General features: G+C 36.2%; 1 protein-coding gene and 3 pseudogenes across 3 annotated transcripts; 2 read left to right on the forward strand and 2 right to left on the reverse strand.

The window, feature by feature from the left end:
- Window positions 1-661: 661 nt before the first annotated feature.
- Window positions 662-52013, reverse strand: Phf6 (PHD finger protein 6). Of its 3 annotated transcripts, none has more exons than XM_005337682.4 (11): window positions 51835-52013; window positions 47688-47871; window positions 47341-47442; window positions 33139-33272; window positions 32834-32877; window positions 17367-17533; window positions 17066-17209; window positions 15898-16002; window positions 12381-12514; window positions 4136-4265; window positions 662-3798 (listed from the first exon to the last, which is right to left on the reverse strand). In XM_005337682.4, the coding sequence occupies exons 2-10, from the start codon at window positions 47823-47825 to the stop codon at window positions 4136-4138; spliced, it is 1098 nt and encodes a 365-aa protein (XP_005337739.1). In that variant the 5' UTR covers window positions 47826-47871; window positions 51835-52013; the 3' UTR covers window positions 662-3798. The 3 variants fall into 3 exon arrangements, with proteins under 3 accessions (XP_005337739.1, XP_013219425.1, XP_005337738.1); XM_013363971.4 differs by having other exon boundaries at window positions 662-3296; window positions 17367-17536; XM_005337681.5 differs by having other exon boundaries at window positions 17367-17536.
- Window positions 52014-52096: 83 nt separating this feature from the next.
- On the forward strand, window positions 52097-71057 carry LOC101962143 (large ribosomal subunit protein eL32 pseudogene; annotated as a pseudogene).
- Window positions 71058-83519: 12462 nt separating this feature from the next.
- Window positions 83520-83988, reverse strand: LOC106145287 (cytochrome c, somatic-like; annotated as a pseudogene).
- A 7259-nt stretch (window positions 83989-91247) lies between these two features.
- On the forward strand, window positions 91248-91525 carry LOC101962434 (myosin light polypeptide 6 pseudogene; annotated as a pseudogene).
- The last annotated feature ends 52654 nt before the right edge of the window (window positions 91526-144179 follow it).

Here is a 144179-nt window from a genome sequence, read left to right on the forward strand (position 1 = left end):
AGGTTAGGAATTATGTATGGAATGAGCATATTCCACTAATTAAAACTCTGATTTCTACATGGACATGACCAATCTCAATACAGGAGTACTGTACTAGCAGCATGATGCCCATGGTAATGGGAGTAAATGTAAGCCTATGAGGTAGAATCCTTTATGACAAGGGTATTAATCCTTCACTCCTGCAATCTGTCACATAAATTATACTAGGAGTTTTGGTGTGTTTATTTTCAAAATCATCTTCTAATCAGGTTCCAGTATTTTAAGTACTAAGTATCTGAAAGTCTAAAACTGTTGATCCTTGAAATGTACTAGAAGAACCAAAATGTAATGCAATTGTATTGTGCTTAAAAAATTGCTTTCTCTCTCTCTCGGAGAAAACCTTTATATTGTGAATTTGAATTAACTTTTTTTCTTCCCATACTTTTCTTTCCCCTACAACAGTATTTTTGAGGTAGGTGTTCGTTCTCTCTCCCCCCCCCCCATAGTGCAGGGGATTGAACTGAGGGTCTTGAGCATGCTAGCTAAGTGCTGTACCACTGGTCTACATCCCTAACCCCTCTGACATTTCACCTTAAAATAAAGCAATACTAAAAGGAACACAGTATTAAACCTGGTGTCAAATAAACTTCATTATATGTTTCACAAAAAAGACATACAAATATGAAAGTCATAACTCATTTATTGAATGAATAGTATATGCAAGAATACCAATAAAAGGAAACTAATACTACAAACTACAATTTTGAAAATAAAGCCAATATAACAGGAACAAAATATACATAACATGAGAGGAATGTTTGATTTTTGACCCATGATGCATTCCTTATCTTTACAATTAACCTAAATGTCTTTCAGAACAAAACTATACCTTGGTCTAACTTTAGTGCTTTTTAAAAAAGCAACAACACTCTAAAACACTTTTTCTTTTGCTTTGAGACATTTGAGATTCACACATTTGTTCAAGTACATAGATTCTGATTCAATAGTAGATCTACAGATCTCTTAATATCTTGAGTAGCATGTACTTCTGAGCATTTACTATCTGAAAGTCTAAAACTGTTGATCCTTGAAATGAAATTTATTTCAGTTATGGGTTTTAATAAATTGAGATGAAAGTAAAATTCACCCCCCACCCACCTCCCCCCAGGAACAAAGAGCTCTTATTAAAGTATAGAAACTCAAGTCTATCTTTCTACTCTAAAGAACATTTCTTACTAACATTTCTGGTAAGGCAATAAATGCTCCAGAATAATCTTCAATATACGCTTGCAAAGATTACACTGTTTAATATCAATAACAAAAATAAAACAAAACAAAAAGAAAAAAGGAAAGAAAGAAAAAGATGCTTCAAAATTTCAGGCTAAAATATGCATAAAAGACAGTAATGGCAGTATTTTTGGAAATGATGTAAATGTCATATACTTATCAAATAATGTCATGCTTATTAAAACTACAGTTAAAGACTTAAGAGATGTACAGTAAATACACTGCTGAGGTCCATTTATCTAAATATTAATACCACAATGGAATTACTACCCAGAAGATGATGATGCTACTTGGGAACATAAGTACTGTACAATTTTTACATTGTAAGGCACTTTTACTCAGCATGTGATGAAAACATGGATAGAGAATCAAAATATTGGAGGTTTACAACCCAAGGTGATTTTTCATGTGACTGCAATTTACATTTCAATTTTAATGAAAGATTATTTAGCCAATCACACCACAGTGAGAAAAACAGGTAGTCAGCCACTTATCTAGCCAACCAAAAGGTAAAGTGCTATTCTGGTTGCTAGTGGCAGAGAAAGGGCTAAAGAAACCCATACAAAGTTGTACATTTTACTACATAACAAATCCATCAAGTGACAGCTATAGTATTTGAAGTCCTTTATATAATTATTGACTGGCCATGATTACCCCTGGCACCTTCCATTTTTTCCTAAAAAAAAAACATCATTACAGTAGTTGTCCAAAAATGAAGGAGCTCTGTTTCTCCATGGGTAAGTTCTATGGCACACAATGTAAAAATGATCTAGACACAGTGATTTAAAGATTTAAAAAATAATGGGTTTTCAAGCCGTTTTAAGGAAATAAAGTACAGATCCTTTGGGAAAAGTCACATAGCTTGGTAAACAAACATTTAGATCTGTCCTTGCACTTCAAGTCATGATGAACTTTGAAAATTAATCACATACACATGATGACAGATTAAGAGCAAAAAGAGAAAACATGGAGGGCAATCCACTACTAAAGCTAGTTTCCTTCTAAAAATAACAATAAAGATGGTTAAAATAAAGCACGCATAGAGTCCCTTGATTTAAGGAAATGTGTAAATACACACTTGACAAACATGATCTTAAGGGACTAGCAGTTAAAAAATTCAGTCATTAAGCACAGTGTAATTTTCCACCTGTTACATTTTTAAATCTATCAGCTGCAGAATATCTCAATGTATAGTCAAGTTAGCATGTTGTTTCTTATTTGCAAATCTGCTTTACTGTGGTAGGTTAACTAATAATTCAGAAATCAGAATCCTACCCTTGGTATTGAGGTGCTATGGTAATATCAGGCAGACCACAACTAAAGTTTTTTTTTTGTTGTTGTTTTTGGTTTTGCCATAAAGAAACATATAAATGTGCTTCAGCAGAGAAGTGGAAGAAAATATCACTAGCTGGAAATGCCAGTGTAAAAATCCTTTCTAAAAAGCTGGGTGGGTTCTTAGGCTTTCATCAACAATTGTGATGATGAATAAAACAACACTGAGCCCTGCCAGAAAAAAAGCAGGGCCCCAAAGCCTATTTAATAGATAACAAAAGCAATGACTGAAAACATTACAAATATTAAATAAAGTTTCTAAAATAGTGGTCACAAAATTAAAAATAAATACTGTTTTCTGCAAAGACTGTTTTTTACTCCTATAACACACGAGACCTCCTTACATACTTTGGGCCAATATGTGAAGTGTTCACACAACAGGGCACTTGGGAGGAATGGGTTTCAGACATGGTGTCTAAAGTCCTTAGCAAGTAGTAACCCCTTAATCAGAAAGAGGTTTAATTTGCTGTTGCCAAATATTAGTTTAAACGTGAAAGGATTCAATCATTTTGCCAGAAGCTCTTTGTATGACATGGAAAGACAAGCAGTGTATTGTCGAGAGAATTTTGGCATAAGCACTGGAGCTCATAGCTTATAATCACCAGTTGCCCGAGTCCATGCTGGTCAGTGAGAACAACGTTAACAGGAACCAAATGAAAAGCTTCAGCACACTTCTTGGAAGAGATTTTTAGCATGTGCTGTCAAAGCCAAGAGAAAAAGAAGGTTCTCTTCATTTCTAGCCTCCATTACTTGAGTGTGAAAAAAAAATCCACAAATTACCATGTGTTGCCACCAGCGGCATGTTTGCATTGTAAAGTAAAATTTGCTTATAGTTTCCCTTGAGCATGAATCCACTAAACAAACTTAAACACTCTAAACAGTAGAACTTTGTTCAGTCCAGAAATGTAGCTTACTTCATTTCAATGTCTGCTTTAACTGTTGACACTATACACAGGGTTAATAGTATTTCAATTGCTTCCCAGAAACTGCAAACTACAGCTACGTAATACCAACATGTCAAACTCGCCGTCTAGTGAAGGCTCATTTACAAACAAGATGTTTTTAGGCAGTTCAATGAAAGATCTAAGAGTTGGGCAGTAAAAAGTTACAAACCCTTTTTAATTTTAGAAAACAGTGAAAAAAGAATAGTAGTTATGGATGTCTTATTCATTCCCAGTTTTCTAACTCTGTCCCATGAACCTGTTTAAAAGATGATAAAAATATGTAAAATATGATGCTTGAGGGGAATACAATCAACATAATGTTATTGAGGAGTGAGAATATCTTACTAATTTGACATTATAACTATATTTATTGATAAAGTAGATAGCTTGTTTTTATGGTTACAAAATTGGCTAGTTAAAAAAAAGAAAAACAACAACTATGCAAGCCTACACAATCCTCAGCATTCCAGTAACATGCTCTTAACTAAACATAATAGGATTAAAATATCTTACTGCATACCATTACTTGTGTATTTATTTATCAAGTGTGTATTGTATCCTGACAACAGATCCCATATAATTAACATTCATACCTAGTTTCCATTAAGTTGCTGCTGAGTTAGTTGTTGCTGATCAATTTCTACTTTTCCCCGGCTTTTACTCTCTCGTTCCTCATCTTCTTCATCTCTCTCATCATTTCCACTATGATTTTTACAATACAGTCTACAATGAGGAAAAACAAAAATCTCAAAATTCTTTGTCATTTTCAATGAGAATACACTCATATCATATTTAGCAGATAAAGTCTGAGCCCATATAAAATATGAGTTTCCTCATTCCAATTAAAAATACCCTACCATTGTTTACAGGTCCATTTCTATCTGCAAGGTAAGAAAACACAATATTATTGACATAACAAATTTATCTCAAAACCTCTAGTTTATGATGACAGTTATCATAAGGCAATTCCTCACTCTGGCCAATCAGATTAAAAGCAAGGTGTTTGGTCAACTTAAAAATACACCTTTTGGGTATATATAAGGAATAATCAAATTCTATGAATTGTGTTTCATATCCATAATTTGCAGTCACATATCAAGAAATATATTCTATATGAACTGATACTTTCTGTTCACATTTAATGAAACAATTTTTCTCAAAATCTTCAAATGTCTTTTCATCACTGGTGTCCTAGCCTATACTAGAATACCTTCATGAATCATCCAATAGTTTTCCTGCATTGAATTAGGCTATGTCTCTCTCATTCTAGTCTGGTCCCTCCAACTTCTTTTTGTCTCACAACATTGACTTTTCTGGTCAGAATCAGACCAGCGTACTTGTCAACTTCATCACACTGTGATTATACTGTTTTATTTGGTTCTCTCACCCTATATTTCATATTAAATGGGAAGAATGTCTAAAGGTTTGATTAGCTTTACGTTTAACTTTTGTTTTTCAGTCAAGACACTTTTTAGGTGATCCTGCATACTGCAGGAGGCATGTAATTTCAAACCTTCTGCTATTAGTGATGCTGATGATTGATCATTTGGTTAAGGTGGTGGTGATGGCCAGATTCCTCCAATGAAAATTTTTTGAGTGATTCTTTGGTATCATGCTGTTTCAACAACCTTTTACTTGGATATAATATGCTATGTATTTGAAATTTATTTTATTTTCTTAAATATATATATATATATATTAATTGTAGATAGACCTTTATTTTATTTATTTATATGTGGTGCTGAGAATCGAACCCAGTGCATCACACATGCCAGGCAAATATGATACCACTGAGCCACAGCCCCAGCCCCTTAAAATTGATATTTATTTATTTATTTATTTATTTATTTTTGCAGTGCTGGGGACTGAACCCAGGCCTTCATGTACACTAGGTAAGCCCTCTATCACTGAGCTACATACATTCCCAACCTGAAATTCATTTAAGTTTTTAATAAAAATAGCAATATAAATGATTTTGTAGAATCAGAGAAAGGTGGGCTGATTTGAGCTCACTTTTAGGTGAATTACACACAATATGACGATGGAACAATGGTTAGAAAATGTTCACTGGATGCCCTCTTGTGGTCAATAATGGATAAAAGATTATATAGAAATTCACATGTCAAATAGATGATCTAAAGTAGGTCTAATATTTGAGTAGAATAAAAGCCAAGAGTTGGGTTGGGAGTACAATATTAACAAATTACTTCAATCCAGTTTTTCTCATTTTTGAGTCTTAAAACATTTTCAATAACTTTCAAAGAGCTATGGAGAATTTTTACTCTTCAAATGATGCACACTGGAAACTACGTCTTGTATTTCACAAGTTCAAGTGTCAAGGTTAGATTCCTTATACAGTATCCCTATGATGCATCTTGCCTAAATTATAACCTGAATCATATTAAGCCTTTGAACCAGCTTATTGTTTACACAAAATATGGAGGGAAAGGTTGGAGAAATAAGTTAAAGACAACATGAAATAGCAAGCAGACATCTACAATGTGGGACTTTCACAGGATAACTTATTAGGGTTCTTCAAGAAGATGGAAAAAATGTGAGTAGTTAGGGATAGTTCTATTTTAAGATAGATTTAGCAGACAGGTCAAATGCAGTGAATGGACCTTGATGTATTGAATAGTTGAGCAAATCAAATCTAAAAAGACACTTGGGAGACAAGTAGGGAAACGTAGAAATGGACTGGGTATGAGAAAATACTAATAAGGAATTGTTCATTTTATAATATGTGATAATGGAACACTGATTTTGTAAGATATACCCATATTTGTAAGAGATGCATACTAAAGTATGTAGAGATAAGAGCTGGGATTCTGCTTTAACATACTTCAAGAAAAAAAAACAATAGATGAAACAACTGTGGTAATAACTTGGTAACTGCTGATAGAGAAAATTGTCATACCATTCTATTTTGGTGTACATTTGAAAAATCTTTTTTTTTTTTAAAGAGAGAGTGAGAGAGGAGAGAGAGTGAGAGAGAGAGAGAGAATTTTTAATATTTATTTTTTAGTTCTCGGCAGACACAACATCTTTGTTGGTATGTGGTGCTGAGGATCGAACCCGGGCCGCACACATGCAAGGCGAGCGCGCTACCGCTTGAGCCACATCCCCAGCCCCATTTGAAAAATCTTTTGAATAGAAAGGTTTCATCTAAAATTAACAAGTCCCTTGTTGTCAGAAAATTTTTAATCTTTTTATGGAATGATTTTCCATCTACAGAATATTTTCCATAGTTGCTTAAGTGTCTTTTACCAGTCTAGGCACAAAGGTCACAGGTGTCAGTTGGTCAACAAGATCCCTGCTGTCACAGAACTCACTATTTTATGGTGGGAAACTGACATTTTAAAAAATTCATATTAAATCATTTTAAAGACAATGAAGACAACAAACATACTCCTCCCTTGCCTTTTTAATATGAATATATTGTCAGAATCCAGAAAGGGTTGGTAAAGGAAGGAAAGCCATATTTAAAAGGAAGCCATTTTATACAGAAATATCCCTCTGCATTTCTTCCTATTTGCCCATTCCTCTCTCCTCAAACTACTTCATATAGATTCTCATTTGACCTGAAAGGTCTCTGTCTGCAACCCATGTTGAAAGCAGATTGGAGAAACATTTTTTTAATTTGTTACATTTATTTTATTTATTTTTATGTGGTGCTGATGATCAAACCCAGGGCCCCACACATGCTAGATGAGTTTACTATTGCTGAGCCACAACCTCAGCCCAAGAAACATATTTTAATGTGAAAAAGAAAGAGCATTTCAAATCACTATGGATCTTTGTGCAAATAATTTTGCTTAGAAATGGACACTGAAATAAGGTATTCTTTTTCTTTTTAAATATTTATTTTGTAGTTGTACACAATGCCTTTATTTATTTATTTATTTATTTATTTATTTTTATGTAGTGCTGAGGATTGAACTCAGGGCCTCACACATGCTAGGTAAGCGCTCTATCACTGAGCCACACCCCCAGTACTAAAACAAGGTTTTCTAATAGTCAAAAAGTAGAAAAGAATAAAGAGAAGAGAAAAGAAGGAAAAAGAAAAGACCTCTAAATATCCAAAAATGGAAACAATGAAACTAACTGACATATCCACAGGATAGAATACTATGTAACCATTAAAATACATATAAAACTGTTTAATGTCACAGAAAAAAAGTCATCTCAGTATAGTAATTGGAAAACAGATCACGAATCAGTATATATAAGAATCTTTTTATTGGGCTGGGGATGTGGCTCAAGCGGTAGCACGCTCGCCTGGCATGCATGCGGCCCGGGTTCGATCCTCGGCACCACATACAAACAAAGATGTTGTGTCCTCCGAGAACTAAAATAAACATTAAAAAAATTCTCTCTCTCTTTAAAAAAAAAAAGAATCTTTTTATAAATATACACATTTACACAATCACACAAACATCAAGAAGAAAATATTCCAAAAAATTTAAAAATTGTTAGCTCTGGGTAGTAGAATTAATTAACTCATTTTTCTTATCTAATTCTCTACTTTTTCCAAAATGAAAACAGATGATTATAATAAAAATAGCTAAATAAAATAAAAATGTAAATGCAGTAATTCTTCACATACTAGATTTTAGATGTATAAAATGGGCTTGTTCTTTTAAAATGTTAATGGCTGCCAGGCACAGTGGCACATGTCTGTAATCCCAGCGGCTTAAGAGGCTGAGGCAGGAGGATCACAAGGTCAAAGTGAGCCTCGGCAACTTAGTGAGACCCTGTCTCAAAATTCAAAATGAATAGGGTAGGGGATGTGGCTCAGTGGTTAAGGGCCCCCTGGGTTCAATCCTGGGTACTCAAAAATAAAAAATGGCTACTTAAATAACAGTACACAGTTCATCATAAACCATAGAATCAGACAATGGGAAATGCAAAACTGTCTCTTCTCCTCCTTCCCTTTACAATTAATGGTAGATAGTAACCATTAATTCTGCTGAATGTATTCTAGAGATCTTCTTGTGTGTACTAAAATATATACACACATATGTGGAAGGATGTTCTAAGGATGAATAAGCAGAAAGATAATAGATACGTAACCTGGGTCCCTGATGACACGGATAAACTGCTCCCCAACATCTAGACTTTTCTCTGCCCACCTGAGGTAAGAAACAACTACCTTGTTGAAGCTGATATTTTCCCCATTACATAAAGTAAACCTAATCATTACAAGTAGAAAATTATATCACACTTATTCTTCTAAATAAAATTGTCAAAAATTTTGAATTTGGTTTAAAATTATATTAAATAATAGATTGATTTGGTGAGAATAGATAATTTTCAATGCTATTCTGTCAAGAAGCATAATATATTTTGTCTGAGTCCTTTTTTCTTTATAGATGGAAAAGGTTAAGCTGGGTGCAGTGGTGCACATCTGTGATCTCAGTTACTTAGGCAGTGGAAGCAGGAGGATAGCAAGTTCCAGGCCACACTGGGCAATTTAGGGAGATCCTGTCTCAAAATACAAAAGCTCAGTGGTAGAGTACCTGCCTAGCATGCATAAAGTCCTGGGTTCTATTCCCAGTACTGAAAAAAAAAAAGAAGGAAAAGATTCACCTTTAATTTGTGTCTATGGATGATGAACATTTTTCCTTTGCATTTTCTAACTGGAATTGTTTTTTTAAAGTCATTTCATATTGTGCAGCCTTATTAATTTTAATAAGTTCAGAATTAATTCCTTTGGATTTTCTTGATATACATCAATAATTGACACTGATCATTTTATTTATTATAAATTTTTAAAAATATTTATTTTTAGTTGTAGTTGGACACAAAACCTTTATTTCACTTGTTTATTTTTATGTAGTGCTGAGGATCGAACCTAGGGTCTTGCACGTGCAAGGCGAGCACACTACCGCTGAGCCACAACCCCAGACCATTTATTATACATTTTTCTTTTTTGCTTTGCTAGGGACCAAACCCAGAGCCTCTTAAATGCTAGGCAAATACTCTACCACTAAGCTACACCTACAGTCCTTTTTCCCTTTGTTGTTACATTAGCTTAACCCTTGAGAAGAATGTTGAAAGTAATGGTGGTAGTTGATTCCTTTGTCTTCCTCCTAATCTCAATAAAAGCACATTTAGTTTGGGTGCTGTGGCACATGCCTGTAATCCCAGTGGCTCAGGAGGCTGAGACAGGAAGATTGCAAGTTCAAAGCCAGCCTCAGCAAGAAGCAAGGTGCTAAACAACTCAGTGAGACCTGTTGAGAGCCAAGCCCAGTCAGAATGACTCCTGGCATTTGCCAGAGGGAATGGCTGAAAGGTGACACCAGCGAACCATTGAGATGATGATTTGAATTAAGCTATATATAATCTCTGTGATGCTGAATTGATTGAATTGTATATTTGACCTTTACTGTCGGGCAATAGGGTGGCTCTTGCTGCCTCAGTGTCTGCTACTTTGGAGTTCCCATGGGGGTTGGGGAGATTGGTCGGAGCCTGGTGGAGGGAGTGTGTTCCCGTGTGGTGTGTGCAGTGTGTGTGGTGTGTGCAGTGCCGGTGAGAGTTGGGGAATAAAGAGTTGCTGTTTGAATCTACAAGGCTTTGTGGCGGCTGGGTTATTTGTGCCCAGCACTCACTAAGTTATTGAAGCTGTCCTTGAACTTGCGATCCTCCTGCCTCAGCCTCCTGCTACTTTGGAGTTCCGGTGAGTTCTGGGGGGGGGGGATTGGATGGAGCCCAGAATCTACAAGGCTTTGTGGCGGCTCAGTTATTTGTGTCCAGCCAGACTATGGCAGAGACGCTGTCTCTACATAAAATACAAAATAGGACTGGGGATGTGGCTCAGTAGTTGGGTGCCCCTGAGTTCAATCCTTGGTACCTCTCCCCCAAAAAAGAAAAAAATAGTGCATTTAGTCTAATGGTTCTGTTAGAGATGAACATAAGAATCACCTGAAAAGTCATAAAATACAGGGTTTGTGCCTAACACAGACCTAATGAACTTAAATCTCTGTGGGGTGGGGCCCAAGCATGATCCCCATCTACCCCAGGTGATTCTGAGGATCACCCCTGGATAAGGACCATTGCTCCTTATTTCAATTCTAAATTATTTGCTATTTTCTCCTATTCACCCTATTAAGATTCCTGGCTTACCAAGAGCACTCTTTTTATGTTACTTTAAAATTCAAAACATTGGGCTGGGCACAGTGGTACATGCCTGTAATCCCAGCAGCTTGGGAGGCTGAAGCAGGAGGATCATGAGTTCAAAGCCAGTGTCAGCAACTTAGTGAGGCCCTAAGCAACTAACCAAGAGTTGTCTCTAAATAAAACTAAAAAAAAAAAAAAAAAACCCTGGGGATGTAGCTCATTGGTTACGTACGCCCCGGGGTTTAATACCTAATACCAAAAAAAAATCATAAATTCATATTGAATGTTATAAAATGTCTTTTCACCATCTATTGGGAAGGTATAGGATTTTTTTTACCCTTAGTTATAATAGATCACATTAACATATGTCCTAATTTTGAACATCTTTTAAATTTGTAGATAGAGCTGCACTCAATTTACTAATATTTTATTTATATTTTTGTATATATATATTTATAAAAGTAAGATTGGTCTCCAGTTTGTTCTTTTAATGTATCTTTGTTAGGTCAGGTCTGGTATCACAGTTAAGCATGCTTTATAGAATGAGCCAAGAAATTTCCCATCTCTTGTTATGTGTTAGTTCTTTTCAAATAACATTGATATTATCTGTTTCTTAAAGGCTTGATGGAACTCCTTTGAAAATATTTATGCCCTAACAAAATTTGGTCAATTTTATAATATGGCATCAGCAACTTATGAAGGCAACCCAAATGATCTGATGACTGCTTGAGTAAACTGCTTTTTACACATAGTACCAGACCCTGAAGTTATTGGTTTACAGCATATTAGGCATGTGAGAATACAGAAGTGCTTTACAACTCTCAAAGGCAAATTAAATTTCAGGTATCCCTATCAAATTATTCTACATTTGATTAAATAAATGAAATCATTATAGATGCCACTAGCCCACAGTGGAAGATTCATTAAAAAAGTAAGTGATATTGCAGTCCCAAATCTCCAAATCCTACTTTTCTTCCCTTGCTATGCTGGGGAGTGAACTCAGGGTCTTATACATGCTATTTCACTGAACTACACCCCAATACCATATTCATTCATCATTTTTCCAAGACAATCTTTTGACTTCTATCTTCAACTATATCCTAGTCAAAGTTACCAACAATTATCACCTGGATCATCGGCCATAGCCTTCTAACTTATCTCCCCATCTCTCCTTGGCTCCTTTCCCACCCGAAAGTCTTGCACACTTGCTTTTCTCTCTGCCTAGAATGCCTCCCCATCTTCACCTTTATCCTTCTTATCTCAGCTCAAGTGCTGATTCCTTCAGAAAATTCTTAAACATTCCCTACTACAGACTATGTTAGCTCTCCTGTCATATGTTCTCATAGCACTTTGTAACTTTAGAGTGCTTATTAGTTTGTAATTGTGTATTTATTGTCTGGTCATGTAAAAATAGGGTGCTCCCAATTATCTGACTGTATCCTTTAAAAGGATGCAGTCTGTGTCTGTCTTGATTACTATTGTGTACCCAGCTCCTAGCACAATGCTTGCCACAGAGTAAGCATAATACTGGATGAATGAATGAATGCTAATTCAGGGATATATAGTCACAGGAAAAGCCAATCGAAATTCTGATTCCCTATATAATAGGCTCAGTATTCTATATTTGACTAAATGCCACCAAAGAGGTAACTGGTAACCTACTTAAGTGCAGTTACTTACTGACATGTTTAGGAAAATGGACAAATGTTGCTTTCTTACTTGTAAATTCCTCGTGACATATTTTCAATGTATTTAGCTTTGTCTTGTACTCCACAGTGGTAATGGTAGGTCTTAACACAGGCTTTTATTTCACATCCAATAGTAGCACCGGGCTGACTACAAAGTGTACATTTCTGTTTAAAAGAAAGAGAAAGAATGATCGTAAGCAGAATTCCAAAGTTTAGGCAATCTTATTTATTCTATTTTAGTCATATTTCAGCCAACTATTCCAGTTTATAAAGAAAACAGCAGCAATATTCTATCAAAAGAGAGTACACTGTACTTATAATGCATAATTAAAATAATGTTACAGCCAGGTGCAATGGTGCACACTTCTAGTCTCTGCTATGCAGGAGGCTGAGGTGGGAGGATCACTTGAGCCCCAGGAGACCCTGTCTCAAACAAACAAACAAACAAAAAGAATAATATGTGGCAACTTAAACCTTCTAATTAAGTCATACCCTGATGTTTACGTTATTTAACAATTAAAAACTTCCAGCTTGTCAGAAAAACTATACCAACTATGGGAGAACTGACACCTCCCATGTGTCTTATGACAATCCTTGATACCAAACACAAAAAGATGATGTATTTCAGTGGTCTGACTTCTTTTCCTCCTTGAGATCAGATCCTTTCCTATTTTAATTGGGGGAAGAATGAGGAAACAGGAAAGCAATCCCTTCAGAGAGAGATCATCACCAAGTAGACAAAAGGGCAGAAATTAAGGGGCTGAAATCTTTTCAAAAACTCCTGACTTTGGCCTTGATCAGCCTCACCTAAAGAATGTTCTGAGATTGAAAGTGCCTGTTGCAAAAAGAATTTCATAGTCAAATAAGTTTGAGAAACAGTGGGTTAAGCAGATCACTTTATTGCAGAACTTCTCACAGCCTTTTCTTCAGGAAGGGGTATATAGTAGATAGTTTTCAAATTTACTGAACTCTAGATGCCTTTTTACTTTCAGAGCAGTAAGGAGGTATCATGATGGACTAATTTCCTTTGGAGCACACATGGGAAAATCCTTTAGAATTTACCCTAACCTTCAACAGTACAGAAGAAAACAGCAAGTGAATTGAACGGTTGTCCTATTCACTTATTTGGATTTTTTAATGACACGACATTGCTGCATGATTTTCCCTTATTTCTTTTTAGTACTGTGAGTTCTCTTTATTACTAAACTGAAGAACTGAATCTAAATAGAACAGATAACAACAATCTTCATACCTCAAAAGAAACTCCACAAAGAAAGGGTCAATTCTAATAGAGTAAGACAAAGATGATAATTGTCTGAAACCATTACATGAAAGAATGAAGGGTACCTTCACAGTACAGGGATCAGATTTACCACCTGAAACCAAGAGTCAGTCATTATGACCTATCTGATATGATAGGTAGGATGTGGATGATCTCACCCCCCAAAAAAGATGAAAATTAATCTAATCAAGCTTTGCATGCATCTCCCACCTTAAATGGAAATATGGAGGCTAGAGAGATAAATAGCATCATGAAAAGCAAACACATAAAATAGTAGGACATTCTAAAGGACAATTAATTCATTTTCTTCAAGTCAGTAGCATACAAGAAAAATCCAAAACAACAGAGAGAGGGAGGAGAGGCTGCTGTACATTATGTAAAGGATATGTAAAAACCAAATGTAGAGCTGGGCATGGTGGTGCACACCTGTAATCCCAGTAACTCATAAGGCTGAGGCAGGAGGATAGCAAGTTCAAGGCCAGCCTCCACAACTTAAGTGAGATCCTGCCTCAAAGCAAATAAATAAATAAATACATAAATAAGGGCTGGGGATGTAATGCTCAATGACAGAGCACCCCTGGGTTTATTCCCCAGTATTGCAAAAATAATAACAAAATGAAATGACAAGAACAAAATGTAAAGCATAGATTTCCTTTGAAACCCAATTCACATAAATCAACCTTATAGCCAGTTTGGAGACAGATAGGGAAATATAAGTATGAAGTGAGTATTAAGTAACACCAAGGAATTAGCTGTTATATAGAAGGTGTAACAATATTGTTGTTAGATAAGAAACTGTCCAGTGAAGAGATTTATACTGCACTAGATAGAGGTGAAATGATATGAAATCTGAGTTCTGATTTAAAATACTTCAAGCAACAAGAATTAAAGGCATCGTGAAATGAGTGCCACAAATCCTTGATAAATGATGAATTAAGGTGATGGATGTGTTACTAGTCTTTGTAAATTTGATGTCTGAAAATTTTTCAAAACAAAATATCATCATTAAGTCATTTCTAGAGATAACTGCTGTCTTAAAAGACTTTGTATTTCACTGACATTCCACTTGCATAAGCTTTAAAGGAGTAAGTGATCAATAAAGATGCCAATATTTGTCAAAGTTCCTTATTAGTAATTCAGCGTGTTTAAAAATAGACTAGCCAGGAGTAGTGGCGCACGCCTAAAATACTAGAAGCTCAGGAGGCTGAGGCAGGAAAATCGTGAGTTCAAAAGCCAGCCTCAGCAAATTAGTGAGGCCCTAAAGAAACTTAGTGAGACCTTGTCTGTAAATAAAATATAAAAAAGGGCTGGGGAGGGCTGGGGTTATGGCTCAGTGGTAGAGCGCTCACCTAGCATGTGCAAGGCCCTGGGTTCGATCCTTAGCACCACATTAAAAGTAAATAAATAAAATAGATATCGTGTCCAACTACAATTAAAAAATTTTTTTTTTCTAAAAAGGAGGCTGGGGATGTGGCTCAGTGGTCCTGGGTTCAATCAATAGTACTGTCCTCCGCCCAAAAAAAACCCCTTGAGACTAAAGTACATTTTATAAAGGAAGCTTTAAAGCTACCATAAACATTTTAAGAGACATAACTGTTTATGTATACATTAAACAGAAGCCCTAAAAATCTTTTCCTTTCTTTAAAAAGAAAAGAAAATCTGGGTGTGGTGGCACATGCCTGTAACCCCAGTGGCTCAGGGGGCTGAGACAGGAGGATCACAAGTTCAAAGCCAGCCTCAGCAAAAAGTGAGTCTCTAAGCAACTCAGTGAGACCCTGTCTCAAAATAAAATATAAAAATGGGGCTAGGGATGTGGCTCAGTGATCAAGTGCCCCCTGAGTTCAATCCTTGGTACCAAAAGACAAAAAAGAAAAGAAAAAGTATTAACAACATGGGTAAGGTTTCAATACTATATTCAACTTATGGGATTTTTCATTAAGCAAAATTATACAATATAACAGTTTAAACTTAATAAAGTGGGTTACATTCATATTTTCATTTATTTTATTAAAGAGCACTCAAATACCCTGAAATGTAAACCTAATCCATGTAAATCTTTGAAGAAATGAAGTTACATAGAAAGAGTAAGTTTCAGTAACATCAGCATTTTTTATTATGTTACAAATAAAGTCAAATATATACTGTGCTTTAACATATGAACTGCTTTATATTAAATTTCTTGATGACTGGTAAATTTGAGGTGTGTTCTTAATTTAAAGCAGAGTCAAGAATAATGTTGCATAACACAAATATAAAAATCACAGACCATTCTTTTTCCTCGCTTAATCTCCTGAAGTACAGTTTTAATATCAAAATCTCCAAATTCTGCTCTTGATGTTGTTGTGAGCTGGACTGTGCCAGAAGAAAATAACTAGAGAAGAAAAATGCAAGAATATTACCATTCAGAATCCTTATAACAAAGAGATTAGATAATAATAAATAGGCTGCATTAATTTCCAGTGAAAAGATATTTTTCCATAATAAAATAACAACAAATATTTTTAATATATTCATATATTTGATTAAAATTCAACCCAAAATAAAGACTGAAAAAAATTTAAGATTGCCACCGTGGAGACAAGATTAAATACCCTGCTTCAAACAATGAAGATTTCAAGAATATCACCCTGTTGTCTCAACCTTTTTACATTTCTAGTTTTTTTTCCCCCATGAACCAGTGATGCTTTATTTAGCACTGGAGGGGCACATTTTCTGGGGGAAAACATCCCATTTCCACAGTTTTAAGAAATAGTTTAAGTTGACAAATTTCAGAGATACAGATCAAATCACCCGTTTTTTGTTTGTTTGTTTGTTTGTTTTGTAAAAAAGACATGTGTGGGATCTATTCCACAGGGGTCCAAGGTACATTTATTTGGAAAAAGCTTCCCAGGTAAATCTGATATGCACTTTAGTCAAGAACTTCTGACATAAATAATATAACTTTAAAAGAACTAATCATATAATGGGATGAATAATTCAATACAATTGAACACATTTAGGTGTTCTGTAAGTCAGGCCTGGATCTAAGGATGTAAAGATAAAAATTTGTCCTCACCTTATTCTTATCTTTGAGGCATTGAAAAATTTATTGGGAAAGACAGGCTCATAAATAATAACTGCAATATAGTATATTAAGTAAAACAACAGCAGTATTTATTATAGTGGAGAACGTGTTTATATAAATTCTTACAGTTGTGAAATAATTATGGATTATCTTGCATATAATTATAATTAGCATACTTCAAATTCTAGTAAAACATAAAAGCTATTTTTTAAAAATCTAAAGTTTATTAAGATTTGAGATTATAAGATATTACTATTCATAACTCTAGAACATGAATACTAGAGGTAAATATGCCATGTTTGGTTATTAGCTAAATTATTTTCACAAAAGCTTGGGCTTAAATTAGGCACATAAAAAGAACCTTACTTACCATGCACTTATAATGTGCAGCTGCTTTCTTGGCATTAAATATATGCAGTTTTCCTCTTGCTTCATTTTCTTCCTCTCCTACATGACAAAATCCACATTTAGGCCTGGTGTCACTAGGGCTGCTTCTGTGTGGAGACCTATCTCTCTGCAAATATAAAAGAAAAAAAAAACACTTCAGAAATGCTATCAGTATTTCAAGCTTATTTAACATTTCAAAAATGATAAACCTTAACTACATAAAAAGTTTAAATGAAATATTCATGGTGCAACAAAAAGTAAAAATCCAATAGTTTTTCACTTACATAGGAACTACTTTCCATTTCATCTGTTCCATGGGAAGATGTGGACCTTGTATCTTCTGACAGCCCTTTAAAATTAGTTTTTCTTGGTCTTCCTTTGCGACTTTTCTTTTTACTTTTTGGGGATGAGGGCTCCAGTTCATGTTCATTAAAACTTTCTTCTAAATCAGCTGCTTAAAAATGAACAAAAGCTTTATATGGACCAGTCTTAAAATGAGCATTAGTTTGCAGGTTCTGAGGACACAAACTTTTCCTTAGACTGAAATTGTATTCAAAAATGAGGAGAAATGATTTATAATATATTCAACATAGCAACCTGTTTCAGACAAATTTAACAAAATAAATACAACATATAGTTTTATGATAATCACTATAATCTTATTTATTTCCTTTCAATCTGTATTCTGCAAAAAAATGAGCTACAACCCTAGCCCCAAGTTTTATGATCTTGATTGTATGGCTTTTAAATACTTTTACATCCATTTTAATAAAAGTTCAGTTTCTTAGGTACACTGACTTCATTTCAAGAGCTTATTAGCTAGATGTAACTACTTGCAAAAGTATTACAGAGCACAAATTTGGACTATTTCTGTCACTACAGCAAAGTTCTATTGAACAGCACTGTTCTAGCTTTTCAACCACATGAAAACTGAATGAACAAATTCAGCAAGGAAGTTATCTTCAATTGAACTAACTGATCAAGTAATTAAATGAATATTAAGTACAAAAGAAATTTCTGACTAGGTATGTTGCAAGTTGATTGTGTATACTTTAATGAATTAAACAAAATTTATGTAGAAATTTTAGAACTGCATTTCCCAGCAATTTTAAAAGAATTTCTACCACTAACAGATGTTTCATTCGCTACAATATTTTTCATTCACTACAAATATTTTATTAAGGGCCTTCTTTATATAAAATAATGCATTTAGTGTTCAAGAAAGTATAAGAACTAAATGTTAATTCATTTTAAGATCAAACTATACCCCATCCCAACTGCCACTTTCAAAATAATTTTTCCTTATCATTCTGTCTAAAGAACCTCCTTTCTGATCCCCCAGGCCTGGGTCACTCCTTTCTCTCTTGCCTTGCTATGTTTCAACATCTTTTTCCTCTACCAGATTTAGTATTTGAATTTACTTATTGAAATGTTTGTTATCTATCTCTCCCACTGGAGTGTCAATTCCTTGGACACAGAGGTTTGTTCCTCTTATTCTTTGATGTAGAATGGTTAGTGCTAATGTGTTCAATAAATATGTTATATGAATAAAAAACAAAAAGATCAAACTATGTAAGTTTTAGGTACAGCCTTCTAATTCCTGTACTGAATCTTCCTTTACCATGTTACTGGTTATTATTCTACAGAATATTATTAGTATATTGAGAATAATAATATTCTCAATGAGAGCATATTTGCTCCTACTCTCCAGATGTTGTACAATACTCTAAAGGATTTTTGGCTTTTAGAAATAAAAGCATATTCATTATAATAAATGGGCAATTCAATTATTATACTTATATATATAAAAGCTCAGGGAAAATATAAGTGTTTGCAAGACTGTTCATAAAAATTTACATGAATGCAAATTTATATAACATGATTGGATTAGAAGGAGTCAAGGGGTAGAGGTTCAAGTTATTGGACAGTGTTTAATAGGGAACTAATTCATGCAAATAAATTCCTGTGAAGACAGAAAATTCAACTTAAAATGATTTCTGACCTTAACACTATATCAAATATCATATCAGAGCATATTGCCTATTTAAATATTCAAACTAAACAATTTATACACAGTTCTACTAAAATTACTTACACTTGCCAAAAATTAAAATTCTTAAAATGAAAAATGATAACCAAATGTTCCAATCATTCAAATATATTTGTGTGTATGTATATAAAACATTTCAGTCATGTGCATATATACATATGTATACATACAACATATTCAGTTGTCTGTTATGAAAATGAACATCACTAATACCACAATATTGTATTATTAAACATCTATAAATAAACTAAGAACTGATTCTTTAATCAGGCCAATATGACTAGTTTTTCACATGGCATATTTCTCATAAACATGCAATATTCAGCAAAAAAAAATTTACAGGACTTTCTAAGAGCAATACTACACAAAGGATTCATACACTTAATTACATTAGACTTTCAAATTTCTGGGGAGTAAAAATAAGTGGTAAATTAAAAAGCAAACAATAAACTGGAACGGTGTCTCCTGTATCTGTGACAAAGGATAAGTATCCTTATGACATAATAAGCTCATATATGATTAAGACCCCGATGGAATAATAGATCAAGGAGCTGATGAAAAAATTTACAGAGCATAGAAAGTTAATAAACATACTTTAAAAATAATGTAACTTCTCTAGAATCAAAACACAAATGATACATCATTTTTATCTATCAATATAGCAGACTTCAAAATTATAAAATTATAAGATTACAATGAACCAAAAATGTGTTAGAAATGAAAATATATAAGTCCCTTTTAAATGGAAAGAATAGGTCATGCTTCTAGATGAATGATAAGTATCAACATCAGAAATCAGTTCTTGCTAACTAATTTAATGAAATTCCAATAAAATAGATCTTAAAGTTGATTTCTGGAAAAGTAAATAGGTAAGAACACAGAAGAATATCCTTAAGAAGAGTTGTCTAAAAATATACTATAGGGGCTGGGGATGTGGCTCAAGCGGTAGTGCGCTCGCCTGGCATGCGTGCGGCCCGGGTTCGATCCTTAGCACCACATACAGGCAATGATGTTGTGTCTGCCAAAAAAAACCTAAAAAATAAATATTAAAATTCTCTCTCCCCCCCTCTCTCTTAAAAAATAAAAATAAAAATATACTATAAAGCAACAGCACTTGAAAATACTAGCACGAGAATAGACAGGGGAAGAGAACAGAAAGTTTCAAAACAGGCCAATGTGTATAGGGAGATTTGAGAATATGATAATAATGGTGGTATTTCAGATGGGGGGGATGACATGATAAAAACTGCTTACCCATTTTTTAAAAAAATGAGATTCTTTTCCTCATACAATATGAAAAAGTACAGATGTATTAAAATATAATCATAAAATAAACTATAAATGTAAAGAGAGGAAAATAGAGAATTCTTGTTTATAAATTTTAGATTGGGACACCTTAGTAGCCATAAAGGAAAAGATTGAGAGATGGGACTAAAAATTAGCAACTTTTGTATAGCAAAAGGCACCATAAACTAAATTAAAAGACAAATTGTGCTGAGGGTGTAGCTCAGTGGTATAGAACTTGCCTAGCATACATGAGGCCCTAGGTTCAATCCCAAACATGGGAAAAAAACAAGTAAATTGGTATTCATTTGCTTATAGTGATGGAGAATTAACACTTAGATTATAGAGAGTGCCTTCTATTTTATTCTGTTCTCACATCCACTGAGCTACATCCCCAGACCTTTTTCATTTGAGACAGGGTCCACTAAAATTGCCAAAGCTGGCCTCAAACTTGGAATCCTCCTGCCTCAGCCTTCCTAATTACTGTGATTAGAGGACAGTGCCACTACGCTCAACTATACAATTCAATTTTAAAAAGACAATCCCAAGGGCTGGGGTTGTGGCTCAAAGGTAGAGCGCTTGCCTAGCATGTGTGAGGCAGTGGGTTTGATTCTCAGCACCGTATATAAATAAAATAAAATAAATGAACCATTTACAACTAAAAAAAGAAAAAGTGAAAAAAAAAGACAACCCCAAGAGGAAAATGTACAAAGGACAGAAACAGGCCATTCACAGAAAAAATAATGACTAAAAACTTATGTACAGAAGCCCAACCTTACTAGTGATAACAGAAATGAAAATTAAATGAGATTATCAGGTTAGCAAAAACTAAAGATTGATATTATTCAGCCAAGTATATGGCATTAGACACTGCTGGTGGGAGCATAAACTGAGTATATGGTTTTAAAATCAATGTGACTGTATCTATTTCAATGTTAAAAGCACAACCTTTGACCTGGCCACCCCATTTCTAGGACTATCCCACAGTCACTTATATTAAGTACATAAGTTTATTTGTACAAGGTAGATTGTTACAGCATTATTTGTAATCATGAAAAAGTAGGCAGCCTATTTTATTAACAGACAAATCTACAAATAAAATATGGTTCCACTTATTCTATGGAATATGACTATCAAAAAGAATGAGGTCGGGCCAGGCACAGTGGTGTATGCCTATAATCCCAGCAGCTTGGGAGGCTGAGGCAGAAGGATTGCAAGCTCAAAGCCAGCCTTAGCAATGGTGAGGCACTAAGCAACTCAGTGAGACCCTGTATCAAAATAAAATATAAGAAGAGCTGGAGTTGTGGCTCAGTGGTTAAGCATCCTTGGGTTCAATCCCTAGTACCAAAAAAAAAAAAAAGATGTAGATCTGTATGCTGACAAGTGATAAGGAAGGAGGTCTGTAATATATTACAGAATGAAAAGAGCAGGTTGTATAACATGATATGCATACAGTATAATGCCATTTTATTAAAAATGTGCAATTGCACATATAAGTTTGTATATAAAAATGTCTCTGGGAAAATATATGTACAACAAGCTATCATTACTAGCTACTACTAGAGAATGTGATTTGAGGGTGAGAAGAGAGCTTTTGAAGCTAATTTTAATAGTATTCTTTTTATTATTTAATTTTTTAAACAATAAGCACTGTGCTACTTTTGTAATTACAATAATTTGTAATACCCAATGGGGTAAAGAGGGAGTAAAGTTCACCCATCAATGATGAAAACGTGATCCATCACAAGTTTTCTGTAAAGTGATATAGCAATGTGTATTAGGGACTTTTAAGTTTGTAACCTTTGACCCAGTGATTTCAGTTATAGGACTTTATCTTAAAAATTAATTGAAAATTCACATGAAAATGTGAATTTAAAAGTAGTGAATTTTTCATGGTTGCTACCTACTGCTTCTTTGGTTTTTCTCTTCCCACTTCAAAATTGTTCAACTTTTTAAAAACATTTAAACAATTTTTTTCATTTCATATCACAAAAGATTTACCTGAATACAAGAAGTTAAAATCCTCCTCCTACCTTCAATTCCATCTGCTCTGTACTTCTAGCTGACCCCTTAGTCAGCCTTTCTCCTTCCCTCTCTCCCTCCCTCCCAGGGAGGTAACCATTGTTGGCAGTTCCCTTTCTCAACCTCATAGGTCAAGGGTCTCAGTTTGAACCTTAGATCTGCCATATGAGATGTCCTACAATCGGAGATTTACCTTAAAAGGTTCTTGAATAAACTGCATGAGTTAGTTCTTATAAAGTACTTAGAATAGTACCTGGCACATAAGAAGCTCTTCATAAATGTTAGCTATTATTTTCTCTGAGTATGCAAATGTCTTTCAAAAATATACAACAAATAGCCAGTCACAGTGGCACATGCCTGTAATTCCAGTGACTTGAGAGGCTGAGGCAGGAGGATCACAAGTTGAAAGCCAGCCTCAGCAATTTAGCAAGGCCCTAAGCAACTTAGTGAGACCCTGACTCAAAATAAAATATAAAAAGGGGGTTAGGGATGTGGCTCAGTAGTAAAGTGCCCCTAGGTTCAATTCCCAGTACCCCAAAAAAGATATGCCACAAATGGCATCCCAAACATAGTATTCTGCACCCCCAGTTTCTATTCAACGTAGCTTGATGACCTTTCTTGTCAGTATATGCAAATTTACTTCCTTCATTATAAGAGCAAAGAGTAATCCATTGTATTTAACCAGCTCGCTATTACATGACCTGTAAGTTCTTCTCATTATTTTTGCTATTACATGTGTTGTAATGAACATCTTTCTCCATTTATCTTTGCTCACTTATACAATAACTTTTATTTGTAAAATAAAAATCTATACACACATGCTAGAAATACAATGTTTTGAGTTTTTACTATGCCAGATGTGCTATGCAGTTTACAAGCATTATATAAGGTTCATGAGAGCCTCACAATCCTATAAAGTTGTATCAGTCATCTTCCATGCTCCCATTTTACAGATAAGAAAGTTCAGAAAGATCAAATATTTTGGGCCAAGGACAAAAAGCCAGAGTGGGACAGATATATGTCAATGAGTAACTACAGATATACCTTTAAAATGGTAAAACTCATCAAAGAAATACACACTTCATCATGCTCCTGAAGTTAGAAAAAGAACTGTTTATGTATGAACAGAATCTCTCCGGAAGGATACTGGAGAAACTGGAAGTACTGTTTGCCTTTAGCAAAAGAATTTGGAAAGTGAGTTATAAGAGCCAGAAACAGCAGAAGCCTCCTTGAAGTATATGGTCTTCTGTACAGGTGATCTTTGTACAACATTGATGTACCTATTCAAACAAATGAATATGACACAGCAGTGATTTCTAAAAATTCAAGTTGATAACGTAGGTGACAAAATAAGATTATCTTCCCTCCTGTGCCACCCAACATTCCCAGCCTCTTATGAACACAACCCTCAAATGTCTATGTGGCTTAAGAATGGCAAGACCCCTCTTGGTTTCCCTTTGGTTTGCCTCTGTTATGGTGCAGAGGAGGGGCCAACTTACCAGGACAACAACTCTCTTTTCTTTTTAGTATTGTAAAGCCTTGATTTCTCTTTTCCTCCTTTTTTAAAAAATATTCTTTTAGTCGCAGATGGACACAAACTTAATTTATTTTTATGTGGTGCTGAGGATTGAACCCAGTACCTCATGCATGTGAGGCAAGTGTGCTACCACTGAACCACAACCCCAGCTCTCTTTTTTCCTTCTTTTAAAAAAAAAATTAAACGTTGATAAACCTTTATTTTATTCATTTATTTATATGTGGTGCTAAGAATTGAACCCAGTGCCTCACACATGCTAGGCAAGCACTCTACCACTGAGCCACAACCCCAGCTCTCTTTTCCTCCTTAATGAGTGTTTCCCTCATCATCCTTCCTGGTTTATGTTCCATTTCTGTCCTCCTCCTAAGTTCTCACATCAGTTAACAGTGTGGAGCAGAAAGGACCCCTGGACACAAAGTCTAACTGCCATTTAATAGGTCTTAACTTGTTTAAGTTACTTACCATTTGAAAAGCAAAGTTTCCTCATATATCAGATGGGACTAAAGCTAATACCTTCCTCACAAGATTGCTTTAAGAAATTACTTGCAAAAACACTTTTTAAACTATAAAGTTCTATTCATTTGTTACATATTACTCTTGTATAATGTGTAGATTACAAGCTTTTTGTCCACAAAAGGATTCTTTTCTAAATTCCCTGAGGTGCAGACACTCAATAAATGTTCACTGGGATTAGAAAAAAAGAACAAGGATAGGCATTAATTAATCACTACCTCTGCTGAGTATATTTATGGAAAGGAAAACAAGTGGTCACTTGCCCTGCCTCTCCAGTGCAACTGTGATATGCATTTACTTTGCATGCTCTGTGTGGCTAGTAAACTCAGCTTTTTGCTTTTTCAGGAAAGATATCAGATAAATTATACATTTTATGCTTTTGCATTAGGTACCTACATATGCATATAAAAAGATGTAAAATATATTATTCTTAATTAAGTATGCTAGAATGAAATACAATGTCTGAGATTTAATTCAACATAATCCAGATGGGAGGTAATGAAACAAGATTGGCCATGATCTGAAGATTACTAAAGCCAGGTGATGGGTACGTGGGAGTTGGTTATGCTGTTCTCTCTACTTTCATGTACTATGAAATATCCTACAATGAAAGTCTGTAATGTGCTAAATCAAAATGAACATATATAATGCCTCACAGTACTTTGCACATGGGTGGTCAATAAATCTGGTGAATACAAAAGAATACGGAGTTAGTTCATTCTACGTGGTGCAAAGATCACAATATGCATATGTTCCTAAAATTTTCCAAATTAAATCAGAAATACAACTTAAATTCCACTGTCTTTCAAGGAAGAACATATGAAAAGGTAAGTGGTAATAAAAGTAGGCAGAGTTTTAAAGGACAATAATGACAACAAAGATACAGAACACAGTTAACTGGCACTATTATGTGCCAGGAACACTACTAAAAGCTTTATATACTCCTATGAGATAGGTGGGGTTTGTTTTTACAGTGCTGGGGATCTAATCCTCATTTTACAGATATAATATCTAAGGCTCTCATTTGAGAAACATCATATAATGTGCCTAGGATCATGTGACTAAGAAGTCACAAAGCTAAAATTCAAATATAAATCCAATTTAAAAGCCCACACTATTGATCAGTATGATACTATCTTCCCAGTACTTCATAAACTTATTCAATGGTACTAAACTTTTTTAATTAGATTTTTTAATAAGTATTTTTAACTGACACATAGTAATCACCCATATTTATGTAGTCCAGTATGACATTTTAATACATGTATTAAAATTTCCTAAGTTTCCATTTAATAAAAGTATTGGACACTAGAAATTACATTGCATTCTCCAGAAAAAGAACAAAGAAAACACTAAGTGAATACTACAGCAAGCAAAGACTTTAAATCTATATAAACTATAACACTCTTACAATATACTTCCACTATAACTATAGTGACCTATTTCCTGAAACATACATGGAATTACAGGATTTAACAGGCAATCTCTGAAATAAAGATTGTAACCTGTCAATCAGGAAATCCACAAGTTCCTGAATAAAATCGAGACCACAGTCTCCAAGGTTAGACACCAAAGATTTCTTTGTGTCTCAGAAAGCATGGGATTTTATGGTCAATGTAATTCTAGCACTTATTACTACTGTATCTTTTAATTTCAGACTTAATGCCTTTCACTTGGATTCCACAAATGTTAGTATTTTACGTTTGTTTTATCATCCAGTCTCTATACATATAAACGTTTTTTTTTAAATTTTTATTATTGGTTGTTCAAAACATTACATAGTTCTTGACATATTTCATACATTTGATTCAAGTGGGTTATGAACTCCCATTTTTACCTCATATACAGATTGCAGAATCACATCGGTTATACATCCACAGGTGTTCTGCTGCCTATCCTCTGCTGCCTATCCTCTACTATCCTATCCTCTACTATCCCCCCTCCCCTCCCCTCCCATCTTTTCTCTCTACCCCATCTACTGTAATTCATTTCTCCCCCTTGTTTTTTTCCCTTTCTCCTCACTTCCTCTTATATGTAATTTTGTATAACAATGAGGGTCTCCTTCCATTTCCATGCAAATTCCCTTCTCTCTCCCTTTCCCTCTCACCTCTCCTCCCTGTTTAATGTTAATCTTCTTCTCATGCTCTTCTTCCCTGCTGTTCTTAGTTGTTCTCCGTATATCAAAGAAGACATTTGGCATTTGTTTTTTAGGGATTGGCTAGCTTCACTTAGCATAATCTGCTCTAATGTCATCCATTTCCCTGCAAATTCCATGATTTTGTCATTTTTTAGTGCAAAGTAATACTCCATTGTGTATAAATGCCATATTTTTTTATCCATTCATCTATTGAAGGGCATCTAGGAACAAATGGGACTTACTCAAACTAATAAGTTTTTTCTCAGCAAGAGAAACAATAAGAGAGGTAAATAGGGAGCCTACATCCTGGGAACAAATATTTACTCCTCACACTTCAGATAGAGCCCTAATATCTAGAGTATACAAAGAACTCAAAAAATTAAACAACAAGAAAACAAATAACCCAAGCAACAAATGGGCCAAGGACCTGAACAGACACTTCTCAGAGGAGGATATACAATCAATCAACAAGTACATGAAAAAATGCTCACCATCTCTAGCAGTCAGAGAAATGCAAATCAAAACCACCGTAAGATAACATCTCACTCCAATAAGATTGGCAGCCATTAAGAAGTCAAACAACAACAAGTGCTGGCGAGGATGTGGGGAAAAGGGTACACTTACTTGTACATTGCTGGTGGGACTGCAAATTAGTGCGGCCTTGGAAAGCTGGGAATGGAACCACCATCTGACCCAGCAGAATACAACATACACTAGTATGGCTGTATGTAAAAAAGTGGATGTGTAACCGATGTGAATCTGCAATATGTATACGGGGTAAAAATGGGAGTTCATAATCCGCTTGAATCAAATGTATGAAATATGATATGTCAAGAGCTTTGTAATGTTTTGAACAATTAATAATAAAAAAATTTTTAAAAAATTCAGGACCTATTCTAGATACCTTTTCCTATCATATCAAAGTTTTACTTTGCTCAAAATAAATTATTAAGTACACAGGAATTAACCTATTTTTAAAAATCTTTATTTATTTATTTATTTTTATGTGGTGCTGAGGATCGAACCCCAGGGCCTTGCACATGCTAAGCTAGTGCTCTACCACTGAGCAACAATCCCAGCCCAAGGCATTAACCTTTTAATGAAAATGATTTTAAATGAACCATTTTCATGTTTATCCATGGTTTCTTGCAGGTGCCCAAATGTTTAGTGATGATAATCTATCCTAATAAAATAAGAGACCAGTAGAAGTAAAAAGTTGGAGCAATTTAGCAATTTGCTGTTATCAATACTAGATATTTTAAAATACTGTCTTAAAATGGTAAAGAATATAGTTATTAACTAGACACACACAGGGAAGAACACTTAAAATGTAGGGGTTTTGTTGCTGTTTGTGATGGTGGTGCTGGGGATGGAACCCAAGGCCTTGTATGTACTAGGCAAGCACGCTACCAGTGAGCTACATCCAATTCCAAGATGTAAGGTTTAATTCTGGCTATTCCTGCCCATTTTTAAAGTATAAATTTTCTATTAAGACTAGAAAGACATGACATTAGTTAAATACAGTACTCAATAACCACAGTAACATGCAAATAAGGAATATTTCCACTGTTAAGGAAAGTTCTACAAGATAGCGTTGTCAAGGCATTCATTCTTTACCCTCTCGTGAAAGCCCTACTTCTTTGAGGTCCATGCCATTCAGCTAAGCCACTGCTTCTCAAATTTTAAAGGGTACAAAATACAATTAGGAATCTAATTAGTATGGAGATTCCTATTTAGTAAATAGAAGTAAGGCTTGAGATTAGGCTTTATTTGGGGGAGAGGGTACCAGGATTTGAACCCAGGGCCACTTAACCACTGAACCACATCCCCAGCTCATTTTTATATTTTATTTTGAAATAGGGTCTCACTAAGTTGCTTAGGGACTCTCTAAATTGCTGAGGTTGGCTGTGAACTTGCAATCTGCTTGTCTCAGCCTCCCAAACTGCTGGTATTACAGGCATGTGCCACAATACCCTGTTTGAGATTAGGCATTTTTAGCAAGTTCCCAGGGAATGTCAATTCTGTTGGTCCACAGACTGATTGCACTCTTTAACAGAAACGAGCTATGCTATTTACTTCCTCTCCTTGTTGCTAATAATTCCCAATCACGTGACCTCAGGCATCAAATTTTCATTAGCACAGTCCACAACCATTTTCTCCATCTCAAATCCTGCTTTAGGTGATTTCAACTGTCCACATGGATAATCCAAGCCACACTAGCCACTCAGTTCCTTGATCTTCAGTGATGTATCCTGTCAATCACTTAATTACCATAGTCACACCCTGATACCTTATAATCATCTAAAATGGTTTTACCTCTGAAACTCCTATATTGTACTTTGTGACCAAAATGCTTGCTTTCAAAAGTATTCTTCAACCCTATCAGGACCTCCTGTCCATTGATTCCTTCCTTTTTTTCCGATTTCTTTTCTCCACTTCTCTCCCTATCTAGCTCAGATTTCTCTCAATAAATATCCTAAATTCCCTCATTCCTTTACTTCCTCATTTGAACCCATTTGACAAAATCCCAAGTCTGAGTCAACCAGCTAACCACTTTCTATACTCAGGACCCTGAATTGTTGGAAGAAAAGTCACATGACCTAACTGTTGGGTACCACTATTTAAATTCATGAATACCAGCCTCAACTATTAAATTTCTCTAAGCAACTTCCTCTCTTGGTAGTCAAAGTTATTCTTTTTTCTCTCTTATTTTAGACTCGTATATCTCTTCCTACATTTCTCCAGAGAAAATAGACCAGATAGGAGCCTCCTATCTTCTTCTTTCCCTCCTGTTAAAATGGAAATGATTTCATATCCCAGGCCAGTTGATTTGCTCGTATGCTGAATTCTCTTTTCTGTATCTTTCATCTCTTCCTCATAAAGGTTCACAATGGTAACCAATTAATTGTGCAATTACTTATTTAAGAACCTTTCTCAAGTAAGATTTTAAGCTTCTGGGGTGCAGAGATCCATCTAGTTTATCACATAACAGGCCTCACACACTGTGGGTGAAATAAGTATCTACCTGGGTATAATTCCAGAGGGAACTTGTACTCAGTTAACTGTCACCATTGATAGGGAACTATTTTTAATCAGAAATGCTTTCTTGCACATTTCAAGTCATTTTACAGGCAGCCTATCTAAGGCCATCACAACTACGAGGTAAATATATAGTTCCTAGGACAGGCATTTTAAAACTCTAGTGATACAGTGATAGCTCAAAACTTCATTCAAGCAGCTAAGGACATTGGGCTACAGATTAAAGAAAAAAATTGCTTCTGTTAACTCACAATCCATTTTTTTCCTGAATAATACTGATGCCATGGGTTTTAAGTATTTAATAGTAAATAATATTTTACTTAAGATGGGAAAATCAAATTGCTATATTATTCTTGAATTTAATATTCCAAAAGAGTGCATATCATATAAAGCTAACATGGCAGATTAATTTACATAGCATTAATCTTATATTAAATATCAGCAGTACTGAGCCACAGATGGCATATGATCAAGAAATTACCACAGGTATTGCTCTAGAGACTAGTGCAGTACAATTCTCAAAAATAGTCCCTGAAATACAATCCTATAACCCCTCTCATAAATCACAATCATAAAGTAGAACATATGTTTCCTTTTAGAACAACTAGAAGTTCTGTTTCTGACAAAGCACTCAATATAAAATAAGTTTGAGGCAGATGAATGTGATAAAGCCAAAAATACAACAAAAATATACTCTGTAATATTTTAAAAATATTAAATTACATTTCAAATTCTACAGTTATGAGTATAAGCACACTTTATATGCCTATGATACAAGAAGTCCTGGTATTCTACAGAAGTATACATTAAATCCCAAATTCAAATCAATTGTATCATGAGTTTGAAATTGTAGTGGTCCTTCCAGTTACATTAAAAGAAATTTTCCTGAAAAATTTAAAATTAGATCTCTCTCACTAATAAGTTTGACAGAGCAAAAAGGTGGTCAAAATTATTCTACGTACTTTATATAGTCTGCAGTGATTTTTCTCTACCACTAGATGGTACTATAAGCTTCAGAAATCTAGAGAATAAAATGGGAGCTGGCTATATTAATCAGGATATATTAATCATCCTTCTTAAATATCTCAAATATCCTGTCCCAGTATGCTCATATATAAGTCATGAGTCTCGATCCTCAGATGTTAACATACATGGCCACTGAAAACTCAAGAGTATTGAATAAATACACTTAAAATCTGAAGTAATAAAAGGGGGGAAGACTTGCTTGTAACTTTTTATTTTTATTTTTTTAAATGGTGCTGGGGATGGAACCCAGGGCCTTGTGCATGCTAAACAAGTACTCTACCACTAACCTACACCCCCAGCACCTACTTGTAACCATTCACAAAAGATTTTTGGATTCAATTCTAGAATTAAGTGAAGAAAAAAAAAAACAGAAGGAAAGAACTATGAAGGGTTTTTTTAAAGTCACACTTTATGGTCTTAAAAGCATTTTGTCCTTATTATTTATCCAGTCTGTTTACCTAAGAGTAATTTTTGCTAGACTACTTTTTAAATTTTTTTTATTTTTAAATTATTATTTTAATTGTACATATTGATTGGGTTCAGTATAACTTGATACATGTACATCATGATCAAATCAGGGAAATTAGCATTTCTATCATATTAAACATTTCTTTAAAAATTTTTTAGATTAACCTATAATATTTGTACATATGGGGTACATCATGATATTTCAACACATGTACAAAAACATGATTGTATTTTTAACCAGAACTTTATAATAGATGTACTAATCTGGAGTTCAGATGTGAAATCAATACTATTTTGTATAATAAAAGTCAAGATCTAAGAGATCAAAAAAGGCCATTTTAATATGGCCCATTTAACATAATTTTAATGTTAACACTAATAGTGAAGTCTCTGTAAAAGAAACAACTTCCTAAAACAACAGTTCTCAATCCATTTTAAATTTAAGCAGCATGTTCTCAGAAGCTAACAACCATTTTAAAGATCTCGAATCTAAATGAAAGAATAGAAAAATCTCTGAGTAAATCTAAGCTATTTTATACTGCTAGTAAAAGTATCAAAACCATCTGTTCGAAACAAGTTGGAATTCAATCTAAGAACTTCTCCATGTCTTTTAAAGAAAAGTACAAGATTGGCTAAAAAATACACACACACACACACACACACACACACACACACACAACTAAACAACTAATCTGGTCTTGTATAAATTTAAGTGGAAATAAACTATGAAATAACTTTCAAAGTTTACATTTTAAAATTGGTTACTTATAAATATGTCTGTATTTTTTTAAAAAAGTACAGTAGTCATGTTCCAAGACTCTCAGTAGATGCCTGAAAGTGGATAGTATATATGTACTGGTTTTTTTTCTCTATATATATATATACCTATAAAGTTTAATTTACAAATTAGGCACAGTAAGAGGCTGACAATAATAACCAATGATAAAATAGATAAATTATAATGATATAACAAAAGTTATTTAAAACTTATGAATTATTTATTTCTGGAATATTCCATTCAATATTTCTGGACCATGGTTGACCAGGTATAAGTAAAACTATGGAAAGTAAAACCATGGATAAGGATAACACAATGTGAGTAAAAATGTAACAGAAAGTCTAGTTATGTACTAGTATTCCTAAGATCACATTATCTGTAATTATCTCATGGAAGCAAGGATTCTAATTATGACCCTTATGGAAACATGTCATCCCCTAGCATCATTTCTTTCTACAAAGAAAAGACATTTTCAACGTATATTTTATAAGAACTTTGCAGTAAAAGTTTTCATAAAAATCTGTATTTTTGCCAGTTGTTGTGGCACATGGCTGTAATCCCAGTGACTTGGGAGGCTAAGGCAGAAGGATCACAAGTCCAAAGCCAGCGTCAACAACTTGGCAAGGCCCTAAGCAACTTAGCGAGATCCTGTCTCAAAAAAAAAAGGTTGGGGATATGACTCAGTAAGTGTCTGGAGGTTTGATCCCTGGTATCAAAAAAAGAAAAGAAAATTTGTATCTTTTCCACTATTGTATATTAGTTCATCCTAATACTTTCTTCAATTCTCCTAAATGTATTTAATATTGGTATACATCAAGTGGCAAAAATTAATATGAAACCATTACAAATATTTTACTCATATTCCTCTTGAAATTCGAAAATAGCTAAATGACGTACCTTCAGAGTTATGGGCAGTTTTCTTGTGTTTTCGACAATAAACCCTATGAAAAAAATTAAGAAATAAAAAATTATCAAGTAAGCAAACTAAACTAATTCTTTGGATTAAGAAAATGAGCAGTACATTTCACCCCACTCACAACTGGATTCAAAAAATCTTATAAAACTTCTTCCACCATTTCTTTAAGCATTACTTATCAAAACACCCTTTATGATGATGATGAAATGCTTTGAAATAGGAAAAACTTTGTACAAAATTCTAAAGAAAGTATGACTGTTGAAACAAAAATAAGTTAAATAATTACATGTAAATTCCTTGTGAAGGTTTCTCTCGTATTTGAGCTTTATCATGCAATGCACAGTGGTAGTGGTATGTCCTGTGACATGTTTTCACATCACAACCAATTGTTGCTCCAGGACAATGGCACAAAGAACACATCTACAGCAAAACAACAAAATAGTATTATTAGTATGTAATTTGGCTAAGACTATGATATCAGGTTAGAGGCATATCAATTTCTGTCAAGAAAAAGAAACTGGTTATTGAAAAATCTCATAATTAATGTTATTTTTCTCTCCTAGAAATAAATTGAATAAAATTATTTTAGGGGTATTCCCCCCATGTTAAAAACTGGAATGTTATTTAAATACTTATTATTTTACTGTGATCAAAAACTTTGAGGGCTGAGGTTGTAGCTCAGTGGTAGAGCACTTGCCTTGCACATGTGAGGCCCTGGGTTCAATCCTCAGCACCAAATACAAATAAAAAAAAAAGATACTGTGTCCATCTACAACTAAAAGACATTTAAATTTTTTTTGAAATAATGTAAATCAGGGATGAGAGCTATATATATAATATAAAAGAGACCTTTTTATTTTTTTTTTTTGGATTTCAGAACTTCCTGGATATGAGTAACTGGGAAAAATGTCTCATATTGAAAAAAATTTTTTTTCCTTAAAATTTCCACTGAATCAAAACAATGAGAAGCTTTGGGAAAAAATGTCAATGCTATTTAGGAATATGGAAAATCAATTTAGAGTGAGGGAAGTAAAGAAGATAAAATAATTAAGTAGTTTTTTCAATACCTCAAGCTCTGGGAATATTTTGTGATGTCAAGTTCTTCATACTGTGAAAATATGTTCGTCTAATTTAATCTGTTACTTACTTTTTGTTTATGAATTCAGGCAAACACAAAAGAATACACTCTTTCAATATATTTTAATACAACTCACCTCAATTTATTGGGTAATTCATACCAATTAACTACCTCATGCTCTATGTTTAGGAAAAAATATTTCTAAAAAGTACATAACAATGATTGTGAATGGTTTTGGTTCACAAATTATATTGTACAGTATTCAGTGGAATTTTAATGAGGCTATCTCCTAAGCTGTAAATGCCATACCAAAGTAAATCCTCAGAAAGGTGAATCTAATAAAACTGTTAATTTGCTCATTGGTTGCTAGATACTTTGTTCTAATCTGTTCTCATTCTTCTTTATTAATCTGAACATAAAGAACACTTACCATTCTAACTTTTGGATTATTTGGCCCCTAAGCAATTTTGGTGTACCAGAGGCTAATATAAATCCCAATAAAAATTCTTACATTTCCCTAAGCAAGTCAAACACTCAAATTCTCTCAAACTTTCATTTTAAAACTACTCACATACAAGGCAAAACCAGAAATATTCTCAAATGCAGGTACTTCCCAGAAAACATGAAAGCTAGTACCCATTATTAATACTCAACATATATCCTACTTCCTCAAATGAAAATAGAAACTTCAAAATATTACTGTAAAAAGAAAAGCTGTGCCAAAACATCAAGCACAGAAAGTTTTTGGATGGCTTAAATTTTCTGAAGGAGATAAATCATTTGTACTGCAATTTAATTATAAAGCTTTATTATTTTAGTAAGTTACATTTCTCATCAGAAAACATACTTACTATGAATATTTTTTATAAAATACAAAAAGGAACAAAGAAAACTTAAAAACCCATTCATACTCACCTCTTAGAAACACCTTACAGTGTCACTTGCAATGCTTTTGTGAATATCTTCTTCTACATCTACACATATTATTTTGCAATCTAATTTTTTAACTTAATAAACATTACCCCATTTCATTAAGAATTTTATTGTAAGTAGTTTATCTTGAAAGTATATCCCAAATGGGTTTGAATAGATTCATTTTGAAAAAAAATGAATTAAATTAGCAAGCAAAACTGAAAGGACAGGTGCTGTTAAAAATACTGCATTGGTCTCAACACTGTCAAAGATACAGTGAGACTGGCACTCTTGTATACTGCTGGAAATTGGTACATACTCTCTGGAAAGAAATTTGCCTTACTTAATAAAGAGCTTTTTAAAAGAAGTTTATATCCTCAGGGGGGAATTGCTGGGGAATGAAATCTACCAAATTATGCTATGTTCATGTATGAATATACCACAGTGAATCCTGCTTTCTGATATAATTATAATGCACTAAATGAAATAATAATATTAGAATGGAGATAAATAGAGTAGAACAAGGAGATCAGGGGGAGGGAGAAGAAGAGTGGAAAGGAAGGTACGAGGGAATGAGTTTGATCAAATTGTGTTAAGTGCATGTATGAATATAGCATAGTGAATCCCACTATTATGTATAATTATAATGGACCAATGAAAAAGAAAACATTTATGCCCCCTGATTAAGTAATTTTACATTTATAAATCTAGGGAAAAAAGTAAGGTGCAAACAATTTGTATGTAAATATATTCATTACAGAATTATTTAGAATAACCCAAAATATAAAACAGCCTATTGAAATCAAGAGAAAATGTTTAAATAAATTATAGTACACCCATAAAGGAGTACTCTATAGCCAATCTTTTCAAAGAAGTTTTAAGGGCATAGGAAAATGTTTATGTATAAATGAAAAAAATGAGACAAGGGTAATTGAAAAGAGGTTGAAATAAATATAACAAAATGTGAAGTAGCTATCTCTGTGTGGTTAGTTTTAGTTTTCTTCACAATTTCCTGCATTTTGTGATTTTTTTACAACAGGAAAAGTACTTTGTTATGCAAAAAATACTTTTAGAAAAAGCTGGGTGCAGTGTATGGTGCATACCTGCAGTCCCAGCAACTGGGGAGGCTGAGGCAGGAGGATTGTGAAGTTCAAAGCCATCCTCAGCAATTTACCACACTGTCTCAAAATAAAAAAAGGCTGGGGATGTAGCTCAATGGTAAAGCACCCCTGGGTTCAATCCCCAGTACCAAACAAAATATATTGGGGCTGGGCATATTCAGCTCAGTGGCAGAGTCTTTGCCTAGCATGTGTGAGGCCCTGGGTTCAATTCCCAATATCATACACACACAAAAAAGCAAACAAACAAATCCATACTGGGAATACTCCAGTAAACACTTCCAATACCTGTCTTTCAGTTTGGTGAGAATGAGAAGGAAACCAAAAGTCCAAAATATTTTCTTGGCAGGTTATAAATCCAGATCTGCCCAAAGCAAGTGGTTTGATCTGCTATGGTAAAATAAACCCATTTTGTAAATAACCAGTTAACTACAGCAACATGGATACTTTTAAAAAGAATTTAACCTTTATTTATTTGTTGTTGTTTATTTGTTTTTTTATGTGGTGCTGAGGATCGAATCCAGGGCCTCAACCATCCTAGGTAAGCGCTCTACCACTGAACCACAACCCCAGTCCAACATGGGATTTTTTTTTTTTAAGTAAGTAAAAGCTTACTTTATTTTTATTGTCAGTTTCACTGGAGGAAGAAAAAGGAAAACAGACCAATAAAATATTTTCAGAGTATACAATTCTTCTCAAGATTAGGAGTAAGAATTTTGCTGAATTCACATGATCTACTTTATGCAGCATTCACAAATAAACAGTCATATTTCTGGCAAGGTACTAACATATAGCAAAACTTTTTCAGAATAAAACTATTATGCAAAATTTATATTTGTTTGCTTACCTGTGAGTGAAAGAGGGAAAATAACTTATCTTTAAATCTACTATGCTGTATTCCAACCAATGAAATAATCCTTTTCACTTGAACTCCCATGGGACAAGATACACAGTGTTCATTTTTGCTTTTACCATTTTACTCCTGCATATAGCTAATTATTTTTATAAATGCATATATTTAATCCATCAGTTCCTTCTAGACTGAATTATTTTGAAGACTAACACTGTACCATACAAAGTAGAGCTCAATCTGTTGATTTTAAGTTTACTCTGTTATTGAAGATTTTAATAACTGACAGCATATTTTTCTCATTCATGTTTCTAATAATTACAGATTTTACATAATTATCTTCAGATGCTTCTAAAATATTCATAAACTGTCTGATTTAGGATCAGGAGAGGTGAAATTGGGAAGAACAACCCAGTTGAAGGCCCACAGAATGAGTGGTGGCAAGAATGTTTGGGGGGAGATACTAGCTCTGCTAGACACAAGACTGGGAAATAAGAGATAAAAAGAAAATTTTAAAGAATCTAGGAAAGCAGGCAGCTGGCTAGTACAGCTTTTTAAAAAAATGTTATAAGCTGTTGCAGGGAGGCACATGCCTATACTCCCAGCAACCTGGGAGACTGAGGCAAGGGGATTACAAGTTCAAAGCCAGATTCACCCAGTTAGATCATCTCAAAATAAAATAAAAAGAAGGGCTGAGGATGTAGATCAGTAGTTGAGTGCAAGTCCCTGAGTTTAACCTCCAGTACTGCATATGCGCGCGCGCACGCGCGCACACACACACACACACACACACACACACACAGTTACATGAAATAATACACAACCAAAGAGGTCTTCCCTTGAAAAAAAATTGGAAAACAGAAACTCCCACCAAACACCACCACTAAGCAAGGCATTGTTGCTTGCACCAAGTAATGGTATCTAGTATTCCACTTTTCTTTTTTTAATATTTATTTTTTAGTTGTAGTTGGACAAAACACCTTTATTTTATTTATTTACTTTTATGTGGTGCTGAGGATTGAACCCAGGGCCTCGCATGTGCTAGGTGAATGCTCTACTGCTGAGCCACAACCGCAGCCCAAGTAGTATTCCACTTTTCATAAAAAAGTTTTGATTTCCAATTTGCCACAGTCCCTACTAGCCCCTCAGCAGAATGACTGTTAACTTCCATTTATCATCATGCTTGCACTGTACCCATGACTCCTTCAAATTTGGAAAAAGAAAACTTAACCTGACAGGAATATGTTTTTCATGAACAATGGTAGACTTCCTTGCTTGCCCCCAAAAGGTCTGACCCACCTCTCAAATATTCTGATGAGAGCCAATTTCTTTCCTCCAACATAGGTATAAACATTCTCAGCTTATCCTACTCATATCCTAATTTCAAGTTCTTATTTTAAAGGGAGGTAAAAACTTTTTCATTGATAATAATTTTTCTATTATTTGTATCACCTTATTTAGTTTGCTACCTAGTAGACCTAGCAAACCACAATAATTAATCACCAGCTCCAATCTCAGGAAATTAGGAAATAAGAGGCCCATCCTGTTATAGATATTTGTGTGATCTCTCTATAATACTGTCAGAAACTACACTAACTTAAGGTTAAGTTGTGCCATATAATCAGAATCTTAAGGAGCTAAACTACAGATGAAAGAGGAACTAAGTCCCGAATGAGAGGGGACACAAGGAACTCAGAGGACTAAGACTTAGCTAAAGTACAGTAGGAACCAAAGACTGGGACATACCTCCTCTTCAGTCAACTGAACTAGGCCAAGACTGAAATTCAGTTTGCAAAAGTCTTAAGGAACAAATGAAGAATAGTGCTTTCACAATAGCTATAGGGGAGTAAACAGAAAATGAGGTTGCCAACTTCTAATATAGGCAGAAAGAGAGGGCTTTGGGGGGGGGGAACGTGGAAACTTGTGGCTAGATAGAACCATCTGGAACCCAGGGAGGAAGTGCTCTCTACTTAACTTATCCAGCATTACTGTTCAATATGCACTATGCATGTCAGTAACTGACTACCAAGGTGTATGTTCAAATTTTCACAGCTAAGTACTGCACTTAACTACTCTGGAGACACTTTGCTTCAAGAAAACATCTACAAATGCACCTGGCATGTAAAAGAGGGTACAAAAAGCAGCCATGTTCCTGAGCCTGTAAGGCAAAGAAAAAAATGCCAAAAGCATTTGGAGAAGGTGACAGGGTACCAAGGATATTTCCACAGGAGATACAAGTCAAAATAAACAGAAATAGCTTACCTTACAGTTTTTTGCTTTTTGTTTTTTTAAAGAAGATATGTCTAACTCCAATAAGAACTAAAAAGCTGGACAGTGCACTTAGGGCAAGTTTTCAGAGATGGCCCCAAATGCTACATAACTCTAGGTTCATTGCTTTTATAGTAAAGTCACACATGTCCAACATAGTTAGACGGCAGAGTAGCCTCTGAACTATCTGGCTGACTGACAGCTATTCAAATCATTTATTAAAAATTCCTAAGATGAATGGCACTGCATGGGAGGGTGAAACATGAACTCATAACATACTCTAATATGGAGTTTTAAAAAACAGCATTTTGGACTGGGGATGTGGCTCAAGCGGTAGCGCGCTCACCTGGCATGCATGCGGCCCGGGTTCGATCCTCAGCACCACATACAAACAATGATGCTGTGTCCACCTTAAACTAAAAAATAAATATTAAAATTCTCTCTCTCTCTCTCTCTCTCTCTCTCTCTCTCTCTCTCTCTCTCTCTCTCTCTCCTCTCTCTCTCTCTCCCTCTCTCTAAGATAAATAAATAAATAAACAGCATTTTGAAGGGGACTCATGTAAACACAAACTTAACATGAATGAGGTCTAAATGGAAAGCCATACAACAATGAAAATCTGAAAGCTGTTGAAATCATTGAAAAGTGAAGGGCTGCTAGTAAAATAGAATAGGATCTTAAATTCCACATGCTTCTAAAAACCAGGACCACTTGTTTTTACTAGAGTAACAGACTAAATCTAAGCAGTTACTGAAGGGATCACTTCAGAAGTTTTGGAAATTGGAGGGAAACGAACCAAGCCTATAAAGTTCTTGCTCAACTTAACCTCCTGGCCTTGCTCTGAGTGAACTCCATCTCCATCCAAATTTCTGAATCATGACTGATGAGGAAAATAAATTCTCTTATTAGAGGTGTTGGTGTTTCTTTTTATTTCATCTGAAAGATTCAGACATTTTCTAAGCCAGGTATTTTGGTGCAGTTCTTCAGTCATAGGTCTTTCCAGTTGAGGGCATTGTACACTGTCATGATGTTTGCTATAATGTGTGAAGAATGCCAAATACACAGCCATGCGTAAATAAGGACCAAGAAATCCCATAAATCAGACATAAATTATAATTATTGGTTTTGACTCTCCTCCATTAGCAAAACTAAATAAGAATTATGTTATAGTATTACCAATTACAAAAAAAGTACTAAATGAAGGCAAAGAAAAAAACTGTGCATTTAAACAAACAAACTCATTCACTAATAGCCAAAGACTGAGATTTTTTCCATCATCAGACTTGAAGTTTCTTGTTGGCCTTACATTCATTCTGCTTAATCAAAAGTAAAGCAGAGTTAATTTTAATATAAATGACAGGTAAAATATATACATCAAAAATAAATCTATTTGCCACAACTAGAGCCTTTTTATTTTATTTTTTGTGATACTGGGGATTGAGCCTAGGCCTTTCACATGCTAGGCAAGCATTCTACCACTGAGCTATACTCTAACCCTACTTGGAGTCTAAAAATTCCATTTATATGGATACATTCACACGTACACTTAGTTATGCAAATAATGAACAAAACTTCAGGAGAAACATTTACCTCTTTTCCTTCTAAATACATTGTGGCAAGTGTCTTGTAGACCCATTCCAGTCTACCACTTGCTTTTGTAAATAAAGTTTTATTGGAACACAGTGTATTCCCTTCTCTGTGTATTGTCTGATTATAACTGAGACCATATGATTTTAAAAGCCTTATTATTTACTATCTGGTGCTTTGCAGGAAAGTTTGCCAACCCCATCCAAGGGCAATGGTGTATAACTAAGGACATACATAAGAAGTTACTTGGGGGGGGGGGCTGGGGTTGTAGCTCAGTGGTAGAGTGCTTGCCTAGCTTGAATGAGGCAATGGATTAGATCCTCAGCACCACATAAAAATAAATAAATAAAATAATTTATCTACAACTAAAAATATTTTTTCTAAAAAAGTCACTTGGGAACCTTTTTCAAAAGATAGCTGATTGCAAATTCCCCTTTGGTCCTTTTCCAACTTAGCAGAGTTGATTAAGTACCACTGCTCTAAGGATTTAGTAGTACTAATGGTCACCTGTTATCATCTGCCTGTGTGTGTGCAGAAAGCAAATGACAGCACTCCCTACACTGTGGGCACCTCATTTTGCCCTTACTGAATGCTAAATGAGCCACACATGCTATACCTTAAACAGCACTGGAATTTAGTACTTATATAATATTTTTAATATCTTTGACCACTTCTTTCTCCTTGAAACTCTTCTCCCTTTGACTTCTTTGGAATCACTCTCCTGGTGGAACATGTTTAAAATCTCACTTCTTATGGACCCTTCTGCCTTCTCAGGTACAGTGAATTGTGGTCCTCTTTCCTGGCTTTTTTGTGGCATACTTTACTTCTAAGGCTAAACTGTATTTGTTCACATTGATATCCAACATATCTAGCATTGTCCTGGGTGCAGAGTATTTAATAAATAGATACATAAATTCAAACTGTAATGTACAGAAGACTAGACAAATATAATGCCTAAGGAAACCACAAAAATAACATCATACTTGGGGAGTGAAGGGTGAAACCTGAAACCCTCATATCTGATTCATATACAGCTCTCCACTATCCTGAAGAAATAACCAAGCTAATTTTTCCATCTATTTCTCTCCCCCCTTTTCAAACCACTGAAAGCTGCAAACAACACTAAAACAGTGATTAACCAAAACAGGAATTTCATGCTATGCCATGACTTCCCTGGTCAATTTATACCAAGCCCATTATTAAGGCTTCACACTATTATCCAATTGAAGCCCTTTCTTTCTTGAAATTCAACCATCAATGAATGAGTGCCCACTTACTTATTAGAATACTATTGAGCACAAAGGAGACATCAAGCACCACACTAAGTGTTCCCCATGCATTACCCCCACATAATCCTATGCTAGGCAAAGAGAATATAGTCTTACTCTCCTGGAGTCCACAGCATAATGTGGAAGAAAGGCCTGTGCATGTGTATCAAATGCAACACATATTGTGTTGTACTAACTGTATGGCAGAGGCAACTTTGAATTCTGAGCTGAACCTCAGAAAACAGAACTCCTCTGAATTGCTGAGAGGAAAAGGGACTGATAAACAGAGTTGGACATCAGTACATGCACAGCAAATGGACACAAGCACACAGAAGATGTTTGGTAAAGGATTAGAGAATGAGATAAGAATGGAAAAGGTGTATTAAGACAGACATATCAAGGGTAGGCTAAAGCTTCTGGATATTATTTTGCATGTAGTTAAGAAGTCATTAAATGTTTTAAGTTAGGGAGGGATAGTAGCATTTACTATCTGGTGCTTTACAGAAAAGTTTGCCAACCTCATCCAAGGGCAATGGTGTATAACTAAGGACATACATCAGAAGTCACTTGGAAGGGCTGGGGTTGAGATCAAATAACAACCAGTAGTGTGTGTGTTTTTTGCAAAGACGGGAAAAAGAAGACTAGATATAGGGTCACATTAAGAAAGAAGGCAGATCCCCGAAATATAACTGACTTGACCTATGTGGGAAAGGAAGAATTGAAGGTAAAAGATTCAGTAAGAGAATGAGAATCAGGTTTCAAGGTGGGGAGGCTATGAATACTGGTTTAGACAGGTTAAGTTTAAGATGCCCGCAGGACATCTATGCAGAGTAGATAAATATGCTGCCATCATATTTCATTCTGTACACTGTCTGTTGTGTGTCACTTTTCTCCTGAAAAATCCTGTTTTGCCCTTCCCTAATAGCCTATTACCTGAGTTGCAATTCCTGTCTGATGTTTAATGACCCTGCAGTCTTCTCACCTTACTACTCTAATCTATTACTGTCTATCTCCATGACCTGTTTTGGTATGGCTCATCTATTTCCTGCATTCATTCCATTTTTTAAAAAATCTTATTATATCTAGAAAACAGTCTTAATTTCCTAAATAGGCAAGATCCCTCCCAAACAGAATAAAAAGATACATATTATGAACTATCTTACATGCATATTCATGGACTGGGGATGTGGCTCAGTAGTACAGTGTTTGCCTAGCATGTGCAAGGCCCAGGGTTCAATCCCTTGAACTGCAAAAAAAAAAAAAAAAAAAAAACCCACCACCACCAACAACAAAAAACCCATATTCAGATTCATGGCATGCCCAATATCTATCTCAAAGTCAGACACTCTGTTACTCTGGAGTGTCTCACAGTCCCTTGATAGTAAATAAAGACTATGCAGAACTAAGTGTTTTCATTTTCAGAAGTGTCAAAAAAAATCTTGAGGGTAGGAATCAGACAGTTTTATGAAGGATTTGTATAGGGTTTTTGTCCTAAAAATTAACAAAATAATGCTATTAGCAGAACATATTAATTAGTAGGAGTCTGAGTATGTTCTAAATTTGGCACTATTTCTATCTTCATCTAATCATTACATTTTCTTTTTTGGCAGTGCTGGGGATAGAACCCAGGGCCTCCCACAAGCTAGGCAAGCACTCTACCACTGAGCCACATTCCCAGCCTTAACCACCACATTTTTTAAAATGTGATTTTTGGTTGGGCAGCTTAAAAGACAAGTCAGTACAACCTGGTGATTAGCAGTTCTGGTTTTGGAGTTAACTAGCTCAGGATCTAAATCCCAACTCTGCCACTAACTAGCTATATGATCACAGTCAGGTTACTTAACTTTTCTGAGCCTCAGTTTCCCTGTGTAACATGAGAATGAATACTTTCCTAACTCAGTCTGATCGTGATAAATAAACAGGATCACACATTTAAAATACTTAGCCTAGTCCCTAGCACATATTAAGAATTCAATAAACATTAGCTATTTATATTACTAGCAGTAAAGAAAATGATCAGAGGATTTCATAAGTTATGTGAGTAAAACCTAGTTTGAAAAAGAAAGTTTAGGAGTGACTCAAGAAAAATCATCAAGCATATGAAGAATTTTTAGTAAGAAAGAAAAAACCCCAACCATTTATTAAACGGAAAGAAACAGACCTAGAATAAGTGGCTTTCAGTTAAGAGATATTTGAGTTATACAGAGGGGTGAATTTCTCAACTCCAAAGAATGTTATATATTACTGGTCCTGTTTCAGATTCCTTAGGCGGAATCACAATTTCCTGACATATTTAAGAACAGGGCAGACAAAAATCTTATCTTGGATGGCTTGTAGATAATCTTGCCTAGGGGTAAAGAAGGTGAACTAAATGGCCTCCTGAACTCTTTCTGTTCTTGCAATCTGTGATATATCTGACACTGGTACCAATTAGTAAGAGTAGCTATCCAATGTCAATCTTCTTAGTGCTTTCACCAACTAGCTTCATGCTCAAAGAGTTTATGTTCTTCAAATATGCTGCTCAAGAATCTCCTTCGACAAATTTTAAAAAGCAATGGTAACTCATAATTTTACTTGGGAATTTGCATTTCTTGGCTAGATGGCTAGAGAATAAGAATAGATGGTACAGATGTGATATCTCCATATGGCTTCAGTATGAACTGGAAATCATTCTGGAAAAACATTTATCTGTCTAAACTCTAAAAACAGGACTTCAAATGATAAAGCCTTAATACTCTGGCAAATTTTTTCTGTTCCATTTTGGTGCTATATATTTTAAAAAGATGACTATGTTCCTGCAAAATACCTTTCCTCTTCTGATCCTTTTGGTTGATGTGAAAACCTTGGAAAACTACCTATGGCTGCAAGAATGTAAGAACTACATACCTGTACCTGCTGCCTTACTGAGTGTTCCCCTCCTTACAAGGGTCTGACTAATCTGGCTGCCTAAATCCTTTCACTTCTAAGCCCTCACCTCTTCTTTCTGCCCTTATCTTTGGGACAAGCAAGCACCTTTGGAGCCAACACCAGGTACAGACTGGAATCTATCTCAAAAGCACTCAGGAGCCAGTGTTCCTGTTTTTGGTTATTTTCAATGGGTATTCATGACCTACTTTTCACCTAGAAATCCAGATGAACAGGAACCGGGGCAAACTGGCTTACAGGATAAAATACCTTAAAAAGTCAATTATGGAAGTTGCTTGTCAATTTTGTACGTAGTTTATCTAGTTACAAAAAGCTCTTCATTTTTTCTCTCTTCCTATTTGATTTACAGCCCTTCTATTGCTTAGATGAATTTATACAGGGAAAATAAAGAAAAAAACTATAATCTGGAATTTTGGTTATTTGGTATCACTTCTTTTAAAAAAATCAACAGTATATTGGAAGGAACAAAACTGAAGGCTAAAATGAGTCTTAAAAACTATTTCAAAGTGAAATACATGCTTGGTATGGTGGCATATGCCTGTAATCCCAGTGATTCAGGAGGCTAATGCAAGATGATCACAAGTTCGAAGCCACTCTCTGTATCTTAGAAATACCATCTCAAAATAAAAAAGGATGGAGTTGTAAACCAGTGACAGAGAGCACCTGAGTTTAATCCCACAGAAAAAAATGAGTAAAACATATAAATCCTATCCTCTAAATAAGTCATTTAAATTCTGACATCTGAGAAAAAGGAAAGGAAACAAAATGATATGCCCAGGCTTAGAAGTGCTGCCCTTCTGAGGTATCCCTCAATGTTATATGCCAATGTTGTCAAAGGACTTCCGAAACAGTTTTCCTAAGGTAATTCTTTATATCTTTCTTAGACCTTTTTAGTCATGCAACATAACTGTGTAGTAAGCAGTCATATGGCATTATCTATTTACAGTTGGTGAAACAACAAATAAGTTAATCGCTTGTATAAGGTTATATAATATTTTCTTAGTAGTTATTTAAAAAATAGCTCTGGGGCTGGAGGTGTAGTTCAGTGGTAATATGTATGCTTAGCGTTGATGAGGCCCTGGTTACCATCTGCAGTACCAATTTTTTTTTTAAATAGGCCTCATGACTTGTCAGACTACCATGCTTCTCATTAGCCCACAATGATATTTACAGGATCTTATTTTTATTTACAAGCAATAACTACAGTGGTAGCCTCTATTTATCAATTACTAACTGTATGCCAAGCACCATGCTCAGTCCTATATAGTCTCTCCTTTAATCCTGACAATAATTCTTCGAGGCAAGTACTGTCATTATCCTTTTTTTTTTTTTTTTTTTTTTTTGGAGGCAAGGGAAACATGACCCAGAGAAATAACCTGCTATTTACAGTTTTAGGGGTAGGAAAAGATAAAGGTTTTCCATGGAGGTCTCATTACAACAAAAATGGTATAACCCTTGAATTCTCATTTGTACCAATACTAACACTAGGATCTGAAACTACTTACCCAAAAAAAAAAAAAAACTCAAATGTTTTCTTTGAACTTATATTTCTTCAAATTGCTTTTACCCCAATACTAGAAGACTACTTTTCAAAATACATTATCCCTATCATCAAACTGTTCCCATAATCATTTCATCTGAAAATCAGCATCTCAGATTCTTTGTGAATTAGATTATCAGTGCCTAAGAACACAGATATATGTTCTGCCAAAGTCATCTTTAAAATAATAAATCATTTAACAGTGAAAATTGTAAAGGTACATTTATGGATGTAATTTCAATAAAGAGCTCAAACAAGACAAATAATCAAATGAAAATAAATCTTTCAATTAATTAAATGTTTTAAAATAAACCATGTGTCATAAACACCAATTAAGATAACAGTATTTTTCCAATAGAGTGATATAAATCCTTGCCCATCTGGTTACTGGTAGTAAAGACAACTACAGGAACATTACTCTAGCACAGTTTTAGAAAAGCTCCTGTAAATTTTTCCAAAAGTTATCTGAAGTGATAAATGCTGTGTCATATAGCAGAGCCACAGTAAAATACCTTGTTCAGCAAGTGCTAACATTTCCCTCTTGAGAGGACACTGTCATCTTCATTTGTAATGACCACAATAACTTTAATGAAAGAAAAGGAAAACATACTAGAATTATGAAAAATATACTTGAATGATAATTTTAACACAAGATACATGCAAATTAAGCAAACTGCTTGTTTTCTAAGCAAACACAGCCTCTGAGAAGATTTTAATTCCTTTAGAAAAGAAAAAATTAGTTGAATAATATAAAAGTTGATTCATTCTTTTTTGTTGAGTGGTAAATAAATTAAACCCAGCATTGGATTTTGCTGGCTCAGAAAAAAAAGCCTGCAATTGAAATTACACTCAGTTAATAATGCAATACACTCTAAAATAAGCAATTTCATCCTTAATGAGTTTAAAGTAATTTTTATACTCAAGAGGCAGAAATACCAACTTACCAGCTTTGTGCCTCTTTTAATTTCCTTTTGGACATCTTCAATAGAAAATCCACCAAGACTTTCATTATCGGAGTGTGATGAGACCAAAGCAGATGAAAAGAGCTATAAATCACATTTTTAAAAAAAGTTAAAGTTCACGTATAAATTTATTATATAGTAAATCAATGAAAAAAATATTAAATTGAAAAAGATTTTCTAGTAAAAATGGTATAGCATTAGTGTTAAGCCATGTTTTAAAATTTTAACTGAGTGCTTTTTTTAAAAAAGTACTTGGGAATAATCATGTGTTATTAAGATTCTCTCATGAATGGTTTCAAGGTCTCTTGGTTGGCTGCCTCTATACTTACCATGCACTTATGGTGTGCTGCCACCTTCTGGTTTTCAGATATTAGTAACTGTCCACACTCCTTGTCTCTATTTGACTTACAAAAGCCACATTTGCGCTGTCTTGTAGGCCCTTTTTTCTGTTCAATTGAGCTTGACATGATTTTTAAATTGCCTTTAGAATGCCACTTTAAGTCTCAAGAAATGCTACAGAGAATAAAAATGGCAACAAAATAGTTAATTTCATTTTAATATCAGTTTATACGTATTCGTGTAAGTAGTTTAATGTTTGAACTAGGTTTCAATAAATACACTTAAAGTTACTGGGTAATAGATAAATTAATATTAAAACCCCAAATGTCTCCATTTTACACACACACACACACACACACACACAGAGAGAGAGAGAGAGAGAGAGAGAGAGAGAGAGAGAGAGAGAGACCCCTAAATAAAGTCTAGACTAATGAGAAAAATCAAACTGCTCCCAAATTTGAGGATATGTGAAATAATTAGAACTATTCTGTGAGGATTTAAAAATGCACAATAGTAAATATTCATTTGTTTGTGTAATTAATGAAAAATATTTTTCAAGTATGGTTAGGTACCCCTTCAAGGAGACAAAGAAATATATATGTGAACAGAGCAAAAACTTGAGAAAACTACAAAATATTCAGAGGGAACAGAATTCTATAATTGCACAATTTTTGGAGTCCACATATTTATAAAACAATGAAAGTAATATAAATTTACTTAACCATAACTCTGGAGCACTTATTTTTAAAATGGAAGTTTAAAAAAACATGCATATGATCTTTAATAAATTAATTTTGGCTATTCTATTCCTTTTTTCAAGAAAAAGTTAAACTTCTAATAGCTACCAAAAAATGCAGTCTTTAGAACTTCATTATTTATAAAACCACTTATATGATTGTGATTTACTTCAAGTCTGCTTATTAATTAAGTCACAAACTGACACTGGTATTCTAAATGCAGTAACTTTCATATGTAAATTAGTAATATTGTGTAATAGAAGGAAAATTTTCTGAATAAGCCTTACATTTGATTAAGTTATAATAATAGGTTATATAGTCAAACAGAAAAAGGGAAGAAAAGCTCTAACACAGTAGGTTTCAGATTTAGATCATCATTCTCAACATGGATTTTTCAGAACAATACTAAACAAATTTAAAAATCAGTTATTTGATTTGTATTTTCCCAAGTCAATAGGACTAAGCAGTTCAGAATCCCAGTTGTTATAACATGCATCACAATCAATAAAATCTTACACTGCTGTCTTAAAATTAATGTATTAAATTCTTTCCATTTTCTATACTCAAACATTTTAATAACACCATTGAAAAAACTGACTCACTAACACCACACTATAGTCTTCTGAGAAGCATCTGTTCACCAAGAATAGTAGTAGCAGCAGCAACACTGTATCTACAAACCATTTGGTACTATTCAATATAAAAATCTGGATACTTAATCAAAATTTAACATGAAGCCACAAAGAAAACATGTCATCTCACTCATTTATATATCTAGGGTTTTCTTTTTAACAAAACTTCAAAGGCCCTGACAATCTTTGCTTTGATGGGCTTGTTAAACTCTTAATGCTATCTATAATTTTAAATACCTCAGTCTTCCAAGTGGCATCAGATACTTTATAATAGTACTGAATTCATAGCACTGGCTATAAACCGTGAAACTGATTGAAAACAGGCAGCAAATACTTTCAGGATTAAAGGGGGAAAAGGACATAACAGAAACAAAAGAAACAAAAGGGGAAGTGTGTTTGCATTTGCTCAGGCAAGTATGTGTTCAGTTGCTTTATCAAGAATATAGCTGCCCAAATCTTTAGAATTATCTATACAAAATACCAAGATTCATAAATAGCACCAAAATATGCTGTTTGGGTTCTAAATTAGTATTTTTTTACTACCATGCAATGAATAATAGGCACACTGAAGTCACTGTAATGTATTCAGCATTTCTCCCGGTCATCCCGGCTAGTTGAAAGGATGGCACATTATAAATCTAATCTGTACAGACATCTTTAATGTGTAATTTCTATAGAATCCTAGCACTGGCTATAAAAATGGCTTAGGATAAAGGAAATTCCTAGAGTGGAAAATCACTTTTTATTCTCAAAATTGTAAAATGTAATCCCCCCAATTCCATCCATGTTGAATTCTGCCTTTTTCACTTTATAAACAGGTACATTTCTCATCCTAATTTTGGGAACCTGGGTTTCTGGATATTAAAGATTTTAAAGAGAAAAAAAGGTACATTTTATTTTCCCTTAAAAAGTATTTCAGCATATTTTTCCTTTAATCAGTTTAAATTTAATTTGTAAAGTGAACAGAGCCACACAAAAAGTGCAAAAAACCAATTAAAAACTTTCCCCAATGTGCAATGACTAAATGGATTTTTCCACTATAATTCAAATAATGCATCTGTGCATATCTTGCTATTTTTTTTCACAGCCTCCTTATAAAACATGAAGTGGAAAATATCATGGAAACAATGACTCCTAGCAAAAATGTCTTTATCATAAAAATACACTTTTATCTAATACTGTCAATCATATTTGTGGTCTCTAGCTAAGTAGAATAAGGGCATTCCAAGGATCAATGGGGGAGTGGTCATAATGATCTACAGCTATAGGGCATTTTAATTTTAGTTTAAAAGGTTTTTCAGGGCATGCAGAGATCAAAGTTTGATATGTTCACCCAACAATGAAACCTTTTCCTTAAAAGAAAACATCATCATGGATAACGTTACAAAGCAAAAATAAGGAAGCAACAATAACTGCTTGAAAAACACAATTTAAATATATGAAAAATATAAAAGCCAGACTCATTAGGCTGAAACAATCGTACGTTTCTGATTTTATAAGATGCTGTGAAGCACCAAGGTAGAAATAACCTGAAACCTCAAGGAGAGCGTTCAAGAACCAACTCGAGAGCTCATCCAATGCCTATCTGAAAGAGCATTTTCACACACACACACACACACACACAGGAAAAAAAAAACAAAAACTGCAGTTCCGGAAGATTAAAACATTCCACACGCAAGCAAGCTGAAATATACAGGTCAAAATATATAAAAGCGATCCTCAAAAGATGCAGTATTTCTATCGGGAAAGTTACAGTGCAGAGAAATAAACGAATAAGAGATGTACCGGAAGGGCACCTGAATTTGGTTGCACGATATTGTTACATGCTTCGCACTGCTTTTTGCGGTTATTCAAAAGGAAACTAAAGGAATTTTCCAGTTGTTTCAAACCCAAGGGTAGAGAAAGAATTTGAACTGTATGAATAAGACCTGATATTACGCAGGAAGCACATGAAAATAAAAAGGTTTTTCAAAAACAAAAGATTTTTTTTAACTTCCACGTAGAATATCGAAGCGAATGGAAATTGCAAAAAAATACTGGGCTGTTCGTATAATAGAAGATGGTACACATAACATACTGGATCCTCTCCGTTATTTAGTCCCCAATTCACACTAGACTCCAACATCTCCCTCTAATCAAGCGCTGGATAAACTCGAAAAACTATCTTCCTCTAAAACACTTCGGCAGGTTCCCTTCAGTCGTAAAGTCAGGGTCCCCTAATCATCCTTTTCCAATCCTCACAAATCCAGGAAAATATCATCCTACCACTTTCTTTACACCCCCTCCCCCAGGAGATCCTCCTCTAACACTCTTCGCTATACGCTTTGCCCTATACATCAGTTTCATCCCTAATTCCCCCCACCCCGGAGTTTTTCCTCATTCCGTAAGGTTAACCCTCTTTCCATCCTAAAAATTCTTCCTCTCACTCTTCCCAAACTGGGAGTCTCCTTTCTTTCCAAATATGTCCTAAGCAACAGTAAAGACTAAAATTTCCCAATTTTTTCCCTCCTCTAATGTTGCGCCCCCTCCCCCGAAGTCAAGGCTTAAGCTTAACCTCTCCCTTCGCACCTCTGAAGCACTTTTCTCAGCAGCCTCTCTGCCAAGCGCCTACAATGAACGTCGCTTCTGGGGTCCCTGACAATAAAGCGAGACCACCAAGAGTCCCCCCCTTAACAACGGGCAGGGGCGGCGGCCTGGCCACCGCCATCCTCCTTGTCTTCTCCCGCCGGGCAGAGAATGGGGGGCCCCTGGGTTCCGTGGGTACTCACCAGCCGGGCCCAGAGGCGGACGGCAGGAGGGAAGCGCCAATGAGGGGAAAGAGAAAGAAGTCGGTCTAGGTTCTCCAGCAGTGCCTAAGAGCGGGGCTCTGTCGCCGGAGGTTGTTTCCTTTCATTCGAGGAGAGACGGGCTCGCGGAGCGCCCTTACGTCGCCCCCCTTGCACGCACACGACCCACACAGCGTTGATACGTTCCGAGCGCGCCGCGGATCCTGATTGGTTGCAAAGACGGGGCAACTGAAGCCACAGGGCCATGGCGCATGTGCCAGGGCACCCCCTGTACGGATCTGGGTGGCAGGCTCCACCTCCTGCTCGCGCGCGTACCTTCTATTCTCCGCTCTGCCGCTCCGCCAAGTGTTTAGGGGCAGGATCTGAGGAGATAGAGAAAGAGATTCAAAGATATCACTATGTGTTGGGCGAAGAAGGGGCAGGGTTGGGACTAGAAACCGTTGGACAGGGGCCCTATGTAACCGGTTTTAAACAGAGATTCAAGTGGGTAGGCCTTATCCCTTGCACTTGTTCACCCAGGCCTTTTCATATCCATTATTTCATTGTACTCTCGTGGCATCCCTTTGAGGTCCTCCGTTCACATCATTTTACCGCCAGGAAAGACTGAGAAGCTCATAGGGAGTCTGCCTGCCTGCATTTCAGTCCTTGGGCGAATCATTAAACTTCTGAACCTTAATTTTTTTTTTCTTTCTTTCTTATTTTTTTTTTTTTTGTCTTTAAAATGGGGATAAAATAGTACCTGAGGGGCTTATTGTGAGGAAGGATGAGAGAATGCAACTAAAGCACTATTTGGCATCCCTGGCATTAACAGGCTCTATATAAATACTGGGATCACCATAGTCAGAAAAGATAAATGTTTTTTTCTTTATAACCCACACAGGTAAACCAAACACCTAAACCAGTGCTTTCCTTTTAGGTGTATAGCAGTCAGACTGGGTTTGACTCTCAGCTCCTGTTACTTGAAGCTTTGTGACCTTGATCATGTTATATATTACCTTTCAGATTCATCTTGTCCAAAATGGAGATCATACTGGTATCCATCTCAAAAGGTGATTGTGAGAAATTAGATAACATAAACTAACACTTAGACTAATGCCAGGGCACATAGTATGCCCTAAATAAGGGTCCACCTTTTGTTATTTTATATCAGCCTCACAGACTGCAAGCCAGTCTTATTAAAAAAAAAAAAAAAAGTGGGGTGGGGGAGCTCTAACCAGCGAACATTTAAAGATTCCCTTCAAGTTAGCTGTTTTTCCTGCAGTGAATGTGGATTTCCAGTTTTTATTCAATGCTGTTTCTACATTGCTTCCCCAATCTTTTAATTTTTCTCTGCAATATCAACCCTAAATTGTAATCTACAAGAAAACAGTGACCATAGTGGGGTAACATTGATTCCATTAAAATAGGTACACAATAAAGGTGAACAAAGCCGTTATTTAACTGCAAGGAACCCTTAGCCCTTTTACCCAAATTCTGTGCTGTAAAGGGAGTGACCAGATTTGATAAGAAGATCTGAAATGTGTATTCCAAACATTTGCAGTGTATGTGAAAACAGGTCCCGGGCATCATTTCCCACCAGCTTTACAGGCTTACTGATGTCAGGGTTAGACAGGTGATTATGTAAGCAACAAAAATGCAGAGCCTATGCAGTGTGTCATCTTTTTGGGTTATCCCCAGATCTCCACATTTTTCTATCTTTATTCATTCTTTCATCTCTGCATTCATTTTGACAATATTGGATTCAACAAACATTTGCAAAACTAAGCTCTAAACACAAGGGAGATATAAACCAATATAACTTTCCCTGCCCTTGAACTCATGGTGTTAAAGGGGAGCCGGACAAGAAAACAAATACAGTATGATGTGATAAATGCTATATTAGAGGTGTGTGCCTGATACAGAATCTTCTACTTGTTATGTACAAAGCACTATGCTAAGGTACACCACAAAAGTGAATAAATTATGGCACTTGTTTTCAACTATTTACAGTCTAGCAAGAAAGAGACAAATATCTACAATAGTAGATTCACTGCAGTGAGTGTCTTAAACTGAGAGGTGAAAGAAAAGTGCAGAGAATTCAGGAGAGGGACAGATCAGTGACTTCAATTACTTTCAGTCCTCAGGTATGGTAACCATTCCCAATCAGCATGAGTTACAGATGCAACCTGCTAGTTCACGGGCTACAGAACTCTGATTGTGATAACATGCTTTTAATGCCCAGGAATACAGCAGGGGATCTATTAATCTTTTATCGATTCACCAGTACACTTCAACCAATATTCTTGTAGTCTTTTTCTTCAGGCTCTAGATTCCACTTTTTGTACCTCATTCTCAGCAAAGGCCTTAACTTCATGACTTATGAAGTTAAAAGGGAAAAGGGCCATCTGAGCTAAGCTGCTTCATCTTGTACCCCCACCCTCTCATGCTTCCTCCAAGACTCAGAGAAAGAGCTGTCATTCTTCTTTCTAAATCTAAAGCTGCATTTTTAATTGCATCTATTCCATGCTCTGAAAGAACTGATTTCCTACCTGCTCCCTGATCCAACAGCATCAATTGCTATACTCTCATTTGCCTTCAAACATAAGATTTTGCTAGCCTGTGCCCTTTGCCTCCAATTGCTCTCCAGTCATTCATTCACCAGGCATTAACAGATATTTCCTGTATGCCAGGTATTATGCCAGACTCTGGAGATTCGAAAAGGAAGATAGGGCTACTTATCAAAACATCAAGTTGTACATCTTAAATACATACAGTTTCTACTTATCACTGATATCTCAGTAAAGCTGGAAAAGAAAAGAGATTAAAATAGAGAAAAGACACAGCTCCTCACTTCAAGGAATTCTCAGTCTAAATGAGGAAGAAAATAGGTAAAAAGAATTTCAGTACAATAAATGAATTGCTGTAATAGATATACATACCTCAAGGATTTATGGACTCTGTCCACCCTAAGGATTGATTGACTCTGTACAGATCTGGGGGTAACACAAAAAGATGAAAGAAAAATATAGAGATCTGGGGGGGTAACCCAAACCTTTGAGCTCATGGGGTTTCAGGCTTTGTTTCATTTTGGATCCTAAAGGATGGTCAGGAACCCCCAAAATCTGAATTCTGTCATCATGACTCTACTGAAAACATTCTGAAAGGCCACTATTATAGTTTAGATATTTGGTGTCCCCTAGAAGCTCATATGTGAGACAATGCAAGAACTTTCAGAAATGAAATGATTGAGTTATGACAGCCTTAACCCAATTAGTGAATTAATCCCCTGATAGGTATTAACTGAGTGGTAACTGAAGGCAGGTACAGGTAGGGTATGGCTAGAAGAGGTGGGTCATTGGGGGCATGCCTTTGGAGTATATCTTTTGTATCTGATGAACGGAGTCTCCCTTTCTTTCTGATCATTATGTGAGCCCTTCCCTTCACTACATTCTTCCACCATGATATTCTACATTACCTCCAGCCCTAAGGAATGGAGTCTGCTTCTGTGTACTGAGATCTCTGAAACCATGAGACCCAAATAAACTTTTCCTTCTCTAAAATTGTTCTTGTCAGGTCTTTTAGTCACAGCAGTGAAAATGCTGACTAGAGTAGAAATTGGTACTGAGAAGTGGGGTCATTGCTGTGACTAACCTGACCATGTGGTTCAGAAGCTTTTGAAGTTTTTTGGAATTTGAGGGAAGAATTTTGGAAAGTTTAGCAATGCAAGCTGGAAAAGCTTTAGATTGAAACTTAATGGACAATTCTGGTGTGAGCTCAGAAGACTAGAATGTCTATAGGATTGTGCACAGTGAAGGGGCTCATGAGGTTTCAGAGAAGGAGGACTCTATTGGAATTTGGACTAGAAGCCATTCATGTTACATTCTGGCTAAGAAGTTGTCTGCATTTTGCCCATGTCCTGAGACTTTCTGTGAGGCTGATTTTAAAAGTTATGGACTTCTTAATCTGTTGAAAGAAATTTCTAGGCAGAATAGCATTGGATATTGCTGGTGGTTTTTAGCCAATTTAATTGTTATATTTAGGAGAGAAAGCAGAATAGAAAGATTTGGACTTGAAAGTCAGGTGTAAAACTGGGGCTAAGGAAGTTGCAGTAGTTAAAAACATTAGTGCCACTAAAAAAATGCTAAAGACTTTTCCCAGAGAAAGTAAGAAAGATGGCTTGAGGACATCCCAGGAATTGGCAAAACCAGCCACATCTCAGGCTCCTTTGAGAAGAAAACAGTGGGGCATCTTGCTTGCCGGAAGCTTTTTCAATATGCACAGCTACCCAGGCTCTCACAGACTGCTGTAGCCAGCATCCCTGGAGGCTTGGCTACTACTCCAGACGGTGGCACACCTAGGCATCAATCATGTGGTGCTGGTTCTGCAGGATTGCAGGATGCTGGACTTAGGGGGTCATGTAGGCTTCCACCAAGAGGTCAAATATACAATATAATCAATCCAGCATCACAGCAATTATATATAGCTTAACTCAAATCATCATCTCAATGGTTCACTGGCATCACCTTACAACCATTCCCTCTGGCAAATGCCAGGCGTCATTCTGACTGGGCTGTGGCTCTCAACACCTGAGGTACATACATACATACATACATACATACATACAACACTGGATCTTCTTATGATATTCAAAAGCTTTTCTCCATTTTCATTTTTTTTTTTTTTGGAACCAGGGATTGAACCCAGGAGAGTATTAACCACTGAGCCACATCCCCAGCCCTTTTTTATATTTTATTTAGAGACAGAGTATCAGTGAGTTACTTAGTGCCTTGCTAGGTTGTTGAGGCTGGCTTTCAACTTGCAATCCTCCTGCCTCAGCCTCCCAAGCTAAGGGGATTCAACGAACCTGGCTCTCTCAATCGTCATTCTTAATATCTCTTTTACATTTAACAATTTTGGCCATCTACTTGGTCTTAAACTTTCCTCTGGGATCATAACAACAGTGACTTGACTCTGATTTTCTGACTATTTTGGTTCCTTGTAGGTTTTCCTTCTTTTTCTCGTTTTATAATATAATGCAGATTTTTCCTTATGCACTATACCCTCTGCTAGTCTGTTGCTCCAGGTCCAGCAGTTCCTAAAACTTGGAAGTGAATATTACCTAGGGAGTTTGTTAAAAATACATTTTTTTCATCCTGTCCTGGCATCCCTTCCTGGGGTCCAGAAATCTGTCTCCTTAAACTACCCAGATATTCTTGTAGCAGATCTATTGAAGACCACAGAAAAGAAACTCACAGTTAAGAAATTGTCCTTCTTTTTTTCTTTTTGAAAATTGACACAATCTCTTGACTTTCTCTACCCTATAAACATCAGCTTAGTTACTGCATTTTCTCTGTTTAGTTCAGACCTATCCTTGACCTTAAGTCACTAAATCCAGCACAAGCAAATTCAACCTCTCTGGCAACTAAGGAGTAACTCCTTTACCCATTTTCAGTTTTTTTTTTCTTTTGATACTGGGGATTGAACTCAGGGGTACTTGCCCACTGAACCATACCCCCAGCCCTATTTTGTATTTTTTTTTTTAATTTAGAGACAGGATCTTACTGAGTTGCTTAGTACCTTGCTTTTGCTGAGGCTGGCTTTGAACTCGTGATCCTCCTGTCTCAGCCTCCAGAGCCACTGGGATTACAGTGCCCAGCTATTTTCAGTATCTTTGAATAGGTTACCCCTAGCATTTTTACTATTTCTGCCTAAACCAAAGGCTAAATTCACCTACATGCCTATGATCTTCTGAGTACAATCAATACCAGTGGATCAACCATTCATTCATGGAATATATATTGATCTCCTACTATGGGTTAGGTAAAAATGGATATGATTTATTTTGGTGTAGCAGGGGAGACCAAATACTCACATAAACAAATGTAAAATTGCAACCATGATGAGTCAAAAAGAAGTGTACTTCTTTTTTTTATTTAATTTATATAAAACTTTAAATAAAATAGAAAATTTAAACAGAATTAAAATCTACTTGCATTTTGTATAATGAACACAACTTCTATTTTCTACTTTTCATTTTTAAAGTGGATGGATTAGTATTTTAAATATTTTTGTGAACAAAAATGCTATTTGTGTGAAATGTAGCATAAGAAAAAGGTCTGGTTTTGAATTGTTGGGGATATTGTTGCTCTATCCCCTAATACTAACTAGCAGAGTAATCTGGGGCTATTCTTTTGAGTATTTTGAGCCTTAATTTACACTTCAGTCAAATAATAATAATATTGCCCAAGGTTGTTATGGGGCACGAAAACAGAAAATGATGTATGTGAATGTTTTTGCCCTAACAAATATGAACTGTTATTTGTATGTATCTCTATTTCATGTTATCTAGTTGATCTCACAACCAGAGTTGGCTCTCATCATTTGGCCCCCTCTGTTGTTCTTAATTTTGGTTGTTTATTTTCAAACTTTCACTGAATATTGGTGAGGCTTTAATTCCTAATTCTGTCCAGCCTATGGAACTACTCAGGTACCTAGTCGAGGAGGTAGGAGTCTCAGTAGACCTTGTTGTTGTAATCTTTTCTATGTTTGGCAATTTGAGCTTGTGTATGTATAGTTGCTACCCAGGAAACAAGCCTCTCTAGCAGAGGAATAATTTTTATTTATTTTTTTTGCCGGGGGGGGGGAATACTGGGAATTGAAGCTTGAGGCTCTGAGGCACATGCCACATCCCCAGCCCTTTTTAAAAATATTTTTTATTTAGAAATAGAGTCTCTCTAAGTTGTTTAGGGCCTCACCAAATTGCCAAGACTCACTTTTTTCTCCCCTGTGGCTACCTTTGAATTCCGATTCTCCTTCCTCAGCCTTCCCAGCCACTGGGATTACAGGCAGAGGAATGATTTAGAGAGCCATGGACATCCCTAAAACATTGTCTGTTTGGGCCTGGGGTTGTGGCTCAGCAGTAGAGCACTCACTTAGCATGTGTGAGGCCCTGGGTTCAATCCTCAGCACCACATATAAATAAATAAAACAAAGATATTGTGTCTAACTACAACTAAAAAATAAACATTTTTTAAAAATTGTCTGTTCAATGTTGAATAAAGAGAGAAACTGAACTTAATTTGATATATCGACTGACAATATTAGAGAAGTAAATAAACCTTATAGTGTTGATGCTTGCAAAATTATGAGTTAACTCTGACTGCGGACAATTACTGTACCACACTACTTTTTTGTACATTATCTTGATAGATTCTTCGATAGTATTTTACCTTGTCAGATCCTTACAACAGCCCTGAGGGGATTGTGAGGGAATGTTCTTAGTTCCATTTTACAGAGGAAGAAATTGTTGAGCAATTAAGTAACTTGCCTAAGGTTAGACAGTTAGCATAAGGAAGAACCATGTTTCACGTCTACAAAATTTGTTTTATCTGCAGGGTCCAGGCTCTTAAATACAATATTGTACCACCTCTTATTTATTTGTTCGTGTTTTTAATCTGTCTCCTGACTGGAAAGAAGTGTTACTAGGGTAGGAGCTTGGTTTTGTCATATTTAGTGCTCTATCCCCAGCCCCTAGAACTTTTTTGCCATGGAGAATGGGGAAGAGAATGTAATGAAGAATGGGTAAAAGTGGAACTTTAATGGGATTGAATAATTTCAGGAATTTATCTTAATTTGATATTACTGGGGATTGAACCCAGGGCATCATGCATGAGCACACTATCACTAACCTACACTATCTCTAGTCCATTTTTTTTAGGGGTGGTACTGGGGATTTGATTCAGGGACACTCCACCACTGAGCCACATCCCCAGCCCTATTTTGCATTTAGAGACAGGGTCTCACTGAGTTGCTTAGTGCCTTGCCATTGCTGAGACTGGCTTGGAACTCATGATCCTCCTTTTTTAGTCTCCCAAACCACTGGGATTATAGACATGCTTTACTGCACCCGGCTACCCCTAGCCCTTTTAATTGTATTTTGAGACAGGATCTCACTAAATTGCCCAAGCTGGATCTGCTCTTGTGATCTTCCTGCCTCAGCCTCCAGAGTAACAGGCACTATAGGCATGTGCCACCAGACCCAAGTAGTAATTTGTTAACAATGAAATAGCCCAAGCCTTTACCCCAGAAGTTTTAGTACAGGTATAAAATGGGGCCCAGTAACTGTATGTATAACAAACTTTGCTAGGTAAGACTGTGGTACACAGTACACAAAAGTTTGAGATCCAATGACTTATAGTTATTAAGGTGTAAAAAGTAAAAACAAAATTATAACTTTGGCATCTTATCACTTACATTGGATTATTTGTGACCTCATTCATATTAACGTCATACCTAGACATACTTTAGTGAGGACACATATTAATAACTGGCTTTGCCATTGTCCCTGGTGATCTTGAGCATTTTTGGAGTTTTGTTTTTTTGGGGGGAGCTATTTCGGCCATTGGTTAAATAATATGATCAGACACATCTATAGTACCCTCAAGTATTATAAGATAAAAAGCTAAAGAGATTATAAATGGATAAAATTTGTGGGGAGCTAATATTCACAATAACATAATCTAGTCTGGGAGGCAAAGAACCAAATGACCTGTGCACAAACCCTAGTTTCAGACCAAATTCTCAGTGTCTCAGTTTCCTTGTCTGTAAACTGAGGATGATGGGAGTATCTTTCTCAAGGATATTTATGAGGATGGTGTGAGATAATCCAGATAAAAGATTTAACACACTACCTGGCCCATAGACCTCTATAAATATTAGCTGCAAGAACTAGCTTTATATATTGTCAGTGATATGGAGTAGTTTTTATCTTATTCCACTTAGGGAGTACTTATTTGTCACCAGTTTTTCTGACAAGTGGAGTAGACAAAAGGCCTTTGTTTCTTTATTCATGCTCTTCTTACTTCTTAAAACTGTGCTTTACAACTTTCTTGGACTATGTAAGATCTAGCAACTTTCAATATTCAGTTCAGGTGTTGGCCTTGAGTTTCACATTAGTCTTCCCTTATCCTTTTGGGCAAAGCTCTCCTCATCTTTGTTTCTATACCATCCTGGCCAGACCTATATCTCATTATTTACCATATTAGATTGAAATTATATATACTTCATTCTGTCTCTTCTTCTAGGCAGTGAGCTCTTGGGGAGAGGGATCCACATCCTTTTTTTAATATCATTAGCACCTAGCACAGTGCCTGCCCAACAAATGTTTGCTGAACTTTCTCACATAAACATGGGATGGTTACTACTTTGGAAGACTTTTCCCTATCTAAGCTTGCTATCTTGTACTGTGGGTCTTGGATCCTTGTTGCACTTACACTCAGGCAATGCAATTTAGCATTTAATTATATGCCTACTATATTATTCTCTAATTGCTTCATATGTTAATCCACCACTTATTTCCTTTTCCTTCAGGCACTAAGAGAAGAAATGATTATAAATTGAAAGTGGATGATCCAGATGTAAGCCACACCCAACTGTCTGTAAACTCTGCTTACTAAATATGAAGGGCAATGTGAATGCTATTAGTCACCAGAAGTGAACGCCTATGAAAAAGCAGGAAGATTTATCACATGTGCCTGTAACAGTGCCTTTATATAATAGGAACTCAAGAAATATTTTTCAAGTGGATGATGGATTTAGTGAAAAAAAGCAGTGCACTTACTTCGACTAGATATCAGAAGCCCTGGATTCTAATCTAATTTCTATCACTTCATTTTGAACTTGGAAAGTTACTTCATGATATATATCTTATATTCTTCATAGCACCTAGCACAGTGCTGAGTACACAGGAGATTTTAATAAATATCTAAAAAATTAGAACTATTCCCCTCCATAATTACCCTTAACCAAAAAATAAAAAATAAATAAAATAAAATAAAAAACAAAACAACAACAACAACAAAAAAAAAAAAAACCAAAGCAACCAATGGACACCCTATTCTGCTGTGAAACATGCCTTATCTCTAAAAATGAGAAAAATTTTCCAAAGGAAAAATTGAAGAATACCTGAAAATCTCTTCTAATTATTATGTTTCAAAATCTTTAAAATATTTGTGATTTAAAATTCTAGCTTAGGCTCTGGTTTATAATCAAGTAATTTCACTAATTTGAATGATTAAATGTGTGCATCATAACAGTTTCAGCGTAATCTTATGCCCTTCTTTTTCTTCCTTGGTAATCATCAATAACCATGACTTTATTTACCACCTACTGAAACTGATGACACATACATTTATCTCTCCAGCCAATATCTCTCTAGGTAACATCTCTCCTTTGAATTCTAGGATCAGATATCCAACTTTTTTTTTGCTACTGCTAATTTAAAATTGCTTAGTCATCTCAAAGGCAACTCAAATAATATGAAAGAGAATTCATGATCTTCTCCCTATAAGCCTGGTACTGTTCTACTGTTTTCGTACTGAAGAGCACCTTTGTCCATCCAGTTCTGCAGGTTAAGACCTTCTACTTCCCTCTCCCTGCTAATCTCTCTTCCATCATTAATCATGGGAATTTTGCTTCCTAGCTGTCCCTGGAATAAATCCATGTTTTATTATCTCCGGCACCTCTACCATCACTAATCTGGACCGCTCCACTACTACCTAGACTATCCAAGTAATATTTCCAATCTGTTTCCACACTCCTACAGGAGGCATTAATTCATTTATTCATCAAAAATATTTATTGAATGCCTATTATGTGTCAAGAATAGGGAGTACAGAAGTGAAGAAAACATAAACCCCCTATTGTCATGGGTTTAAATTTTGGTGAGTCAGAAAGGTACATCATAAATGATATTTAATATGCATAGTATCAGATTCATTTCTGAAATGAGAAATTTAGAAAGTTAACTAATCTTCTCCTCCAAAAGCAACCTTAAATTTGAACAAAACTGTCAAAACTCTATCCACTGGATAGAGCACTGAATGGATAGGATGACCGATCATCCTAACTTCTTTGGTACTAGGCCACTTTTAGTGCTGAAAGTCCTGCATTTTTTAGCAATAGGCACTCAAGTTTTATTTACCAAACCCGAATTGTGTCCCCTGCAATAGAAGCTGAAAGCAATGGTTAAGCAGATGTGGTATAGATTATCCATGGTCATTGCCCTGTTTTCAACTCTGAACACTTATGTTAGTTACCGTGATTTGCTATTCACAGTAGTGGGTCATCCAAGTTGCATCCCTCTGAAGGATGAAACTTGAACATGCAACTTAAGTGCTTCATAATCATGGGCTTTAATTTGGTCTTTGACTTTGATTGTAGATTAACTATTATGATTGGTTTAGAGATAGTGCTACCTTACTTCTTAACATTATAAATATAATGACCATGTGTTTTAAATGTTCAGATAAAGGAAAAGAGAATGATTACCATACCAACTCCAGCTTGACTCAGAAATCACCACAAAGAGAAAGGAAAATGGCCATGTTATTTTAATAACAGTTGGAAGGATACATACAACTGAAGTAGAGAGGTAAAAAACCAAAATACAATATACTGGACAATAAGTAGAAAACAATTTTGGACCTGTTATGGTAGGGGGAGATATGAAAGAACATACAGAAACCAAATTTCACAATTCCAAGATGAGACCGAGAAATATTAATAAATCAATTGAAAACCTTTGGTTTTACAAAAAAATAACCAATGAGTATTCATTTGAAATTGGTGGGCTGGGGACATAGTTCAGTTGGTAGAATGCCTGCCTCACATGCACAAGGCCCTGGGTTCAATCCCCAGCACAGAAAGAAAGAAAGAAAGAAAGAAAGAAAGAAAGAAAGAAAGAAAGAAAGAAAGAAAGAAAGAAAGAAAAAATTGGTAGCCTAGGCATACCACATGAACAAATATACATTTTTGTATAATTACCTTTCCTGCTCTATGAAATCAAATAAAGATACATTTCCTGATTGAGAATTTACAACTAACATGTCCAGTGAGTGAACAAAAGGGGAAATTTTGATTCAACGTGTGTGTTGGCCTCTTGTGTGTAGAGCTGATTCTGTTAGATCTTACCAAGTCATACTTTCTACAGTATATTAAGTGGTGTATCAAATCACTCTTTTTCCTATATTTTAGATACATTGATTTGAAGAGTAAGTTTCAAATCATCTTGATTTTTATGAAAATCATAATGAAATTACAAAAATTATGAGACAAAAATGATTGTTGATATCTTGTCTAAGTACAACTAAACTTTGCTCATCTATTTGCATATTCAGCAGACAGTGAAAATGTAAATTTTGGAAATCAGACAGTTTTAGAACCCAAAATAAAATGTCAACAGAAAAGGGCAGTCAAGTTAAATAGGACTTGCTCAATTTTTTTTTTACTAAAACTAAAACCCTAACTTAATTGAAATCCAGTTTGATTTCACAATTTCAAGTACTATATTTTAAAACCATTTTTCTCTAGGATAGAGTTAACTTATGATGACATCCAATGTACTCTGTAGTCTTTAAAAACAATGAACATTCCAGATATAAACAAACCTATATGATGAATTTATCCATGCAAAGGATCCAATTGGCAAACAACTGGTTTCCCTAAAGTAGCCTGAACATATCAAGTGAATGGACATTTTTCAAAAGCTGGAAACTAATTTCTACAAGTCTAAAAAACCTGATTTTTATTTGTTTGTGGTATTGGGGATCATATATAGGGCCTCATATGTGCAAGGCACCAACCTTACCACTGAGCTGCACCCTAACCCCTAAAAACCTGATACTTTTGAAAGGATATTTCAGAATCAGTTATAGTCTTTGTCTTTCTAATGATTTGTCCATTTCATCTATATTATCTAATTTGTTGATATATAATTGTTCATAGTATTGCCCTATAATCCTTTTTATATCTGTGAGACTAGTAGTAATGTCCTTTTTCATTCTTGTTTTTATTAAATTGAGGGTTTTTTTCCCCTTGGCCAATCTAACTAAATGTTTTTCAATTTTCTTGATCTTCTCAAAAAGCCGAATTTCATTTGCACTGATGTCCTCTATTCTTTCTTTTTTTATTAGAGCATTATAATTATACATAGTATTTTGGTTCATTTTGACAAAATAATACATGCAGAGAATTGTAAGGGTCCAGCGGAGCGTCGGAGAAAGAGACCACACAAGAGACTGGCTCCATGCAATTGGCAAAAGGAGATTTATTAATTCAGCATGCTGAGGTTCCAGGCTCACTCAGGAAGATAGAGCAGCCCAGAGCCCAGAGCAGAGGTCAAGCAGAGCTTAAGTACACTTTTTGGAGAGGGCGGGGGCTTTGCATACATCAGAACAAATCATCATAAGGCGTGGGAAAATTGAACAACAACTCTGAGACAGGATTAGTACATTCATTGGCGGGAACAGTCTGGGCAGGGGTGATTGGTCACTCCTAAGCGGGGTACACATTTAAACTGATTGGTTTTGGGACCTGGATGCTTACGTGCCGAGCTACTTGGAGCCCTTAGCTATTAAACAACCAGGGAACCAGGAGAAATATTTACTGGGCAGTTCAGGTATTGTCCTAACAGCTACAGGGATTACAGGTACCAGGGGTAGCAGAGAAATTTTAACAATACCTGGTCTTTTACTCTTTAGCCCAGGCCTTGCAATTTAGAGACTTTACAATGCCCAGTCTTTTACACTTTAACTCATGCTTTTGTAGCTTAGAATCAGCTTAGAAATTTTACCTTTACAGAATTTAATTTCAATAACCACTCTCTACTTCCCTCCTCCCTTCCCGAGTTTTCTCTCCTCTCCTCTATTGATCTTCCTTTCATTCCCTTATTCAGTTATTTTTGATGGGTAGTTTCCAAATATATATTCTTTTTTCTATCTCTTTCCCTTCTTTTCTCCCTCCTTTTTGTTCTCCTTCTACTCCACTGATCTTCCCTAACTCTTTATAATATCCTATCCTCTCCGCTGCCAACTCTCTCTCTTATTTTGCTCTAGCTTCCACATAAGAAAACGTTTTTCTCTCTTCCACATGAGAGAAAACATTCAGCTCTTGATTTTCTCTGAGTCTAGCTTATTTCATTTAGCATGATATTCTCTATTTCCATCCATATAAAATACTGATGGACATCAGGGTTGATTCCATATACTGGCTATTGTGAATTGTACTGCTATAAACACTGAAGTGGCTGTATTGCTATAGTGTACTGATTTAGTTCTTTTGGATAAATAGTGAGGAATGAGATAGCTGGGTCACATTCTAGTTTTTTTTCTATTATCTATGTTATTACTTTTTACTCTAATCTTTATTATTTCCTTCTACTTTCTTTGGATTTTCTTTGCTCTCCTTTTTTAGTTTCTTAAAGTGGAAAGTTATGCTATTCATTTGAGTCTTCTTTTTGGTTTTTATTTTTTGTAGTGCTGAAAACTGAACCCAGGACCTCATGCATACTAAGCAAGAATTATAGCCCCAGCTGAATCTTCTTTTTAACATAGGTGTTTATAACTGTGATTTTCCCTGTAAATGCTATTTTAGCTGTATCACATAAATTTCAATATGTTGTGTCTACATTTTCATTCCTCCCAAAATTTTTATATTTTATAATTTCTCTTGAGATTTCTTATTTGGTCCATTATTTATTTAGGAATGTGTCATTTAATTTCTATATATTTGTGAATTTTCCAATTTATCTTAATTATTTATAATTTCACGTTCTTGCATGCAAAGAACTTACTTTGTATGGTTTAACTCCTTTTAAATGTATTGAGGCTCATTTTGTCACCCAATATAAGGTGTATCTTAGAAAATACTCCATCTGAACTTGAAAAGAATTTATATTCTACTTTTTGCTGTTAGATCTAGTTGGTTTGTAGTGTTAAAGATTTATATTTCCAGCCTGATGTAGTATGGTATGCCTGTAATCTCAGAAGCTTAGGAGGCTGAGGCAGGAGGATTGTGAGTTCAAAGCCAGCCTCATCAATTTAGTGAGGCCCTAAGCAAATTAGTGAGATTCTGTCTTAGGAAAAAAAATTTAAAATGAATCCAGGTATGTGACTCAGTGGTTAAGCTCCCATAGGTTCAATCTGTGGTACAAAAAGAAAAATTAAATATTAAAAAGGTTTCTATTTCCTTTTTATCTTTTATCTAACTTTTCCATAGATTATTGAAAATGGGGTGTTGAAGTTTCCAACTCTTATTGTTGAATCATCTAATTTCTCCCTGTACTTCTCTCAGTTTTAAAATGTATTTACCTCATTTTTATTAACATGCATTAACTGAATATATTAATACAACTCAGTGCAACATTTCAACCCATCACTTCTTTGTTTTTATTAGTGAATTTTTTTAAAGAGAGAGTGAGAGAGAGTGAGAAAGAGGGAGAGAGAGAGAGAACTTTAATATTTATTTTTCAGTATTTGGCCGACACAGCATCTTTGTCTGTATGTGGTGCTGAGGATCGAACCCGGGCCACACGCATGCCAGGCAAGCGTGCTACCACTTGAGCCACATCCCCAGCCCTTTATTAGTGAATTTTAATTATATAGTGCCGCAGTCTGGCTGGGCACAAATCACCAAGCTGCCACAAAGCACTTGTATGTTCAAACAGGAAACTTTATTGCCTGACTCCACCAGCACTCCACGAACACTCCCAGGGAACTCTCTCAGCTCTACCCTGGTCTCTGCGCCTACCCCACTCGAGAACTCAATGGGAACTCCAAAGTAGTGGGCGCCCGCCCCGAGTCAGCAGGAACCACCCTATTGCTGGACAGCAGGGGTCCATATACAACTGAATACACAGCTTAACATAACCATCTCAAGGGCTCGCTGGCATCACCTCTCAACCACTCCCTTCTGGCAAACTGCCATGCGTCATCCCGACTAGGCTGTGGTCCTCAACAATATAGAATGTTGGATTTCATTGTGGCATATTAATACATACATATAACATACTTTGATCCTCCTCTCCTCTTAGCCTCCTCCCTACTTCATCCCCTGCCTCTTCTTTAGTAGTCTACCTGTTACTTTCACGTCATCTTCCCCCAACCCCAGATTTCCTAGATTCCAGAAAAAAATGTGTGATACTTGCCTTTATGAATCTGTCTTATTTCAGTTAAATTTATGTTCTCTGGTTTTACCCATTTTCCTGGAAATGATATGATTTCATTTTTCCTTATGGCAGAATAATTCTCTATTAGGTATATTGTTATGCTTGAATTTGGGACACCCAAAGACCACCAGAGACCCAAGATCGATGTAAGCAGCAAAGAGGTGTTTATTGCGAGGTAGCTCGGTCCTCCGCGCACACACAGCAACTGGTGACGCTGAGAGGCCCGAGCCCAGGGTTTGCAGCATTTTTATACATTCTTTGGAGAGGGCAGGGACTTCACATACATCATAGCCTCTTCTAGCAAATCATCACACACCGCGGGAAAATCATAAAACAACTCTAAAACATGATTAGCACATTCACTGGCGGGAACAAGTTGGGTAAGGGTGACTGGTCAGTACAAAAGGGTATTCATTTGAACTGATTGGTTTAAGCCAAGAGGGGTGTACATGCTGAACTACATGGTTTCCCAACTTGTTATCAACTACCATAAACTACTGGGAGGGTCATCTGGCATCCCAGGTATTTCCCTGTCTCATGCTGATTGGTGGCTGCTAGGGGGCTGCTATGGGTCCCCACCTAGCCTGACTGAGTCAGGGACACCTGGCACAGCAGATCTCTCCTATTATTTGTAGATAAGCAACTTAGCAGGGTGGGAATGTGCCTAGGAGTGCTCTGTGGGTCTTTCCAAGGACAAAGGTCATGTCCCCTTCCTTGGACAGGCTTTGCTCTGGGGTAGAGGCTAGTTTTTCAATATATACTACATTTTCTTTATCCATTCATCTGTTGATGAGCACCTAGGCTGATTCCATAGCTTGGCTATTGTGAATTGGACCACGATAAACATGTACATACAGGTATCTTTATGGTATGCTGACTTTAATTCCTTTGAATATATGCTCACAAGTTGAATAACTGGATCATATGGTAGTTCTATTTTTTGTTTTTTGAGGAACCTCCATACTGATTTCCATGGGGGTATACCAATTTACATATGCATCAGTAGTGTATAAGTTCTCTTCCCCCTCTCACATCCTCACCAGAATTTATTAGTTTTTGTATTCGATATGACTGCCATTCTGACTAGGGTTAGATAAAATCTCAGTAGAATTTTTTTTCAGTACTGGGGATTGAACTCAGGGGCACTCAACCACTGAAACACATCCCCAGCCCTAGTTTGTATTTTTTATTTAAAGACAGGGTCTCACTGAGTTGCTTAGCACTTCACTTTTGTTGAGGCTGGCTTCGAACTCTTGATCCTCCTGCCTCAGCCTCCTGAGCCAATGGGATTACAGGCTTGCACCACTGCTCCAGGCTCAGTATAATTTTTATTTTCATTTCTCTGATTGCTAAAGGTGTTCAACGTATTTTTCATATTTTTGTGGGCTGTTCTTACTTGTTTTTGAGAGATGGCTGTTCAGTTCATTTGCCCATTATTGATTGGTTTCATTGTTTGGTGTTAAGTTTTTAAAAATTCTTTTTGTATTCTGGATTATTAACCCTCTGTTGCAAGAGTAGCCAGCCAAGATTTTCTCCCACTGTATAGGCTATGTCTTCAATATTGTTTCCTTTTCTGTACAGAAGTTTTTAAATTGCATGCATGCATTCATGTGTGTTCTGGTCTTTTTATGCTCTACTAATCTATTTGTCTTTCTGCGCATAAATCCCAACCCATTTTTCTATATGGTTGTCTACCCCGTTGTTAATTATTTGTAGGAATTTTTATATATTTTAGATACAAGCAAGCCTTTGTCAATTATGTAATTTACAATATAGTTTCTGACTGTGCATTGCTTCTTATTCCCCCCCCCTCTTTCTCTGGAGTACTTGGGATTAAATCCATGGTCTCATGCATGGTAGGCAAATGCTCTAATTCTGAGTTACATCCTCAGGTGCTTTTTCTTCCTTTGATAGTGTTTCTTTTTCTTTTCTTTTTAGTACCGGGGATTGAACTCAGGGGCACTCAACCAATGAGCCACATCCCCAGCCCTATTTTGTGTTTTATTTAGAGATAGGGTCTCACTGAGTTGCTTAGCACCTCACTGTTGTTGAAGCTGGCTTTCAACTCATGATCCTCCTGCCTCAGCCTCCTAAACCACTGGGATTACAGGCATGCACCAACATGCTTGGTGTTAGTGTTTCTTAATTAACAGAATTAACTGAATTCAAAGCAGTACAGTATGTTTTTTAATTTAAAAATTTTTTTATATAGTTGTAGATGGACTGTATGCCTTTACTTATTTATTTTTATGTGATTCTGAGGATTGAACCCAGTGCCTCACACATGCAAGGCAAGTGCTCTGCCACAGAGCCACAGCCTCAGCCCTCAAAGCAGTATAGTTTGTCAACTTTTTTTCTCCTATGATTAGTGCCTTTTAGTCTAAGAAATCAGTGCTCTTCTTCAGTGCTTCCTAGGAAGGTGGCAGCCATCCCCTATTCAGAGTCAAGGCTGCCATAAGACCTCTTGTGAAGTCCAAATTTGTCAAAAACAGGACCAAGAAGTTAATCCAGCCATGCATGGTGGCGCACACCCATAATCCCAGTGACTCGGGAGGCTAAGGCAGGAGGATCATAAATTCAAAGCCAGCTTCAGCAATTTAGTGAGGTCTAAACAACTTAGTGAGACCCTGTCTCTAAATAAAAGATTAAAAAAAAAGAGCTGGGGCCAGGCGCAGTGGCATATGTCTATAATTCCAGCAGTTTGGGAGGCTGAGGCAGGAGGATCTTGAGCTCAAAGTCATCCTCAACAAAAGTGAGGAGCTAAGCAACTCAGTGAGACCTTGTCTTTAAATAAAATACAAAATAGGGCTGGGAATGTAGCTCAGTAGTTTTGTGCCCCTAGGTTCAATTCCTGGTGCAAAAAGAAAAAAAAGAAGTTAATCCAGCACCCGTCAGATCCATATGTTAAAATTAAGTGCAACTAGCAGAAACCTGGAGGTATTAACAACCTGATGCAGAGAATATTTAAGGAACAGATCTTGCAGCTACATATTGGTTATGAGAGCAATGAGAAAAAGGAGCACATGCTCCAGTGGCTTCTGGAAGTTCCTGGTCCACAATGTCCAGGAACGGGAATTGCTGCTGATGTGCAACTAATCTTACTGTGCTTCAATTGCTTAGTGTTCCCTTCAAGAACAGCAAAACCATCATGGAAAGAGCAGCCAATTTGATTACCAGAGTTATTAATCCTAATAGCAGGTTGCACAGTGAAGAAAAAAAATGAAAAAATGGCTCATGTGTACATTTTATTTGTACTTAAAACCACAAAACTGATATCTGGAAAAAAAATAAATAATTTTTGCTGGGGTCTTAAAATATTCTTCTTTGCTTTTTTATAGAAGTTTTATTGATTTGCCATTTTAATTTAGATTCACAATACATCTGAAATAGATATTTATGTATGATGTGAGGTAAGGTATTAAGATTCATTTGTTTTATATAGAGAAGAATATCCAATTGCTAAAATTATCTTCTTTTTTCCAATTTTAGTTCACTAGCACCTTTACCATAAACCAGCTGGCCACATATATGTGAATGTGTTTATGGTCCTTTAGTGTTTCATTAATCTATTTGTCTTTCTGTCACACTGTTTAATCTCTAAAGATTTATTATAAGTCTCAATATATTATAATGTAAGTCCTTCAATATTTTTCTTCTTCAAGATCATCTGGGATATTCTTGCTTCTTGTATTTTCATATAATAGTTAGAATCAATGTGTCTAATTTAGGGGGGTTACCGGGGATTGAACTCAGGGCTACTTGATCTCTGAACCATATCCCCAGCCCTAGTTTGTATTTCATTTAGAGAGAGGGTCTCACTAAGTTGGTTAGTGCCTCACTAAATTTCTGAGGCTGGCTTTGACCTCATAAGCCTCCTGCCTCAGCCTCCGGAGCTGCTGGGATTACAGGCATGTGCCACTGCCCCTGGCAATGTGTTGATTTTAAATGGAATAAAAACAAGCTATTGAGATTTTGACTGATATTGCATTACGTTTATGGATCAACTTTGGGAGAATTCACATGTTTACCATATTGATTCTTTTAGAGCATTATAGTTATACATAGTAGTTGGGTTCATTTTGAGAAAGTCATACATGCATGGAATTTCATGTACTTCATTTCAGTCTCCATTCTCACACATCCTTCCTCTCCTCCCTCTCCTTATTCTCCTTCCTCTACTCTGCTGATCTTCATTTCACTCATTTATTTATTTATGGTAGGTGCTTTTTATATACACATAAAGGTAGAATTCCCTGAGGTATATTTACATGTTGTGTGCATATAATGAACTTTGTTGAATTTATTCCACATTTCCTCCCTTTTCCCACCCTCCTTTCTCCCTCTCAGTCTCCTTCTACTCCACTGATCTTCCCTGTATCTTTAATATCTGACCCCTCCCCTTTCCCCCCTTATTTTGCTCTAGCTTCTGCATTTGAGAGAAGAAATTCAATCAAATTTTCTGTACCACACTCATTCTTGTAATCAATAAACATGACATTGACTTTTTAAATTCTTTTAAAATGAATTTTCTCAATATTTTATAGTTTTCAGTATAAAGCTCTTAGGCATCTTTTGTTGGATTTGTTTCTAATTATTTGATGTTTTTGATACAATTGCAAATAGTACCCTTAAAAATTCCATTTCATATTTATTTGATGCTGATTTATAAAAATTTGATTTAATTTGATTTTTTACATACACATCGTATGCAGCAGCATCAATAAATTTGTTCCATAATTCTATTTGATTTTCTGTGGATTCTTTTGGATTTTCTTTGTGCACAATTACACTGTCTACAAATAGGAAGAGTTTTGGTTCTTCCTTTCCTACAATATACTATTTTTAAAAAAAATTTTTTTCATTGTAGATGGACACAATACCTTTATTTATTTATTTTTATATAGTGCTGAGGATCAAACCCAGTACCTCACATATGCCAGACGAGTGCACTACCACTGAGCCACAACCTCAGCCCCCTTCCATATACTCTTTACAACTTTTTTCCCTGTGTTATTGCATTGGCTAGGACACTAAGTTTAATATTCAGTAAAAATAGTGAAAACACTTTCTTATTCCAGATCCCAGGGAGGAAGTTTTCAATAATTTATCATTAAGCATAATGTTTAGTGTTTAATGATTTTATAGGTATACTTTGCAAGATTAAGAGAATTCTTTTCTATTATTTGTTTGCTATGAGTATTTTTTCTAATTGTGAGTGAAGATTGTATTTTTTAAAAACTTTTTTCTGTATCTAATGAGATGAGCATAAGTTTTCCCCCATTTTTCTTTTAATATGGTAGATATATTTATTGATTTTAGAATGTAAAGCTTTGTATTCTTGGAATAAAGTTCTCTGGCTTTTGTTGTAATGTCTTTGTACATAGATCTTGACTCACTTGCTAATACTGCATTTAGGAGTTTTGCATATGTGCTCATGAGATTTTTCTGTAATTTCCCTTTCTATAATCCTTGTCAAATTTTGTTTAAAAGATCATTTTGACCTTATAAAAGGAGTTCATATATATTCACTTTTTCTGTTCTCTAGAACTATTTTGAAGACTAGTTTTGTTGTTGTTGTTTTCCTAAGATGTCTAGAAACATTTATGTATACAGCCAACTGGATCCTGGGGTATTCTTTGGGGAGGTGCTTAATAAATTCTTCAATTTATATAATACATACCTAGATTTTCTATTTCTTCTTGTGACACTGTCTTCATTTATTTTTGTTGCTATAACAAAATACCTAAAATTGGTAATTTATAAGCATAAATAATTCTGGATGCTGGGAAGTCCAGCATCAAAGTGCTGGCAGATTTGGTGTCTGGTGAAAGCTTACTTTCTGTTTCCAATATGGCATCTGCTTCTGTGTCCTTACATGGAAGAAGGCAGAAGGGTAAAAAGAGACAAATGTTATATGCTTACATGGGAGAAATATGGAAGGGCCAGGCAGCTCTCTGAAGCTTTTTTATAAGGTCACTAATCCCATTTATGAAAGCTCAGTCCTCATGAGTTTTAAACACCTCTTAATGGCCACACATCCTAATACTATCATATTAGTGATTTAGTTTCAACATGTGAATTTGGTGGGACACATTCAGACTACAGCAGACACTGTTCATTGAGTTTTGTTTCTTGAGCAATTTATCACTTCATATAAATTATCTAGTTCGGGGCTAGAGTTGTGGTTCAGTGATAGAGCATTTACCTAGCATGTGAAAAGCACTAGGTTCAATTCTCATCACCACATATAAATATATAAATAAAATAAGGTCCATTGACAACTAAAAACAATTTTAATTGCCTAATTCATTGGTCTAAATTTGTTCTTTATATTCTGATATTCTTTTTTCATGTTTTAGGACCTATAGTGATATAGATTTCTTTATACTGATGGACTTCAGTATAAAGTATGTACTTTATATGGATTTCATATACTGATGACTGATATTTTTTTCTCTCTGTCCCATTAATTAATATTTCTAGGGTGATACACATTTTATTGTTTTTTGTCAGAAAACTAATTTTTTGTCTTTGTTGATGTTTCTATTGCATTTGGACACTTAATTAATTTCTGTTCTCATCATAATTATTCCTTCTACTTCCTTTGATACACATTTGCAGGTTTTTTTTTTCCTACATAGCCTATTGAGGTGAAAATCTTGATTATTAGTTTTCAGCCTTTCTTCTTTTCTACACTATGCATTTAAGGTTACAGATATCATGTTAAGCATTCCTTGATTCTGAAAATTTTGAAATATTGTATGTTCATTATCATTCATTCAAAATGTTCTCTAATTTCTATTGAGATTTACTCTTTGATTTATTAGTTATTTAGAAATATGTTGCTTACTTTCCAAGTGCAATTATGCACTGCGTAATGATATTTTAGTTAATGACACACCACATATACGATGGCAGTCCCATAACATTTTATAGGCTAGTGATGTCATAGCTATCTCAGTTTGTGTAATTATACTCTATAGTGTTGACACAGTGATGAAATTGCTTAATAACACATTTCTCAGAAATATCCCCATTGTTAAGCTATGCATGACTGCATTTGAGAATTTTCTAATCACCATCGTGATATGGATTTCTGGCTTACCTTTATTATGGTGAGAATATAATCTAAATGATTTGAATCCTTTGAAATTTTTAGAGGCTGACTTTATGATCCAGTATATGGTCAATTTCTGTAAATGTTACATTTGCATTTGAAAAGAATATATATTCTGTTGCTCGGTAGAGTGTTTTCAGCAGAATTTAGGAGGGAAGGAAGTATGTTAATTTTATTATTTGGATCTTTATCTTCTTAATGAAATTTTATTTTCTTGATCTATTGATTATTAATAGAATTATGTTCAAACTCTTACTATAAGTTGTGGATGTGTCTATTTCTCCTTTTAATTTTATCAATTTTTGTTTTATATTTGTAATGGATATACATTGCTTTAGAATTTGTTATATTTTCCTTGTTGATTGATTCTTTTATTATTATGAAATATTCTTCTCTATCTCTAGTCATGTTTTGTCTTATGTTAGTGCTGCTACATCAGCTTTCTAGTGGTTAGTGTTAACAGGATATATGTTTCTCCATTCTCTTGTAAATTGTATATAGTTGAGCTTTATTTTTTTCTGACAATTTGGTTTAGTACATTTATTCTCTTCACTTCTAAAAAAATATCTTATTGAAATGTAATTCACATACCACACAATTCACTCATTTAAATTATACAATTCAATTACTTTTAGTATATTCATAGAATTATGTGAGTCTCACCACAATATCTTGGAACATTTTTTTTGAGAGAGAGAGAGAGAGAGAGAGAGAGAGAGAGAGAGAGAGAGAGAGAGAGAGAGAGAATTTTAATATTTATTTTTTAGTTTTCAGCAGACACAACATCTTTGTATGTGGTGCTGAGGATCGAACCCGGGCCGCACGCATGCCAGGCGAGTGCACTATCGCTTGAGCCACATCCCCAGCCCCTCTTGGAACATTTCATCACAAGTCCATTTACACTTAATGAAATTAGCAATATTTGGGTTTTTAATTTCCATATTTTTAATACTTGACTGGCCTGTCTTATTTTTCTCTTTTGTTTTTGTTAAGATCAATGTTTTGTTATTATTCAATTTTCTTGTATTATCTTGGTTGGTTGTGCATTCTTTAGATATTCTTCTAGTGGTTATCTTAGAGAATTACACATGTATTCTTTTTAAAAAACTTTTTTAGTTGTAGATGGGCACAATACTTTTATTTTATTTATTTATTTTTATGTGGTGCTGAGGATTGAACCCAGTGCCTCACACATGCTAGGCAAGTGAGCTACAACACCAGCCCCACATGCATTCTTTTTTAAAAAAATTTTCTTCTGGACAATACCAGTTGTAAGTTTTGATTGACTGATTGATTGATTGATTGATTGTGGTGCTGAGGATCAAACCCAGGACCTCATGCATGGTAGGCAAACACTCTGCCACTGAGCTACATCCCCAGCCCTATACATGCATTCTTATTACAAACTACTTCTTTTCCACTTTCTTGATGATGTCATAATTCTAAAACTCTTTAACTCAACTTATGTTCCCATTTTGTCTCATTATGGTCATACTTTAATTTTTAAAAAAGGAAATATTCACCGATATGCAAACTTGCAAATTCCAGAGATTGGACCAGTTCTGGATTTGACTGGTTCTGGGAGCTTAAATCCAACATCTCTTTCCATCTATCATCTCTGCTTCCTTCTGTTTTTTATTAATTTCAGATAAGATGGCCTTTGGAATCTCAAGACTTATGTCCTACTGCTAAGAAACTCTAATGAAACAAGAGTCCTTGTATCCTAACACTCCAGCCAAAGTTTTAGAGCTGGTGTTTGCTGATTCTTACGGGTTCATCTTTGGTCATATACCCGACTTAACCAATCATGGTATTCTATTGGCTAGATGTATATCATATGCCCAACCATGAAGTTGGGGACTGGGTAAGCCAACTCAAACTCTATAGTGCTGACATGTATTTCATTCATTTATTTTAAAATTTTGTGTAGAATTTTATTTCTTGGAAAGATATGATACTGAAAATAATACACACGAATCTTTCCTTCTATAATCTGCTTTTCTTCCCAAAAGGCTTTCTGAATCAGTAAATGCATGCATTTTCATTCTATGTATATTTTAAACCATACTAATTTTTCCTATTATTGTTTTCTATAATCAAATTAACCTGCCCTTATTCATATATTTACCTCTTCATTAGTCTTCATTTTTTTATATGTTTTAGTGTCCATATGGGATTATTTCCCTTCTGCCTGAAGAATTTCTTTCTTTTTTTAATATTTATTTTTCAGTTGTAGTTGGACACAACACCTTTACTTTATTTACTTTGATGTGGTGCTGAGGATCAAACCCAGGGCCCCACACATGCTAGGCAAGTGCTCTGCCACTGAGCCACAACCCCAGCCCTGAAGAATTCCCTTCTATACAAGGTTATTGACTATAAGTTCATTCAGATTTTGTTGTTCTATGTGTCTTTATGGTGCTTCATCTTTAATGGTATTTTCACTGATGATGGCCATCTTCATTTTTTCACACTATGACAACACTATTCCTTTGTGTTTCAGCTTCCATTGTATCTGCTAAGAAGTCAGTTTTTTAATGAGATATTTCATTCCCAGTTAAAATGCTATAGTGTTTATATGTTTTTATGAACCACCATTTGGGAACTGACTTCTTTCACTCAAAATGTGTTATTAGTTATAAATGCACTTAACATTTAAAATGCATGTGTTTTTAAATAAAATATGGTAGTGTTTTGTTATCCTGTGGCAATGCATATCAATTTATAGAAACTTGAACTTACAAATCAATTTTTTCAAATTCTTCAAAACATAACTCTAAGTATGTATATCTATCTGCACCATTTTTTGTTTGTGTGTGTAATATATTACTCAGTTTTTTTAGTTGTCTTCATCTGACCTCAGATTTACCTTGTCCAAAAGTAACATGATCTACCATTTTGTTAAAATGTTTTTACATCATAACTCATCCAATTACTTGAAACTTTGAAATTATCTTGAAATCTTTTATTTCCATCCACCAATTTTTTTTGGGGGGGGGCGTACCAGGGATTGAACTCAGAAGCACTCGACCACTGAGCCACATCCCCAGCCCTATTTTGTATTTTATTTAGAGACAGGGTCTCACTGAGTTGCTTAGCGCCTCACTTTTGCTGAGGCTGGCTTTGAACTCATGATTCTCCTGTCTCAGCCCCCCCCTACCTGCTGGGATTACAGTCATGCACCACCACACCTAGCTCCATTCACCTATTTAATGGTATCACAAAACAAAGGAGCTAGGCAACAAGAATGGTTCTGGAGAGGTGCTTACATTTCAACTATTTATTTTGAAGTGTGTAGAATTGAACTATATGGTAAAGCAAACTTGAGTTAAAGTATAATTATAAATCCATATTTCTAATACATGTCTTGATGATTAGAAAAACTTTGGCTGACTTTTTTTGCATGTGATTAGAGTGTCTCAATCTTTACTGTGAAATAAAGATAAAGAACTGTCTGTTCTGAGGGAATGAGAAACATATGCTCTGCCATTTTCTTTGTGCTTGCATTATTGGCATTTACTTCAACCCATGAATTCTTCGCAAATAACATCTAAGATAATTTTTATATTATGTCAGTTGTTGATTAGCTAAAAATATATAATATTATGCATAAATACATTTAACCTATGTGTTAGTCCAGTTGAGCCATTATTAGAAAAATATGCCCCAAATTGGATAATTTATAAAGAAAAGACACTTATCACAGTTCTCAAGGCTGAGCCTCCAAGATCAAAGCACTGGCAGCTTTGCTGTTTGTAAGGGCCTTGTCTCCACTTTCAAGATCATGCCTTATTGCTTGCTGCAACTTTCCGGTGGGGAGGAATATTGTGCTTTCACATGGCAGAAGGTGGAAGGGGAAAAGAATGATTCCTTCTACCTTGAGCATTTTTACTTTTTCCATATTTTTATTGGTAAATTATAATTTTGCATAATCATGGGATTCATTGTTATATGCTCTTTGTACACTTCCCCTCTCCCTCCCCTCCTCCTCTCCCTCCCCTTCTCCCTCCCCATCTCCAACCCCTTATTCCCCTTCCTCTCCAACTGGTTTCTCTTTGCTTTTCATGCATCACCCCTACCTTTCTTTTTTTAAAAAAAATATTTATTTTTTAGTTTTAGATGGACACAATATCTTTATTTTATTTTTTTTAACATGGTGCTGAGGATCAAACCCAGTACCTCATGTTTTCGAAGTAAATACTCTATCACTGAGCTACAACACCCAGCCCCCATTAAGACTTTTGATTCTCAGCAGGTCTAGGATATGGCCCCCAATAACTAACACATCTGAGCATCTCCAGTGTTGCTTGCAGCTGGTGGTAGAGGTTAGGGATCACCCTTCTGCTCCTAGTAAGAAGCGAAGCAATTTGATCACTTTTATGAAGCTACTAATCCCATTCACCAGTGCTCTGCTTTTGTGATTTATTTATCACCCAAGGACCATATCTCTTAATATGGTTGCACTGAATTTTGGAGGAGATACTATCATTCAAGACACAATAACTCTCCACAGGCAAATTGAAAAACTAAAAGCCAAGGAGTGTGGGTGAGTGCTAGTGATGTGCCATTTGCTTTGTAGAACCCTCTACTTACTCAAGAATTTCCCCAAGCCTTTTGTGGGACTACTTGATGTATGAATCCAGGAAAGGTTCTGATGTCAATTTGTATATTAAACATCAGTGAAGCTGACTCTTAAATTTTTCTTTGGATTAGAAAAAGCTGAAGGTAGAAGTTCTAATATTTTCTTAAAGCTTCAAGTGGTTATCTTGTACCTCCTCTGAAAATACATATCCTATTTTGGGAATCATTACTATGGACTCTACTATAATTATGATCCATAAGTAAAGAAAAGAAACCTTCCACAGATAGAGAAAATGACAGTCCACTTTCCTCTTCCTGTTTTCTATCCCAACCCTAAAGATCTCCATACAGTGAAGAGGGAAGAGGGAAGAGATAAGGAAACTCCCAACTCTGCTTTAGGCCCATGCTGAGAACATTTCCCTGTCCAGAGAGCAGAGAACTTTGGATATTATCGAATAATGAAGCTAGAAATCAGTCCAGCTGAGTCTTAACTATTAAAATGAAACCATGTTACTCACTGAAGAAGATGAAAAACTTGTGAGAATGAATTGAGACATCATGGAGAAAATACAAAGTGGGAAAGGGAGGTTCAACGAGTAGAATGATAACTGCATTGAGAAACAAAAATCACAGGGAAATGTCTTATTTTGAGACCTCAGAGCCATCAATGTACAAATTATAAAGAAGAGAGTGAATAAATCACAGAGAAAACTGGGTCAGGCTAATGGAGGTAGTCATGGAAGTAGTGTCACTGAGGTGTGTAACACAAATCTTCCAGATGAAGTGTGTGAACATGATTGCAAAGGACCATGGTCAACCTGGAATAAACAAATGGTGAGGGGGTCATCTAATATCCCAAACACAAACTTCAATGCCAGATTCATATTGGTTTAGATCTTGACTCTGTCACTTTAAGCATTCTTAATGTCCTTGTGCCTCAGTTTCCCTAAGTGTTAAATGAGAATGATAATAGAACTTATTTTACATGGCTACTGTTAGGGGTAAATGAGGGTAAACAGGCACATAGAGAGTGCTCCTAATAATTGGTAATCATCATAAGCACCATCACCCTCTTTGCCATCTGATGATGGATCTTGTTTCCCTTTCTGCTAAAAGTGAAGCATCAGATAAACTCTACTTGTTCTTTGGATACTGTATGTGTGAGAGCAGGTAGGGGGTATATGGGAAATCTCTGCACTCCCCTCTCAAATTTGCTGTGAACCCTTAAAAAAGTCTTTAAGAAGTAAAACAAAGTGAACAATAAGAAAATATTGACTGTTTTTTACCGAATTTCTATATTACAATGTATATTGTATTAAAAGTAATTTTCACCTAAGTTCCACACTAACCTCACAAAGTGGATACTGTCTAATTTTACAGAAGAGAAATGTCACTGAGGTCTAGAGAGGTTAACTAAATTGCTCAAGATCACACAGTTTATTAGAGACAGAATAGTGCTATCTCCACCATACCATATTGGCTGCCCATTTTGGAGAACTCATTGATAATATGGAAATGTTTATAGCACTGAAAGAAAGTGACCATATTAACAGTAAGCTATAATGAAAATATCTAAAGGCATCATTAAAAATGTGTCCTTGATTTTAAGTTAGTAGATTTCAAAATGTTTGGAGGGAGAAAAGAGAAGTCTGTTTTAAGACCTGTTTTACTTTTTTGAAGATAAGTTTTCCTTTTGCCTCTGACTGCTCTTAAGAATTTTTCTGCATTTACCATAATCTCTTTCAATACTACTTCTGCCCCATTTGTTCTCGCCTTTCTGAGATTTAATTACATATATATTAGATATTTTCCACCTCTGTTTTTTTTCTCTGTATACTTTGGTTTGGATGCTGTGTATTTAACTGTCTTTCAGTTCACTGATCCTGGCTTCCACCAGCTCTATTTTGTTAAGTGCTTATATGTAGTTCTTAATTTCAGAGATTAGGTTTCAGATTTAGAATTTCTATTTGATGATTTTTTATGGATTCAAATTCTCTGATGAAATTTTCCATCTTATCTATTTTTTATGTTTCTTAAACACATAAGTAACTTCTCTATATATGTACATATAGAGAGTTTTAAGTGTATATAGCTTTATAGAGAGTTTTAAGTACACATATGTACCTTATATACTTACAAGGATGAAAAGACATGAGAGATTGTGTGGGATGTCACTACGTTGCCCAGGCTTATCTCAAAACTTCTGGATTCACATGAATCTTCCACCTCAGCCTCCCAAGTGCTGGGACTACAGGCATGTGCCACTGAGCCCAGCTAATCATCAATATTTTAAAGTCTTTGTTAACTCAAATTTCTGGATTCCCTGTTTGTTTTGTCCTTGCAGAACATCTAATATTTTTTAATTAAACATGGGACATCACATGTAAAAATAGAGAGAATCTGACTCCCACCATTGTTTTCTGTTTTCCTTCAGGAAGTACCTATTTTTTTTCTTAGAACTTTTATCTGCTAGGCAGATAGAAAGGGTGATCAATCAGAACAATCTTCTTAGCCCAGTCAGTATGAGCTGATGAAGGGTGGGTTGCAATTGGGTACTGTTTGGGCTGATTTGGTTCTCCCTTGTTTTCATGCAAAGCCCCCCAAGGACTGCAACATTTGTAAAGGCCCACCCCCTTAATGCTGCTTAATGGGAGGTCCTTAATGCTGCTCTTTGATTTCTGAGCACTAGTAAACTCTAGAAAACTCTGCTTTGATTTTCCAAGTTTTTCCCTTAGGCTTTTAGCCTCACACCCCATGTAGCATCCTCTTCATTGGCCCTAACACTTTATTTTTTCATAGCCTCACCCAGTTTATTCTCCACTTTGCTTCCAGACTATCTAGAAAATAAGACATTTATCTTATCATGATACTGCCCTGCTTAAAATCAAGCAAACACGTCTTATAATGTTCGGGATAAAGTGTAATCAACTTAGCATAGTTTACAAGGTGCTGCATGGCTGTGATCCAGATTGTGATTTCCACCTCCAACCAGAGTATTCCTCTGCTTTCATCTTAAAGTCCAACCACACCACATTATTCATATTTTGTGAAGCCATCAAGCTCTCTTTTGGTTCTAGGGATTTGAACATATTGGTTCCTCTGCTGTGATCCTTTCCCTGCCCTCTTCTCCAGACCTACTATTAATCCTTTAAAATTCAGTTCATGCATCATTTCCAGGAATATTTCCATGGCCCTGCTTTTTTCTCTCTTATCACTTGTCTCATCATGCACCCTTAGTTTTCCTTCCTCTGAACTTTCACAGAACTCAGTGCTTCACCTTTTTTTGTGTTAAATAGTCTTTATTTAATATCATACATAAACCATACTAAAATGCCTCTCCATAGGAAAGAGTAGCATTTTAGATATGGGGAATTCTAATTAAATTGGCATGGTCAACAAAAAAAGTAGACACTGCTTTGTTATCTTCAACCATTGCCTTTAATAGGGTAATGAACACAAATTGAAACAAATGTGAATCATGCTTGGTTCTGAGAGAGTGAAGGGATTTCCCCCATATTCACATAATCCGTTATATAAATCTAAATATAAACTAGTTTTCAGATGTCATTCACCATTTTTGTGAAATACTGAACATTACTAATTAAGTCCAACCATAACTTCAAAAAGGGGAAACAGTGATAGAATTTACTGAAGTGGGAGTATAAGCCAAGTATTAATTTAACTACAAGTCAGTTTTACTTAAATCAGGATTGCCCAACAAAAATAATTCTGTCAGGTCTGGGGTTGTAACTTACTGGTAGAGCGCTCGCCTAGCAAGTATGGGGCCCTGGGTTCGATCCTCAGCAGCACATAAAAATAAATAAATGGAATAAAAGTATTGTGTTTACTACAACTAAAAATTAATATTAAAAAAATTTTTGTCAGTCACTCATGATCTGATTTCTGGTATATCACATCAATTAAATTATGGTACACATAAAAAAGCCAAGAGACAGTTCTGTTTGGTCATAAATAAGGCAGTAGCTATTAATCATTAGTGGCTTTTTTGAAGCGAGCTATTAAGTCTGCCTTTTCTCCCCTTTTTTTTTCAGAGAATTTTTAAATATTTATTTATTTATTTAGTTTTTAGTTTTCAGCGGACACAACGTCTTCGTTTGTATGTGGTGCTGAGGATCGAACCTGGGCTGCATGCATGCCAGGCGAGTGAGCTACCGCTTGAGCCACATCCCCAGTCCTTTCTCCCTTTTTCTTACTGCCTGTGAAGATCATTTTTGCTCCACGGATTCTCCAAATACTCTATCAGTATATCCTCTCCCCAGGTGCTACCTTTGTTCTTGTTGGCATCTGTGTGAGAGAATCCAGCAGCCTGACCTGTCGCCCACCCAAACAGTTGGTGGAGATTTGGCCCAGTCTTGTGCTTGCCTCCCTTTTCCACGGAGTAGCACTGGGCACACTTCTGAACAAAAATCTTCTTGCCTTTCTCAACATCACCCATTTTTAATTTGTTCTTTCATGGCTAGCTCAAAGAAGGTTCCCGATCAGAAGCCAGACATGCCACTCTCTGAGTCCTTCACCTTTATTTAGTGCTTTCCATGTTGCAATATAAATGTCTCTAATTCCCTTTTTCATTAGACTACAAACTCCATAAGGACAGGAACCATGTTTACCATGCTCACATCCATACCCTCAGTATCTAGCCCATAAGGTCCTCAGTTAAGGTTTTCTGATTGAATGAATTATTGAAAACAAGAAAGGTAGAAAATATAACCAAGGACAAATACATAGAAGATGACATAGGTAATCATGAATAGTCACCCTAAAGACCTTTAAATGATCTGAGAGTTGCAATAAATGCTGAAAACCAAAAAAAAATATTCTTAGAGAATCTATATTCAGAGCAGCAAGAGGAAGGAGATTAAAAAAGATACATACATAGTGCTTAAGGATAATGATGCTATTTGATGGATGACATAGAGAAGGAATAATTCTAAGTCTGATTATACTCCCTTATTTCTCTGATTCGAGAAAAGAGATGTCCTGCAAGAGTAGAAGTAGACAAAGGAGCTTGAAGGGATAAACAAGGACATTAGAACTAGATAGCATTGTGATGAATCCTGGATGTGACACTTACTAATGTTTGGCTTCAGTAAAGTCACATAAATTATTCTCTGAGCCTCATTTTTTCCAATGTATAAAATGAAGATATACATAACATGGAAGGAAAGTCTTTGAATGATTATTAGGTGGTTGAAACTTAATACATGATAAAGATTTTTTCCAAAGAGAAGAAAGTAGATTTCTTTAAAAAGTAGTTTCTTAAAAAAATAACTTATTGATGCAAACTAATATTATAGCAAGGATTATTAAAAATGCTGTTACATACTTGGGTAAAGATGGTACCAACTGGAATTGTATATTTATAGATAAATATATCTAGATATCAGACTAATTTTTTTTTTTCAAGAATAGGGTCATTGAGGAAGATTGCATTACCAAACTGGTTAATCATAAAATGTAGACATAATGCTTCGGGACTTCAGTAAATATTTTGACAGAGTTGTTTGAAAAGCAGAGAGATATGGGATGACTATTTAAAATTGTGCTAATATATAGAACATAACAGAAACCATTTTAACATGAACAATTCAGTGTCATTAAATACATTCTTGGTGCTGTGAAACCATCACCACTATCTATTTCCAGAACTTTTTCATCGGCCTAAATAGAAAATCTGCACCCATTAAACAATAATAGCTCATTATTTTTATTCTCCTTCTAGTCCCTGATAATGTCTATTCTACGTTGTGTCTTTATGAATTTGGCTAATCTCAGAAATTATATAAGAAGTGGAATTATACAGTATGTGTTCTTTTGTGGCTGGTTTATTTCACTTAGCATGTTTTCATAGCTCATCCATATTGCAGTATGTATTGAAATTTTATTCCATTTAAAAACTGAATAATATTCCACTGTATGTATATATCACATTTTGCTTATACATTCATTTACTGATGGACATTTATATAGTTTCTACCTTTCAGCTAGGAATGGGCTGCTTAACCAATGTGATGAACTGGCAACTGGCTTAATGATTGTGCTCACAGGGTGCTGATAAGTGAAATTATGGCATCCTTGAAGGACGTTTCTAGTGGTTTGTCACAGGTGACTTTCTACAATATTCTCCTGATCATCAATCTTCTCAAGAAGATATAGAAAGTATTACTGACTTATTTGTATTGCAGTTGACACAAACATGGAGGAATGATGGCTTTATTAGATAGCAAGATTAGAGTTCAAAAAGATTGACAAATCAGAAACATGGACTGAATCAAGAAAGATGAAATTTCACAGGGGCAAAATATAAGGTCGTATATTTGAGTTGAAACTCCCAATTGCATGAATGCAGATTGAAAATACGTCACTTTAAAAGATTAAGCCAAAAGTGTGTCAATAACATTAATTGTCTCCCCACACATTAAATTGATGTTAAGGCTATGTTTGTGGAAATGTAATATCTAAAAAGGCAATGATAGTCCTATTTTACTCTGTTCCACTCCTATGATATTGGTGCTCTTTTCTTACCTACTTTTTAAAGAATACAGCATAGTATAATGCAAACTTTGTTGCTATACTTTTAATTCCAGTTTCATTATTTCTACATCTATAATTTTGGGCAAGTGACTTAGCCTCTCCATGTCTCAATTTCCTTAACTGTAAAATAAATATGGCAAACAGCAAAAATTAAAGAAAATTAATACCTAGTAACTATTTCACAAATATTCATTTTTAAAATGATGTAGAAAATGAATATTTCAAAGAAGAGTAACCACTCATTCTTCCATTTCCCAGGTATTGTTAAACACCTCCACTGTCATAGGATGAACAACTTGGAATTAAAGACATTCAGCCTAGAGATGTTATAAAGTGGAGGATAAAAGAGTTGATTTCAAATATTTGTGGAAAATATATTAGGATTTTTGTGAATGGCTTCACAGAATAGAAGTAGAAATAATGGGTGGAAGCTGCAGATTTTGGATCAATGTAAGAAACTGGAATTGGGTTCACTAACTGTCATTGCAGATATTAGCAAAAATTCAGTGAGAGTATTGTAGAAAGGAGATTCTAGCATCTTATGGGTGATTTCAGATGACCATTAATTCTTCTTAATTCTTTCAAGATGTGAAGACTCTATGATGATATTAAACATTTTTGCTCTTTCTTTCCCAAGTGATTGTGTGAAAACGACACACCTCCCACTTACTTCTAATTTCTTCATCAAGCCACATTTGGACCTAAGCAGAATTAATTGAAATCAATTGCAGGTTGATCTGAGAAACTTTACTTCCTTTTCAGCTATTAAGTTTACAAGTGACTTTAACAACCACATCATTCAGATACACCAACCTCTACTCCAGTTCCTCTGTATAATTACTGAGCAAAACAGTGGCCTAGACTTCTTGGGATACAGAGGCTAAAGGTAGTCTAATGAATTATTAAAGAAAGTGCTGAAATGTTCCTAAGTGCTTTTTTTTAAAGAGAGAGAGAGAGAGAGAGAGAGAATTTCAATATTTATTCTTTAGTTATCGGCGGACACAACATCTTTGTTTGTATGTGGTGCTGAGGATCGAACCCGGGCCGCATGCATGCCAGGCGAGTGAGCTACCGCTTGAGCCACATCCCCAGCCCTGTTCCTAAGTGCTTTTTAAAACAGATGTCCCTGTTTTAAAGTTAACTCAAAGTTTCTTAGATTCAAGAGTGGTACCTGAGAACAAAATGTAAAGTTTGGTAGAGTTTTTGAAAGAGTTCAGGATGAATAATAAAATTTTCTATTTTTATTATTTTTATAGGCTAGTGTTTAGGAATTCATATAACTTCCATAACAAGAAAACTTGAGTCAGGAAGTTTTTACATAATAAGTGACCTAAATGTCCTCTTTTTTTGTCATTTGGAATAAAATGTGAAACAGAATGAACCCAAACACAAAACTTCAAGAAAAATATAGCATATTTCTTTTTTCATTACTTTCTGAAAAAGCAGGGATGCCCTAGAGAACAAAGTCACTATGTGAATCTACTAAATAAATAAATAAATTTTAATTATATTCTATCCTTTAGAGGGGGAAGCTCAACTAGCCACAAAACTACACAAATAACAGGCAATTTATTTATTTTTTAAATTTTTTAAATTTTGCTTTAATTAGTTATACATGACAGTAGAATGCATTTTAACACATTGTACACAAATGGAGCATAACTTCTCATTTCTCTGGCTGTACATAGTGCTGAGTCACACCACTAGTGTAATCATACATGTATATAGGGTAATAATGTCCATCTCATTCCATCATCCTTCCTTTTATATTACATGGCAAAGAGAAAACAAAGTAACCAATGGAGTTAAGGTTGCTTACCACTTGGTCCTAAAATAAGGAGATAATCTTTTATTGTCTGAGTAGGCTAAATGTAATCACAGTGGCCCTTCAATGTGGAAGAAGCAGACAGAAGTGGAGGTCACAGTGATGTAAAGAGAATTCAATCCAGAGCAGCTTTTGAAAATGGAGCAAGAGGACCATGAGCCAAAGAACATGGGCAGCCTCTAGAGGCTGGAAAGGGTACAGTATGGACTTTCCCTTAGAGTCTCCAGAAAGGAATGTAGCCCTGTTATTTTTAGCTTAGTGAGATCCATTTTAGATGTCTGAATAACAGAACTGTAAGATGATAAATTTGTGTTGTTTTAAGCTATTCAGTATGTGGTTACTTTTTATAGTTGCCATAGGAAATTAGTGCAACCATTAACCACTGAATCTAATGCTCTGCCCAGCATTATATTTATAAAATCTAATGTGCTCCATTTGTGTACAATGTGTCAAAATGCATTCTACTGTCATGTATAACAAATTGGAGCAAACTTAAATGTAGTATAATATATATTCTTTTCCAAAAGCACATGACACATGACCAAAATGGACCATAACCTAGGTAACAGTATTTTTTAAAAATAAATCTCATTTTAAATGAATTTAAGTCATAGTAAATTGTTCTCTGACCATACTGATTTCATACTAGAAAACAGCAATGGAGAGCAAAGGGAAAATCTCCAAACACTTGGCAATTAAATAGTACATATTTAAATAATCTAATGATTAAAAAAGGAAGTCTCAGAGAACATTAAAAACTATGCTGAATGGAATAAAAATGAAAAGAAAAACATTTTGCTGAATATGGTGGTGCACGCCTATAATCCTAGTGGCTTGGGAGGCTGAGGCAGGAGAATTGCAAGTTCAAGGCCAGCTTCAGCAAGTTAGCAAGGCCCTGAGCAACTCAGTGATACCCTGTCTCTAATAAAATATAATAAAGGGCTGGGGATGTGGCTCAGTGATTAAGTCCCCCTGAGTTTAATCCCCAGTGCCCCCCCCCAAAAAAAGAAAGAAAGAAAAAGAAAAGAAAAACAAGAGAAAAATGAAGACAGATCTTAGAAAATGAAGGAAATAGTAAAGATAATAGCAGAATTCAATGAAATTGAACAGAGAAAAACAATAGAGAAAATCAATGAATGAAAAAGCTGATTCTTTGGAAAGACCAATAAAATTGATAAATCTCTTGGTATACTGAAGAAAAAGAGAGATGACACAAATTACTAATATCAGAAGTGAAAGAAGGCATATCACTACCCATACTGCAGACATTATCAAGATAATAAGTGATTATTTGAATAATTCTATGCACAGACATTTCACAATCTGAAATCAATCAATTGCTCAAAACCTACCCCCCCAAAAAAATACTTACCCAGGATGAAATATATAAATTTAATAGTTTATAATTATTAAATAACATGAATTTATAATTTTATTTTTTTAAGAATATGTTTTTTTAAGAGAGAGAATTATTTATTTATTTTTTTAAAATTTTTTGGCGGACACAACATCTTTGTTGGTATGTGGTGCTGAGGATCGAACCTGGGCCGCACGCATGCCAGGCGAGCGCGCTACCGCTTGAGCCACATCCCCAGCCCTGAATTTATAATTTTAAAACTTTCATAAAACAAATTTGAAATTTCAAAGCACCAATAGAGAATTCTACCAAACACTTAAAGAATCAATATCAGTTTTACACAATTTCTTCCAAAAGATGGAAGTAGAACGAATGTTTCCCAACACATTTTATGAGGCCAGTGGTACTCTGATACCAACAATAAGCAAAGGTAGTAAAAAATAATGAAACAATAATAACCATAAGCCAGTAGTATGAGCTTAGATACAAAAAATCCTCAAGAAAATATTAGCAAATTGAATCTAGCAATATTTTTAAAGAATTATATTCCACAGTGAAGTGGGGCTCACTCCAGAAATGCAAGAGTGGTTCAATATTCAAAAAATCCATGTAATCTACTATATTAATATGCTAAATATCAACCGATTTAGAAAAAAATTGCCACAAAATTGAATACTCATTCATGATAAAAGCTCTCACTCAAGTAAGAATAAAGAAGAATGTCCTCTATTTGATAAAGAGCATTTACAAAAAACCTATAGCTAACCTCTTAAGTAATGGTAAAATACTAAATGCTCTAGAATAAGACCAAAAATAAGGCAAGGATGTATACCTTCACCACTTATTCATCATAGTATTGGAAGTCCTGGACAGTAAAAAAAAAAAAAAAGGCAAGAGAAAGAAAGAAAAGACACAAACTAGAAAGGAGGCAATAAAATTTTCTCTATATCATATTGAATGAATATAAGATTCCGCAGAATCTATAAGAAAGTACCAAGAACTGGGGTTGGGGCTGTGGCTCAGTGGTAGTACACTTACCTGGCATGTGTGAGGCACTGGGTTTGATTCTCAGAACCACATATAAATAAATAAAATAAAGGTCTATCTACAACAACAACAAAAATTTATTAAAAAGAAAGTACCAAGAACTTATAAGCAAAGCATCTTACAAGATCTAAGAACACTGGACATAAGATAAACACATAAGTATCAAATTTTTTTGGAACTGGGGATTGAATCCATGAGCACTTTATCACTGAGCCACATTACCAGCCCTTTTTAATATTTTATTAGAGACAGTCTCACTGATTTGCTTACAACCTTGCTAAGTTGCTGAGGCTGGCTTTGAACTTGTCATCTTCCTTCCTCAGCCTCCCAAGCCACTGGGATTACAAGCATGCGCCACTATGCCCAGCTTAAATATCAATATTTATATGTGCTAGCAATGAATAAGTGAAGAAACATTCTATTATTCATACTATTTATGATCATCAAATAAAATGAAATAATTGGGTATAATTCTAACAGAGCATAGGAGATCTGTGTGCTGAAAACTACCAATAAGCAAATAAACACCTTCAAAGATATTCAACATTATCAGTCATTATGGAAATGCAAAGTAAAACCATAATGAAATATTATTATATACCCATCAGAGTGGATAAAATAAAAATATTGGTGTTAGTAAATGCTATTGAGGATGTAGAGAAGATGGATCTTTCATACATTGCTGGCAGGAATCTAAAATGGTACAGACAATCTGGAAAATAGTTTGGCAGTTCTTATACAATTAAACATGCACTTGACTGAGCACTCAAAATGTGTGATTTTTATGGAGGACTATACTGCAGAATTCAAGAAGCCCTTCCAGTTGTTTGACCAAATGTGCAATGATAAGATTCTGTATAGCCAGTGTGGGGATGTGGTGATTGCCACCAATGCTGTGGTGCTCGGTATCCTGGGGAACTCCAAGAGTGATGAGATGAATATGAAGGTGCTGGACTTGGAGCAGTTCCTGCCCATCCTGCAGTCAGTGGCCAAGAACAAGAACCAGGGAATCTATGAGGATTATGCCAAAGGTCTTTGGGTGTTTGACAAGGAAGGAATGGTATTATCATGGGCACTGAAATCCATAATCTCCTTGTCACACTGGATAAAAACATGACAGAGGAAGAAGTAGAGATACTGGTGACAAGGTATGAGGGTACCGGTGGTAGTATCAACTATGACAAGCTTGCCCAGATGGTGGTGAATGGCTGAGGTCATTCCTGGTATCCCCAGAGCCTGTGTCTTTCTTGTGTGAGCACCAGGGATTGAACCAGAGGTGCTTAACCACTGAGCCACATTTTCAGCCCTTTTTATTTTTATTTTTTATTTTGAGACAGGGTCTCGCTGAGTTGCTTAGGTCCTCACTAAATTGCTGAGGCTATTCTTGAACTTGCAATCCTCCTGCCTCAGTCTCCTGAGTGGCTGGGATTACAAGTTTGCACCCCCACGACCAGCTTGTGTGAAATTTGCATATGGCCCTGGACAATTCCTGAGCTCTCTTGTCAAAGTACCTTTCCTATCTGGTCTTTCTTGGATGATGTTTGACATCAACATTCACCAAACTTTCTTTCTTTGCCCACACACACCCACAAAAGTTAAACATAAACTTACCATAAAACCCAACACAATTGCACTGGGCATGTATAACAGACAAATGAAAACATATTTTCATACACATACACACACACACACACACACACACACACAACTATATGGGAAATGTTTTATTTTATAATCTTTAAAACTGAAACAACCCAGAAGGCCTGAAGTGGATGAATGGTTAAATAAACTGGTATATTTATACCATGGAACACTCCTTAACAATTAAAAAGAATTTTTCATATACACAACAACTTGGATGGATCTCAAGCATGTTATGCTTCATGAAAAAAAAATCAAATCCCAACAGGTTACGAGTTGTATAATTCAATTTATTTAACATTCTTAAAATTGACAAAATTATAATTATGAGGAATAGATTATTGTAGTGCTTTTGAACCTTTTTTTCATGATTAACCCCACAAAAAGACTTTATAGACTTTGTTTTCTAATTGCCCTCTCTAGAAAATCAAATGCTAGGGAATAAGATTTTGGTGGATAAGGTTGAGTTTTGTCAGGATGCAAACCATGTATTATCTAAGATTTTTTTCAGAGGTTAGGGTACAGGATGGAATGGATGAGGGAGGGAATCCTATATCTATGAATATATATTTTTGTAGTTTTAATTTTTTCCATATTTTTACTGGTGAAATATAATTGTGCATAGTGGTGGGATTCATTATTACATATTTATACTTGCACAAAATAGAACAATATAATTTTTCTAATCTCATTCCCCAGTTGTTATAGTTTAGACATGAGGTGTTCCCCAAAGCTCATGTGTGAGACAATGAAAGAAAGTTTAGAGGTGAAATGATTGATTGGGTTTTGAGAGCTGTAACCTTATCAGTGGATTTGTCCACAGATACAAATCAACTAGGCAGTAACTATAGGCAGGTAGTGTGTGGCTGGAGGAAGTAGGTTACTGAGGGCATGACTTTCAGGTTTATATTTTCTCCCTGGTAAATAGAGCTCTCTCTTTCTGCTTCATGGTTGCCATGTCCTGGGCTGCTTGCCTCTACCAAGCTCTCTGCCATGATGTTCTGCTTCATCTTGGGCCCAGGACTATGGAGTCAGCAGACACTGGACTGAGATTTTGGGTACTGTGAGCCAAAATAAACTTTTCTTCTTCTAAGTTGTTCTTTTCAGGTCTTTTTGTCACAGTGACATAAAGCTGAATAAAACAACAGTATTTCTCCGTTCCCTCTCCTCCTCCCTCCCCCAGTCCCTTTCCTCTACAGATCTCCCTTTGATTTTCATGAGATTCCCTCCTCCTCACAACCTTTTCCCCCCTTTTTCTTCTCTAGCATCCACATAGGAGAGAAAATATACTACCCTTGAACTTCTGAGTTTGGCTTATTTTACTTAACATAAAGGTTTCAAGTTCCAACCATTTTCCTCCAAATTACATAATTTCATTTTTCTTTATGGCTGAATGAAACTCCATTTGTGTATATATGCCACATTTTCTTCATCCATACATCCATTGATGGACACTTAGGTTTTTTACATTTTTATAATTTTGACTTTAGAAATCATGTTAATGTTCTTCATTTACATAAACAAAATTGGACCAATAAGGGTGGCAGGAGTGGAGGTGGAGGTAGACCAAAAACTGAATTAAAACAGAAACAAATGAACCCAACTGTATTTCAAATGAATAACCGAACTACTTTGAAAATACCCAACCCATGTAACTTTTGAACACAACACCTTGTCTATACACCCTCAATCTAGAGATAAAAAGAACTGTACCAAATCTTTAACTTTTTAACCTAGTTGGTTCATTTTATTTAAAGTTGAAATCTTCTTTCTGAAAAATTTTTTATACCTTTATTTTGTTTATTTTTATGTGGTGCTGAGGATCGAACCCTGTGCTTCACACATGCGAGGCAAGTGCTCTACCACTGAGCTACAACCCCAGCCCAAACCTGGCTGGTTTTTTTTTTTTTAAATATTTTTTAGTTACAGATGGGCACAATACCTTTATTTTATTTATTTATTTATATGTGGTGCTGAGGATGGAAGAAGTGCCTCACACATGCTAGGCAAGTGCTTTACCGCTGAGCTACAACAGTCCCAGCCCTGGTTGTTTTATGTAGTAATATAAATGCAGCAAGTCTCAACTTATCTTGTTTGTATTGGAGTAAATGAGTTAATGTTGTCATAAACCAATCTTCTCTCTAGAAAAAGGGAGAAAAAATTATAAAATGGGTGAAAGCTAGAAGTACCTCGTAGGGTTGGATTGCAATTGGAAGTATCAGTTATATGCTTAAAATTTCTTCAAAATTAAAGAAAAAAAATATGAACTACAAAGTAATCAGTATATATGCATGTTCATGTGTACATATATTCATGCATAGATGTAATTATATTCTTGACTACTATGAACTTTACATATGTGTAATCTAGAGCAAGAGTAAGCAAAAGGCAGAGAGACAAGTAAATTCTATAAAATTGCTGATTGGGAAATAATCCTTATAAAATTGTTTTCAGGACAACTGGCAATTTGACTAAGTGCCCCTGCTTTTATTCTTATTTTTTATTTTTAAAAAATATTTATTATTTAATTGTAGTTGGACACAATATCTTTATTTTGTTTATTTATTTTTATGTGGTGCTGAGGATTGAACCCAGGGCCTCGCACGTGCTAGGCAAGGGCTCTACCGCTGAGCCACAACCCCAACCCTTATTTTTTATTTTATGTTTTAAAATTCTTATTTCATTTTTGAAATGAAAATACACCCTTTATGTTAGAATCAGTGTAGCATCTTGGTTGATAAAATTTATTTTAAAGTGAGATAATTTGTTTAAATCCTAGCTTTTCCATATACTATCAAGCTAGTTATTTATTCTCTCTGGACCCTAAATATTTGATCTCTAAAGTGAGACTGATAGTAAGTTACTCATAGGAAGATATCTGCCTACCAGATATTAAGCATCTGCACTTCCTCATGGAATCCTCTGTAAGTTATACCTTGTACATAGTGTGCTCAACAGAGAGTCTAGGCATACTATAGATGCTCAATATCTGATAAGCAATATCATTATTGCATATAATGATTACTATGTAATGATAAAATCATATATTTATGATATATTGCTTCTTCCACAAATAAAATATATGTAAGGCTTAGTGTCTATTTACCCAGATCAGACAACCACATAACTTACCTGTTCTTATTCATACATTCTGAATAAACATTCAGAATACACATTCTGGGAAGTCATAACTAAAATTTCAAAATATTTAAAAATTGTCACACTTACTATAACTCTTTCTATTGGGGAGGAATTCAGCATAAGAAATATCTTGTTTGAGCTTGGTATTGTGGCACACACCTGTAGTCTTAGCTGCTCAGGAGACTGAGGCAGGAGAATTGCTTGAAGCCACAAGTTTGAGACCAGCCTGGGCAGCATAGCAAAATCCTATACTAAAAAAAGAAAGAGAAAAAGGAAAAAAATAAAAGAAGAAGAAAGAAAGGAAAAGAGGAGGAAAGAAATATCTCAGTTGGACAATATCTCAGTTGGACTTTTAATAGGCATGGTTTAGTTATTGATGGAGCAATAGATTGTTGCTATAAGGTTGTCTTCAGAAAATAAAGGGTGATAGCTCTGGGGTGCTAAAAAAGCCATAGTAAGCAAACTTATGTTCAAGTCTCAGAACTGCCTTTTTTCCTAGTGGGATAAATAGGCAAATCATATGAATCCTTTATATATCAGTTTCCTTAACTTTAATATACTGGATAGTATTTTCTGTTCATAGGATTGTTGTGAGGATCGAAAGAGAAGTTGAGTGAATACATTTTTCTAAACAATGAGGTTTACATAACCATATCAGATGGTATTATATATTTTGTGGCACAAATCTCAAAGTCAATTGGGGAAATGGTTTTGGTGTAGTTTGCTGTGGTTTTCTCAGCTATGATTTTGTTATTCACTGCCTGATAATTTTATTCTCTATCTATTCAAATATAGATTTATAAGAGAAAATTTTCATTTATGAACTGTACAGTGATTGCCACCTGCTATATATGTGCCCATGTGCCTTTTCCTGAGAAGCTTGTTGAAAATGAATTATATTTTGGCAAAAAGATAATCAATGTGAATGAAAAAAAATCCCATAACAAAATCTACTAAAATTTTTGTCAATCAGTTGAATAGCATTTACTTACAAGTAAAAATTAGGTTAGCCCAATCAGTATGCATTTTTTCAGGCCCCAGAATTATTGATATTATTAGCAGGTAATCCAGAGATGAGATTAAAGTCCAGATTGTTGGCTTCCATTTCAAAATTTTCTCTTCATTTTTTAGGACTCTATCTCACAGTGTCAAAACATCTGGATATAAAACTTAAAAATATACTTACCAATCTCTTTAAAATAATTTTTATTATGGTAAGAACACTTAACAGAAGACATACTCTCTTAAATTTCTAACAGGTAACACAGTATTGTTAACTCTAGGCATAGTGTTGTACAAAAAGATCTCTAGAAATTAATCATCTTGCATAACTGAAATTTTATACATATGAAACACTAACTCCCCATTTCCTATTCACTAGGCCTTGGCAATTACCATTCTATTCCCTGCTTCTATGTCTATGACTATCTTAGATAACTCATATAAATGGAAGCATGCATAAAAATTGTATATAAAAATTGTACATAAATTATATATTTATTCTACACAATATGTTGTGAAATATGTATATGTTGTGGGATGACTAAATTAAGCTAATTGACATACACACAACCTCGCATACCTTTTTTGTGGTAAGAGCACTTAAAAATTCACTCTTTTAGTGATTTTCAGGAGTATACAGGGATGTGGTTGTGGCTCAATGGTGGAGTGCTTGTCTAGCATGTGGAAGGCACTGGGTTCGATTCTCAGCACTACATGTAAATAAATACATTAATTAATTAAAGTCCATCAAAAACTAATTTTTTTAAAAAGAGTATACATCTGGGTACAGTAGCTCATTCCCATAATCCTAGCCGCTCAGGAGGCTGAAGCAGGAGGATCATGAGTTCAAAGCCAGCTTCGGCAACTTAGAGAGGCTGTAAGCAAATTGGCAAGACCCAGTTTCTAAATGAAAACTTAAAAGGGCTGTAAGCCAGGCATAGTGGTGCACACCTGCAATCCCAGTGGTTTGGGAGGCTGAGATAAGAGGATCACAAGTTCAAAGCCAGTCTCAGCCAAAGCAAGGCGTTAAGCAACTCAGTGAGACCTTGTCTCTAAATAAAATACAAAATAGGGCTGGGAATGTGGCTCTGTGGTTGAGTGCCCCTAGTTCAATCCCTGGTACAAAAAAAAAAAAAACAGGCTGAGGTCGCTCAGTGGTTAAATGCTCCTGGGTTCAATCCCTGGTACCAAAAAAACAAAAAAAAAACAAAAAAAACAAATATATATATATATATATATATATATATATATATTATACTGTATTGTTATTAACTATAATTTCCATGTGATGAACTAGATCTCTTGAACTTGCTCTTTCTACTTAGTATAAGCAATTTTAAAATATAGTACATGACAAAAGTGCTGATGTATATGTGGAAAAAGGAACACTCTCATACACTGTTAGTGGGAATATAAATTGGTACAGTCATGGAAAACAGTGTGGAGGTTTCTAAAAAAATGTTTAAATAGAACTACCATGTGATCCAGCAATCCCACTTCTGGGGAAGGAAAAGGAATTAGTATGTCAAAGAGATATCTGCACTATTATGTTTACTGTAGCACCATTCACAATAGCCAAGATATGGAATCAATCTCATTGTATATGCACAGATGAATGGGCAAAGAAAATGTGTTACATATACACAGTAGAATAGTATTCATTCATAAAAAAGAATTAATTCCTGCAATTTGTGACAATATGGATGAGCCCAGAGGATATTAGGTGAAGTGAAATAAGCCAGGCAGAGCAATAATTCCTACATGATTTCACTCATGTGTAGAATCTAAAAAAATTTATCTCACAGAAGTAGATAGTAGGACGTGGTTACCAGAGACAAGGAGGGTGGGAGGCTATGGAGAGATTGGTTAAGAGTATGAAGTTATAGATAGGTAAAAGGAAAAAGTTCGAATGTTCTATTACACAGTAGGGTCACTCTGGTTAACAATATTGTATTGAGACTTCAAAATAGCTAGAAGGGAGAATTTTGAATGTTGTCAAAAAATAAGTTGATTAAAACAGTCACCTGCTTCTCTTCCCTAGGGCAGTGCGAAACGCCAATGTATTGGGTGGATATTCACTCCATTTTTCTACTTTCCTGCTAAAGGAGAAATCTCATAATTGAGTGTCTTCTTTTAATCCCACAGTGCCTAGAAGGCTGCTAAGATTCATCCACCCTCTTTTCTTGAGGGAGTACCCTGGAATTCTGAGAGACTGGGTTCAAGCTCCAATTCTCTTCCTTTCTCTTGAAAGAGAAGTATCAGGATTATATACCTTCTTTCAATCTTGCAGAACCCTGCTGGCTGATCAGTGCCTCCTACTTTTTTTTCATTTTTCTTAACTGCTCCCAGACACTTTTAACTATGCTAGTTACTTTAGCACTCTGAGTGAAGATAGAAATAGATTTCTTGGGTAGTACTTTTAAAGGCTGATGTAATGGTTAATTTGAATTTTCAACTTGATTGGATGAAGAGATGCCAAGGTTTAAAAGGATTATGGGTGTGTCAGTGAGGGTGTGTCTAGGAATGATTGGCATGTGGGATAGCCAACTAAAATGGAGACCCTCCCTAAGTGTGGCTTGGATGCAATAAAAGTTGGAAGGACAAGGAAGCAGATGTAAACTTGATTCTTCTTGAACCCGTTCTTGATTGCTGCTGCGATTGTCTGAGGATATCAGACTTTCGCTCCTTTGCTCTTCCAAGCTGGATTCTCCATAAGCCTTTGGTCTCAGACTAGGGCAGCACCACTGATCCTCTTGTTCCAGGACTTCAGCCTCTTGGATTGCGCAGCTACGGGTTCTTTCAGCTCTCCGACCTACAGACAGCCATTGTGGACTATCCAGCTTCTGATAGTGTAAGTCAACCTCATAAGTCCCCCTTTTAGAATTATACTTCCTGTTGATTCTGTTTCTCTAGAGAACCCTGGGTAATACAGCTGGAAATGCTGGATACATCCTTCATTCATTCTTTCCCATTGACAGAAATCAGGGCCAAATGGATCTCTTGTGGCACCCATCTATGTTGGCTTGGGAAAGGGACCAACATGACCATTTTTGAAGCAATTTTGCTCAGTTTTGTGCTCATCTGAGATTTTTCAACTTCTAACCTTGATTGTGAAGTTCTCAAAGGTATTTTGGGCCAACTGTCACGGTTTTTCATTGTTTCTGTGGGTAGATATACGGTAGAACTACTTATTCTGTCATCTTGTTGATGTCACTAATCCAACATTGGCCTACTTATGAATCCCTGATCTGCCACAAGCTAGTAATATAAACTTCTACATGTATTGTGTCCTCTCTGAGTTTCATGTCCCTTGACATTAAAAGTGAACTCATAGGGTTCTATGTCAATTGACAAGTGCCTAATGTCCATTGAATAAATAGTACTCATTTTTTATCATAACTGTTAAATGTAGAGGATTTGCCAGTTGGAATAGCTGTTTTGCAGGTGGAGAAAGGGAGTTGGGAGAGAGTGTAGCACCTCTAATCTCTTCTTTACTTGAATAATTCTTACGTCAGTTCACATAGAAATCTCACAACTACAATGCTTATAAACCACTCTTGGCACAAACAAGGCCTATAACAAAGAAGACTTGATGTAAAGTGGGCCTAGAAGCAGACTTAGACTTTAAGATGAAAAAAAAATTATATCAAAACTTGGTAGTGCAAATGGCTGAGGACCAGATCATATTTTGTAGTAGATGATAAAGATTCACACAAGGTTCCAAATTCAGAAATTTAGACAGCAGGAAGACTGTGAAAAGAATGAATTTGAACTTGGCACAAAGACTATCCAGTAACTCCCTGGGTAGTTGCCAGGAGCAGGCACCATTGTCTAAGTGTGAGTGGTGTTTTAACTTTAGAGACTTTGAAATATACTCCCAAAGAAGGAAAGAAAAACAGAGCTGACAAAGTCTAGGAAATAATGTAAGACAAAGTACTAGGCAAAAACCTCAATAGTCCAAACCCTACTATCCTAAAGAAATCAATAAATGTAACTTCCAAATATAAAAGTGACCCTTCTCTTGGGCTGGGGTTGTGGCTCAGAGGTGGAACACTCGCCTAGCATGTGTGAGGCACTGGGTTCGATCCTCAGCACCACATAAAAATAAAATAAAGATATTGTATCCACCTAAAACTAATAAATAAATAAATAAATAAAAGTGACCCTTCCCTATTCACTGACTGCTAAGTTGCTAAGCAGTTAGTTAGGAACACAGTTGCTAAGAGTCTTCAACTTCTGATTATTTTATCTTTCTCTTTTTAAAATTTCATCTCTTTTTAATGATTTTATTTGTTGATGGACCTTTATTTTATTCATTTAGTTATATGTGGTGCTGAAAATCAAACCCAGTGCCTCACACATGTTAGGCAAGTGCTGTACCACTGACCCACAACCCCAGCCCCTACTTCCTTTATAAAAAAAATTCATGTTGCATTCCCTGTGTCTGTCTACAAGGGGCAATAGAGAGTGATAACTGAGACTTCATCTTTTTTTTTTTTTTTTTTTTTTTTTTTTAGTGTTAGGTGGACACAATATATTTATTTTATTTTGTGGTGCTGAGAATCAAACCCAATGCCTCACACATGCTAGGTGAGTGCGCTACCACTTAAACCACATCCCCAGCCCCAAACTGAGACTTCTTTAAGGAAGTATTCCAACTCAGTATGAAGTCTTTGTTTTGGAATTGATGTTAAGCAGAGATTACTTGCTTAGAGGCAGGAATAAAGAGAATGAGCACAAGACTTCTTATGGTCTAACCATCACTCTTGCCAGTTCTTTTGTCTAGACCCTATGTCTTATGCTAGTAACAAAGACAATCCACGTTCATAAAAGCCCCCATCATGACACTATTCATCTGTGACTTACCATCTGACTTGTCCTTTAAATGATGACGGACCCACTTTTTTGATGGCTGAGTCATGATATACTTATTTATGATTTTCTCCCTTCCATGAAAAGCAAATAAGAAAAACACATCATTCATTTATGCAGTAAACATTTGTTCATAATCTTCCATAAGCAGGATGATTTCAGATGACAATGTGTGGTAATTGTTACTGAATTGGCAGGAAGCACATCAGCATTCACAACAGATAAGTAAGAATTTTCTACTGACTTACCGGCAGAATAGTTGGCAAAATCATTACACGGAAACCTAAGTACTCATATTCCCATTTCAGTATAAAAATAAATGCCACAATCACAAGTCTATGGAATTTAAATCAGACTAGAGCACCTCACTAAACTGACATAGCATCAATCCTCTTCTTTCATAAACCAGCAATTTGCATAAAATTCAGCTTCATGCCAAAGATATGGTAAACTCATAGCCATAGCTAGAGCCTGGCTGGAGATGAAAACATTTTCTAGAACGACCTATGCATGATAACCTTTGCTTAAAACATGGAACAAAAAAATTTTCTTTATTCTTTTAAGAAAAAAAAATTGGAAAAATGTACTGCATAAGTTTCTGGAGAGATTGCTAGATTACCTATTAGAGGAGTATTATCAAAACTTGTCCTGCAGGGTCTGGAGCACTGCAATTCTCAATTAACTATTGCTGTAATATGTAGTTACAATAATTTGTTAGTGAATACACAATATAAAAAGTTGTCTATTGTAACATCAAAAACATAAAATGGTGTGTGGGGGTAAAAGAGTTGTTTTTTGTATGTGATTAAAGTTATAGCTTTAAAATATCCTTGTTATAACTGTATGATGTTTTATGTAAGTCTTATGGTAATAACAAAAGGAAAAACCCTATGGTAGATATGCAAAAGATAAAGAGAAAAGAATCAGAGAATTCCATTACAGAAGCTCATGAGATCACAAAGTTATCTACAAAAAGGCCAGAAAAACAATGAACAAAATGGCAATGGTAAATCTTTCCCTACCAATTATTACCTTGAATGTAAATCAATTAAATTCTCCAATCAAAAGACATGAAGTGGCTGAATTGTATTTTTTTTAAATACTCAACTATATGCTGTCTGCAAGAGCTCACTTCATTTTTTTTATACTGGGGATCCCCAGATCTTTTTTTTTCAAGTATTGCACAATTTTCTTCTGTTTTAATGTTGAATGATATGCCATTGAATGTATGCACCACCTTTCAAAATCCATTCCTCTGTCTGTGTATATCTAACAATGAAATATCTGAAATTTAGGGAAATAATTCCATTACAATAGCACAAAAAATAATAATATACCTTGGTATAAACTGAGGAGTTGACAGATAAATGGACAAAGAAAATGTGGCCTATATACCTAATGGAATATTACTTAGCATTAAAGAAGGATGAAATTACGGCATTTGCCAGTAAATAGATGGAGCTGGGGAATACATTGCTAAGCAAAAATCAGCCAATCCCAGCTCTTTTTTAGTTTTTATTTTGAGAAGCATCCCATTAAGTTGCTGAGACTGGCCTTGAAGTTGCCACCCCCCTTCCCCAGGTTCTTTTTTTTTTAATATTTATTTTTTAGTTGTAGTTGGACACAATATCTTTAAATTTTATTTATTTATTTTTATGTGGTGCTGTGAATCGAACCCAGCGCCTTGCATGTGTAGGCAAATGCTCTACCGCTGAGCCACAACCCCAGCCCTGCCCCAGGTTCTTGAGTTCACTTCACTTCGAAAGGCACACACAGACTGACAATGAAAGGATGGAAAAAGATATTCCAAGTAAGTGGCAACCAAAGAGTGCAGGAGTCACAAGACTTGTGTATGGCAAAGTTCACCTCAACTCAAAAGTTTTCAGGAGAAATAGACAGCAGTACAATAATGGTAGGGCACTTTCATACTGCACTTTCAACATTGAATAGATCTCCTAGACAGAAAAATCAAAAAGAAAGCATTGGACTTGAGCTACACTTTAAACCGAAACATACATATACAGAACATTCCATCCAATAGCAGCAGAATGCTTATTCTTCTCAAGTGCATATAAAATATTCTCCAGATCATATGTTAGGGCTACAAAACAAGTCTTAATGATTTTAAGAAAAAAATATGGAAAAAAGCTTTTAAGAAAACCGAAAATATGCCAGGTATCTTTTGTGACCACAATGGTCTGAATCTAGAAGTCAATTAATGGAAAGAAAACTGGAAAATTCCCAAATAAGTGGAAATTAAACTTCCAGACTCCTGCACAACCAATGGGTCAAAGAAGAAATTGCAAGTTTAATTAAAATATATTGAGACTATTGAAAGTGGAATCAAAACATACTAGAACTCAAGGGGTATAGCAAAAACACTAAGAGGGAACTTCGAAGCCACAAATACCTACATGAAAAAGGAAGAAAGATCTTCAGTCAACAATCTAACACTCTAATCAACAACCTAACACTACACCTAGAAGAAAGTTAGCAGAAGGAAATAATAAAATTCAGAGCAAAATATGAAACAGAATAGAAAGACAATAGAAATCAATGAGGCAGCAGCTGGGATTGTGGCTCAGCAGTAGAGCGCTTGCCTAGCACATTCGAGGCACTGGATTCTATCCTTAGCACCACAGATAAATAAATAAATAAAACAAAGGTATTGTGTCCAACTACAACTAAAAACTAAAACTTTTTTTTAAAAAAATCAATGAAACTAAGATTTCATATTTTTTGAAAAGATAAAAAGAATGAACAAACCTTTAGGACAACTAAGAAAAAAGAGGGAAGAATCAAATAAATACAATAAGAAAGAAACATTACAACTGATGCTACAGAAATAAAAATAATCATTAGATACAATGAATAACTACATATTGGGGCTGGGGATGTGGCTCAAGCGGTAGCGCGCTCGCCTGGCATGCGTGCGACCCGGGTTCGATCCTCAGCACCACATACAGACAAAGATGTTGTGTCTGCCAAATACTAAAAAATAAATATTAAAAAATTCTCAAAAAAAAAACTACATACCAACAAAATTATTAACCTAGAAGAAGTGGATCAATTGCTAGATATATACAACTTATTTATTATTCAGGGTTCTCCAGAGAAATACAACCAATAGAAGGGGATGTATCTCAGGAAATATATTATGAATAATGGGCTCACATGATTATGGAAGCTTATTCTGTTTAGGCTCCCAATGTATTGAAAGACTGGCAACCCCATTGGGGAGGGTAATCTACCAATTCAAATGCTCATCTCTTCTACAACACCCTCAGAGACATAATTGGAAATAATGTTGAATTAGGAAATCCCAGGTGGAATCAAGTTGATAAATAAAATAAACCTCACAAGTCTACCCCTTGTCAACTTGGTACCCATATGCATCTCCTTAAACCTACCTAATCTCCAAATAAAGACAATAAAAGGTTATAATTTCATCCAATATGATAAAACTATAATATGTCCAACCAGAAAGTGCAGTAGCTCCTTTTCCAGAATCATTGAATGATGTTTACTCTTCTTGATATCCCATAACTATTAAATACAATGAAGTAAAAATACCAACACCAAAATATCATTGTAAGGTCAATATATTTTATGCCACAAGAGAGAGTTAGCCAGGAACGGTGGCAAGATTGAATTCAGGGGCACTCAACCATTAAGCCACATCCCCAGCCCTATTATTATTATTATTATTATTATTATTATTATTATTATTATTATTATTATTATTATTATTATTATTTTTGTGTGGTGCTAAGAATCCAACCCAGGGCCCTAGCATATGCTAAGCAAGTGCTCATCATTGAGCTACATTCCCAGCCCTAATTTTTCTCTTTTCTTTTCTTTTTTCTTTCTTTTCTTTTTTTGTATTGGGCATTGAACTCATAGGCACTCAACCACTGAGCCACATCCCCAGCCCTATTTTGTATTTTATTTAGAGACAGTGTCTCACTGAGTTGCTTAGCACCTTGCTGTTGCTAAGACTGGCTTTGAACTCATGATCCTCCTGCCTCAGCCTCCCAAGCTGCTGGGATTACAGGTGTTCACCCAGTAGCAAGCAAAAATTTTGATAGTGGATTTCTATATGTAATAATGAATGTTACCACTTCAGTTTCCATCTCTTGAATCCTGGCTATAGTAGAAATAGCATCATATACCAAATGCTGAATCAAAGCATTTACAACCTTCTAGAAAACCTTGCAAGCTATTGCCACCTAGCTAGCACTGCTGAGTCTTCAAAAGGCCCTTCTGCCATTCTATGAGATCAGCTGCTTCAGGATGGTGGGAACATGGTAAGACCAGTGAATTCCATGAGAATGAACCCATTACTGCATTTTTTTTGCATGAAGTGAGTTTCTTGAGTTCAGGTGCATATCTCAAAAAAGTATGTACCTGAACTCAAGAAATTGAATATTAGACAAATATTAGAAGATTATGATGATTGAAAAGGAATTATGTTAAGTCCAAAGATGGTAATCTGGGCAGATGTGTGGCATTCAGGGAGACAAATCTGTATCTAGAGTGCCTGTTCCAGTAAGAACAAAATTATGCCCCTTTCTATAACAGAAGTGGTCCAATGTAATCAACTACCATCATGCAGCTGGCTAATCAGCCTGGTGTCATATTGAGAATTCATTGTGGTCCCTGCTGCTACAAATTGGATACTCAACAGTGACTGCAGCCAAGTCAGAGTTGGTTAGTAGAAGTCCGTGTTTCTGAGCTCAAGTATATCGTCTGCTCTGGTTTGGATTTGTTCATCCCTGCTAAAACTCCATTTGAAATTTGGTTGCCAATATAGCACTGTTGGGATGTGGGGCCTTTAAGAAGGATTAAGGTCTTTCTCTTGAGATTCCATTAGTTCTTGTGAGAGTAGGTTGTTATAAAGCATCTGATTCCATTTGTCCCCTCCTTTCTTTGCACACACACACATACTCTCTGCTTTTCTTCCATGTATGGAGCAGTACAAGATGCTCACCAGAAATCTAAGTAGATGCAGCCACCCAATCTTTGACTTTCAGCTTCCAGAGCTATGAGATGAATAAACTACATTTCTTTATAAATTACCCAGTCTCAAGTATTCTGTTATAATAACAGGAAACAGGCCAAGACCATCTATGCCACCATGGCCACTGTGTTTATGATCACATTGGGCAATGACAGGGGCGGCTGGGGAAAGAGGCTAACTGGTGTACACAAAATAGGTCTTCCCATCTACTGATGACTAAAATCCTGCACTGCTGAGGTTATCCTTTGGTGAATATTTACATGGGACACAAATATCTTCATGAGTTTTTGCCCATTCAGAGAGGTCTATTTACATACTTCTTCCCAGAATTTCCTTGTTACCAATTTCCCAATCATGTTCCTTCCAAGTTCTGGACCATTTAGCCAAATTATTGGCCACAGTCAATGAATCAGAATATAATCATACAACAGGTCATTTCTCCTTTCAAACAAAGAGCATGACCAGGTTCACTGTTCAAATTTTTGCCCATTGGGAGGATTTCTATTTACCACTCTTCTGCAGGGATGCCCCAGAGAGGCCAGAGAGGGGCTGAAGCACTACAGCTGTGCACTTTCGGGTGGTGCCTGAATATGGTGCAGAATGATCTGTAAACCATCCTAAATCTTGTTCTGGTTATAGGAAGCTATCCATGAGGCCATAGGAAGAGAGACAGGGTGGGGGAGGAGAGAGAGAGAGAAGGGGGGGAGGAGACAGATATGAGAAGAGAGGAGAGAGAGAGAGAGAGAGAGAGAGAGAGAGAGAGAGAGAGAGAGAGAGAGAGAGAGAAGTGTGGGAGTGGAGGCCATGAGCATTTGGGCCACCTCATGCGACTTTAATGGTGCCTCAGGGCTTGATTGGGCCTGATCACATACATACTGCTTACATTTGGAAGTCTTGGAATGCTTCTGTGCACATGAAACTTTATGGTTTGGTGGGTCAGATAACAACACCCAGTTCATCATGGGCAGCTCAGATTGCATAGTAATGGGGTGGCCCATGATTAAATGTTGAGTTTTCACTAAGACCTATTAGACAAGGAACTGTTTCTCAAAGGAGGATAGTTATCTGTGGAGGATGACAGGGCTTTGTTCAAATATCAATGGTCTGCACTGAGACTCACCTACAGTGACCTGCCAAAGGCAGCAAACATTTTCCCTATCTGCCACTGACCCTTTGAGCACCACTTGATCTGCTGGATCAAAAGGCATAAGTGGCAGAGCAGCTTGTACAGCAGCCTGGACCTTGTTTGGGGATTTACTCAAAACTAACAGCTTTTGGGGTCATTCAATAAATGGACTGGGGTAATATACCCACATGATGAATATGTTGCCTCTAAACCTCTAAAAGGCCTAGTAGGCATTGTTCTTTTTTCTAGTTGTACAAGGGACCAGATGCAAAAACGTACCCATAACCTTAGAAGGGATATCATAATATGCCTCATAACACTGGACCCCTAGAAATTTCACAGAGGCAGAAGGCCAATGAAATTTCATTAGATTTTTTCCCACTTTCAGGTATGCAAATGTCTTACCAATAATTCTAGAACAGTTGCTATTTATTGCTTATTAGGTCCAGAGAGCATACTGTTATCAACATAATGGACTAGTGTGATATCTTATAGAAGGGAAAGCCAATCAGGATCCTTGCAAATCAAATTATGACATGGGGCTGAAAGAGTTGATAAACCCTTGAGGTTGAATGGTGAAAGTGCATCGTGGTCTTACTAGATGAAACCAAACTATTTCTCATGGCCTGATGAACAGGGATGGAGGAAATAGCATTTACCAGATGAATAGCTTCGTAGCAGATATGTTAATTTGCCCAAGTAATAAAATCACAATCACAGCAACTGTGATTGACATCCCACCTGGTTAAGTTTATGATAGTTCACTGTCATTCTTTAAGATCCATCTGCATGGGCCAAAGAGGAGAGTTGAATGGGGATATGTTAGGCATCAATTTCCCTCCATCTTTTAAGTCCTTGATGGATGTGCTGATTTCTAAAATCCTTCCAGAAATGTGGCTTTGCTTTTGGTTTTCTGTTTCACTGATAGAGGCAATTCTAGTGATGTCCACTTGGCCTTCTCTACCATAGTAGCTCTCACTCCACATGTCAGGGAACCAATGTGGTAATTATGCCAGCTGCTGAGTGTGTCTATTCCAATTATGGGTTCTGGAACTGGGAAAATAACCACAGGATTGGCTCAGGGATGCCTCTGTACCCACTGTGAGAAGCAGCCAAGCTAAAAATTCATTGATTACCTATGTAATACCCTACTTTGGTGAGCATAGAAATGTTTTAGATTGCCTTGAATTAGTGTCAGTTTAGAATTAGTTTCATCAGCCTCCAAATTTTAATTATTTCCTTTCCCCTAATGTACAATTATTCTGATAAAAGGACATAGGTCCCCTTGTGGAAGAGCGGGAGGTGGGAAGAAAAAGGGGTAAATTCCTCTTTATTTTGGGGGGGTTCCTAAAGGATTGGACTATGCCCACCCACACTGGGAAGGACAATCTTCTTTATTAAGACCACTGGTTCAAATGCTAATCTCATCCAAAAATCTTTGACATAAACACCCAGAAATAATAATGTTTAACTTGAGCATCCTGTGCCCCATCATATTAATGCATAAAATTAACCATTACATCTATTAACACTAAGTCATGAAAAATGGGATGGAAGACTGGTAGAATGATTAAAAATATAAATTGTCAGTCCTGTACCAGCGTCCTTCCTCTGGGGAATCCTGATCATTCAAGGGGTTTTGAGTCTAGAAACTGACTGAAATAAGAGGGACAAAGATTCATGAAATTGGTCTTGGCAATGATTCTTGGATATTACACCAAAATCACAGGGAAAAAAAAGTAAAAATAGACAAGGGAGAACTACATATGAGAAACCAACCTCTACCTCAGAGCAAAGCCTGTCCAAGGAAGGGGGCGTGACCCTTGTCCTTGGGAACACCCACAGAGCATTCCTAAGCACATACCCACCCAGCTGAGTTGTTTGTTTGTCTACAAATAACAAGAGAGATCTGCTGCGCCAGGTGTCCCTGACTCAGTCAGGCTAGGTGGGGACCCATAGCAACCCCCTAGCAACCACCAATCAGCATGAGGCAGAGACATACCTGGGATGCCAGATGACCCTCCCAGTAGTTTATGGTGGTTGATAACATGTTGGGAAACCATGTAGTTCAGCATGTACTCCCCTCGTGGCTTAAACCAATCAGATTAAACGAATCCCCCTCTTGTAGTAACCAGTCACCCTTACCCAACTTGTTCCCACCAGTGAATGTGCTAATCATGTTTTAGAGTTGTTTTATGATTTTCCCGAGGTGAGTGATGATTTGCTAAGAGATGCTATGATGTATGTGAAGTCCCTGCCTTCCCCAAAGAGTGTATAAAACTGCTGCAAACCTTGGGCTCAGGGCCTCTCAGCGTCACCAGTTGCTGTGTGCGCATGGAGGACCGAGCTAGCTCGCAATAAACACCTCTTTGTGCCAGGGACTAGAAGGGAGTTCTCCTTCAAAGAATAGCCTGACAGTTACAAGAAACAGCCCCCTGGGAGACATCCTGCCTGGGAGACACCCTGCAGCCATCTATCTCCCTGAGACATCCTGTGGCTATCTGTCTTCCTGAAACATCCTGCGTTATCTCACCTTGTGAAGACATCCAGCAACTGCCAATAAGAGAGCTTCCCCTATATCCAGCCCATAAATACCCCTGTGTGAACAATAAAAGTTGGCAGCTTGATCAGAACTTTTGTCTTGCTGTCACCTTTCGTGTCTCTCGTCCCTTCATTCCTCCCCATCTAGGTTCACTGCCCACGTTGATGTGTCCTGCCGGAAGGGACATTTGGCGCCCAGTGTGGGGCTCGAACCTTTGACTGACAGGGAACACAGTCCTCCGGGAAGACTTAGCCAAGCGGAGCTCGAGATTGCCTCGACAGACACAACCGAGAGACAGATCCAGGAGGAGAGTGGGGACGACGCAAGGTGAGGCAAGGTGAGTGACACACCATGGGACAAGCAGTTTCGTCACATGAGTTGTTTTTGTCAGGCCTCAAGGAGGCCCTCAAGACACGGGGGGGGGGGGGCGTGTTAAGAAAAAGGCCTTAAAATTATTCTTTTCATCCGTAGGAGAATTGTGTCCGGGGTTTCCCCTTGAAGGGACCATTGATGGTAAAAGACGGCTTAGAGTAGGAGACTGTTTAAAAGATTAGTATGAATCCTTTGGCCCAGAAAAGGTGCCTGTTCCCACCTTTTCTTACTGGAACTTAATTAATGAACTTCTTAAAAGTTCACCCTTTGACAATGGTACCTTAAAACTTGTCAGGATTGGGGAAGAGGCTATGCAAAAGACCTCTCGTCCCCCCTCGGCATGCCCTTCAGTTAGTATAGACACAGACCCTTCTCAGTCTCCCCAGGACCCTGAGAACCTTCCTGGTCCCGCTCCAAACCCCACCCTAATAAATAAGGCTCCAACGGTTACCAACCACCTTTATCCAGTTTTAAATCCCGGAGACACATTGACTCCTGGGGAGGAGGCTACCTTGGAGAAGGAAGCAGTTCGCTACCATTCAGAAGACCCGCCACCTCTCGGGACCCTGCCACAGCCTATAGGACTTACACATCCCCCTCCCTCCTATATCCCTCCTGCCTTTTGTGCTCCAGCCCTTCAGGGGCCAACTGCCCCCTCAGATATTTTTTCCCCACTTCCCCTGCCTGATCTGGCTCCCTTGCGAGAGTCCCTCCAACATAGAAGGGAACAGATCCAACTTTTAAAAGAATTAAGATCCCTTGACTCTGAGCTCCGCTCATTAGCCTTAGGCACGGAGTCAACCCAAGGCAGTCTAATACGAAGGCTAAGCCGCGCCAGTGGCCTGTTGTCGCCTTCCCAATCACCCGCAGTCAGACAGATAGCCCGCCCAGGCTGAGGACAAAGAGGAGGGTCAAGAGGAGGAAGCGGAGGAAATGGATCAAGGGGATGAAGGGGGGGGTGGCAAGAGGAAGAGCAGGACTCAGAGGATGAGGATTTCACCCCTAGGCAGAAAGGAACCCAGAGTGTCTACAAAAAATTAAGCCTGCGCTTTCTTGAAACCTTAAAAAGGCTTGTGCTCACTATGGACCCACTGCGCCCTACACATTGGCTTTATTAGAAAGCCACAGCGCACAATGGCTTACTCCCAATGACTGGAAATTTTTAGCCTGAGCTACCCTCAGTGCCGGAGACTTCCTGTTACGGAATGCAGATTTCAAAGAGCACTGTCGGGAAACTGCTCAAAAAATTTTAACTAAGGCCTCCTCTGAATCCTGGACTTATGTTAAGCTAGTGGGCAATGCGCCCTTTGACACTAACCCTAAACAGGCGCGTTTCCCTGCTGGACTTTTGGCTTACATGCTTGGAGACGCCTCCCTCAAAAGGGCTCGGCTACCACTTCCCTGGCAAAAATCTGACAAGGGCCTGACGAGCCTTATAGCGACTTTGTTGCCCGGCTTAACCTAGCCACGGAGCGCCTGCTTGGACCAAGCAAAAGCGAAAACCCCTTTGTAAAACATCTTGCCTTTGAAAACGCCAACCCGGCATGTCAGGATGTTCTTCAACCACATAAGGATAAAGGGGAACTTTCTGACTTTACTATGTAAGGGTCTGGCGAAGCGTCGGAGAAAGAGATCACCAAGAGACCACTCATGCAATTGGCAGAAGGGGATTTATTGATTCAGCATGCTGAGGCTCTGTGCCCACTCAGGAAAGGAAAGCAGCCCAGAGCCCCGGGCGGGGGCTTTGCATACATCACAGTCTCTTTTAACAAATCACCATACACCGCGGGAAAATCAAACAATAATTCTTAGACTTGATTAGTACATTCATTGGCGGGAACAGGCTGGGCAGCGGTGATTGGTCACTCCTAAGCGGGGTACACATTCAAACTGATTGGTTTGGGGCCTTGAATGCCTACATGCCGGGCTACACAGGGTCCTAAGTTATTAAACAACCAGAGGATCAGGAGGAATATTTCCTGGGCAGTTTGGGTATTGTCCTAACAGCTACAGGAATTTAACCCAGGCTTTGCAGTTTAGAAGCAGGTTTACAATGCCTGGTTCTTTACATTTTAACTCAGGCTTTGCAGCTTAGAAACTTTACCCTTTCAATTAGACTCTGTGCCAGGGTGGGTGCAGCCCATGCCATGGGTCTGGCCATAGGTGCTGCCTTTACCAAGGCCTTTCGCAATCCTGGCTCACGTACTTGCTTTACTTGTAAACAACCTGGCCATTTTGCACGCGAGTGTCCAACAGGCAAACAAAGCCTAGGGATAGCGTCTCCTCAAACCGGGGCTAAACCGCCCCCAGCCACCCTTTGCCCTAGATGTGGTAAAGGTCGTCACTGGGCCAGTGAGTGTAGATCTAAGACAAATGCCCTTGGACAGCCTATTTCTTCCTGCTTCTTGGGAAACTCTCTGCGGGGCCAGCCCCTGGCCCCGACCTCCCCCAGGACAAACCCAGGGGCAATAAGGTTTGTTCCCTCCCAAACTCCCAACCCACCTCAAAATCCTTCTCCATGATTGCCTCCCTCCAAGGAGCCACCCCAGGCAGCGCAGGATTGGACCTCTGTGCCACCACCGATACAATATTAGACTCCATGCAAGGGCCCCAGATAATACCCACTGGAATTATGGGTCCCCCTCCATCTCATAGGTGTGCCCTTATTCTTGGAAGAGCCTCTACTACCTTACAAGGTGTTCAGGTCTTCCCTGGCATTATTGATAATGATTTCACTGGAGAAATAAAAATACTGGCCACAGCTATTAATGGAGTTGTGGCCATCCCAGCAGGAACAAGACAGCTTTACTATAAATTACTGCAAATTTTGAACCTGCTTGGAATGCCTGCCCGTGCCTTGAACTCACCCATGCTGGCTCTCTGACCAGATAGCAGCCCTCTCTGAAACCTTAGTGACACCTCATAAATATTGGCCTTCCAGACAACGACCCTCTCTGAGGCTCTAATGGTCCTCATAAATTCTGATGTTGGGGCCAGCAAAAAAATGTAAACTACCATTAGTGTGATGCTTGTCAGAGTTCTGATATCTGTAACCTCCCTTTGTGTAACTTTCTGGGCTATAAAGCTGGGCTGTAGGAAAGGTGGGGGTGCTGTCTTGTTCCCGCCGTTTTGGGAGGGAGAAGCAGCCCGGCCATCTTTGATGATTACATCGATCTTGATCTCTGGTGGTCTTTTCGGAGTTCTGAATTCGAGCATAACACATAATACTAAAAATTTCCTCATGGCAAGTGAAACAAGAGTAAAAGGGTAAACTTTGAATGAAGAAATTTTTTTCAAATCATATTCCATCTGATTAAAAATTGGAAAATGTCTTGAATCTCTTGGAAGAAGACAAGTGTTCAAAGCTACATGAAAAGATGGTCAATGTCACCAATCATCAGGTAAATGCAAGTCTAAACCACATTGAGCTATCACTCTACACCTGTTACATCAGTCATTATTTTTAAAAAAATGATAACAAGTGTTTGCAAAAACATGAAATATTGGAGCATTTGTACAGTTTTGGTAGAAATGTAAAATGGTGCAGCTGCTATGAAAAACAGTATAGAGGTTTCTCCAAAATTAAACAGAAATACAACCCAGCCATCCTACTCCTGCATATTTATCCAAAATAATTGAAATCAGGATTCCCAAGAACTATTTGAACTCTTATATTCATCAAAGCATTTTTCATAATAGCCAAGATGTGGAAACAGGCCAAATGTCTATCCATGAATGAGTGTATAAAGAAAATGTGGCATACACACACACACACACACACACACACACACACACACACATATATATATAATGGAATATTATTCAACCTTTAAGTAAAAGGAATATGTATCTATATGGATGAGGATGACACTTGAGAACATTATGGAACATTATGATAAATGAAATAATAGGCACAAACAAGATAAAACTGCTTGATTTCATTTTTGTGGAATCTAAAAATAGTCAAACTCATAGAAGCAGAGGGTAGAATGGTGGTCATTGGGGCAGGGTAAGAGGAAAATAGGGAGATAATGGTTAAAGGGTGAAAATTTTATATATATATATATATATGAACAAGTTCTAGAGATCATCTGTAAAACATGGGTGCTTATAGTTAATAACTGTGTTATATAACTGAAAAATTTAAAGGGTGAATCTCACATATGACACAATTTTTGAAAATTTTGAATTGAGAACTTAAATCATATGATGTGCAAATTATTTCTCAATAAAGTGCTTAAAAATCTTTACACTCAGGAAATAGATTAGAGGTTACTGGGACTGAGGACAAGAACACATTAGTAACTCTAAATGGTCACAAGGGATCTTATTGGGGTGATGAAATATTTCTGAAACTGAATTGTAGCAATGATTGCTCAATCCATTTAATAAAAAGCATTTAATTGTCATTTAGAGTTGGTAAATTTATGAGATTAAATTATATGTTAATAAAGTTCATTTAAAAAAGGAAATCAGTAAGGAGTGCCAAGATACTCTGGAATCCACAAGGAGGAACTGGATTTCCCCAGATCATGCTGGACCTTTTGTCTCTGTCTCCTCTAATGTTGTTAACAAAGTAACAATGAAAACTTGTTTTTTTTTTTTTTTTTCATGGTGGGGCTGCATCACACCTGGCTCTGCAGCATACCGGGCCCCAAACTCACAGAACTTGAAGAAGGCTATCTTCCCGCAATTAGAGGATATGTTGACCTATATGCTTTCTCTTTCCAACAAGAGGAGGCAGCATATTAGCAACAATGCCCCTGAGAAATTACAGTTCTTGGCACCCTGCTCTGATCTTCACAGTATAAAAAATGGCTGCTCTTTCACTTTGATTTTCAATTCTTGTGCAACTTCCTTTCTGACCAATCCTAATCTGTTACCATATAGGGGAAGGAAATCTGGAAAATACAATTACAGAAAATCTAAGGTGACTCAGTACAAAACCATGATCCTATTCCATTTTGATAATCCCAGAATCTATACATTCTGTTTTAGATCAATATTTGTGTTGTCTCCAGGTTTTGACTCCTAGAAATATTGCTATAAATGAATATTCTTGTACAATACTTTTGGTAAGCAAATAAAAACATTTCTGAGCTAGGGCTGTAGCTCAGTGGTAGAGTACTTGCCTGGAACGTGGGAGGCACTGGGTGATCCTCAGCACCACATAAAAACTAAATTAATAAGCAAAGTTATTTTGTCCATCTACAACTAAAAAAATTTTTTTAAAAAAGACATTTCTGTTGGGTTTATACTTGAAAGTGAAATTGCTGGATCATAGGACCTGCATATGTTCAGTTTATTATATAGTATTAAATCATTTTCCAAAGTGTTTATACCAGTTTACAAACATACCATTAGTGTATTAGAGTTTGAGTTACTTTCATTTATTTCCCAATTGTTATTATCCTTCTTATTTTACGATTCTTAGTAGATATGTAGTTGTATCTTATTTGTGTTTTAGAATAGATTTACGGGGCTGGGGATGTGGCTCAAGCGGTAGCGTGCTCACCTGGCATGCGTGCGGCCCAGGTTCAATCCTCAGCACCACATACCAACAAAGATGTTGTGTCCGCCGAGAACTAAAAAAAAAAAAATAAATGTTAAAAATTCTCTCTCACTCTCTTTAAAAAAAAAAAAAAAAGAATAGATTTACTATTCTATTATTTGTTTTCTGTTTTTCTCCTATATTTTTCTTCCTTTGTTTCTCTTTTCCTGACTTCTTTTGGGTTAAGTGAATTTGTTTTATAGCTCCATCTTAATTTATCTATTGACTTTTAAAGTATACTTCTGTGTGCTATTTTTAGTCATTAATTTAGGGTGTAAAATAATGTTTTTAACTTTTCACAGTACACTTAGGGCTTTTATTTTACCATTTTATGTAAAATATATTTGCGTCCATGTTAAAGAATATTTGTGCCTTTTAATATTGTTTGTGAAATAGTTCTCATGTATATATTTTTATATAGAAGCCTCTTAATTGCATTTTTGCATTGAACAATCATATGTATATTTAAATGATTAAGAGCAAAAATTCTTTAATGTTTTTCATATATTTATACTCCTTGGTATTCTTCATTTCTTTTGGAAGGTCTGAATGTCCATTGGTTTTTTAAAAATTTTTTTTTAATATTTATTTTTCAGTTTTCAGGGGACACAACATCTTTATTTTATTTTTATGTGGTGCTGAGGATCGAATCCAGCGCCCCGCGCATGCCAGGTGAGCACGTTACCACTTGAGCCACATCCCCAGCCCATCCATTGGTTTTATTTCCCTTTTTACTGAAAATCTTTCTTTACTATTTTTCTTTTCTTTCTTTCTTTCTTTTTTAACCAGGGATTGAACTCAGGGGCACTTGACCACTGAGCTACATCCCCAGCCCTATTTTGTATTTTATTTAGAGACAGGCTCTCACTGAGTTGCTTAGGGCCTCACTTTTGCTGAGGCTGGCTTTGAACTTGTGATCCTTTTGCCTCAGCTTCCTGAGCCACTGGGATTACAGGCATGTGTCATTGTGCCCAGCTCTTTACTAATTTTCTATTGCAGGTTTCCTGATAAGAGATGATTTTAATTTTCCTTGTTCTGGAAGTATTGTTGTTTTCCTTTCATTCTTGAAGGTCATTATCATTAGATAAAGGAATATGGATTGATAGTTTTTCCTCCTAGCAATTTAAACATCTCCTGCTCTCATGTCTTCTGATAACAAGTACATATATTTTCATCCTTTATGCAATATATCATTTTTCTCTGCTTCTTAAATTTTCTTATTTTTGATTTTGAGTACTTTTATGTCATATACCTTTAATTTTACATCTGACTTTAAATATAGGGAATTTTCAGACATTATTTCAACTTTCTTTTATTCTATATTTTCTCTCTAATCTTACTCTTGAACTCCAGTGACAAGCACTGAGGAGTTATTGGCATTTTTCTACAGGATCTTAAGACTCTATTCATTTTTAAAAAATTGTTTCCTATCTTTAAATTAGATCATTTCTGTTAACTTATGTTTATTATTTGCACTGGGTTTTTCTTCTGTAATCTACAAACTACCATTAGCTTATTCACTTACTTTTTAAAAATTTCAGATAATAAAATTTTCACTTGATTCATTTTAGTACATTGTACTTTGATGCTAATATTTCCTAACTTTTCATTTATTAGAAGCATATTTTTCGTTACATTCTTGAGATACAACTAACCCATTTAAAGAGTAACAGTCAATGGCTTTTAGTACATAATAAGAGTTGTGTTCAACTCACAATAGCTAAGATATGGAATCAACCTAGGTGCCCTTCAGCAGATGAATGAATAAAGAATATGTAGCATATATACACAATGGAATATTACTCAGCAAAAATAAAATAAAATCATGGCATTTGCAGGTAAATGAATGGAATTAGAGAAGATAATGCTAAGTGAAGTTAGCTAATCCCAAAAAAACAAAAGCTAAATGTTTTCTCTGATATAAGGAGGCTGATTCATAGTGGAGTAGGGAAAGGGAGGATGGGAGGAATAGTCAAACCCTAGATAAGGCAAAAGGATGGGAGAGGAAGGGAGGGGGCATGGGGTTAGAAATTATGATGGAATGAGATGGACATTATTATCCAAAGAACATGTATGAAGACACGAGTTGGTGTGAATATACATTGTATACAACCAGAGATATGAAAAATTGTGCTCTATATGTAATTGTAATGTATATTGAGTGCATTACAATTACATATATAATGTATATGTAATTGTAATGCATTCCAGTGTCATATATAAATAAAAAAAAGAGATGTGATTGGAAAAAAATCAACTCAAAGTGGATCAAAGACTTAGGCACTGGAACAGAGACCCTGTGGCTATTTGAAGAAAAAATAGGCCCAAATATTTACCATGTTGACCTAGGATCTAACTTCCTTAACAATATTACTAAAGCACAAGAAGTAAAATCAAGAATCAATGAATGGGATGGATTCAAATTAAGAAGCTTTTTCTCAACAAAGGAAACAATAATGTGAGGAGAGAGCCTACAGATTGGGAGAAAATCTTTACCACTTGCACCTCTGATAAAGCATTAATCTCTAGGAAATATAAAGAACTCAAAAAAGTTAACACCAAAAAACCAAATAACCCAATCAATAAATGGGCTAAGGAACTGAACTGACACTTCTCAGAAGAAGAAATACAATTGACCAACAAATATATGAAAAATCGTTCAACATCTCTAGCAATTAGAAAAATGCAAATCAAAACTGCTCAAAGATTTCATCTCATTCATGTCAGAATGGCAATCATCAAGAATATAGGCAACAATTAATGTTGGCAAGGATATGGTGAAAAAGGTACACTCTTACATGGCTGGTGGGACTACAAATTGGTGCAACCACTATGAAAAGCAGTATGGAGATTCCTCAGAAAATTGGGAATGGAACCACCATTCAACCCAGTATCCCACTCCTTGGTTTATACTCAAAGGACTTAAAATCAGCATACTATAGTGATGCAGCCACATCAATGTTTATAGCAGCTCAATTCACAATAGCTAGACTATGGAACCAACCTAGGTGTCCCTCAGTAGATGAATGGATAAAGAAAATGTGGTATATATATTCAATGGAATACTATTCAGCTTTAAAGAAGAGTGAAATTATGGCATTTGCCAGATAAGCCAATCTCACAAAAACCAAAGGCCACATGTTTTCTCTAATATGTGGATGCTAATTCATAATAAGGCAGGGGGAACTAGGGAAGAGTAACATTACCTTAGATTAGGTAGAGGGAAGTGATGGGAAGAGACGGGAGGGGATGTGGGGCTAGGAAAGATAGTAGAATGAAACAGACATTATTACTGTATGTATATATGTGATTACATGATCAATATGATTCTGCAACATGTACACTCAGAAAAATGAAAAATTATATCCCATCTATGTATGATATATCAGTTTATAAATGCATTCTACTGTCAGGTATAACTAATTAAAACATATAATTTTTTTATAAAATGTAATTATTGTCCAGAGGGGGAAAAAAGAATACCATGCTAAGATAAATAAACCAATCCCAGAAAAACCAAAGGACAAATGTTTTCTCTGATATACAAATAACAATTCACATTAAGTGGAGGCTAGGGAAGAATAGAGGTACTTAGTATTAGACAGAGGGGAATGGAGGGAGGGGAGGGGGTGTAAGGGTAGGAAGGACAGTAGAATGAATCAGACATTATTGCCCTATGTACATATACGACTACATGAGCAGTGGGATTCTACATCATATATAACCAGAAAAATGAGAAGTTATACTCCATTTATATATCATAGTGCATTCTACTGCATTATATAACTAGTTAAAGCTAATGTTAAAAAGAAGGATTCAGTACTGTAAATAGAAGAGAATCATTATTCTTTCCTTCTGTACCAATAAACAAGGAACTGAAAAAAAAGAGTTGTGTATTAATAACCAAATTATTTTTAGAACATTTTCATTAACCCAAAAGAAATACCACACCCTTCATCTATTACCTCAAATCCCTCACCCCTTAATCCCTGACAACCTATTCTCTATTTTCTCCCTTAATTGATTGTCCATCTCTGGACATTTCTTTTCAATGGAATCACACAATATGTGGCATTTTATGTTTGGTTTCTTTCACTCAGTGTGATACTTTCAAGGTTTGTAGATGTTGCAGTATGTACCATTATTTCATTTGTTTTTTATTTTTATTTTGTTTATTTATATTTTTGTGTGGTGCTGAGGATTGAACTCAGAGCCTCACATGTTTGCTCTGCCACTGAGCCACAACCCCAGCCCATCATTACTTCATTTTTAAAAAGTATTTTTTTAGTTATAGATGGACACAATACCTTCATTTTATTTGTTCTTATTTTTATGTTGTGCCAGGGATCGAACCCAGTGCCTTACACATGCTAGGCAAGTGCTCTACCACTGAGCCACAACCGCAGCTTATTTCATTTTTTTAATGGCTGAAAAATGCTCTGTTGTATGTATCTATCACGTTTTAATCCATTCATCACATGATGGACTTTTGGGTTGTTTCCACCTTTTGGCTTTTACTAATAATACTGTTATGGATATTAATAAGCAAGTGTTTGTGTAAATGTATGTTTTCATTTCTCTTGGGTATATACCTAGGAGTAGAACTCATGAGTCATGCCACATTTCTGTTTAAATTTTGGAGAAACTACACAATAGTTTTCCAAAATGGCTGCACCAAGTCACATTCCTATCAGCAAAGTATGAGTGATCAAATTTCCTCATATCCTCATCAGCACTTATTATAGTCCATGTTTTTTATAGTCATCTTAGTAGGTATGAAGTGGTACCTCCCTGTGGATTTGATTTACATTTCCCTAGTTACTGATGATAATAAGTATTTAAATGCACAATGAGCACATACAAATATCTCTTTCATAGAAATATCTCTTGAGATCCATAGAAAAATTTTAAATTTTAATAAAATATATTTAACATAAAATTTACCACATTGTACATTGTAAATGTACCATTCAGTGATATTAAGTACATTCACATTGTTGTGCAATGATTGTTTAAATGTGAGATCTCCAAATTTGTTTTTTCCAAGGTTATTTTGGATACTTGTGGACCCTTTTGGTTCCATATGAATTTTAGGATGATTTTTCTATTCCTACAAAATAAGAGAATTGAGATTTTAATAGCGATTGCACTGAATGAGTGGATCCATTTAGGTAGTGATAACATGTTAAAAATATTAAATCATTCAACCCATGAACACTGAATATCTTTACATTTACTAGTTATTTTTCATTAAATTAGTTTTTCCATTGACAAAACTCTCTAGAGAAGTTAAACCACAGATTTGATCAAACAGAAGAAAGAATCAGTGAATGCAAAGTCAGATCATTTGAAGTCATTCAGTCAGAGATACAAGAATGCAAACGAGTAAAGAAAGTTTAAAGTAATGAGAGGACCAGTGGATGAATTAAAGGATATTCAGTAAGACAAGAGAAGAAAATATTTTATATTTCTTCATTGAAATTCTTACTTCATTCATGAATGTTTCATGTTCTCCCAAGATCTTTGAATATCCTTATGGTAGGCACTTTGATTTCTTTATCAGGTAATTCCTAGATCTGGATATCTATTTTCTTCTCCAGATTTTGGAATTTCTTTGGCTAAGCATTCTGCCTCTTTCTTTCTTTCTTTCTTTTCTTTCTTCATTAAGGTTAGTTTTTGGAAATTTAACTCATTCCACTTTTGAGTGCCATGTTTTCCTGTTTCTTTTTTCCTGACTCTGTGTTTATATCTGTGCATTAGGAAACAATACCACTTCTTTCAGTCTTCATGGACTGGCATTGCATAGGAGAATATATTTATTCAATCATCCTTTCTAGAGATTCTGGAGGCCTCTCAAATCTTTTCTGTATATGCTTCTTTTCAGGATTACATGTGTTTGTGTATTCCCAGCAAGAGGGACTTGCTGGTTTATTTTTTCTGAACTTCACAATTTCTTGTTCTCTATGCTGGACTGTAGATTTTCTGAAGCTCAACATGCCCCAAGTTCTAAGTTTTGTTTTTATTAGCCCTTGGCAGGGTATGTTGGTTCTTTTCTATACTATGAGACAGATAAGACTGAAACCAGCTACCCACAAAGGCTCAATGTTGGCTATCTCAATCTTTTGTTTCCCTTCTTTGGGTTAATAAGCCAGGAGGAGCTGGTGGTTGTTTCAAATATGGTATACTGAGCTGGAGGGAGGGGATCTGATGGGATGAGTACATACTGGTTCAATCCTTCAATTTTGTTTTCAGTCTCAGGTCCACCAAGGATCCCTGGCAAACAAGGCAGAATCTAGTCCCTTAAGCAGCCTTTGAAAAATTGGAATGTTGGGTGCCAGTCCAAGCATTTATTTCTCCAAGGAGAATCTTGGATTTGGGATATTTTATCCACTTGTCCTATGCTGGTTGGGGGAGAGGAAGGATATGGTGAGCACATTGTGCTAGCCTAAATTAATGACTGCCAAAGTCTGGCTGGGCACAAAATCACGAGCCACTCACAGCCTTGTAGATTCAAACAGCAATTCTTTATTCCCGAACTGTCACCGGCACTCTACACACACGTTCTGGGGAAAATCCACACTTCCACTGGGCTCTGCATCACAAAATACTCTCTGAATCCCACGAGAACTCAATGGGATCTCAAGGAGCAGGCGGGCACCTGAGGCAGCAGGATACTCCCTATTCCCAGCAGGGTACACCCTAAACCTGGACCCACCCTAATCCAGCAGGATCCTCCCTAAACCCAGATCCACCCTGGTCCTTGAGCAGGGTCACTTTACTCAAACATTCATGCAATGTCACTGCAAATGACCTGGGTCCAAGGCAAGCCCATTTCCACAATGGAGAGTCCTCCCTCTAAGCAACATGGGGTAGGCTGACAAAGAAATTGCCATGCGTCATTCTTACTTAGCTATGGCTCTCAGCAGATGACCTTGTTCTCAGAAGGTAGCCAGCCTGAGATCATTTTTCATCGGTGCTCAGATTTGGGTAAGGCAGAAATTAGTCCCTAGGTAGTCTCTAGAAAAGTCAGAATGTTGGACACATGGTCTAGTCCTTTCCTTCTTTCTCCAGAGAGAAGGTGGGACTTTCTCCTCAATCATGTGGCACTGTGCCAGGTACACAGGAGCCTTTCCATTCATTTTGGGATTTCTCATAAAGGCAATCTGTGTATTATGTAATGTGTCTGTGGAAGAAAGGAGAATATCAGGGCTTCTTGTTCTATCATCTTTTTATGTCACCCCTTCAATTCAGTTGTTTTGGTATAAAGTTATGTAACCATCATAATATAATTTTAGAATATTTTCATCACCCCCCAAAGAAGCCTCTTACCTATTAGGAGTCCTAACCCATTCACCCTAACCACGAAACTTAGTCCACCACAAATCCACTTTCCCTCAACCTTTCCCAAAGTGAGTATGCCATTTTATAGTCCCACTGACAATGTATGAGGATTCAACTTTCTCCATATCTTCATCAATACTAATTGTGGTCCTTTTTTGTTTATTTATGTATTTATTTACTTTGTAATGCTGGGAATCAAACCTAGGGCCTTGCAAATGCTGGGCAAGTGCTCTACCACCAAACTATACTCCCTACCCTACTAGAGACCTTATTTAAATTATGAACATTTTAGTGTTATGAAATTGTATCTTATTGTGATTTTTATTTGCATTTACCTAATGGTTAATAATTTGGACTTTTTTTTATGTACGTACTAGACATTTGTATTTTTTTGGAGAAATGTCTATTCTGATTATTTTCTCATTTTAAAAATTGGGCTTTAAAAAGTATTTACTTTTAATATATTATTTTTATATTCTAGATACAAGTTCCTTCTCAGGTATATGGTGTGCAAATATTTTCCCCCATTCTGCACATTGTATTGATGAACAGATAAGGTCTACAATGACACATCACCTCATCCCAGTAAGAATGGCTATTATCAAAAAGAATAAAGACAAAAGATGTTGGTGAGGATGACAAGAAAAAGGAATCCTTAAATATTGAGAGTGTGAATATAAATTACTACAGTCATTATGGTGAATAGAACTTTCATATGATACAGCAATCCCACTGCTGGGTACAGAGCCAAAAGAAATGAAATCAGTATATCCAAGAGACATCTGCACTCCCATGTTAATTGAAGAACTATTTATTAATAATAGTCCAGAAATGGATTCAATCTATGCATAAAAAATATGGTACATATACACAGTGGAATACTATTCAGTCACGATAAGTTCAAAATCCTATCATTTGTGACATGTGTGGAACTGGACCTCATTATGTTAGGTGAAATAAACCAGACACAGAAAGATAAATAGTACCTGATCTTACTAATATATAGAATTTTTAAAAAGCTGAGCTCATAGATGTTGAGAATAGAATGGTAGTTAGCATAGGCTGGGGAAAGTAGGGTGGAGAGAGGGAGAGGGGAAGTTTGATCAGTGATTACTAAGATGCAATTAGACAGGAACAAGAAGTTCTGGCTCTGTAGGGTGGCCTTATGGTGCCTATAGTAAGAATATGTACTGTACATTTCAAAAAAACTACAAGAAAAGATTTTGAAAGTTTTTACCACAAAGAAATGATAAAGATTTGAAGAGATAAATACATTTAACCTGACTTAAACATTACACAGTGTATATATATATCAAACATTCCAAACATGACATGGTACCCATTAATGTCTAACTTTTATGTTTCTTGAGTAAATTAAAATAAAAAATAAAAAAAATTAAAAGCAATCTGTACCTGTGCATAGTGACACACACCTGTAATCCCAGCGGGTCTGGAGGCTGAGGAAGGAGGATCAACAGTTCAAAGCCAGCCTCAGCAACTAAGCAACTCAGTGAGACTCTTTTTGTCTCTAAATAAAATACAAAATAGGGTTGGGGATGTGGCTTAGTGCTTGAGTGCCCCTGAGTTCAATCCTTGGTACCACCCCCCAAAAAAAAACATGCAAAGGACACTGTTTAGAGTATTCTACTTTTGTGTGACAAAGGAGGGAGGAGTATATATTTATCTAAACATTGGAAGAACATATAAAAACATATAAAATGGGGTAAAAAGGGAGAGGGTGTGATATAGTCAATGAGAACCTTTATAATGTAGTTCTGATTTATGAGCTATATGAACATATTACCTTATTAAGAAAAACAAGGAAAAGGACAAGAAACTGGCTACCTTTGAGGAACAGAAATAGAGTGGATGTATCAGGAGACCAATGTTTTGCATTAAAAGCATCTTTAGGGGGCTGGGGATGTGGCTCAAGCGGTAGCGCGCTCGCCTGGCATGTGTGCGGCCCAGGTTCGATCCTCACCACCACATACAAACAAAGATGTTGTGTCCGCCGAAAACTAAAAAATAAATATTAAAATTCTCTCTCTCTCTCTCTCTCTCTCTCTCTCAAAAAAGAATCTTTAGGCTGGGTGCAGTGGCACATGGCTGTAATCGTAGCAGCTTGGGAGGCTGAGGCAGGAGAATCTTGCGTTCAAAGCCAGTCTCAGCAACTTATCGAGGCCCTAATCAACTCAGTGATACCCTGTTTGTAAATAAAATACAAAAAGGGTTGGGGATGTGGCTCAGTGGTTAAGTGCCCCTGGGTTCAATTCATGGTAACCCCCCCCCAAAAGCATCTCTAGTACAATTTGAATTTTTAAATCACATGCTTGTTATTTAGCATTGGTTGATACCTACTGAAAGAATTTTAAAAGACTACTGATTAGGAGCTGGGGTTGAGGCTCAGTGGTAGAGCGCTAGCCTAGCATGTGTGAGATACTGAGCTTGATTCTCAGCACCACATATAAGTAAATAAATAAAATAAAGGTCCATCAAAAACTAAAAAAAAAAACTTAAAAAAGATTACTGATTAAAAATGGTTACTTTTAGGAAGTGTGTCTAAAAATAGAGAGGAGCCATATATACACAATGGAATATTATTCAGCAATAAAAGAGAATAAAATCATGGCATTTGCAGGTAAATGTATAGAATTAAAGAAGATAATGCTAAGTGAAGTTAGCCAATTCCCCCAAAATAAATGCCAAATGTTTTCTCTGATATAAGGAGGCTGATTCATAGTGGGGTAGGGAGCGGGAGCATGGGAGGAATAGACGAACTCTAGATAGGGCAGAGGGGTGGGAGGGGAAGGGAGGGGGCAGGGGGGTTAAAAATGATGGTGGAATGTGATGATCATTATTATCCAGAGTACATGTATGAAGGCACGAATTGGTGTGAATACACTTTGTATACAACCAGAGATATGAAAAATCATGCTCTATATGTGTAATAAGAATTATAATGCATTCTGCTGTCTTGTATAAATAAAATAAATTTAAAAAATAGAGCGGAGTCAGACATGGGATGTTGCATTTTACTAAAATCCTAGATGATTTCATATTTTTAAAGCTTATGCTTGTGTTATTTGGTTTAAAATTATAATAGAACATTTAACCTCCTACCCCAACAAAAAGGTAGTAGAAAGTTGAAACTTATATGGATAAAGAGAGGGACTGTTTATAATCTTAGTCTGAACTGTCTCCTTAGTTCTGGGTTAAGATAATGTATTTCACTAAAGCAATCAAGACTCAGACTCTTCAGGACTGGGGTTGTGGCTTAGTGGTAGAGCGCTTGCCTAGCATGTGTGAGGCACTGGGTTCAATTCTCAGAACCACATAAAAACAAAACAAAGATATTGTGTCCACCTAAAACTAAAAAAATAAATGTTTTTTTAAAAAGATGCAATTAATGATGAAAAAAATATATGTGCTGGGAAACCACTCTATATTAGTTCATACAGATTAATGTCACTTTTTAATGTTGCTGACTACATTCCATAGCATTGAGATACAGTAATTAAACCCTTTTGATGGACATTTCTTTTACTTTTAGTATTTTGCTATTAAAAACAATGCCCCAGTAAACACTCATGAACATATTAAATCATTGAGCCCATGTGCAAGAACAGATTTCTAGAAATGGAATCAGTGGGTCAAAGAGCACATTCTATTTTCTAGATTTTCCACAATGAATATGTATAATTTTATAATCAGAAAAAAATAAACTAAAAAGTGAACTGTGTGATAAAGGTCCTGTTTTTCTAGTGTTTTGTAGTATGCATGATACAAGTTTTTAACCTTTCAGATTCCATGAGAGTCAAACGAAGAGGGCCTGCCCCCAAATAGATCATGGAGACTTGTAATGACTAGTTCATTATAAACTACAGAATTGCAGTCTCAGACACACAGAGACATATGTCTGAGGAATCTGCTTTTTGTTTTTAAATTAAAACTTTGCTTTGATAGAATTATTGTAAGATTCTATTTGTTAAGATTCACTTTGTTTTAATAGAATTCTTAAAACTATAACTCTAAAATAAAATAAAAGGCAAGCAATTATCTGCTATGTTTATGAAACTTTGCTTAACATCAAGAGGAATTTAGTAAAAATCTTATTTTATCAACTGGATTCTAATTACTGAAAGACCTGAAAGCCCAGATTATAATGGGCCAACTATGAACCCTAAGGACCATGGGATCATTACAATCCCTTGCATTTAGATAGTGTACTCAAGAGCTAAGGCTTTTGCCCCCCTGAATTACCAGGATAATCACTGTAGCTGTCAAATCCAGTTTGTGTTCTGCCTGTTTAGACAGTGTAAGAAAATTTCTATGATAAAACTTTAGTGAGACAAAGATCCACCAACAGGAAATGGGTAAAACTTAAATAGTCTTATTGAAAGGTTGGAGCTTAGTGGTGGGGAGTTAAGACATGAAGTTACTCAAGATTTATCTATTGTGCCAATCTATCCCAGAATGGCTCTTAAAAAAAAAAATCCTAATGTCACAACATCTGATCTCAATGTGGGGAAAAAGGTACACTCATACATTGCTGGTGGGACTGTAAATTGGTACAACCACTATGGAAAGCAGAATGGAGATACCTCTGAAAACTTGGAATGGAACCACCATTTGACCCAGCTATACTACTCCTCCATTTATACCAAAAGGACTTGAAAACAACATACTACAGTGACACAGTGACATCAGTGTTTATAGCAGCTCAATTCACAATAGCTAAACTGTGGAACCAACCTAGATGCCCTTCAGTAGATGAATAGATAAAGAAAATGTGGTATATATACACAATGGAATATTACTCAGCAATAAAAGAGAATAAAATTATGGCATTTGCAGGAAAATGGACGGAATTGAAGAATATCATGCTAAGTGAAGTTAGCCGAATAGGACCATGGGATCATTACAATCCCTTGAATTTATGTAGTGTAGAAAATTTTACCACAAGAATTCTCATTTTTCTCAAGAGTTAAGCCAAAAATCCAAATGTTTTCTCTGATATGAGGATACTGATCCATAATGGGGATGGGGTGTGGGGAGCATGGGAGGAAATGTTAGATAGGGCAAAGGGAAGGGAGAGGAAGGGAGGGGAGGGGGGGTAGGAAAGATGGTGGAATGAGATAGACATCATTATCCTAAGTACATGGATGAAGGTTCGAATGGTGTGACTCTACTTTGGGTACAACCAGAGACATGAAAAATTGTGCTCGATATGTGTACTATGAATTGAAATGCCTTCTGCTGTCAGGTATAACAAACAAAATAAATATTTTTTTAAAACCTTTATTTTATTTATTTATTTATTTTTATGTGGTACTGAGGATTGAACCAAGTGCTTCATATATGCTAGGCAAGCACTCTACCACTGAGCCACAACCTCAGCCCCCCAGAATGGCTCTTTTATACATTCCCTTGTACTTCCTCTCATCCTCTTCTGAGGAGTGGTATTGTGGGTGAACAGGGGAGTTTAGAATTGGGGTAAAGATGAAGCTAGTTGTTCATGTTGGGGTAAATGGAGGAAGAGAATAGAACAGGTCAGTTGTTGGCTGATCCAGCCAGTTCCTTTTATGTTCCTGTTTGAAATACCATCACAAGCAAAGCAACTCAAGCAACATCTTTGTGAGGCCACTCAGGAAAAGGGATTATTCAGGCAATAGTACAGGAAATTAGAGAGGCTTGTAATCTCAACTGCAGCTTAAAGAAAGTTATAAAGCATTTTAAAGACTAACTACTTCCTTTGAATTTCTTGCTAAAATAACAGAACTAAAACTGATAAGATATAAGTAGTAGCTGGGTGTAGTGGCACACACCTGTAATCCCAGCAGCTCCAGAGGCTGAAGCAGGAATATTGTGAGTTCAAAACCAGCCGCAGCAATTTAGTGAGGACCTAAGCACGTCAGTGAAACCCTGTCTCTAAATGAAATATTAAAAAGGGTTGGGCATGTGGCTCAGTGGTTGAGCCCTTGGGTTCAATACCTGGTACCAAAAAAAAAAAAAAGGTATAAGCATTGTATTGGATTTTTTCATTGTTTTCTAAATTGATTAGAATAAGAATTAGATGGTGTATATACTAGTTGTGCTCAGTTCCTCCTTTATCCAATTTTTTGTGTAGTTCTATTATTTTTAGTTGCCAAATTCTGTCTTTAATAAGGTTCATAATTAAATCTGTTTTTATTCTCTGAGCAGACACCAAATGATTATGAGATATTTGAGTAACAGGGATGCAAATGAAAGAATAAACTGGATGGTGAATAATCCAAGCAGAAAATTTACATGCTGAGAATTAAGAATTGAATTTGTATTTAAAAAAAAAACTGTCACATCCAGTTATTCAAAAGGCTAAACAGAGTCAAATATGAACCAGCAATTCTATTCCTAGAGAAATGAAAACATATTTCCACCGAAATACTTACACGTGAGTGTTCATGGAGCATTGTTCACAACAACCAAATAGTGGAAACTATCAAATGCCTATCAAAAGATGAACAGATAGACAAAAATGGTATATCCATATAATGAAAATATTATTCAGTCATGAAAACAAACCTGGAAAATGTCCACTAAGTGAAAGAAACCAAACACAAAACATCACACATTGTATGATTCCATTTATATGAAATGTTTATCAAAGACAAATCTATAAGACATAAAGTACATTGGTGGTTGCCAGGGTCAGGTGGAGAATGGAGCAGCTATTTAATTGGGTATAGACATTCCTGTTGCAGTTATGAAATGTTCTAAAATAAGACAGTACTGATTGTTGCACAAGTCTGTGAATATGCTAAAAATCATTGAATTGAAAACATTAAATATTTACAGTAGTAAACAGGTGCTTCTCAACTTAAAATGGAGTCATTTTCCATCAAATCCATCATTAAGTAGAAAATATCTTAAGTCAGAAATGTATGTAATATAATAAATATTTCTTTATAAAAATAATGGTAGGGGGTTGGGGTTGTGGCTCAGCTGTAGAGCCTTGCCTAGCACGAATGAGGCCCTGGGTTTGATCCTTAGCACCACATAAAAATAGATAAAATAAAGGTATTGTGTCCACCTACAACTAAAAATAAATAAATATTTAAATAAATAAAATAAAAGTAGGGGTTGGGGATAGAGCTCAGTTGGTAGAGTGCTTGCTTTGCGTGCACAAGGCCCTGGGTTCAATCCCCAGCATATATATATATATATATATATATATATATATATATCACATCATGGAAAAGTCTACCACTATCATTACTATATCATTGTAATCTGTGATCTTCAATATTATTCTTTTAACACTATACTTTTTTTTAAATTTTGAGAAAGGGTCTACCTAAATTGTTTAGGGTCTCTCACTAAGTTGCTGAGGCTGGTTAAACTCATGATCCTCCTGCCTCAGCCTCTCAAGCCAGTGGGATTATAGGTGTATACCACCACACCCTGCTTCACAGCTAATTTTAATAGAAAATTCAATAGAAGGGAAAAAGCCTTCAAAATATATGACCTTCAAATGTTTTAACATATACTTATAAATTATACTTAAATACATGGTATATATAAACCTATACTTAAATATGTATGTAAGTGTATGTATATATTTGGATTATATTTACCTAAAGAATTTAAATTAGCAAAAATAAAGAAATGAACACATCAATCAATAAATACTAAGTCGGGGCTGGGGTTGTGGCACAGTGGTAGAACACTCGCCTAGCATGTGTGAGGCCCTGGGTTTGATCCTCAGCACATAAAAACAAATAAATAAAATAAAGGCATTGTGTTCAACTACAACTAAAAAAATTCTTAAAAATACTGAATCAAAAAATTTAAAAAGTATTTAATACACCTAACCTACCAAACATCACATCTTACCCTAGTTTACCTTAAATATGCTCAGAACATTTACATTTGCCTACAGTTGTGTGAAATGATATAACACAAAGCCTATTTGATAATGAAGTGTTGACTATCTCCTATAATTTACTGTGTACTTTCCTGAAAGTGAAGAACAGAATGGTTGTATGGGCACTCACCATTTACATACACAGCAGGAGATACAGATGGATATTTTATAGATTTGATGGGATGAGAAAACACAAAGCATAATGTCCAAAAAATGCTGCCCACAGTACACTGTAGAGTGAAGACTGTTTCACCTTGTGATTATGTGGCTGACTCAGAGCTCTCATTGCCACTGCCAAGCATCACCAGAGAGATTCACACCACATATTATAAGCCTGGGAAAAGATCAAAATTCAAAATATCAACTATGGTGTCTACTGACTATGTATTGCTTTCACACCATGGTAAAGTTGAAAAATCATAAAACATTATAAATAAGGGGCCATCTGTGACTACAAAAACTGTGTTATCAGATTTGAGGACTGACTCAGCTGACTTGTAGAAGGCATACCACTCAAATGGAGGAGACATAAGTACTCAGCACGGGTTTGAAAAAAGACTACCTTCCCACCTGCAGAAACTTCAAGCATTAGTGAACACATTTCACACAGAAGCCAGAAAACACCTGTTAGTCCAACAGATTGGATCAGTGAAGGTTGGCTGGAAGACCTTAGTTTACCTCTCAGCCATACTCAGTCTTTTTTTTAAATATTTTTTTTAGTTGTCGATAGACCTTTATTTTATCTACTTATATGCAGTGCTGAGAATTGAACCCAGTGCTTCACTCATGCCAGACAAGTGTGCTACCACTGAGCCCCAGCCCCAGCCCACCTTACTCAGTCTTTATAGAGTTCTGCTTCTGAGTGATTGGACCTAGCACTGAGGACCACTTTTTTTTTTAAAGAGAGAGAACTTTTTATATTTATTTTTTAGTTTTCAGGGGACATAACATCTTTGTTTGTATGTGATGCTGAGGATCAAACCTGGGCCGCACGCATGCCAGGCAAGTGCTCCACCGCTTGAGCCACATCCCCAGCCCCTGAGGACCATTTTGAACCCGGATCCTATCAACCTTGGTTATGATAGGTTGCGGGGTAAAGTTCAGAAGAGTGAAGGGAGTATTGATGATACAAGTGGAGGGATGAGTTGGTAATTATTAAAATGCAGTGACATGTATGTATGGAAGTTCATTATATAAAGTGACATTTCTTCATATTATTCTGCTTTGTGTATACTTGAAAGTTTCCATAACAAAGAAAAACAATTTCTAAATTGTCACACTGTTCTACAAAGGTAGTGATAAATAGTGAGTGTTTCAGAAGCTACTAAATTCTATGTTAAATACTATACAGAGTAATGGAAAGATTGCAATTCAAAGTAGGTGATATGGGTATTTTTTTACTCAAATTGAGATGTAACTTTTCAGACTCTTTTTATACATGCAAGTTATGACATTACTGATTATTCAATTTTAGGGAGGGAAGGTTCCCCAACTATAGCTTTTAAAATGTATTCTTATTATTAAAGGTCTATGACATTAATGGCTATATTTATTGGCAATGACTTTGTATAGAAAATTTAGGGGGCTGGGGATGTGGCTCAAGCCTGGCATGCGTGCGGCCTGGGTTTGATCCTCAGCACCACATACAAACAAAGATGTTGTATCCGCCGAAAACTAAAAAATAAATATTAAAATTCTCTCTTTCTCTCTCTCTCTTTAAAAAGAAAAAAACTCTTGATTCCCATATCCTCCCTCTAACCACTGTCCTATCATTCCTTTCTTTAAAAAAAAAATTTAGGTAGGGACTGGGGTTGTGGCTCAGTGGTAGATCCCTTGCCTCACATATGTGAAGCCCTGGGTTTGGTCCTCAGCAGCACATAAAAATAAATAAATTAAATAAAGATATCGTGTCCATCTACAACTAAAAAAAAATTTTTTAAGAAAATTTAGGTAAAAAATGTCACAAATTTATTGACTACAACATGGACTAAGTAAATACACACGTATATGCATTTATATATACACACACATATATATTTATGTATATTAAACTAGTAGCCTAAATTAAACTGAAATTATTAAAAAAGAAAAAAATGATTTCTATAGAAAGTTTTGTCAACCTTGAGAAAAACCTAGAGTGAAAATTAAATTAGCTCCATTCTTTTCCAAATCAGCACATTCAATAGAGTAGTGACAAATGAGCCTTCAATTCAGCAAGAAAGACCCTATTTTTAGTGCCTTTTAAAAATATTTCTTTCAGTCATTCAATCAGTCAACAAATATTATTGAATATCTGTGCCATGACACTCAAGGAGCTTATTGTTTGGTAGCAAAGAAAGGGGAGATTCCTTAAAGCCCAGCCTTCAGAGAGAAAGTAGCACTTTTAAGCAAGGCCTTAAGGATAGGACTTCTTCATAGTCGCTTGAAATTACCTTCCAAGCACAGAAAAGAGAGAGCAGAAAGTTATATGAATGGAAAATGAGGCATGTCCACAGTCTATTACATAGCCCTATGGTATATAGTCACATTTGATTCTCACAGGTTATCAAGAAGCAATGTCTGGCCAGTTGTGGTGGCACATGCCTGTAATCCCAGTGGCTTGGGAGGCTGAGGCAGGAGGATCATGAGTTCAAAGCCAGCCTCAGCAACTTACTGAGGCCCTAAACAACTCAGTGAGACCCTGTCTCTAAATAAAATACAAAAAAGAGCTGGGGATGTGGCTCAGTGGTTGAGTGCTCCTGAGTTCAAATCCTGGTACACCCCCCCCCAAAAAGCAATGTCTATCTAAACAAGATATTTATTGATATAACTGATAGTAAAGCCACCAAGTAAATCTTGTTAATAGGATGTGCCTATTACAAGAAAGCAGACGGATATTGTCTAGCTGATAGCTCCTATCTGATGGGGAATTCTCAGCCTACTGGTAAGAATATTCCAAATTAAAGGATTCTTACTTGATAGTCTACTAATGTAGCTGCATCAGAAAATCAAGGATCCTGGATTTATTGTTTAAATATATATTTTTTTCAGAGAATTCTTTTTGGATAACTTTGTTTTTCTCCTCTAAAAGTGGGCATAATCATTCCTGTTCATTCATTCATTGAAAAAATTATTTATTGAGAGCCAACTCTGTACTAGGCACTATTGAATATCCAAATATAAGTCACACATGGATCTTTACATGAGTGCATATTTATACCAATAGATAAAAATGCATGAATTTTATCCAGTGTATTATTTGTTTTAATTTAATTTAGGTAGCTGAAAGAAGTGGAAGTGGGCCAGAGAAGATAAAAGGAAAAAAAATAGTTCTTTGAATCTCAGTAAATGTAGATTTTTCTTATAATAAATATTCACATTAATAACACACCTTAGAGCCCACAGAGTGCTACCATGTATGCATAGCTTCTTTTAATTTTTCCATAACTACCCTATGAGGTAGGTATTTCCATTTTAAAATGTGAAAAGAGTGATTTAGCAAAGTGAAGCAGTTTGTCCCATGTCACACAGCAAGTAAGTGATAGTGCCAGGACTCAGACCCTAATCTTTCAAATCCATGGTAGAAATAGTCAGAGGCCACTTCAATCCCTCCTCATGGAGTACATGTTGCCCACCTGTTTGGAGTTTGGTTAGCAGACAGCCTACAGCTCTCAGCTCCTTCCACAACTGCAGGGAGTCTCCTTACCTTCAGGTCACACTTTTTTTGAAGACAGCCTGTACCTGGTGACTGAGAGATGCAGGGCCATCAGTGTTTGACCATTTTGGCTTTACACGGGATAATTTGATGAACATTATTTGCTCCTGAGTTCCTTATTGGGTTGACCAAGGCATTCTTAGACCTACATAACAGTTCAACTTCTCCTTCTGTCCAACATTTCTTCTTCCCTTCACAAAATACTTATCCCTGACATAGATTTTACAGCCCAAACTCCAACTCCCGGTCTGCTTCCAGTGAATCCCAGCTATGACAGTTGGTACTGTTTGTGGCCTGAAAAAGCAGCCAATAGGATGGGTTTTTGGAGTGTTCACTCACCTTTCTGGTAGAAATGGGTGTCTCCTCATTAGTGACAGGTGGAAAACAGATGGTCTCTGGCACCAGGCAGTAGTATAATGATTAAAATGTTCACCAGAGGGCTGGGGTTATAGTTCAGTTGGTAGAGTGTTTGTCTTACATGCACGAGGCCCTGGGCTCAGTCCTCAGCACCACAAAAAATGGCTTAAATGTTCATCTGAGGGGGCATTTTAAATGCACTGGTGATTACAATGTATAAGGATTTGAAATATAGGGAAAGAATAGCAACTACATGGCTAACAAGATCAGATGACTACATATAATAAACTACTGAGGGTAACAGAAAATTCAAAGCCAGATATGAAAGCTAAGAAGACCTCTGTGGCTATACACAAAATCTCTCCCTTCCCTCTTATTTAAGGAGGAGGGGTGAGGGGTGGGCAGAGAACTCTGAAAACCAAACCCAAGACTTAGAGTAGCTGGACTTTCAGATTGAACACCTAACCTAGACATGAACCTTGATTTGGAAATCTGGTACTCTGACATGGATGGGGTCTTCTAGGTGAGTGCTCACAAGGACTTTGACTTCCTCACACTGAATTGAACCGTCAGAGTTAGTAGACATGGCCCACCCCATTCCTATTAAGAACTAACATCATTGTTACACCCATGACCTTATTGTTACGCATGCTGGAAGGCTATGCAGAGATGTCTCCTCACAAGGCAATATATCCTCCCTCTCTCAGGACCCACCCCCATGTCTCTTTTAGGAGCCATAGTTGGGGTAAATCTAAGCCTAATCCAGCTGGAGATGTGCTGGGCCTGATAATCAAGGAAAAGAATTATACTCCATAGAAGCTGAAAGAAGTAACTAGCATCTACCAGCAGGAGACAGGGGAATATACATGGATTCTGAGGAAAGGGGGAGATCAACGACACACCTGGAACAGTATTGAGTGATTCACTGAGACAGGATTTGGACACTCTGTCAAGGACACCAGGAAGCTGTCAAATTTCCCACTAGAATGGCTCCAAGAAGTAAGAAAAATGTGATATACCATGATGAGGGAAGTCAAAACGTTATAATTGCTAATAGTAAGAATGTCAAATTAGAGGAGGGGATTAAAAGGTTCAAGGAGGTAGGCAATCTGGAATGGATATTAATATATACAGCCACAAGACACGCCAAAACATTCCATTCCACAGGAAGATCCAGGGAGTACCCTATTTAACAAGGCCATCCTGAATGCACTAGGGAGAGAATCACTTCCGTTACTCAAAAATTCAGTAGTGAAGGGGCTGGAAGCATATAGTTCAGTGGTATGCTGGGTTCAGTGGGGCACACTTTTAGTATCAGCTACTTGAGAGGCTAAAGCAGGAGTATTACTGAGTCCAGGTGTTCGAGGCTAGTGTAGGCAACAGAGTAAGACCCCATCTCCAAAAAAAAAAAAAAAAAAAAATTCAGTGATGGCCTCATCTGCAGGCCAGGACTGTCAGTAGAAAAGGCTACTATAAACTTAGCTCACTGATAACATTGTAGGTGATGACACCCAAAACGACAGAGACCAGGTGATAATAGTAACCAGAAGTCAGGAGAGGCTGTAAGTATTATAATAGGACAAAGTTTCTGTAGAAATCAAGGGAGCCTGATCTAAGAAAGTTATGGAGATGGTTAACAGAACATGGTATCTTCAGGGACAGAATTTATGGACAGCTAAAAGGGGCATAAGATTTTATCAGCAGAAAAGTCTGTAAGACCTGGGGCTGGCACCTCAAGAAAAACATGTGATTCCTTGTATATTTTCCAGATCCGATCCAGTTTTCAAACTTAGAACCCAGCAATAGAAAAGGTAATTGGGTCCCTAAGAGAAGGGATCCTGCCGTGATTCTCCTTTTTCCTTCAAATGTATTTAGCAAATGTAGTTACTGACATTTATTTGGGTAACTTTGCACTGGACAAATAATTCTTGTCAATTTTAAACACCTTTGGACGTAGAATTTGAGTTGGCATAGATACCCAGAGATCCAAAACATCATGGCCTACTGTAACAGTCCTAGTATCCTTAGTGCTGTACCAGTGTCCTTCCTTTAGTTAATGCCCACAGCTTTATTGGGACTTCATCAGGTGAACTGGAGGAGGAGAGGAAAGTTTGGTTTATGGATGGTTGGGTCAGTATGCAGGTGTAAGCCAAAAATAGACAGTGGTTACTCTCAACTTCCCCTTGTCTCTTCATTTGAAGGAGATCATCAAACCCCCATTCTTGTGGAAAGGAATATCATTATATCCAGAAACACAGGGACACAAAGAAGATTCTGAAAAAACAGGCCTCATTATTTTCACCTCAATTACCATTGGATCACACCATTTGCCTTCCAATCATATGTCCCAATGGCCATCCTCTCTTCATCAAACATAAGCATAAAAATACATAGGTTTCTCTGTTTATTTGGGTCTTCATTTCTGGAAGCTCTTGTGAAAAAAAAAAACAACTTACATTAAATAAGCACAAGAAAATGGCAACACAAGAATATCAACCCATCACTACAACTGAGACCAGTCTCTATATCCTTTAGAATAGTCAGGATGAGAATTGATCCCTGGCTAGACAGAGTCATCATCTCTTGCCAGCCTGAAGCAGCCATAGAAGACAGATCTTCACCCCTTACCAACCCTTAAGATTAAGGGATCAAAGGAAGGGGGAATGAGATAGGGATTTAGGATGAAGAGAGAGAAGTATAGAATCTTAAAGGAAACACCCTCAAGGCATTAAAGTGCAGAATAAAGCCACTGAGATACAGAAAACATAGTTGCTCTTGTAAAATGAGAGAAATACACAAGCAAAGGAAAACTGGCTCAAAATTGTGCAGCTCCACCCTGAATCCATCTCCAGTCCAGCTTTTGATACAGCCCTTCTATAAATATTGGATCTCCAGCCCAAGTCAGGACTGCTTCTCACTTTTGAGACAGCTCACATTCTCCTTTGAATGTATATCTACCTTCTTGAACAAACCCCTGTCTATGCCTTAAATATATATATATATGCTTTTCTCTTGTTAATCTGTTTTGTGTTTTAGAAGCTTCACCCATGAACCCAGCAATTGCCAAGCAAAGATATCTTTTCTCCCTTAAACACTACAGGGCTAGAGGACCTGATCTCCAAAGGGGATGCATCTTCTCCAAGCCTACAGCAGAATCCATATTGAATTCTAAGCTATATTTCTGCCTGGGGACCTTGTGCTCCTTGTTTCCAGGGACCAATGGGCCAGAAGAAGGGTCACTACATTAGCAGGAGGAATTCATCTTAATTATCAAGAGGAGTTGGGACTGCTGTTCCATATTGGGCATCAGGAGAAATATGTGTAGAAATATGTGTGTCGCTTGGGCATATCAGTACTCTGAGCCCAGTTGTGACTATAAGTGGATCAGCACAGCAGCCCTAGCCTGAGAAGGGGTATAGTGACCATGTGGCTCAGTCCCCTCAGAAATGAAAGTCTGGGTCAAACCAGCAAGGAAGCTACCAAGGCCACCAGAGGGCAGTATTTGTGGGCAAAACTGATCTAGAATGGATAGTGGAAGGGGCAGGAACTGAGTTATCAGTTGCATCCCTAATATCATGCAGCAATGAATGCTGAGTTCCTCTCACTAATTTCACTATTCTAAGTTTCTTCTCTGGGAGAGAGGCCTGAAGAAACCTAGAAGAAGAGATGCAAAGATGGACTGTGGCAGGAACAAAGAGGTACCACCAAGGTCTACCCCAATGAAGGACTTGCTACCCAACAGTAGGGAATAAAGTCCACAGACATCCTCCAGCTATCAGCTGGTTCAGGGTCTGCCTTGTCTGTAGAGAGCCATTCAATCCCAATTTACATCCTTCCAGAGGCTGTCTGCATCTGGTGACAGAGCGCAGCAGGAGTATAAAGACCCAGTCATTTCCACACATTTTGGGGTTCTCTGATGGACAGTGCTCCAGGGCTCCATGCTGGGGTTGCTGAGGCTTTATTGGCCTTGCATGGCAATTCGACTTCTCTCTTGGCTCCATCCTGTGTCCTCCTTCTTTTATTTACAGTCGTTGATCCCTAATAAACAGCTGGTACACCAAACGCCATCTTGATATCTTTTATCAATGGATTCAACAGGGCAAACTCCACAGTTTGTGCTTTTTCTAGTACACCATTGCCTTCTGGCTCAAACGGAAGAAAATGAGTCCCTTTGCTTTCAGCATTTTATTTACAAACATGCCTTAATATATACCCAAAGGAAAAGATTTAAGATAACTCAAGTTTTATGTGTGGGGGGAGTCCTTATGCTACATGCAAATATTTTTGTACTCATTAAAACCACATAAAAGTATATTATGCATTTTTAAAGGTTAATTATCTCAAAACCAGAAATGCCCTCTGGCCTCTCTGCTGGCATAACCCACATTTATGAATGCCAAAAGTAGCTCTCCAGATTTTCTTCTAGCTCATTATATGAAAGGGAGATGTTGCTTTGTAAATCTTGAATAAATTTTAAAGAAAACATTTTGTTTTATTATTGAAGATATTTTAATAAAAAGATCCTCAAATATTTTTTTTCAATAATCACTTAAAGTAGGAGTAAGCAAATATGATTCTTTTATTGTAACTTTCATGAATTTACCAGAAAGTTAAGGAAAAAATGCAAGGAAAACATATACATCATCAAGTGTAATTAATACTTGGCTTCAGTGAGACACTTTAGGAGGCAAAGATTCCAAGATGAAAATAAATACTGGATGAAATGATTTTAAAATTCTGAATGATAAAAATTCAGATCCCAAAGTTACAATGAGTCTTCATCAAAGATCCCTGGCTACTGGCTACTGGCTACTTATTAATTTGGTTCCATCAGTGCTGGGACTTTACTTAGAGAGCTGTCAATTGGGCTTCATATTTTCTTTTTTTTTAAATAACAGGGATTGAACCTAGGGGCACTTAACCATGGAGCCACAGCCCCAGTCCTTTTTATTTTTTGAGACAGAGTCTCACTAAGTTGCTGAGAGCCTTGCTAAATTACTGAAGATAGCCTTGAATTTATGATCCTCCTGCCTCAGCCTCTTGAGCCACTGGGAATACAGGCATCAATTGTTTTTGTTTATGCTGTTGTTACAGTTCAATAAGAGGATTCTGTGTCCTTCATGTGGACCTACTAACCCATCATCAGAAGACATAAAAACTTTATGGCCTTTTCAATAATAAGATGCATCTTTATTGCTCATCTCAGTCATTTATGAGATGGCTGACTCAAGTTGAGACCAGGTTACAATATTGAGACTGTTAGTCTTTAAGAAAGTTATCTAGGGCTGGGATGTATCTCATTGGTAAAGGTCTTGCCTGACATGTTTAAAGCCCTGGGTTCATTCCCCACCACCAAGAAAAGACAAAACTAAAGTCAAATAAACCCTACGTGATTGAATATCGTCTCATTCATTTTAACACAAAATATGGTCTAATATAATGGAACAGGCATTGTAATGGATTTGGACAGGCTGGGTTTGAATCCCAGATCCACCACTTATTAGCTGTGCAACACTAAGTCATTTAGTTTCTCTCAGACACAGTATCCTCATCTGTAAAATGAATGGCAATTCAGAGATTTTTATGCACAGGACACAAGACAATGTTCATGGCAGTGTGCAACACAAAACAAAGTTTTTTAACTAGGCTCTAACCAATAGTCCAAATGCAGATGAGGGCACTAGTGACATAAGGAGAATCTGTCAGGTATGTCTCCTGTCATAGTCTTGAATATACATGACAGCATCTGTTGTGGACTCAATAGGCATGGACTGAAATGAAAACGAAATGCTTCAAGGACACCCCAAAAACATCCTCAGAGAAAGAGTTTTAAACTCAGTCTCTTGGGAAATGACAACCTGAGTTCAATGAAACACACCAATTATCAAAAGAAGGGATATAATCAAAGGTGTCAGAGAGAGGGAGAGACCCTGTGAATAGCAGCTCTGACCACTAAACACAGGAGACCCTATCTTGGTACTCAGTATGGGAGGAGGGTATACCTATAATACATGGCCAACTGCAACTTCAGTATTCTGAGTACAAAGAACAAGACAATGTCTTATTCTGATCTGAGCAGCTGGAGTAGTGGGTCCCCAGCTGCACAGCTCTCTGTGCCAAGGGGAAATGGAAAACACTATAATAGCCTCTCTTGTCTCCATTCCCTTTTCCTAGATGAGTTTTTCCCAGTGGAACACTAGAGCAGGGCTTTCTTCCCCCTCTGGTACTCTGACAGCCAAGGTTAGGGGCCAGGGACCAACCTTACACAGAACTGACTGAAGAGGAGCTCGGTAGAGTAGGCTCTGATCCAAGAAGTTTCCTTTGCATGATCCCTCCTGAGGCCAAAAAGGCCATCTGAGAGATTCATTACCTAGGCTTAAGGCCTCATATGATAATGAACTCAAAATATCTCCTCTGCAACTTGTTCTACCTTCTCAAAGTTGTATATGTATGTATATGTATAAATATAATATTACATATACATGTTGCATATTATATTCTATATAACATAGAATACACATACTATATATATATATATGATTGATACACATAGTATGAATAAATTCATATATATATATATATAAAATTGATACACATAGTATGAATAAATTCATCTAATCTCTCCAGAGAAAACAATTTGAGGGACAATAAGTGTAAAAAGTTTAGTAAGAGTAATAGCCACCAGGCATAGTGGCACACACCTGTAATCCCAACAGTTTGGGAGGCTGAGGCAGGAGGATCACGAGTTCAAAGCCAGCCTCAGCAACTTAGCAAGGCCCTAAATAACTCAGTGAGATCCTGTCTCTAAAAATTAAAAGGGCTGGGGAGGGGCTGGGGTTGTGGCTCAGTGGTAGAGCATTCACCTAGTACATGTAAGGCACTGGGTTCAATCCTCAGAACCACATAAAGATAAATAAATAAAGGTATTTATTTATTTAAATAATTTTTTAAAAATTCTAAAAAAAAAGCTGGGGATGTGGCTCAGTTGAGTGGCCCTGAGTTCAATCTCCCATACCGATAAAAAAATGGAGAGTAATAGCTAGAACTAGATGCTATTCAGAACTTACACTCCATGTATGCATAATATGTCAAAATACACTCTACTCTCCTGTATATCTAAAAAGAACAAATAAAAGAGTAATAGCTAGGAGGAGACAGATGTACTTGGTCAATTTCCCCTTATAAGTTAGGTAAAAATAATATTGATAACAATAAAAGTGATATTTATTGACTATGTGATCTCATCTTATTCTCTAGTCAACTTTGTTTCTTTCTTTCTTTGTTTGTTTATGGGTACTAGGGATTGAACTCAGGGGCACTCGACCACTGAGCCATATCTCCAGCCCAATTTGTATTTTATTTAGAGACAGGGTCTCACTGAGTTGTTTAGGGCCTTACTAAGTTGTTGAGGCTGGCTTTGAACTCAAGATCCTTCCTCCTCAGCCTCCAAAGCCGCTGGGATTATAAGTGTGCCCTACTGCATCCAGTTAACATTATTTATTAACCTTATCTTTCCAGGTGAGGAAAATGAGCTACATAGAACTGTACCTTGTCCAAGGTCACTCAGCTAATAAGTGAATAGCCAAAGTTTGTGCACTTACTCTCTATGCTTCTTTGGATAAAGGATACGCTGAAGTGTTTTTCTTTCATGCATTTCTTTGAAATTAGACTGCCCACAGTGAACTTGACTGAATATTAGGACTGAAATCTCCTAAGTCTTTTATTTCCAAAACAAAACTGATGGCTGCTAAAAGTACAGTGATATTATCGAGATTTTTTTTTTTCTGCATTCGTTATCTGGAACCTGGTCTTTATATTCATTCACCAGTCTATCTGAAAATTAGCAGAATTAGAATACATAATTGTTTTTAGACTACAGTCTCAAATGAGAAAAATCATCAATGTATAACATCCCAGTACTCTAATTTATGGCTAAGAGTCCTTTTTTTGAAGCCAACTAGACTTTCCACATTAACATTCCAGAAATATCCCTGCCCCCATGCTTTGACTAGAAAAGCCTTCTTATCCTTCAAGGCCCAGCTCAAATGTCACCTCCTTTATGAAGTCATCCCTAGCCCTTCAGGCAGAATTAATTGATCCTCCTCTGTGCTTCCACAGCACTTTATATTAGTATTGCTAGCATAGCTCTTACTATATTGTTTTTGTTAAATGCATAAGTAAAGTCCTTGAGATCAGAGACCTGTCTTATTCATAAATCCCTTTATTTCTATATTTCTATATCCCCATGAAGGGGTACCGGGGATTGAACCCAGGAGTGCTTAACCACTAACCCACATCCCCAGCCCTTATTATATTTTATTCAGAGACAGGGTCTTGCTGAGTTACTTAGGGCCTCACTAAATTGCTGAGGCTGGCTTTGAATTCATGATCCTCCCGCCTCAGCCTCCCAATCTGCTGGGATTATAGGCATCAAAGATGTCAGAGAGAGGGAGAGACCCTGTGAACAGCAGCTCTGACCACTAAACACAGGAGACACTATCTTGGTACTCAGTATGGGAGGAGGGTATACCTACAATACATGGTACCACTGTGTCTAGCAACCTATATCCCTATATTTATCACATATAAAACTATATCAATTATAAGATACACCATTATTTATAGAACTACTAATTTAAAAGACACTAACAAGCATACTATGACATACCATCAATTTGAAGATGTATCCCAAATTCAGGAATGTCAAAATGTTGGGGAAAAAAGACATGTATTAGAAGTAATGAGTTACAATAATAAATGTTCAGCAAATGTTTGTAAAACTGCAACCCAAGGTGGAGCAAATCCTCCTAAAGCCCTCTGACAGCCTAGGTTTCTGCAGTAAAGAATTAGAAGTTGGTGGTGAATAGTGTGTGGTTACATTGCTGACTTCTAATAGTTTATCCAACAGTTAAAGGGATTAGTGGCCTGATGTGCCATCCTTATTTAAAAACAAAAACAAAAACCTCCATGTCTCCCACTCAATATATTAAAAGGCCCAATGATAATATATTCCAATCAATCAAAATTGGGAAGGGACACAGAATGTGACAAGTGGGAATAAGAACAGAGACAATGGACAGGGTATTTATGTTTGCCTTGATTCTGGTTCTTTAAGGCAGTTCAACACGTTGCTGTTCACATCTGTCCATGAAGAGGAACATGAACTTTCCAACTTTCTCTCAGCTTATTTTAGACCCACTTTTATTTGTTTATTTTTAAATAAATTTCTTAGTTATAGACACAATACCTTTATTTTATTTATTTATTTTTATGCAGTGCTGAGGATCAAACCCAGTGCCTCACA

Source organism: Ictidomys tridecemlineatus, chromosome X, assembly GCF_052094955.1.
Source record: "Ictidomys tridecemlineatus isolate mIctTri1 chromosome X, mIctTri1.hap1, whole genome shotgun sequence".
NCBI classification, from domain to species: Eukaryota; Metazoa; Chordata; class Mammalia; order Rodentia; family Sciuridae; genus Ictidomys; species Ictidomys tridecemlineatus.

Coding starts and splice junctions, on each gene's coding strand:
- Phf6 (XM_013363971.4), bottom strand. CDS start 47,825: ATGTCAAGCTCAATTGAACAGAAAAAAGGGCCTACAAGACAGCGCAAA. Junction 32,878..33,138: donor CCTTCACAAGGAATTTACAT/GTAATTATTTAA, acceptor TTTTTTTCATAG/GGTTTATTGTCGAAAACACA. Junction 4,266..12,380: donor ATGTCACGAGGAATTTACAA/GTAAGAAAGCAA, acceptor TCCTCATTGTAG/ACTGTATTGTAAAAATCATA.